The sequence below is a fragment of the Dermacentor variabilis genome, chromosome 8, assembly GCF_050947875.1.
Source record: "Dermacentor variabilis isolate Ectoservices chromosome 8, ASM5094787v1, whole genome shotgun sequence".
Classification (NCBI taxonomy): Eukaryota; Metazoa; Arthropoda; class Arachnida; order Ixodida; family Ixodidae; genus Dermacentor; species Dermacentor variabilis.
In genome coordinates this window covers 51,792,418-51,936,596 of record NC_134575.1, presented here as the reverse complement: position 1 = coordinate 51,936,596, position 144,179 = coordinate 51,792,418, and the positions used below count along the sequence as shown (strand labels likewise).

The 144,179-nt window shown below is 45.3% G+C and overlaps 1 protein-coding gene and 1 long non-coding RNA gene across 3 annotated transcripts in view; both read left to right on the top strand.

Annotated features, from left to right (window-relative positions):
* The first annotated feature begins 62,825 nt into the window (after nucleotides 1–62,825).
* On the top strand, nucleotides 62,826–103,789 carry LOC142591025 (uncharacterized). Of its 2 annotated transcripts, none has more exons than XM_075703400.1 (8): nucleotides 62,826–63,250; nucleotides 63,684–63,799; nucleotides 77,007–77,059; nucleotides 79,793–79,843; nucleotides 84,468–84,496; nucleotides 93,245–93,312; nucleotides 94,388–94,477; nucleotides 103,518–103,789. In XM_075703400.1, exons 2-8 carry the CDS (start codon nucleotides 63,742–63,744, stop codon nucleotides 103,670–103,672), a joined length of 504 nt encoding a protein of 167 aa, XP_075559515.1. In that variant the 5' UTR covers nucleotides 62,826–63,250; nucleotides 63,684–63,741; the 3' UTR covers nucleotides 103,673–103,789. The 2 variants fall into 2 exon arrangements, with proteins under 2 accessions (XP_075559515.1, XP_075559514.1); XM_075703399.1 differs by having other exon boundaries at nucleotides 62,830–63,250; nucleotides 79,793–79,942.
* A 36,380-nt stretch (nucleotides 103,790–140,169) lies between these two features.
* LOC142591024 (uncharacterized) overlaps nucleotides 140,170–144,179 on the top strand; it is a 13,051-nt gene continuing 9,041 nt past the window's right edge. Inside the window, exons 1-2 of the long non-coding RNA XR_012830306.1 lie at nucleotides 140,170–140,310; nucleotides 143,187–143,218. This is a non-coding gene — a long non-coding RNA (uncharacterized LOC142591024). The remainder of the gene's footprint in view (nucleotides 140,311–143,186; nucleotides 143,219–144,179) is intronic.

Here is a 144,179-nt window from a genome sequence, read left to right as displayed (position 1 = left end):
TGCAGAAACGTCCTTGTCCCGTGCAATGGAGCCAGGTTAAGATTCCCCAGCTGGTCAAAGTTAACATTTCACTACGGCCTGCATCATAATCAAATGGTGTTTTTGGCGCGTTAAGCCATAGAATGTAGTTTCATTCTTGGGTATGTGTCATCTTGTGTGAGTGGCTCATCAATGACAAAAAAAAAACTGTGGTCGGCAGCGTGCACTCTCAGTTTAATAAACGACGTGACAGATCCTTTAAATTGGCGCCACATCTCGTTCGCTCCTTGCACGACTCTGCGTCCCGTGATGAGGCAGCAGCTGCTTGCGTAGTAAATGGCGCTCAATCATCCTGAATGACGCACATCGCCGCATTTCACGGTAGCTTTCCGTAGACGCTGGGCGCGGATGACGCATATGTAATGATCTGTTTCTGAGCCCATGTGATATGAAGTTTTCGAAGAAGGAATTATCTGGGAAAACATGCTTTTATGGGTAGCTGCAATTAATAATACTACGTATCTGGTCTCTATGTAATTACCGGCTTAAGACGAAGCATTCTCATCGGAGCTTGCATTTAGAGATTTCGCAAAATCAATCATATTGCTCGCCTTGCACATCACCGCATTCCATCAGGCTTCTCGCATTTACAAGAAAAGACGAAATATACGGCCTAAACTTGTAAGACTTTGTTTAGGCCTAACATTTTTCCTACGAGTGAAATCGCAAGGCAAAAACAACTCTATCCTCTTGAGTGTAGATGTTCAACAGAGCTGAAAAACCGATATCTCACATCGGTAACTTGCAGCTATTGATGCGTCTTAAGCAGAGAAAGTCGGTGTCCTCTAGATTATTCTGAAATGCGCCGCTGATTTATGAGTAAGACATTAGGAAACCCTCGCAAATATTACGACACTCTCAAGTAACGTGCTAACTCATATACCAAGTTCCTTCCACTAAGATGCCCTCACAAATGTACTTTAAGTGACTTCAATAGCTACTTTTGCTCCAGTTACAAATTCGTAAAATTCATGCGTCATTAAAGAAAGTAACTTGCCGACATTCCGCATTTTTTATAGACATACCTCACACACTTTTAAACTTCTGCTTCTTCAGTTGGTTAATTAAGGTGTCTCCTTCAAATGCGAAAAAATTAATTTATTTTGGTCAAGCCGGCTGCCTAAACAGAGAACTTCTGCACTTTACAGGCATTTGAATAAGTTAAATTGGGGATGGTTCAAAAATAAAACCCTCCGTCATCGCAAATAAACTGCAGACGAAACAGAATCGTCAGATTCATTACTTCTCGGGGAGCCCCCTCGATTTGTGGAGGCGGTAATTTTCGCTTTCAACTCTGGCGTCTTAAAAGCCTGTTCCAATATCGCCACCACAGGTGGAAAAGGTGAACTGTATAGAAAACAAAACTGCAATTCCCATTCTATATGTTAGATGTCGCAGTGCACTCGTGAGGGAAGCGTTTGGATGATAACTTATTTGTCCTTACTCTTTGCAGTGAAGTATCAGGAGTAGAGAAGAGGCCGTAACGAGTGGCATTTTGAGGCATTACAGGAGCGTATGACAACGTAGACCACAACATTTTGTGGATATTCTAGAAGGGGAAGGCTTAGGCGACCATTGTCTACAGCTTTTGATAGAGATTTACCCTAGAAAATAGCGTTTGGGTTTAATGGCAAGGGATGAGGAGCGAGGAGAAAGTTTACATCTAGTAGGGGCTGAGGCAGGGGTGCCCTTTATCCCTACTGCTGTTTATGATGTACATGGTGAGGATGGAATGGCGAAGGAAGTAATATCGGGTTTAATCTCTCGTGCAAACGGGCGGGTACAGAAATAGAGCAGCAGCTTCCAGGTTTGTTTGATGTGGACGACATTGTGTTGCTAGCTAGCAAGCAAAATGATATGCAACGTCTGGCTAGTATCTGTGGACAGGAAGCGAGAGCTTATGTCTGAAATTGAGCGTTAGAAATTCGGGTATTATGGTATGCAATGAAAAGAGTGAATAAACAGTGTCAATACAGAGCCAGAAAATACCTCGGGTAAAATAATATAAGCACCTTGGTATAACGGTAAACGAAGGCAATAGGTATATGGAAACACAGGAAAAAGAATAGCAATTAATGGAAAGAGTAATGCGGCCACAATGAAACAAAGAGCGCTATCGCGATACAATAGGTAAGAGATGCTCCGGGGTGTGTGGATCGGTGTAATGGTTTGAGGACTTACATTTGGAAATGCGGTTGTTTCCTTGAAAGCAGGGGTACAATCAGGACTAGATGGCAAAGGCCAGATGGCCAGATGGCAGATGGCAATGGAGCTGTGCAGAGTGATATGGGCTGGAGAAGCTTTGAAGTGAGAGAAGCTCACAATAAAATTGGTGAAGGAGAGCGACTGAGGAATATGGAAGAAAGTAAATGGGCTGGGAGATTGTTCAGATATTTGTTCAGGAAAACATTGATTCACAGCGGAGGAAAAGAACTAGCAAGCTTACCAGCAAGTATGCAGCCTGTATGGTGAGCAAGATGGCAACAAAGAACGTCAACCGGAAAATCACAGAGGGTGAAATAATCTCATGGGTGGCGGCAATGGAAAAGAAATCTGCCATGGGTAACTACTTAAGAAATGAAAACGAAATCCGGAAAGAAACAATTCATGATACTTCAAAGGTAAACTCATTACTTTTCGAAGCGAGACTAGTACGAGTCGATTGCAAGATTGGTGGAAGAAAAGTAGGGAAACGACCAACAATGAAGGCGTAGAAAAACAAAGTTCAATATAGGGGTTCAGCAACTTTAATTATGCGAATTCATCGTGCTCGTAATTCATTGTTCGTAAGCTTGCTAGTTCTTTTCCTCCGCTGTGAATCAATGTTTTCCTGAACAAATATCTGAACAATCTCCCAGCCCATTTACTTTCTTCCATATGCCTCAGTCGCTCTCCTTCACCAAATTTATTGTGAGCTTCTCTCACTTCAAAGCTTGTCCAGCCCATATCACTCTGCACAGCTCCATTTTTAGGGCTCCCGTGAGCGCCCAATGCGGCCCTTCCCACTGGCCTTTCTCATCTAGTCCTGATTGTACCCCTGCTTTCAAGGAAACAACCACATTCCCAAATGAAAGTCCTCAAACCATTACACCGATCCACACACCCCGGAGCATCTCTTACCTATTGTATCGCGATAGCGTTCTTTGTTTCATTGTGGCCGCATTACTCTTTCCATTAATTATTATTCTTTTCCCTGTGTTTCCATATACCTATTGCCTTCGTTTACCGTTATACCAAGGTGCTTGTATTATTTTACCCGAGGTATTTTCTGGCTCTGTATTGACACTGTTTATTCACTCTTTTCATTGCATACCATATTACCCGAATTTTTAACGCTCAATTTCAGACATAAACTCTCGCTTCCTGTCCACAGATACTAGCCAGACGTTGCATATCACTTTGCTTGCTAGCTAGCAACACAATGTCGTCCACATCAAAGAAACCTGGAAGCTGCTGCTCTATTTCTGTACCCGCCTGTTTGCACGAGAGATTAAACGCGATATTACTTCCTTCTCCTTTCCATCCTCACCATGTACATCATAAACAGCAGTGGGGATAAAGGGCACCCCTGCCTCAGTCCCTAGGTGATGTCAACGTTCTCCTTGCTCCTCATCGCTTGCCATTAAACCAAACCAGTATTTTCTATGTAAATCTCTCTCAAAAGCTGTAGACAATGGTCGCCTAAGCCTTCCTCTTCTAGAATATCCACAAAATGTTGCGGTCTACCTTGTCATACGCTCCTGTAAGGCCAGAAAATGACTCACATAACGGCCTCTTCTCTACTCTTGATATTTCAATGCAAAGAGTAAGGACAAATAAGTTATCATTCAAACGCTTCCCTCACGAGTGCACTGCGACATCTAACATATAGAATGGGAACTGCAGTTTTGTTTTCTATACAGTGCGCCTTTTCCACCTGTGGTGGCGATGTTGCAACAGGCTGTTAAGACGCCAGTGTTTGAAAGCGAAAATTACCGCCTCCACAAATCGAGGGGGCTCTCCGCGAAGTAATAAATCTGACGATTCTGCTTTGTCTGCAGTTTATTTGCGATGACGCAGGGTTTTATTTTTGAACCATCCCCAATTTAACTTATTCAAATACCTGTGAAGTGCAAAAGTTCTCTGTTCTCGCATTTGAAAGAGACACCTTAATTAACCAACTGAAGAAGCAGCAGTTTAAAAGTGTGTGAAGTATGTCTATAAAAATAAGGAATATCGGCAAGTTACTTTCCTTAATGACGCATGAAGTTTACGAATTTGTAACTGGAGCAAAAATAGTTATTGAAGTAACTTAAAGTACATTTATGAGGGCATCGTGGTGGAAGGAACTTAGTATACGAGTAAGCACGTTACTTGGAAGTGTCGTAATATTTGCGAGGGTTTCCTAAAGTCTTACTCATAAATCAGAGGCGCATTTCAGAATAATCTAGAGGACACCGACTTTCTCTGCTTAAGACGCATCAATAGCCGCAAGTTACCGATGTGAGATATCGGTTTTTCAGCTCTGTTGAACATCTACACTCAAGAGGATAGAGTTGTTGTTGCCTTGCGATTTCAGTCGTAGGAGCGATGTATGACGTAAACAAAGCCTGATACGTTTAGGCAGTATATTTTGTCTTTTCTTGTAAAGGCGGGGAGCCTGATAGAATGCGGTGATTTGCATGCCGAGCGACTTAATCGATTTTCCGAAATCTTTAAATACAAGCTTCGAAGAGAACGCTTCGTCTTAAGCTGGCAATTACATAGAGTTCGGATACGTAGTATTATTAAATGCAGTTACCCATCGGAACAAGTTTTCCCAAATAATTCCTACTTCAAAGACTTCTTATCACATGTGCTGAGAAACAGATCAGTACATATGCGTCATCCGTGCCCAGCGTCTACGGAAAGTCACCGTGGAATGCGGCGATGTGCGTCATTGAGGATGATTGAGCGTCATTTACTACGCAAGCAGCTGCTGCCGTACCATGGGATGCAGACTCGTGCTAGGAGCGAGCGAGATGGGGTGCCAATTTAAAGGATCTGTCACGTCGTTTATTAAACTGAGAGTGCACGCTGCCGACCACACTGCGCGAAGTCGTGCATCTTCAAGAACGACATAACACACACACACACACACACACACACACACACACACACACACACACACGCACACGCACACGCACACGCACACGCACACACGCACACACGCACACGCACACACACACACACACACACACACACAAACATACAAACACACACACACGCGCGCGCGCGCGCGTACGCACGCACGTACGCACAAGCGCATTTGAACAGTCGAGCCCACACATAGGTGGACTTTGTGTAGTTCGGTTTCATCGCTGGCACTTTGCTTTTGCTTATTCCCTTCAGGAACCTGCGCGTCTCTCAGAAAGCAGCTGTAGCTAACTAGAACGCTCGTAGAGCCAAAAGAAAATAAACGCCAAATAATAGTGATGCCGACACCGCGGAGATAACGTCTCAGTCGAGCCATGGACGCCCACGCATTGTGTAGCACGGTACAAGACCTGACGATCCAACAATCCAACACCGGCGCTGTTATTAGGCGACCAATTCTAGATAATCTTTTGGCGTAACTACGTTAGAATGCTTGGACGGAAAACGTTCCCTCGTCTGCTCTGTCCGGAAACGGAGATATCTCGTTACGCAATGTAATGAGATGTCTAAACCAAAGCATGGCCACTACTCTTGACATCATCAAATTATGACACATTGCCAAGTTATGCAATAGCGGCGTTTGGAGCTAGTCAAAGTGGACTTGGCAGCCCTGTGGGCCACGTGGAGCTGACAAGATGACGCATTCGACATCGTAGTAGAATCGAACACTGTTGAAACGTCACCTCGCGTTTAGCGAACCAACAAGATAAAACGAATGTTGCATTCAATAGTTCTTCCTTCGGGCAATTAAAACCGCCATAAAGAAAGTTGGAAGATGCTTAAGCTTCGCCTTTAGAGCAGCATTGACACAAGATCTTGAATTGGAGATAACACGTGAGATTGATTCTTGTGGGCACACCCTCATCGTCTGCAACATATAAACGGGCAATGTAGCCTGGAACATATTTAAAGTCACTTTTAATGTGTGTGCATGCAGCCAACCGCAATACACAGCGCCTTGCAGCATCGACATCAAGGACGGATTGTAAACAACCGTGGAGACGCTACGTCACGAATTTTCGTTTGCTCTGCGTTGCTTGCGTGTACGCTTCTTCTCAGTTGTTTCTTGTCCTGGTACGCTCTCCGTGTCGCTGCAATTGCAGAATTAAACGGCAGTTTTCGTTGTATCCGCAGATTTCCCGCACTGTCAGCCTGACTGCGCTGCACTGAAAATTGAACGCGGCCGATGCGAGGGCCTTGAGATTCGCCCTCGCAGTCGCCGGCCACAATCTCCGAGTCGCTGCTTTCTAGCGGGTCGAATCGAATGTGATTGGCCACGTCCAGTACGGCGGCGACTGCCGCCTGCAGGAAATTGCCGCTGCCGGACGACGAAGACGACGACGCCGACAGTGGTGAGGGCATCTCAAAGCACGTGCAGGCGTAGCAGACGAACCGGCAACACCAAGTGTGCGCGCCAGCTTGCGCGTCAGAGCATACGTCAGAGGGTTTTGCAATCACGTGCCCAGGTGTGTGTACATTCATTCTCCGGCCCATCTCGTTGCTCTCTGAAACCGAAACTTGGACTGCTCGCTCTAAACAAGACTCCAAATAATTACCTGTCCCGTTCTGAAGTAAATGAGCTTTAGTGCCGTGATTACTGGGTCATTAGATATTCATGAAAGTAGAAAAAAAAAACAGATCGTATGTTCTTGTGTGTGTCAATACTCAATCAAGAGTGGAACGCCATAGCATTCAAAGATCCCTGGTAGCATTTAACGCTTCCCGGTAACTGCAGCTTATGTAAACGTGATGTTTTACCTGAAACGCTGGCGGCGAATGAAAGTGAGCTTTCTTGCTTGTTTTTTTTTTCTTTTTTTTCTTTTTTTCCCCACGGCAGGCGCCGGCGCTGCCGCGGATGCGCGAAGGCGAGCGCTACCTGGATGGTGTTGCAGAGAACCGAGCAGGGTGCGCCGCTCCTACCGGGACAGATCTCTGATTGCAGCTGGAAAAGGGAGTTTGTGTTTGAGTTTTTGCGCAGCAGAATTTTGTTTTCTCTCGTATGTCGAAATTACAGTCCGACTCCTTCATGGCTGTAGGTGGTGCATTAGTCGTGAGTTTTCTGGCGCATATATTTGATAAATTCGATCAGCTCAATAACGACTCTGCGCCACGTGGAGGGCTTGCGCGGTTCGGGATGATTTTACACTGAAGGTATTTATGACTAGGCATCCGCGCATTTTTCGTGTGCGTGTGCAAAAACCGTGGGCCCATCCCGAAGATATCACAGAAAGGGTCCAAGCGCAATGGCACATAGCGCAATGGGCAATGCCCCGTGGGCTCTGGGACCTGTAACGCGCCCGTGAACCACCCTTGACACACGTATGACCCAAATAGGTGCCAGGCACAAGGGTAAGAACAGAGGCTTTCGAAAACGTTGCTTACACTTCCCACACGATTGAAATATCCCATTGTCTTATTCGTAACATTCATTTATTCAAGGCGAGCATGTGTGTATGTCATTCTTTGCGCGCTTCTCTCTGTGTGCCAATAAATAAGTTCGTACCTTTGTTGAAAATTCTGCGTCACCTCTGTCTCATGTTCTTAGAGGGATACGGCACATATCTTTTGCTGCCGAGATTTTTAGCCCGACTGAAAGATTGGGTGCTGTAAGTGGGTGACAAAACCTTGTTTTCAGGCAGAAACTCGCGGGAAATAATGAATTTCATGCACTTTCCGCAAAATACCGCATCTAGCGGCCGCGCCATGAAATAGAGGTAGTGACGTGTCTGTGAGCTCGGTGCCGGATATTAGCATGGCCGAGCATCGCCCGCGTCTGTCCACCCACGTGGCTGGTGCCGGGTGACAGCGAACGATGTCTAAACTGCGCAGTTGCTCGCGGCCGCATTCATGTTTCCACAAACGGAGATCGTGCCCAAGTCTTAAAATTAGGGGGTTTACGTGCCAGAACCATGATCTGATTACGAGGCACGCCGTAGTGGGGGACTCCGGAAATTTGGACCCCCTGGGGTTCTTTAACATGCACATCAAATGCGATATTTGCCTTGTGTGCTGCTCTGTATAATGTGATCGGTGAAGCACCTGGCTCAACGAAGGCCGATGCCTCTATACGCTGCTGCGCGAAAGGGTGTGAGAAATGTATCTTCGGGCGAGACAGGCCGTGTCATAACTTTCCGGCAGAGCCGATGCTTCGAAGTATATGGATTAGCGCCGCGCGCCTATCCCAGCCAACACGTGTGCCATCAACGCGCGACCTTCTATGTTGCGAACACTTCGAGGACAGTGATGGTCAGACGAGCCCTGCTCTGCTGAAGAGCTGCGGCATTTCAGGGAAAGGGCGCTGTGGCGTCGCATAAAAGAGCCCTTCAGTGCTTTTCATCTGGTCAGATGGATAACGATCTAAAGAAGGAAAGCTTCTAATACTTTAATAACGTTTAATACTTCCGCCAAGATGTGATGTGCCATGTGAGGCAATGAAGAAGTCTGGGGCACAGCAAAGCCTCAAGCAAACGCCTCCTCCGGTGTGTTCTGTGCACTACGCACGCAAACAGCAGTGGTGCACGCAGAGCAACGTTCGGGGATCGGACGAGAAGCGGCGTATTCAGCATGGTGTGGCGGGGGGCACAAAGTAACATTTAACGTGGCCTCACCGCTCTCGTGCTGTATTAAACGTTGAAGAAATTCAACATTCGCTGTCGCGGTCACCGCTGATAATCTTCAATGGAAGCAAAGAGCACAGGAAGCTTCGTTTACGTCGATTCCCACAGTGCGTGGGTTCCTTATACTTTCTCATACGGACATCGCCATCTGCACTGAAGCCGACACGGGCGCCGGATTTTATGCTACACCGGGCCCTTAACGCTATCAGGTTCAAATTACTGCGATAGAAAATGATAATTACAAAATTGAGGAGTCCTTTCCCCCTGTCTCACGAAGTAAATTTAATATCTTCCCGAGAACAAGTGTTTCTTTTTAGGATAACTTTTTCTCGGGCTAGTTGGTTAACACTTGATGTAGCCATCATAGCGCAAGTATTTAGACATGAGGCTCCACTACGCAAATTACCTGATGAGGTTGCCCCAATCATGCTTCGCCACTACCAGTCGATTTTAGTAAGTGAATATCGTGTAGCACGCACCATCGCCAGACTACAGTAGAATAGTAGCCGCGGTGCTGACGGCATCAGCAATAAGATACTAAAATTAACAGGCCACATGTCAGTTACTTTAGTAGCACTTATATACCGGCAGTCTTTGGAATCGGCATGTCTTCCCGACCGCTCGAACATAGCGCACGTCGTTCTGGAATTCAAATCAGGCGAAAACACGCTTGCCAACAATTATATTGCAATCTCGCTGACCTCAGCTTGTTGTTAACTATTTCAACATATCAGTCACACGCAGATAATGTCCCACATAAACGATAACAATCTGATGTAATCTCGCTGACAGTTTGTTGTTACCTATTCCAACATATCAGTCACACGCAGATAATGTTCCCCCTTAAACGATAACAATCTGCTGTTTGATCAACAACACGGATTTAGATACAAAAACTACTGTCAAAGACAGTTATTCGAACTTGTAACTGGCCTTCGGGATTCCTTGCATAATTTGCACTATGTTGATACCATATTTGTAGATTTCTCGGAAGCTTTTTATCGGGTGCCCCACAGGAGATTAAATAAGAAGGTTCGTAAGCTGCAACTTGGCGCAAATACCAGGCTTTGCTGGAATGAAGAATTCTTGTGCAGTCGCTTTCAACACGTCAATACTAGAATATTTCTAGCGGTACTGCGACAATATCGTGTGCGCCACAGGGGTCAGTATTAAGGCCGCTTCTCTTTTTAATTTACATTATTCACATACTAAGCAACGTAACTTCTATTTGAAGAGGTAGCTTAGCGCAAATAAAACCACGGACACAAGGAAGACAGACAAGCATAAGCGCTTGTCCTTGTCTGTCTTCCTTGTGTCCGTGGTTTTATTTGCGCTAAGCTACCTCTTTAAATATGGACGACCAACTAGCCCAACAGTCAACTCTTCTAACTTCTATTATCCGCCTTTTCCCGGACGACAGTGTGATATACAGAGAAATAACAAACCCGCTTTAGGTAATGCTCCTGCAGGCTTATATAACCTGCTTACGCCAGTGGCGCATATTGTGGCAAATGGAGGTCGACATCGACAAGACGAAGCAGATGAAGTTTTCTACTCTTGCTAATACTCCTGTGAATACCTATTGAATCATTATCAGCATAATTCCAAAAAAACTCGCTCATTTAAGTATCTGGGTGTGCACTTTTCGTCTATTACAACATTATAATCTAGAGCGTATAGCAAATCAAGCATTTAAAAGTTCAGGACTTTAAAAAATATTAGGTCTTTTAAAGCGTCGTTTGTCGGCGGCCAAATCCGAAGCGAAGCTGCATGCCGGAACAACACTAATTAGGTCAGCATTAGAATACGCTTCCATAGTATGGCATCCAACGAGCGCATGACCTTTCAAGCCAGCTTGAATATGTGCAGAACAAGGCAGCCAGGTTTTTTTATCAACTTATTCATCTTATCAAACGGTAATGGCGTTGAAGCGAAGACTTAATCTCTCTAATCTTGACACACGGTGCAGGATATCTCTTCACGCAGAGATCTCGTCTGAAAGTAGAACCAATTTTTGCAAGAGCGTCGAAATATCAGAATTGCCATTTGTGCTGTCAGTAAAAGAGCGGGATCATCTGCTTGAACAAAGAGTTACCGTTACTGATGTGTCATCCTACAATACAGAATTGCGAATACATCTGGATCGAGTCAACATTCAGCAACCCTAATCCCGTCAATATGCAAAAAAATCGAAGTTGTATATGGTATATACCTCTTGATATTGAAATGACATCTGTAGTGCTCATCTGCTTTGATAAGTAAATGCTTCATTTGTATTGCACTTATCATATATATATATATATATATATATATATATATATATATATATATATATATATGTATATATATATATATATATATATATATATATATATATATATTATCCTTCCTTTGTGTCTGTAACCATATAAAAATGATGGGGTTTTACGCGCCAGAACCACTTTCCGATAATAAGGCACGCCGTAGTGGGGAACTCCGACAATTTCGACCACCTGGAGGTTCCTTAACGTGCAGCTAAATCTAAGTAAACGGTTTCTTTTTTTTTCATTTCGCCCTCATCGAAATGTGGCCGCCGGGCCGGGATACGATCCCGCGACCTCCTGCTTAGCAGCCCAACACCATAGCCACTAAGCAACCACGACGGGTGTATGTAACGTTGTTGTACCTTATGATTGTATAATAAGCTACCCCCTCCCCCCCTATCTAATACATTCTGAGCCTTTAAGGTATTAAAATTAATACAGCATAAATGAATAGAAAGGACGCACCAAGCGACTTTCTTGTCGTCTGCAGCTCTGTCAGCGGGGACCTCTTAAACACGTTAACACACGCCGCCAGTCTCGGAGTATTTGCGGCACAGAGGTATGATGACGCAGTTAACGCGGCGGCTAACGCATCTGGATGTGGAATGCACGTCGTTACAGTGGAACGAGTCCGATAACCAGTGGGGGCGGCGACAACTTTAGGAATTATTTTTGTAAAACGTAGCACGCTCCCTCACAATAACGACCGCGTAACAAGGCGACGCGCACAGCGAGTAAAGTTTGGAACAGACCACTGCTCTCACTGAAAAGCAACAAAGGGTATAGCCAGGAGCTCGAAGCGACTGACAGCAACAGACCGCATTTTCAAATGCGCTGCGCGCACTGCCTCCGCCGTAAAGCCAGCCTGGTGAGCGAAAACAGAAACGCAGGATAAAAGAACGCCAAAGATAATAACAATACGAAAAAAAAATGAGTGACAGCTTTCGCACTAGCGATTACTTCGGCAGGGAAGCCGATTGTTACGACAAGTCCTCAGTGGCTGCAAGAGGAGTCTGCTGGCGCATACACGAGCATAAAGAGTAAAGCGGGAACCAGTGTTCAAAGGCAATAATAATCGGCGAACTGTCAAACCCAAAGGTGCGCCCCGCGTGCTGCGTTTTTCTCTGCCCTTTAAAACCTTACACGGGCGCGTGTCGCACGCTTCGGGTAGTGGACAGCTCAGCGTCGGCGGCAAACTTGTTTTGCACTACGGGAACGGGGCCGCCGAAAACAAGCACAATAGGCACAATAGGGGACTCGGCTGCACATCGACACGAGATATGCGCGCACGTGTTTCAAGATTCGAAGTGAGAGCCGCAGAGGTTCTTTTTTCCTCTCGGATGCAGCATCGTAGGCGGAGGCAAGTGCTTGTTTCTGTCAGCCTGCAGAGGACGCGCGGTTGAGGCCTCGAGTTTCGTTTGACAGGTTCACCACAGAAGTAACAAACCAGAAAAGTAATGTGATAGGGCTGGTTGGTACGATTCCGCGGCAGTGGGCATCCCGAATTCGACCAGGACGCCGGAGCAAATTATCCCGACAGCTATACTCTAAGGCTGATCGGGATTCAAAAATACGCTTAACATACATTGCGCGCAAGCTAGTTATCACCGAATATTCAAAGTATTCGGGTACGCTCTAGAAGTATGCGACTGAACTCGTGTTGTTAGTGGTGCAATTAGACGTTAGTGTTGCAATCAGTGAAAAAAAAAATGAATGTAGTCTGCAAGTCTTAGATGTAGAGAATGATTTCGAATCAGGAACATGTAGAGTTTTCTCAGATGCGCACGATTCAGCAGAGCCTCCTTTTGCTCTCATTTGTTGCTCGACCATTTGCCGGCGTCGTAAAGAAAGCCGAGATATTTGATAAAAACTTAAATAACTAACCGCTGGCGCATCGGCATCGCAGTGCTGCGTATTTTGCTTCGTATGAACCAAGAGCGCGTATGAGCCGTAATGCCCTGCCGCTGAGGAAGTGACAGGACAGTGACGTAGCTGTTGGCTTCGAATTTCGCACTTGCGGAAGGCAGCATTTCCGAAATAAATATATTCAGCCATTCATTATGAGAATAAACGAGTAAAAAATTGGAATAATCACTGTGCTTTCACGTATGCCACAAAGCACCTCTACAGGTATGCGTTGACTGTTTTATAAGCTGTTTGTTCCAGAGAAACATTTCATTGCAGTAAAAGTGCTGGAAGCATTTTTTGCGAATTTTACGGAGCTTTCTTTTCTTTGAATACGTACAAATGACTCGGGACTGGGAAAGAAAAATAGAAACGAAAGAAAAATACAAAAGAGGCAGAACGAAATCATTTGCAGAACTAAATTATTTTCATAACGTACCATGATAATACTATTTCTTGCAAAAGTGTGGCAAGAGATCGCGGGATCAGATCCCAGTGGCGGCGAACGCATTTTGAAAGAGGGAAAAATGCAAAACACAGTAGTGCCCTGCATTTGATGCACGTAAAATATTTACAGGTGGTGAAAATGAATTCAGAGTTCTCCACTATGGCGTGCCTCATAATGAAATCATTTAAACGGCACCTAAGAAACCCAGACATTCAATTTTATATGAAACTGCGAAATATAGAGCACTCTTCTGCACATTCCTAGGTCATTACATTTCCCAAAACTCATGTTACGGATTCACTAACTTTAATGTCATCTGCATCATGAGCATGTTTTTCGGTCCAGTGCAAGACGAAGGTCTTCATCAGCGATCTACAATTAACCCCTGTCTCGCGCTAGCTGCTTCGTACTCGTACCTGCAAATTCCCTAATCTCATCACCCCAACTAAATTTCTGCCGTCCTCAGCCGCGCTTCCCTTCCCGTGGATTTATTGTACAGCTCGTTTAGTTTCCTTAATCACTGCGATGTCGATTATATGCACACTGCGGCGCATTTCTGCTGTCGTCGCCGTGATGTTCCGTATTAAGCCCAAGGCCGATAGCAGCATCGCCGAGCGCCGTACGTGTAAGTGTGAGTGAAAGCGTGCGATGATGAGCCGACAATCGCGGCTCAATCTCGGGTGCGCGAGGAAAGAGAATTGGGGCAGAGCGCGCCGTCTTCCGTCGCGCCCAAGAAACCGGGGGGAAAGGAGGTAGCGGGGCGTTGTACTTTGGCAGCAACTGCGCATGGCGTGGCACCGCGCGGAATTTATCTGAAAGCGATCTGCATTGGGGACAGAGTCTAGGTGGGCCGACAGTTCGTAGCTTTGCGGGTGCGGTGTTCTCGCCGCTCAGATTTCGCTGAAGCGATCGACAGTGCGAAGGTCACTGCGCTCGCTGCTGCTGCCGCGATTCCTCGCGCCAGCATTTTGTCAGCGATTGTCCGCAGTCATCGAGTGCCACGTGTGCATATTTGCGTGTGCGTGCTGACGCCATGCTTGTTAATTTTGTTAGTAAGCGAGTGTGTATACGTTTATACAGCCGATAAAACTGCTATCCTTGCGTATTATGGCTGTCTACTAATCAGCTGTCGCTATCGATGCTGCGCCTTTCGTGCGACACGCCGACGCTTAATTTCGCGGGCGCCTTGACCGTCAGGACGATCACGGCCGTGACATGGAGCGCATCTGCTGCTGCCGTGTATAATCTCTGAGCTTATTCCATGCATGCAGCTCAACGTAGCCAGCGCTACTTAACCGCTTACGACGCAAGCACAAGTGCACAATAGTGCTTTAAGTAAGCACAGCAAATTTGCCTTCTGTTACCGTCGTCTCTTATGTATCTCGTGCACGCTCATTGGTTAGGATAAGCGGTTGCAAGAGATAGCTGAACTGATAAGCAGCAGAGACTATGTGGCGAATAATATAACAGCCTAGCCGACTATGTTGGGACGGTATAGACATTCCGCACGTATGCGCCAGCGCTCGCTATTTTCGTGGGTTCGCTTCGTGAGACGAAGCTGACCCTTGCGCCGGCCAACGCCCCCATGCGAATAATAAGTACATAGAAAGCTGCTTCTCAAGGGAGCCCATTTTCGATTCGTAAACACCACGCCTCAAAGTGTGATGCAGCTCGCATACGTCGTAGTTCATATCTGTCTGCCTATTCGATGTAGTGCCGAACCTGCACAAAGCGCCAGCCGTTCCAACGGTGCGCGATAATTAAAGTGACCATGTAGTGAGTCCGCGTTTTAAGCTCGTTATTGAGGTGATAATTCCAAAGCTGCTACTGACACTCTATCAATGATGTACATTATTCATTATTACACTCTATGTTGCAGCCCCCGCACTCCTGTTTGCGCGGTGACACGTTCTTTGTGGGGTTATTGAGCGCAAACGCATAAATGTTATAATCGAGCGATCACCAACGGGGTGGGCAGATCCTCTTGCCCAGTCGCGTCGGGCTGTGAGGCCAGCAAAATGACGTACCACTGGTAAAAAAAAACGACGCGTCAAATTTTCATTCTTTCCTGACTAAGCACAATTGCGCGTCAGTCAGCTAAAATTGCGAACGTTCCCCGCGGCTAACCTTTCTCTCTTTGTTTTTTTTTGCGGGAGAATAAAAATACTAGTTGTAATAATCCCTCATAGCGTGTTAAAATGTCGTCCACGTCGTCAGCATTAGTTGTTGTGGCGCCACCTGGTAGGTAAAAGCAAAAGCACGTTAAGGATGTGCATTGACATCTTTGACCTAACAACGTGAAAACAAATGGCTGCTCTCAGTAAAGACGACAAAATTTCGCCGATATGTTGTCCTGAGTGTGAGAGAGTAAGCGAACATCGATTTCAACAATTAACTTCGCCAATCTGTTGTCCTCAGTATGAGAGAGCAAGCGAATATCGTTTTTAACAATACTTTGCTGTGGAAGTAAGGAGAGCTAAGCAAGATCGAATTAAGATAGAAATCGGCTAGCTGGCTGCTGCGACGTTTTTGCGCAGTGAGTTGGATCGGTGGAAACCACCTCACTGACTTCCATGCAACAAGTGAAAGTCTCTGGCTTCCCGAAAAATTGCAGTTTCAGCCATACTGCGAAGCAGTGAAGTGATATTTCGAGCAATACCATGCGGATTATGGCTAGTGTTGTTCTCTCTGGAATCGTTTCAAGTAAACATTCAAAGACGTGCGGAAACAATCTGTTTTAGAGAAGTGATTTATGAAATGTCGGCAAAGTATATTTTATAAGTTGCTTCAGTACTCTTCTGCTTTAGCAGCATGTGCATAAAAGGGACATCCATGCCTAATCTAATTTCATTCGGACATTATGCTGTTTGGCACCCAAGGCGAATAAAAAGAGCAGACTCTAGATGACGTCACCTTCAAATGGAAATGGAAGCGCTTCCCGGTCATAAACAGGTTGAGACTGGGTGTTTCTTCCCTGTCCTTCGTACCGTGCCTTTCGCTTCTTACTGTTGCATGTGTTCTTTGACTGGAAGCTGGTTTATATCACCCGCCGTGGTTGCTCAGTGGCCATGGTGTTGGGCTGCTGAGCACGAGGTCGCGGGATCGAATCCCGGCGGCCGCATTTCGATGGGGGCGAAATGCGAAAATACCCGTGTGCTTAGATTTAGGTGCACGTTAAAGAACCCCAGGTGGTCAAAGTTTCCGGAGTCCTCCACTACGGCGCGCCTCATAATCAGAAAGTGGTTTTGGCACGTAAAACCCCAAATATTATTATGGTTTATATATCAGGTGCAGGCCAAGCATCAGCCAGTTTTTCTTCATCAAGCTGCCTACTCTATTTGCCTGTAGCATCAGTAGAAGCACAATGATATGCGCAATTACCCTTGCAGTTTCGTGCAGTAGCGGTTAGCGCATGCATTCGCAAATGTATGTTGAGCGATCTCCCGTAAAGAAGGGAACTTCGTTAATGGCGATGGATGGATATTTCGCCGCCCTCGCTTTTCGATGCTGCTTTTAGCACTTAACCGCGGGCTTCATTTAGGGTTTTTCACGTCGGTGCTGGATTGTTCGGCGTCCGAGGATGACGCGGATGAACGCGTTCTTCAAAAGCCGTGTTTTTCTTTTCTCTGTGTAGGGTTGGTGGGTCAGCTGACATGGAAAACCTCTTCCGGTAGCGTTTCGGGAGTGTGCACTAAAGAGTCACACTTTCGCGAGAAAGGCGAAGCATCCATTACGACAGCAAATTAGCAGACAGCCATACGAAATAAGGCTAACGCTTTTAACGGCCATGTCAACTTGTAAACATTCGCTTGCTAACTAAATTAGGAAGCATGGTGTTATTCATCATCATCATCGCGATGTGTTAACACATCACACTCGACGACCGCGGACACTCGTGCTCTCGAAGCGCTGGCGTGACCAAGCGCGGCAGCAGCGGCGAGCGAAGTCACCGTCGTGCTGTCTATCGCTTCAAAGCCAGCTGAGCGCCGGGACCACACAGAACGCACCAAGGCACGAGCCATGTACGCAGCTGTACTCTGCCTACAGCGAAAATCGCTTTGAAAATACGGCGACGCGACCGTGCGCAGCCGCAACATACGCTGTTGCAGCCGGAGTAGAACGCTGCCCCTTCCCTCCCCTCCCCCAAGTGCCTCGCAACGTCGGGTACCTCGCGCGCGACTGAAGACGGCGGATTTCCTTCACGCTCTCCTCCCTTTCACGTGGTCGAGATTGAGCTGCTATCATTGGCTCCCTTCGCAGGCCTTCACTCACACATATAGCGCAGCGCGCGTGGCGGCGGTGTTATCGCCCTTGAACTTGAAATGGAACATCACCGCGACGACGACGGCGATTACAGAAAGGCGCCTAGAATGTCCATATCACAATAAAAGAAAGTAGTCATGGTATGGTAGGCGCACCAAAAACTCCACAGGAAACGCGTTGGTGATTGAAATGTCCATCACCTCGTGCGGGAATGTGAAGCACTAAAGACATTCAGATATGGTGCACCGAGCTAAGCATGTGACATTGTTTGCGGACTGGGTCCAGCCACGGCTTAACGTCAAAAAACAGTAAATTCGCTGTGGAGCTTTGCATGCGGAGCTGCCATAGGCAGCCACACTTAGCACCCTTCCTGTAGCCCATTCCCGTAAATAGGCCTGGAGCCATCATTTAGGTAAATATTCTTAAAGAAAGCAATTTCACGATGAAAGAAATCTGTCAAAACAGGAATGATGTGGCACATTCGGATGAGGCGCCTTGTTTCTTTAATGTTTCGCTCCTTTGGCGGTGTTATAACTTCGTAAGGAACCGACTGGCCCGCGTCAAACGTAAATTATTCTTTCTCTTTTTGCCCTTTTCGTGGCAGTGGAATAGAGTTAACAAAGCATTTGCTGCAAGAACTTGGAGAAGCAAGAACCCTTGCATCTGGACACCACGATCCTCATAGAGAGTAAAAGTTACCTGCAATGAAACGTACAGATATGTATTCGCTTAGTTATTCCTACTGCTCCGTTGTACATAGACAAAGGGAAATGTTTTTTTTATTCGTGTCTTCCGGGGAAGAGAAAGTGTGTTAAAAGAGACAGAGTGAAAAAACACCTTCTTTACGAATTTTTCAGGAACGATCACAGATTAAGGACGCTCACGCTAGGTACCTTACAGTCGCGCCGAAGTCGCATTGTGGATAACAAAGAGGTTTAAGTGCGGCGTTAGACTTGCCGAGATTCCCCGAGAACCCGGGACTTCCATACCACAGAAAACACAGAGATAGTGGCGAATGTGAAATTATTCGTGAACTAAACGAGCCATAGTTATGCCTATGCAAAGTCTTCGGTAGATTTTGGGCAGTGTCAAGAGATACGCATAGTATTCAAAATCGCTTGAGAAATATATTATTTAGCTTTGCTGTATTTGATGTATGGATTGGTCTCATTGACATAGATATGCGAAGGTTCTTTTGAAGCAAAAACTTCTTTTTCTAGCTCTTAGAGCTCGGGGTGGCTCCAGAGTGTTGGATTTTCGAGTAAGCGGACGAATCCTCCGCTTCCTCCGCGATTGGTCGCCGAGGAAGGGTAATAATACAATCAAACGATCGCGCACCTGGTGTAATCAAAACTGGATCAACCGCGGAGAGCGTGTAACCGGAACGCGGCCTCTGGCACGGGCCAATCTTCTGTTACGTTCATTACTTTATTATTTGAGTCTGACAAGATTTAGAATAAAAGGCACGCGTTGTCAATATTCTGTCCCAAGACATTTCTTTGCGGATTGTCATTCTCAAAGATCTGAAGAAGAACTTTATAGAGAATGTAAAACAAGGTATGCGCAACCTTAATGATAGAAGAACTAGAGTGCCGTATAGAATATATACGACAATTTTTGTTAACAGGACGCCAACGCCGGCACCGGCACCGGCGCCAGGCACCGACACCGGAATTTCTGCGCCGCGGCTCCCTTAAGGCTATCGCGTTAATGCAGTCACTTCAGATTTCATTAGCGCCTCGCTGCCCACATAGGCTGACGCCGTGCTCTTCGCTCCTTCAGTTTATCTTTAAATTAGCACCAAAATGAAAGTATATATCCGAATCCAGCAATACTACGTGCAAGCCGGGAAGGAGAGAAGACGACATAATAGTTATGCCGTTCCCATTTGCGACCAAGGTGCACCACATCCGCATAATGTGCTGAGGTAGCAGTTGGCTCCACCATGCACGAGCAATTATTTAATACAACCGACACAGCAGATACTGAATGAAACGCCGCGAGGTTAAGTGCGCATGTAAGTCGCGCCGGACCGTTTCACACACACACACACACACACACACACACACAAAAAAGAAACATGGGCCTGAAGAACTGTGATTCGTTGAGGATTGGCAACTGGTCTATAAAACAACAGTGAACTGAAACAACCTGAACGATGCTGGTGATAAAACGTTACAGCTTCTGCCGAAAGCTGAAGCATCAATTGCGATAGCAAATTAGTGGACAGCTACACGAAGTAAGGATAGTAGTTTTATCGGCTTTGTAAACTTGTAAACATAGGCATAATAACTCACTTACCAAGCATGGTGCCACGTGCGCAAAAGCAAAAATAAACGCATCTCACTCGATGACCGCGGGAACTCGCTGTCAAAACGCTGGAGGGAGGAACGGCGGTAGCCGCAGCGAGCGAATTGACCTTCCCGCTGCGTAGGGCATTCAAGACGAACTGAGCCACGAAAACACAGCGCACGGGTGGACACTATTCCCGTCGCAGATGGATTTTAAGATACAGCAGCCCGGGCCAACCAGAAATGCAAAAATGCAGCAGAAAAGCTGCAGCAATGCGCCTTGAGTGTTCATATAATTGCTATAGCAATAAAAACGAGACGCAGGGTAGGAAATAAAGGAAAAAAACTGTCTTTTCATTTCACCATCGGGGACGCCAAGCGCATGAAGGAGCAGTTCGAAATCCTTGGCCTACTGTGTCTATATGATGTGCTAGAACAATGACCTGGCGCAAACCGTTGGGAACTACATTCTATTACTATTACTTTCTACGTGCTTGAAATGGTGAAGTGCCCGAGCATCCCTAAGTTCTGCGATGTGAATGTTTGGCAGAAAACAGCCATTTGGCGCACTGAAATAATGAAAAGGTGCACTAAGCCTGTTTTGCAAACGACTGCACCCATTTTTAAAAGTTGCGGATAAGGTAAGGGTGCGAAATGGACGTTGCTGTATCCAATCCACCTTGGAGGGTTTAATTTTATTGAGGGAGTACCTGTTTCTCAGGGTTTTAGCGTCGGTATATAGCCGAGTAGACATAGTGGGCAGTGTCTCACACGGGTGAGGTGTGGAGAGGCAGGCAAACCATAAACAGTAGCCACAAAATTAAATCCATTTACTTTAAAGCAAATTCACCTGGAGGGTTTCCGTAGAGGAAACTAAATGCTTTTGTGGCAATGCACTTGTCCAGTGAAATTAGTGTAGGCTCGCGTGAGCCTAAACGAATGTTACCGAAGATTCAATTCGGAAGATCAATATATTTGTTCAAGGAATAAATCAGGTAACCTAATTCAGTATGATGTGTTTCTTCAAGAGAAGCAATGTCATGACATGCGTGGCGTTAACACGACCCAATGTAACAAAACATAGCATGATATAACCCCAATTAGTGTTAACAAAGGCATCTAAATAACAAAAGCTCAGTTCCTTCAATTCCGCAATGTGCGTGGGAACAGACTGGGTGAAATTGCGAAAGCCCTAAATACGATCAATGTGTATCGTTCTAACATACTAAAGCTAGAGCTTACTCCGGTCTCTCTGGAAATCGCACCTCACTCTTCGGCAACATTTCCAGACTTGAACACTGAAACCCTTTCGCTTGCGTCTGTCGCAGACGCGGATAGGTGTCGCAGATGTAACACAGAATTGCTTTTGACAGCCTTTGGTCATTCTTGTCTCGTAATGCGGTTTCCTCATCGTCCTTTTGTTCGCTTACAATTGCTCGCGTAGCCGAATCGCTGGGCACCATTCCCGTAATCAGATTATCTTGGAAATTCAATTGTGAATGCCTCATTTATCTTCCAGTTGCTATTATATTTCAATTTTTAACATTACAAACTTAACTCGCATAAGCGAGTTCCATGTGGTACCGTCCAGCACTCGGTGTCCGTAAACATGTCAGTTCCGTCTGCTGTGGGCACAAAGCATTTTATAACGAACAGCGCAGGTTCGTAATATGTTCCACTTTATTTATCGCGAGTCTTTCTCAAGATTTGCAGTGAGAAGTATTGAAAATATTATAAAATGGGAGTCGCGGGCGGACCACGTATATCTATATGTTTGATGAACTACGATAATCTAGCGCACGTTCGTGGCACCCATCATCGATCCACGACGGAGTCAAGGTGGACATCATCTCGAAATTCTGAATTTCCACCAATTACGTCTCCGAACAATCCGGTAGCACAGCGTACCAGCTTTTGTAACGCTATGCTGGATAAAAAAGAAAAACACCTCGTGAACCCGGGTCCGATCGCTGCGAAAGCAGTGTATGCATTGATATTTCCTTCATAGAATTAACTTTCCGACCTGCTGTGGGAAAAAGAATGAGAATATGATTCTGTGCTGATCTTTACGATGAGAACGAGCAAGGTTTTTTCTTTACTTTAGATATTTACTTAATAGATCTAGCGTTCCTAGTTAAAGGACACAGTAGACGTAAAGCATTGCTGTCGAACTGGCGTCGATCTCGTCTACATTTATTTCTCACTTCTCTCCTCTCTTCCTCTGTCCTCCCGGTTCCCGCGCTTCTCAATCTCACTTTCTCACTTCTCTCTTTTCCTCTGTCCCTCCGGTTCCCGCGCTTCTTCATCTTCTATTCGAAGGCTCATACCGCTTTAATAGAGAATCATGGCTTCCTACTTTAAATGTACATAAAGTTCATAAATGCTCTCCTTCAGAAACCGCTGTAGAAGCGTCGCATTCAAGAGGGAAAGCTGATTTATATTGCACATTGTACAGAGATAATAATTTAGGCTTTGACCTCTCAAAGCAATACTGGCCAGGACTATAGCAAAAAAAATGGCATCTTCTACCTGAGGGCGTAGCGCGGAAAGACATGGCGAGGTTAAGCGTTGCTCTACTTGGATGGTGTTCTAACAATGCGCGGGTGCGAGCAGTTCGCCCAGCCCAGCACGCAAGCCAAGTGTTGCTGAACGGTAGGGACAACTTCCTGAGAGCTACGGGGCGTCTAACTGCCCCGACGAGGAGCGCTACCAGTGGCGTTTCAATCGTCGCATCTCGATGGTACTGCACGGGGTGAAGACGACGGGCTAAAATGTTAGATAAGCTTGGGTTGGCGTATGATGCGTGTTGCATATTCGGGCATGGAGTACATACATCTCAAGACCAGCTAACAATATAGATACGCGGCGTCCAAGAATAGATATAGCCGCCGATTATCTAGATACACTATCTAAATGGGAAATTGAAACGACAATGTAAGGCAGCAATTCGCGAGGAATTTCTATCTCAACGCCTTGTTTGATCATGTAAATGTTCGTTCCCATAATCTAGAAGTTAGATCTGCCATTGCAGATGACAAGCTTTCTGACCATTGCTCCGTCAGCTATTGAATGAAACAGATTGTGAATCCCTTATTACCTGAGGCTATTAACTCCATCAAACAAATCTACATAACTGATCCAAGGCTGGTTGATAAACTAGTCCAAGGAAATGACTGGGAAACTTTTTCATGGTCTGTGTCACCAGAATATATGTATCGCGAATTTGTAGTTGCGTTTGATTCTTTTGGGCTGGCGGCAACACGTGTTGTCAAAATGAAGCAACGTAACCTGAGCTATAAATGGATGGCCAGCGAAATCCTAACCGCTATAAAGGAAAAAAAGACTTGCTGTGTATTAAGGCCAAGCGCTCATCATACTGCGATGACACGGGCTTAAAATATAGATGTGCCAGAAACATGGCAAATGCAATAATTAGATTTGCGGAATGCACTTATATTAGAAATTTCAAGCAACTCGATCACACAAAGAAAACGTGGTCCCTTATCAACCGTCTTAAAGGAGGCAACATTTCAAAGCATAAACAGCACCTTTTATCCTATTTTTCTCCAGATGATGAAACTGTGGCAAGCTTATTTAATCAACACTGTGTTCAATGGGGCTGGTTGGTTCATCTTTAGAATAAAAACAGGAACAGAACTACACAGGAGGAGCGAGTAAAGAGCACAGGACTGAGCGCTCTGTCTTGTGCTCTGTCCTGTGCTCGTCACTCGCTCATCCTGTGTGGCACTCTTCCTGTTTTTTTTTTATTTAATCAGTCCTTTTCAAGTATCTCGGGATGGCCGAAACGGCGGCCATCTGTGTGCACTTTAACAGATAGCTTGCTGCATTCATCATATCTTCCCTTACTCTCGCTTGATGAATTGAGGTTCAGTGTTTTTAACTTGTGAACGAATAAATCCCCAGGCTTTGACAAAATATCGCTCAGTGAACATCAGAGGAATTTTGACGCAATTAAACTTGTATTGCCATCTCTTTTAAACTTTATTTTGGATGCTGGCGCGATTCCAGTTGATATGAAAACCGCAATAGTAAAGTAAGCAAGGTGCACGCAATAATATTCAAAATTACAGACCTATTTTGATAATCACGTGTATAACTTAAATACTAGAGAAACGTGTGGTTTTCACCATAACACATTTTATGGACGAGCATAGTGTATTTTCATCAAATCAGTACGGATTCCTACAGAGGAAGGGCTTCCAGGCACTATTAGAAGATTTCTCTAATTCTACACTAGATCGCAACCGTGTAGCCCGTGCCTTCTTTATAGATGCCCCTAAGGCATTTGACAGTGTTTGTCACGACATTTTATTGCAAAAACTGTCTCTGCTAGGCCTTCGTGGTTCATTCTTGAATCTATTGACCATCTTTCTGCAGGATAGACGATAGTGTGTAAAATTGGGAAATAGTGTAAGTGCTTTTACATGTATCTATTCTGGAGTCCCTCAGGGCTCAATATTAAGCCCACTGATTTTTAAAGTTTATGTGAGCGATTTGCCCAATGTAGTAGGTGATCATATATATCAATACTCCGATGATACAGTTCTTGTATCCTGTGCAACTAATCTCTCCGATGCAATTAGCCCCTTACAGAATAAGGTGACTAAAGCTATGAATTGTTTCGCGGCTAATTTAATAAGCGTCAACCCTTCTAAAACGTAACTTGTATGTTTCCATAACCCCATGAAAAAAATCATGCCTTTGAAACCGTTATTTTTACACACATCTGACTGTTACACATGCGCATGTCAACCTGCTAACTGTGAATGTTCTGTTAAGTATCTTCGATTGCTTTTTTTTCTGTTATCTTTTACGGGACTAGCATTTGTCCCACCTCTTTAACAAGTTGCGCGTGGTCTCCAGTGTATTAGTCAAAACGCGATGTCTTACGCCAAGCTCCGTGCGAGAAAGTATTGTCAATGCTTTAGTCTACAGTGTGTGACGTTATAGCTTGACTGTTTATGGTCACTGCACCCTTAGATGGAGCTGAAGAAGTAACTGAGTTTCACGTTCACTTTCGTCAATAATGACATACGAATTGTGTCCAAAGAAAGATAAAGCTTGCTGAATTTGCCAAACTTCATTTCCCTGATTGTCGAAAGTGTTGTAGTTAAACACTTTTCGTGTAATGATTTTAAGATACGCTATACACCAGCCCGTTCCCTAAGACCGAAAGAACTGTATGCGATCCCCAAGACGGCAACAAATTACGGAAGGTGAACGCGGCAATATTATGTGCCAGCCGCCATGGTTGCTCAGTGGCTATGGTGTTGGACTGCTGAGCACAAGCTTGCGGGATCAAATTCAGGCCACGGCGGCCACATATCGATGGGGGCAAAATGCGAAAATACCCGTGCACTTAGATTTAGGTCCACGTTAAAGAATCCCAGGTGGTCGAAATTTCCGGAGTCCTCCACTACGGCGTGCCTCATAATCAGAAAGTGGTTTTGGCACGTAAAACGTCATAATTTAATTCATTTAAATGAATAATTTAGTTCAATACTATGTGCCAGCCATATTTAATAATTTGCCAACGCCTGTGTTAGAAGTTAACACAAGACGTGGTATTGAGAAATTACTCAGGATTGTCGAAGTTTAAAAGAACATTTTGTATAACTTGCTCAACATTTCATGCCGACCCGCTAATAGCTAACTCTGCTAAAAACCACGTGCAATTTTCCGTGACCGATTGTCAGGCACTGCCGGTCAAGGACTCTGAGGCTTTGACATGCCTGCTATCCGTATTTTGTTTTTTCTTTATGCACAATAAGGATTGTATTGCATTTTATTTGTACGTGAAATCCTATAATTTAATTAATAAAATCTTCATAATGCTACCGTTCTGCCGCAGATCAGTTGCAGCATGTAGCAACTGATCTGCTTATTCTCCAACTACTTATTTCTCCAGGGTTAACGACGGCACCTGGCTAAGCAAATGTAGCAGACGGTGTACCACATAAGCGATGCACGGAGAAGCAAGTAGCCAAGAGAAGCCACGAAGTTGCATACACTTATACTAAAAAAAAAATTCATGGGGAGGAATCCTCAGAGCAAACCATTTGCATTGTGGCACTGCCTTATGCCTACAGCTCGCCTCCGCTTAGTTTAGTGCAGGCCATAAACGAAAGATACCAAGGTCTCAATTTGGAGCCACATTTAATCATCAGATGTCGGCCACTTAAGTTCACTGAATTTGTTCCCGAAATGAAAAACGTATACTTAATTAATTGTTATGTGTTCCGTCAAAACAAACAATGTCATGATATGCATGACGTCAACATAGCATCTACATAACGTAAGATAGTAATCAGCACTTATTATAACAGAACATCACAACAATTAGCACAAACACAAACACCTATATTAATGAAGCTTTCTTTGGTTCCGTAAGGTTCCCGAACTGCTTGGGAACCGCATAACTTTTTTTCGGTACTCGGTCGACAAGTGCAACAGCCTCTTTGTCCCGGAGAAAAAGTGTTTCCTAAAGACAGAATATTTTTGTTCCATTCCAGAGTATCTCTTGCGAAATGAGATTTCTAAAGCTGAACTGAATGAAATCGAGAAAGGGTTAAAGTACGATCAATGTGTCTCGCTCTTACTCAAGCTTCAGCTTATATTCAAGCTCTTCATCAACTCGCACGTCACATTTCGCCGCCTTTTCTAGATTAGAATGCTCAGAAAGTTTGGCTAGCGTCCGCAGCGGCCATGAAAACGTGTTACACAAGTAATGCATTTCTGGTTTTGACAGCCGTTAGTAACGCTTATATCTAAATATGGTTTCCTGATCGCCGTTTTCTTTGCTTACTTTAGCGTGCGTCGTGAAATCGCTCGGCGTGGTCGGCATAATCACATTTTATGAGATTGTAAATACGTTTGTAAAGGCTCCAGCACTTCCCTCTTTATCTGCCAGTTTCTGTTCACTTACAATTTCAAAGGGTAAGGTACATACTTTGTCTGCATTGCCGAGTTCCATGTGGGGCCGTTCCTGCTCTCGGGGTTCGTAAATATGTCAGCGCCATTCGCTTTGCATGCAACGCATTTTGTAAGCTGCGGCGCTTCTTTCCGTGATATTCTAGTGCACTAGGTTCAATATTGTTCGAGACGAACCTCGTTCACGATTAGGCTGCCTGACCACTTTAAATACGTCATGAGTGAGCATAATGTTAAAGACGGAATCGGCATTTTCCTTTGATTTGCGTCTTGCCCGAACGAGCTCCCAACCAACATGTCGTAAGCTAAATCACCCATAGGATTTTTTTTTATTCTGAAATTTTACCATATTTTCCTGCAATTTTAGCAAATATTGAGGCGCAGCGTCCGGTGGTCTGTAGCATACGTATAAAACAAAGCAGTGACCCCAACGAATTATTTTAACGCACAAACACATAAGCTCAGTCACATCCGCTTAAACAATCGCTTGTACTGAAGGCTTGAGAAGAATAGCAACCCCTCCGCCCTTGCTTATCCAGTCCTTACGAAAGACACTGTAACTCTACGGAAAAACTAAATCATCACTTATTTCATTTCGTAACCACGTTTCAGTGAATACTGTAATGTGCGGGTTGTGTTCGAATAGTAGAGCCTCAATGGAATCCTCTTTATTTAGAATGCTTTGTGCATTTATATTTAAGATTCTTATGTTATTTGCAAGTTTCGTAGTACTGCGGGTATTGCGAGTTACTTTACGAGATAAATGTACGTGTTCAAAGGGAGTGGAAGGACGCATATTATTACCCTGTCATCGCAACTTTTGCTTTGCTTCTGCGCGTGGCGTCTGGTTATCGCGCGATTCGTGCCTAAATTGTCGTTTTATTTTGCAACGGAGATTTATCATTGGAGCCATGGTCGCAGACATAAGGCACGTTTTAATATAGATTTCATCGAATGTTAGTGAAAGCTGATCTTTTCCCGGATTAGTTGCCATTGCAATTAAGCTACCACATCGGGTAAAAAAAAGGAGGTTGAGCCAGGCCTCACAAGAAGGCCGTAGTCTTCAAGTGTACTTGCAAATAGCGGACCTCATTCAAAGAAGCAGCATAGCAAAACGCTACAAAGCTAAACATATAGTTTCTGAGACATTGAGCATGTCCCCGAGAAATACTGATTTAAGCACGAGAAACTTGACACTAGCGTTTTCGCTATGCTTGTGGTAAGTATCGGCTAAAAATTCAAGTAAAGAATCATTCGTTATACTATTAACGTTTTACCTCAAATGACATTTGTTTTTCGGCACCATTTACTCTCCGTAGCCAGGGGAGCAATAAAAAATGTCGTGAGAGTAGTTCGCATTGCTCGCCATATTTCGCAGCACTGGGAACACAGGCGATGCAAACTACATGAACAAACGCACTGCCAACTGATCCAAACCTAAACTGACATAAAAAAATAGGGAAACTGTAGAAATTCAGCACCTAATCGGAAAAATGGAAAAAGAAAGAAGGAGCCTCCACCAAATTGTAATCGAGAGATCTTCCATGAAGGTGAACTCTTACCCATCAGTCACCTTTTTCTTTCTTGATATAGTTAAACGCAAGTTACACACAACTTCATGATAACGTCGTTCGAGAACTGTAATCGTAGACTGACACGCACTTCATGGGGCAGATCAGTATCGTCCATGCTGACTTTTTGGAATGCATTAATACGACGATCTTACACGGACTTTGCCACATGTCAAAAGAGCGACTTCGCATATGTCTAAGGGCTGCGCATTTGTGTAGGAGTTCTACGAGCGAATTCTAGCTCTCTTGTAATAGCTGAGGCTCGCCAATCACCATTTCCAGTTATGCGAACTGCAGAAACAGGCAGTCATAATTTCCTTCTTCAAAGAAAGCGTAAATCCACCCATTGGCTGTAGACATAATGACACGAGTTAGAAGTTATGTTCATATAGAAACTCGAGAAAATCTTCACATATTGCCAATAGATTAATTTTGGAACTCCGACATCGAATATCCTCCATGGGCGCTTACACTTCCAAAAATGGAATTGTCAGTAGACGGGATATTAAGAAAAAGGGATGTTAATTGAAGCTGCTCATCAACTAGCACTTTACCAGATAAATATGCGGTATGCAGGATACACACACGTCTATACAGATGGCTCCAGTACAGCAACCTCTTCTACTTCATCATTCATTACACCACGTCTCTACAAACAAGAATCATTTAAGTTATCTCGAGTAAATTCATGCCCAACGGCTTAACTGTTCGCAATCCTATGTGCGATAAATGTTATATTGTCAGTAAGCGATGCACAAAAATGGGTAATTTTCAGCGATTCACACGCGGCTCTAACATCACTGTGCAGCACGAGAGGGAAAACATTCAGTAATAGTATAATATACGAAACACTTAAAAACCTCACAAAGGCAAGCGAAGCAAACATACAATAGCATTCCAGTGGATACCAGTGCATTGTAACATTCCTGGCAACACAGCAGCCGATGAAACATCCCGACAAGCGCACCTGAAAGATGATGCGGTTCCGCTCCCAATATCAAAGAATGAATTACACTGCATTACAAGGACATCTTTCAAAATGTGTAGAAGCACTTGATTTGACCGGAATTCTAAGAGCTCGGACTTATATTGATCTGTTTATTAAATTCAAATTTTAATGTCATTAGACGGAACTACGGAAACCCGTATTCATCGATTAAGGCTAGGCACTGCCTACACAAAGCATTTCTTACACAGAATTGGCCGTGCGGAAACCATCGAATGTGATTGTGGATTTGTAGACGAAGATATATATCGCCTCCTTCTAGATGGCCCACATCCCGACACCTCACCAAGATGCCGACTTAAATCTACCCTGATTAAATTAGACCGCAGACCTTTCAGTTTGAAGAAACTTTTGGGTCCACGGCCAACAACGCCCCTGGAGAAGAGCGTTTTAACAGCGCTAAAGACTTTTCATGAAGACAGCGGCATTGTTGGACATTCTAAGCGCTTTTGTTGTCCCTTTCATTCCAATGTCGCTGTATATATGCATGTGCTTGTGGATTATGTTATGTTGACTGTCCTGTTTCGACTATATGTCGTAACGCATATACATGTAGTATGTACCACCCGCTGACTAGAGACAGTTTTATTAGGTGAGAGTATCGTTTGTATTCTCTAGACGTTTTTACATACCTGTGGAGACATTTACCTTGTATATTGTATGTACCATGTGTTTCTTACGTTGTCGTCTTCTTGTGAGAACGTTGTATGACAAGTCCTGGTGCTTGTGTGAAAAGGTTGTTTGACATGTAATCTTGAACCCTGTATGTTCTACGATGGAACTATTCAAGAGATAAAGAGTAGCCGGCGCCTTGAATTAGGCGTCAACATCTCCTTATATCACATCAATAAAAAAAATGAGTGCGTCCGAATACTTTTGAAATGGTGCACGCGGTCGACCGAACCGCAGTGGCGCTTGCGGAGCCCCAAACAGGTGATCTGTTCGTTCCTTGCTGGGGAGGTCTTCTCATTCGCGGAACGTGATTGTCAACATCTCGAAAGGCCTATTTACAGCTTTTCGAGTACGCGCAAAGTGCCTCCAGCAGCCAGTCACGCGACAATTTCGCATGCATTTGCGGGCTTCTTCCGTGCTCGGAGAAACACTTTTGTGTACTGTGTGTACATCATGTACTTTTCACGTACGTTCATCACGTACATCACTTTTGTGTACATCACGTACTGACCAACAGAAAACTGTATCGGGAGTTTTTTTCATCTTGCTCTACAATTTCCTCATGTTACTCTTCATGTAATTTAAACATTGGAAAAGTTGATAAACAAGGCTAATTCTGTAATATGGCGGTATGCAAAAAAAGTTATCTCCTAGCGACGGCAAACAACATTAACTTGGTTCTGCCCAGCTACGTGGAATTTTTTTATTTATTAAATCTTGATTCATGATAGTTGGGCCACCCTATATATCCAATTCGTTTAAGGCTGGTTTGTCAGCTGTATTCCTATCCCACGTTTCCTACACTCGCTCATTGTCTGTCTCCACACAGCATTCCCGCCGTAGTAGCATAGTGGCTTCTGCGTTTCCCTGCTAAGCCCGAGGAAGCGGGACCGAACCCCGGCCGCGGTGGCGGCATTTCGATGAGGGCGAAATGCAAAAACCATCCGTGCACCGTGCATTAGACGCGCTTCAAAGAACCCCAGGTGGTCGAAAGTAATCCGGTGTCCCCCATTGTGGTGTGCCTCATAATCATATCCTGGTTTTATCACTTAAAAGATGGAAGATCATTTTTTAACACACCTTATCATTTATAGCAATCGCGTCCTTTGCAATGCGTCCTGCTTTCCGATTTCCCTTAATCCATGCCTGCCCCTGACAAGTAGCCGCCACAAGTCCAAACTGTCTGTAGTTTTGATATAAATTCATAATCGTCACCATCATCATTAGCAGCAGTCAATCTTAATTTCACCGCAGGACGAAGGCCCCTCCCTGCGATCTCCAGTTACCCCTGTCTTGCACTAGCTGATTCCAACTTGCGTCTGCTAATTTCCTAATTTCATATACTTTCATATAAGGTACTGATACCTAATCGTTTCTTTCGACGGCGAAAGCCTACGATGGCAGTAGCATGTGCAGAGCTGTCCAAGCCAAACTTCACTCGTTCACTCAATTCTGTGATGTCACGGCCGAAGCTGGCGAACCTTTGTCAATATCGGTAATACTCCAGATCTATTTTAAAACGCGGTCGTGCAGAAGGCGATGCTCGCTTCCCCCCCCCCCCCCCACCCTTCTCTTTTTCTTTTATCCACGATCGCTGCTATCGGGGTTGAGTGCGCCTTAAACGAAGCGCGGTTGCTCCTGTTCTCCCTGTCCCCGGGGGCAAACATCCATCAATACTTCCGTTCCTTCTCAAGTATTTCATTGTTTAACGGTGGGGCCTACCGGCCGGCTTGTGGAGGGGTGTGACACGTGGAAGTACGTCTGGCCCCCATTCGACTGTAAACAAGAGAGTCATAGCTGTACAAAGGTTGACATATAAGTGACGACCAGTATACGACAAAGGCGATCGGAACTGGGAGAATAAAAACAAAGAAGAAAGCTAGAAAAGCGGTGTAAAAGAAAAGGGCGAAGTGAGTAAAGTGGGAATTGGCGGATGTTTAAACTGGAAACCACTGGCTGGAATGGCAAAAAAAGGAGACGAAGAGATGAAAGGCCAACTGTAGCCAGAAAAGCTTCAATAACGATACATACAGACGATACAGACAGACACGAACGAAGTGAAAGGAAATGGATATATTTTGGGCGATAGCCTGGCAACTGTATTGGTGAACTACCAGAAACGTACACTCGGCATGTGCTGCGGACTCTGGCAACATTGCGACGCTATATTTGCTGATTTGAACGCTCAGCCAAGTGAGCACGAACAAACGAATGGGCTGGTGTGTAATCCCACACTCTTGTCCGGAGCTCGTTTATCGCTTGGCCGAGAAGGCGACCTTGGCGAATTGTGCAAGCAACACTTTTTTTCTTTTCCAACGAATCGATCACGGGGCAGCACGAGTGCATGGTTTCGATTCCGTCCATGTGTTTTTCTTCACGTTTTTTAGGTGGGGAGCGAGAAATTTCCAGGGAGCAATGTAGTCGACTGTGGGTAGGTTAGGTTCCCGTTTGTTGCTATTGTTTTTATATTATTTTTGGTGAAATCTGCCACGTGTCCAAACAAATGGTAGTTTTCAATTTCAGCCCGTCTTCTTTTTCCACTTGGTTACAGCGAGAAATGTTTGCAATGGAACCTGGTATACTACATGGACAGGTAGAATTTTTTCGAATGTTACGGGCTGCCCCACTGTGTAGACCGAAGATTTCGTAGACGCGCACATTACACGAAGGGAAAGCAAAGGTGCTCGACTGCTATAAACGAAAGGCAGATGTAGAAGCACGAATTTATCCAGCATAAACTTGTAATTTGTATTCACCTAGGCTGCTCGAGTTACTCAGGTATGTTAAACAATTCCTTTCTTTTTAGCATCCTTGTGTACAGCTTTTTGATCTTCTCTATCTACCTTGTATCGCTGCTGCCTATGCATGTAATGGATCCGGTCGTATCAGCATCTTTCCTGCTTTTTTCCACCAATACTCTAAACGTCTCTTGCTTGTCTTGACTGCTGACCATTTGATACTTCCGCATACTTTAAATCCCAGCGCTTCTGGAAGATGTACGTACGTTGCTTCCTGGTCTCGCTGGGTGAATCCCTTCGCATTCCATTAAGATGTGCTGAGTGGTCTCCGGATTTTCGCTGCAGCACGCACATGCCTCATCTTACACATGCACATGCCAGTGCGCATACACATGGCAAATGCAACTTCTACATGACGCGCTACCTGGTGCAATAATAAGCAACTAAAATGTGTGCACGTATCGACGGCACACGGCGCGCCCCCCACGTTACAAATGGGCGCGATTCAATGCTAATGAAGAAAACGATGAAGATTCATTGACGTCCCATTGGAAACGGGGCGGTGAAATTCACCTTGTCGGCATGATTTAATCGGGTATGCCATACTTCGTTTTTTTTATTATAGCAGTTTTCATGCATCTCCATAATCTTCTCTTCCTCAAGACTTCTCTATCCACCTTGTACCGCTACCTTTGCAAGTGCTACATAGCATGTAACCTAGTGTAATAATATGCGATTGCAATGTAAGGGGCGCACGCACACAGGGTGTCTCGCATAACTTCAGCCAAATATTAAAAAAATATATAATTGCCACGTAGCTGGACAGAACCTAGGCAATGTTGTTTGTCGCCACTTGGAGATGGTTTATTTTTTCATTCCGCCTAATTAAATGACTGGTCTTCATTATTTAATAAAGTTCTCACGCATTATAATTGGATGAAAAGTGTCAATAAAAAATTGTAGGGCGACATGAAAAATTCCTGCTACATCTTTCTGTTGCTCGATACGTCATGATACAAGCAAAATTCCCGCGCGAGCCGCATTGCGTATATTCGCGGGCTTCTTTCACGCTCGGTAAAACACGTGTATAGCACGTATTGAGGAACAAGAAGGTGCATCGGGAGTTTTTCATGTCGCTCTACAAATATCTCATTGGCACTTTTCTTATAAAGATTGACATGTGCACTAGTCTACCAAATGAATGCGTTCAATCGCCGAACAAATGTCATCGCACAGCTCCGGACGCGCCTGCATGCATAGGAAGTTTCTCGGATGTTATCGATGGCTCTATCCGCTGTCTGTTTTCATCGAACCTTGTGTAAGCTGATTGCATGTGTGCGCTGCGCGATGGTGTAGAAATTTCTGGAAGACACGTGGGCACCAGCGATTACGGTGTAATGTTCGATGGCTCTTGTATAAAAGCTGACGCGCTTGACCGACCAACCACATTTTCGACGATCGCCGACCGTGTTCGCCGCTATCATTGTGCTTTGAGTGTAGCCTGTTTTTGAGTGCACAGGTTCGTCCAGTAAAACACTAGTTTCACCATTCACAGTTTTGCTGCTTTCTTCACCGTCACTATCACATGACATCTGGTGGAGGTGCTAGTTCGTTCGTGTACCAGACGCGCTCGACAAGCCGTGATCCACGCCCGGACCGCAAAGACAACACCAACGTCGTCCCGGACCATCGAGCAAGCTGCCGACTGCAACAGCTGAGATGACCAAGAAGATCGTGGCCAAGGCAGAGCCAATGCCTTCCCCAGCATCCACCACTCTGCTGCAACAACCTCGGGACCCACCAACGTTCCATGGATCGTCGACTGAAGACCCAGAATCCTGGCTGGAGACCTGAATCGCGAGTTCCAACAACTGGGACTCCGACAAGCTGCGGCATGCATACTTCGTTTAGGAAGACGCCGCCAGAAGGTGGTATGAGAACCGGGAGTTGACCCTGACAACATGTGACCTGTTCCGTTGCGGCTTCCTGGTGACCTCTACGAGCGTCGTGCGCAAAGCAAGGGCAAAACTACGGTAGAGAACCGAGTACACCGACCCAACGAGAACACTGCAATCTTCACCGAGGAGATGACGCGCCTGTTCCGCCACGACGACCTGGTTATGCCTGAGGACAAGAAAATTCCTTTCCACATGTGTGGAGTAGAGCAGAAGCTCTTCGCCGGATTGATACGCAACCCCCCACCCAGGACTGTTGCTAAATTTGTTTCCGAAGCCACAAGCATTGAGAAGGCGCTCGATATGCAGAGAAGGCAATATGGCCGCGGAAATTACACCGATGTTCAAGCACTCGGTAGTGACGACATGAGTGAGACCATCGAGAGGCCATTCGAGAGGAACTGCAGAAGCTCTTCTCAAGGTCCACCGTCAATTGTCCTCATTCGTGGACATCGTCAAAGAAGAGGTCCAGTGATCACTTGGGGTTAGTGAAGTGCAACCGCCATCGCCTCAGCCCCAGCTGGAAGCGATTACATACGCTGCTGTCGCCTATCGCGAGATCCCCCCTCCGCGCCCGCATCAGCGCCCCTTGATTCCGCGATTCCGTTGCCAGACACCGCCTCCACCGCCACTCCACCCACCTGTCGGCCAGAGAAATGCCCTGAGGAAGACATACATCTGGCCTGCCCCCAACCACCGCCCGCTCTGCTACCATTGTGGAGAAGCCGGCCATGTGTACCGCCGATGCCCACACAGCGACTTGGGACTCCGAGGACCTGCCGTCAGCACGGTGCGCCTACAGCTTGGGGAACGCTATCGTGCCATCGCCGATGACCTCGCCGCCACTGAGTGGAGCTCTCGACGACTTTCCCGTTCGCCGTCACCAGACCGGTGCGAAAGGTGCTACAGATTCCAGTATTATGTTCAAATTACATGCAACATGTGCTCACACATTTTGTCCCACAAAGGGTTAACAAATTATATTGCACAGCGCAGAACGCGCCTGCATGTATCAGAAGTTTCTCGAATGTTATCGATGGCTCTATCCACTGTCTATTGTCGCCAAACCTTGTGTAATCAGATTGCATGTATGCGCGACGCGAATGCTGCAGAACGCGGGCACTAGCAATTACTCTGGAACGTTCGATGGCTCATGTTTAAAAGCTGACGCGCTTGACTCGCTGATCAGATTTTCTACGATCGCCGACTTTGTTCCCTGCTATCGTTGGGGTTTGAGTGTTGTGCTTTTTGTTGCGGTTCAATTTCGCACTAGCCCACAATTTCTTTCACATGTCACGAATTCTTTGCGAAAAATCTTCACTTATAGAAAAATACGAGCTCTTTATTCTGAAATCGTTTTTCAGTATTTCGTATTTACTTCTTGAATCTAACAGTTTAAGAATGACAGGTCTCGTAGAGTCATGTCGTCGCTCGCCTAGTCTGCGCTCGATTTTAACGCTGTTAGGTTGAAGAATCTCCTAAAAATGCCTTTATTTACCACAGTCTGAAGTGTTAAGTTTGTTTCAACTTCTGTTTTTGAATTCCGTAAGCTATAAACTTTGAGCGTCTACTATGGTTTTCCAAGTCATTTATTGTAGCTTCAAGTGCTTGAATTGCATTTTGCGTGTAGGTAATCTGCTCTTAAAACGACATTTCTCTTTCTTCGCGAGACGTAATTCTATCTAATTTCATCTCAATGTGTACAAGACGGGTTTCCTTGATTTCTTTAATATCGGATGGAATTTCCTTAAGGTGCTTAGCGGTTTGCGTCAATTCTGGACCTGTATATTGTTCTACATTTTGTTCTACAAGCGTTTGCAATGAGAAGAGTTGGTGCATGTACAATTACGCGAAGGCTTATATCCAAACACTCAATACTTCACTGGAAGCGTATTTAATTGTGTTCGAAACAGTTGCGGATGAGTATTCAGTGTAGATTCAGTGTAGATTTAAAGGCAAAATTTTTGAACTGCGCAACCAATTTGTTCCGTCATGGGCATTGACTAAGAGGCATAATAGAAGTAAGCCATGGTACACTAAAGAACTGAGCCGCTGTTTTCTACGCGCTAGAAAAGCCGACGTTTGGTTTCGCCTCACGTTTGTGGCCTAGATTGGCCTAAGCGGCGATGTCGGCGCGGCGTGGACAATTGCATGAGGTTGAACTAAACGTCTGCTTTTCGAACGCGTACAAGATGGCAGCCCTGGATGTCTTAATGAAGCGTAGGCAAAGAATTTACCGTTCATTCAAACGAGACCCTTCGAAACAGACCTTGTGTGAACTAAAACTGGCAACGCATGAAGTGAACAATGCTACTCTCCAAACTAAATCATCCGACTTTAAAACAATGGAACGTGCAATAAAGCGAAACCCAGAGGAACTATGGAAACATATAAAACGAATTAAAAAGACAACATTTCTATCCCCGCTTTGACAAGTGGTGATGTTATAAGTTGCGACGCCACAGAAAGGGCAAAGTTGTTCAATCTTCATTTTACATCAGTCTTTTCTGTCCCAACAGATCCTGGGAAAGATCTGAAATTGTTGAAAGACGAATGCACACCGACTCCCAAAATAGGGATTGAAGCTCGGGGCGCTGAATTACTAGTTCGTGATTTAGATTGTGCAAAAGTTGTGGGCCTTGATTGTTTACCGAATTTTATAGTGAATTCATGCCCTCATACAGTGTCCCTACGCTTGAAAATAATTTTTGAGAATTCCTTGGAACACAGTTCACTTCCGGCTGATTGGGAAATGGCATCAGTTGCTCCTATACATAAACCTGGCCCGCGCAACGCTATTATGAACTACCGTTCCATTTCACTCATTTCTCTTTGCGGTTAAATTCTAGAGCATGTTTTAAACACTGCAGTAGTCAGACATATAGACAGTATTTTTTTTATTTAACTCAAACCAGCATGGATTTAGACAAGGCTTATAATGCATCACACAACTATTAGAGTACACACATGTCTTAGTGGCAGCATTGGACGACAAGTAATCCGTTGACTGTTTTTCTTTCTTGACATTCAATGAGCATTCGACACCATTTCGCGGTACCTGTTACTTCAAAAACTAACGAGTTTTGATAATAATCGCCATGTTACTGCGTGGGTCGCCGAATATTTACGCGAGAGGCGACAATAGGTAGTCGTAAACGGTCAACAATTTGCAATAAATAATCTTACGTCATAGGTAACTCAGGGATGAGTTCTTGGGCCCCTTCATTTCCTTCTTTGTATGAATGACATTTATGAGAACGTACAGTCCCATATTAGGCTATTTGCAGATGCATTTATATTATACCGTAAAACATCTGAATGCGACTGCTTCGGCATTCAAAACGACTTATATGCCATACACGAGGGCTGTGAGCGATGGGAAATGAAACTGAATCTCGAGAAAACAGTATGCATGAAGTTTTCCAAAAAAAGTCCTGGCAATCTGAATTCACGATAAACAGCTCTCCGATAAAAATGGTATGTGGATATAAATACCCAGGCGTGTATCTTGGCCCTTTGTTATCACGGAAGCGGTGTGTGCATTATACCGTAGGCAAAGCTTGTCGGAGCTAGAAATTTTTACGACGAAATCGACATGCGTTTCCACAACAAACCCGGACGTTACTGTATAAATCACATGTAAGGCCTGCGCAGAAATACACACGCTCTGTGTGGGACAATTCATCAGTAACTAACGAAGAAATACTAGAAAAGCTCGAGTCCATGGAGCCAAAATATGTACTTGATATACCAATGTATGACAGGCAGTTTAGTGCAATGAAACTTAAGGAAATGCTAAAATGGCAATCTCTGCATCACCGAAGGGCGTCGTTTCGACTGAAGCTTTTACGCAGAATATATCATTCTCATGCTCGAATTCCTCGTGACTTGTACATAAACCAGCCTCACTACACATCAGCAAGCAAAGATCATGAACACAAGGTAATACATCGGTCTTTAGCGGCTAATTTTCCCCAAGAACCATCAGTCATTTGAACCGATTTCCTTCCTGAGTTGTAGCAATTTCCTGTCCTGACAAGCTCTTGTCTGCATTGAAAACGATAAAATCTCTTGATCATTAAGGCTTGATAAATATCGCCTGTATGTCTAACAATCACAATGACCTATAAAGGATCCCATTTGCAGATCGCATTCTTCTCTTTTAGTGCCTCTTTTTTCACCTTCTTGTACTATATCTTCGCCACCACGTTTCCTGTTTTTTTTTCCAATTTAATATTGGCCTTGTTCTTTGCCTTTTCATTATGAATCTTTGTAATCATTGTGCTTTATGTGCTTTTTTTTCACGTGTGACATGTGACATTTACAACGTGCCTGTGTCCTACGTGCCTGTGTCCTACGTTGCTGTGTGCAACGTGGCTGTGTGCTTTTGTGTTGCGTATAATAATCTGTTTTTCACTTACACGGATCTATGCAAACCTGCAATTCTTTGCTTGTTTTTTTCGGTACCCCATTCCACTGTAATGCGTGTATGGGCGCTGTGAGTGCTAAATAAATGAATAAATTAATTAACAAGCAGTAATAATTTCTAGAGTCAATAAGTGAGTAAATGAAACATCGCGCACAGCTGAGTGCACGACAGCATCAGAATAAAACGGTAATCGGAACGAAAGCATACGTCAGAGTGCTTTCTTACTTGCACAATGAAAACAAGCGGGTTTTCAGTGGTCCGCATGTTTCCGATGCCCCCGTGCCCTGTGGCCATAGTGTGAGCTGGAAGCCCTTTTGTAGCCGGCCATTATGGTGTCGCCGCCTGTGGTGGTAATGCGCAGCGCTCCAGGCACATTGACGTAGAACGATGACTAAGTCAAGGGTGTCTACCAATCGGGAAAACTGGGAAAGTGGGGAATTCTCAGGGATGTTGAATAGACTGGATATACTCAGGCAAAACTCAGGGAATTTGTGCTTCTATCAGGGAAAACGATGTAATTTCATTGAGAGGGAGCTCAAGTAGCGGTAATGGGGGCTCGAGTAACAGAGAGGAATCGTAACGAATAGTTTTTGACGCCATGTCATCGGCTGGAATTGCCAGACAGCAGTCAACTAACGCCTTTCCGGACGCGCGATAATTCGGACTGCTTCGCGGCACTACCACGTACCTCATAGAGTCAATGCTTAAGAACGTCTGAAATTTCGAGCGCAAGAGCCTTTCGCAAACCGATATTCCGGATTTTTGCCGTGACCGCAGGTCCGAATCCGCAATCACAGCCACCACCGCCGCCATTTCGACTACCTCGCCGCCTCGAACCGGCGCTCTAGCAGGCGGTCCCGCTCGCCGCCGCAGCCAACACGGCGGCAACGCTTTGCCTAGCAATGGCATGGACTCCGCCTCTGTGGTCCTCGCGATTGGCTTTGAAGCTCAGTAAGCACGGCGCGATGCATAATGTTGGTTCCCAAAAGTTAGCTTCGCCTCACTGCGACATTCGGGGGAATTTTCGCGGGACACAGTCAAGTGAAGTTTATTTACAACATGTACAAAGTGCAGTGTTGAAGGCCACCCTGGCAAGAAAGCTGTAAACATACAGCTTGACGAGGCCTGGGGGCCACCACCAGGCAACATCAGCATCGCACACATCCGCAGTACAAACAATAAGCTTTCGTAAGTAGCTTCATTAATTCAACACGTGGTATATATCCCCTTTTCTGGGCATGAATAGAGCTTCATACATGCATAATCATTACGACCGCATTGAAATTCTGGTGAATAACATTAGCGCCAGGGGTATATGTACTGTTACACTTTAAGAAATGAACATTATTAAAGGCAACAATAAAAAGGAAGTTAAGCAACAGTAAAGAATATGCACATGCAACTTACAAGGAACGAAATGAATATACATGTGATGAGTTCATTCTGAATAGCTATGAAAACCAACTAATTTACACATTTTAAACAGTCAAACAGTTTCAAACAAGAATGTGCACGTGCAACTTACAAGAAATGAAATGAATATACATGTGATGAGTAAATTCCGAATAGGTATGAAAACCAACTAATTTACAAATTTCAAACAGGTGAAATTTATCAAAGACAAAGATATCGCGCAATAGCATGCGTGATAGAACCGTATCTCCATTTACGCACTTCTGCAGTTGATTTAATTGCTCGGGTAGGTTGTATGTCAGGGTTTGCATAAAGTAATTTGTTCGATGGTGCCTTATCATCCATTTTTCCGATCCTCGTGTTACACGGGTGCTGGGTCGTTCTACGAGGGCTGACACATTATTTAGGAATTGTATGGTTTTTTTATCTGCAAATTGTAATTGGTGTAGAAGACGGTATGCATAAAGATCTTTGACGTTAATTATTCTGCTTTCTTGAAATAACGGTTTTGTAGGATGTAAATAGTGAACATTATGAATACAACGAATAGCTTTCTTTTCGAGCAGCAACAGCCTGTTAATGTTTCGTTGTGTAGTTGTAGGCCATACTAAGGTGCAATAGTTTATGTGCGACCGAAAAAGGGAATGATAAAGCTGGAACATTACGCGAGGTGGGAATATATGACGGCATCTAAATAACACAGATAAAGCAGCAGACAATTTCTTTGCAACAAGGTTTATGTGCGAGTTCCACATCATGTGACTAGAAAATACAACACCCAAAATTTTGTGTTCCTGTACTACATCAAGCGAGTGCGAACCTATGTTTAAATCGACGCATGACACAGATGTGTTCTTGCAGCAAAAACAACGGCCTTTGATTTTTTTTATATTGATTTGTAGGCTGTTACATAAGGACCACTCGAACCCACTGTACAGAACATTATTGGCGCGTAAAGACAAGTCTGGCTCGTTATCAGCAGAAACGAAGAGGCTAGTGTCGTCTGCGTATAAAACAAACTCTGTACACTTATCAATAGAAGGTAAGTCATTCACATATACATTAAATAAAAAGGGGCCCAAAATGCTTCCCTGGGGGTACGCCACTCAGTAATGGGCGAAATGATGACGTAGAACCATCTTTAACTACGCAGTGCTGTCGATCGAAGAGATACGACTGCAAAAGTGAGTGAACGACACCTCGTATGCCATATTCTTTTCTTAAAAGTGTGTCATGATAGAGTATGTGTCACAGTATGTATTCCTTAATTATACGCGCGTGCACTCACTACCTCCTGTCACAGTACGAGCATTCATATGCATAATAAGTGTACTGGCAGGCCTTCAGAGCTTTTTCAGACGTGCCTGTAGTGATTTGAGCCCTTAAGGGCAGTAAAAGACATCCGTTCATTTTTTCGAACTGACCGATTTTTCGGACGTTCTCGCGGCCCCTAGGAAGTCGGAAAAATCGGAGGTTGACTGTACAACTAAGAGGACGCTTGAAATGAAATGTCTGCGGGGCGAAGGTGCAGTGCAACGACCGCGACAACAAAAGGGACCTGTGCATTGACAAATACATGAAAGGAAGCGTGTCGCCGCTTCTTCGTGGGAGCTTGAGCTCAAAAAAAAAAGTTTTGGCTGATGTCGAGATGCAGGTGTCCCTCATCCAAACCCAAAGTCTTTAAAGCAGTGAAACGCAAGACTGACGTGTTGTGCGGGACTGACAGGATGTCAGGACAATAGAGGTTGGCAATTACCAGCTGTTGAGAGAGAATCTCACTTTTGACAAAGTTTGGGTCTCATACCTAGAAATAGCTCACAATCTAAAATATTTGCTTCTGCATGCATCTCCTTTTAATTAGTATTTGAGAATGTTCAACTCGATTTGAAATGGGTTTGACCATTTTCTTTTTCGACGATATCATATTCGCTGTGCATTTCACTAACCCCTCGCTTCTTTATTCTTTATGAATAAAGTAAACAATACTCCTTACTATTCAAACTGGATCAAGTCACTATTCGAAAATGATTAGGTCTTTTCTTATTTTTATCATGGTTACTAGGAAGTTACAGCACCGGGCGACATAGTCTCAGCCTGTCTTGACATAAAGCAAAGTTCTGTGGCACTCATGCAATTTTGCCAGGGCACTCAGGAAAAACTTGGAAAACTCAGGGAATTTGAAAATCTCAACTGAGTAGACACCGCGAAGTCGCTCCGACGGCGGCCAGCTGAATTCCTGAAGCACGTGGCGAGGCAGTTCATCGAGATGAAGCGCACTGGCAGCAGCCACTAGCGGTACCGAGCAACGTGACACTGAACTATGCAGAAGCCTAAGGATCTGCACAATGAAAACAGAAACGGGTTTCAAGTGGTCCGCATATTTCGGACGCCACCGTGCCTCTTCTGAACTTTTTTCTCTGCATATTGCCGTTTTGTTAAACGCTTTTCACGGTCTTTTGCATTTTTATTCTCGCTTTTTGTTTTATGTTGCCTTTCTTAACCATACCTTTGGAATAGCTGCCTCGAAATATAGACAAAGTTTACATTTTTCTTATATTTAATAAATCAGAAGAAGCGTTCACGTCATAGATTTTTGGTGTGACAGAATTAAAGAAGTGTTCTGGCTTCCTTATTCCCCATCATCGCACCATGAAGAATAGTTTTTATTTATCCTCCCCCAGTCCCAAATTTTGTGCTTTATAAGCTGATCATGTATTGGAGTTATTGCTGTGGACGTTATCAAGTATGGCAAGATTTGCGACAGTTGATAAAACGGCGCAAGAGCACTTTTAGCTGTGTCAACAGAACTAACTAGACTGAGGGCCCTGAACAATGTTTCTTTGTTCTCCTCGCTACGTCTAAGAACTCTGCCATCTTCTATATACAGCTCCAGGAAAGTCACATGGCTTTCACGGAAAGCCGTTTCACGGCTTAGCCTCAATCATATCCTCCAAATGAGCGATCGCAGCTCAGCTCAAGTACGGAGTAGCTCCAGTGCGCGATCGTAGTAATGCGGTGACGACTGCGTCCCGAATGAAAGACGGTTAAACCAATGGAGACCTCTCCGCGTATTCAGCATACTGGAAGCTTGGCTGCATTCTCGTCCAGAGACAATTATTTTTATGCAGTCCTCAGGTCAAGCGAACTGAAAACTTCACCGTGAATATTTGCGGGAACATCCCGAACATTTAGAAGCGTAAACTAGTTGGTTTATGTGTCCGCGCTTGCGGTTTGTCAAATTCTACTTTTCAAACAAACATGGCCGTTTATCTTCACTAAAGCGACGATTGGCAGGGACCATCCTCATGCCGCTATTTCAATTACCCCGCCGTCAATTAGGAGGCGACATATCTTAGCAGCTACCACCACACCGGACACAAGCATCTTGGGGTCCCGCATTGGTCGCAGACGTGCCAACATAGTCGGCAGCCTTATTCCAATGTGACTATTAGCTACGTTGCACTAACACTTGTTTTCCCGACGTGCGCCAAACCATTTTCTTGACCACGTCTAGGGCTCTTACTTTTACGGCATCCTTAGCAAACGACACCTAGTGCTCGGTATTTATCATAATCAAGTTTCCACATTTCAACAACGGACGCCTCAAATATTCATCGTGCATGCCGCAAGAACCGGCTCTCATTTGATACTTCTAGCAGTGTCCGAAAATTGTAGTGCCCTGCTATGCGTCAAATCGTGCGTACAAAATATCATACGGTTTCAATTCTCGACTGCGACGCCATTATAGAAACGGTAGCTTGCCGTACCCCTGTTTACGTGTGGCAAGTAGTAAGTAATAAGTTGCTTCAGTGCATTGGTGTAATGATATTCACGTGCGCTCTTCGAATGAAACCGGATATCCCACATTTGGACGGTGCTATTGGAGAGCGACCTCTCTTTTACTGTCTGATGTCTCACGCTGACCAGGCTTCGTCAGCCTCTTGAAGTTATGGACGTACACACAGACGTGATCTTCTGCTTTCCTCATTTGGGTACTCGGTCACTCGATCGGCTCACATTCCGCATCAGCGTAGGTCCAGGTCCCACTGTCGTCGCCACAGTTGTGTCATGAGCGCGTAAGGCCTATGTGTCGCACATATGCAGGGTACTGTATATTTTTTCTTTTATATATTACTGCCAACTATGTGACGTCATAGTGTGGCTGATGACGACTCCAGTGGCATATTGGGTACCGCTAAAAATAATGCAGTTCCGTTTTGCGAAAGAGAGAAACCTCATGAGCGAGAAGGGAAGCGCGGCTTAGATGAAATCAGCTGCCATTAAATTAATCGCAAAACACTTTGGATCCGATTGTGAGGCGCGATCCAGTGACATAACTGCGCTATTTAGCATAGTACATGTTAGAGAAGACATATTGTCACGTGGTCAATATGCTCTTCGTCTTCGTCATACCACCGCATAATGTTACGAAAGTGTAACAAAGTAGAAAGCAGGTTAGAATGGTCGACGTTCATTCTTCTTGTAGCGCAAAGGGACGTATACCCATTCGGAACAACGAGAAGTATACGCTTTGTCGCATCTTTCTGCCTATCTGTGCCTATACGTACTATGTGCAGTATGTGCAGGTTTAGCGGAGGCAAGTGACACACGTTTTGCAGGCTGAGAACGGACAGTCGACTGATTTTATTCAGAAGTAAAAGCAGGTTTGCCGATTGGCTGTGGTGATGCCCCCGTCGGGCGAGCAGGGGAAAATGACCCCCACGTGGAGGCACGGCAAACTAGGTGCAGGGGTCACCGGCGGAGCGGGAACAACAAATAGACGGACGTTTGCCACCGGCACGAGGCAGATGAAGTTGTTATGCACAAATATGGCGAGAATAGACTGTGCACGGCTTTTTTTTTCTTCCTATCTTCGATGTAGACTCCGTTTGCTATAGGATGGATAGTTGGGCGTGTTGGTTAAGCATGATCTGAAGTGAAGGCGCTAAAACGACGGAGGACAAAGAAGAAACACACACAGGCTACCCTGGTGTGTGTGTTCTTCCCACAAAGGGGAAGACCTTTCGAGAGAGGCCTCAACCGCGACCAGATGCTCGCTACCAACCCGTCATTCTCTACTAGATGCGGTACGTCGGCCATCAGGGATACGACTCTGGACCACACCTTCGTCAAAGGAGCGGAGCAAGCTAAGTGGCCCAACCTCAACACAAACCTGGACAGTGACCACTAGATCCTGCCCACGGCCCGGCGGGTATAGCACAGTGCGCAAGTTTAAAGTCACCGAGTGGGACAAGTTTCGCAAAATCAGGGACGAATATGCGGAAAACCTGGAGGTCAAGCCCGATATCGAATCATGGACTGCACAGATTGGAAGAGTTATCGAGGCCGCCACCAGGGAAGTTAGCATGGATCTCACGGTCGAGAAGATGGATAGCAGGCTCGCCAGTCTGCTCCAGGCCAAGGAGTCCCTCCTGTCCAGGCGAGCGGGGCAGCGTCTCAAAAGAAGGCTCCAAAAGAAGATTGTCGAAGACAACAAGGAAGCGGAGGAGCATTGCAACATCTTCTCCAGACAGCAGTGGGACGATGCCTTCAATTCGAAGAACGGTCAGATGCGCAAAGAAGAGTCTTGGAACCTCCTCAACCACTGGCGGGACGAGACGAATACTAAGTCGAAACAACGAAGCACGGTGCACGCATTTTGCACCCAGCCAGGCAGGAATCCTCGCACGCTAAAAGTCCTAGGGAAGCGGGTGAACAAGTACCTACCGGTGGCTTTCGGCCAGGCGACTACCCCCCACGTGGATTACAGGGGCTCCGACAATCCGGAGCTCAACGCGGAGTTTGGGGTTGAAGAAATCAGACGGGCCCTACACGACTTAAACGGCAGATCAACCTCCGGTCCGGACAAGATCACGAACAAGGCCGCAAGGAACCTGGAGGACAAATGAATAGTGTACTTGACACAGATCGTCAAGCATGCATGAAGCAGCGACAAAGTTCCTGGAATGTGTAAGAGGGCCACACCATCCTCATTCCCAAGCCCATCAAGCCGCCCAGTCTCAACCCCACCCCCCCCCCCAACCTCAGGCCCATCTCGCACACTTCGTGTGTGGGCAAGGTGGCCGAACGCGTAAGCCACAACAGTCTCCTGGTACTTGGAAGACAAGGACGTCTATCTCCACAAAATGATAGCCTTCAGAGCAGGCGTTTCGATGCAAGACGTCATGAGGCGGATCAAGGGTCAGATCATCGATCGCAACACAAGAGACAGAGAGCCATACTTGGGTTGGACTTTGAGAAGGCCTTCGACAACGTCCTACATTTCTTTGTCTCTTTGTCGGGGTCGGGGGAGGGTCTATTTATTTATTTTATTTATTCAAGTTACCCCTAAAGGCCCTCCAGGAGAGGGTATTATATGGGGGGGGGGTGGCGATACAGCTTTTAATAAACGCGATATATTTCAGTAATAAGTGCAATAAAATATATGGGATAACACAAAAAAGAAATAAAGGAACACAAACAAAAACAGCAAATTTTATACGTTTCCGTCACAGCGAAGAAACTCTTGGACTTTTATGATTTCAGTTTCTGTGGCGATGGCTGATGGTAAATCATTACATTCGATGATAGTATGAGCAATGAATGAATTGGCGTAAGACGAGGAATGACACTTAACACGTTTAATTTTGAAAGAATGATCACGGCGTGGAAAGATGGCATGAGGTGACTGAAACAAACCACTTCGAAGGGAGGGGTGGGGATAAAGTTTATGGAAAAGTCTTAAACGAGCAAGTTTGCGGCGATTTTTTAATGCTGTAACACTTTTCAATTTTTCATTTCATTTATTATACCCCTCAGGGCCAATGGCATTACAGAGGGGGAGTGGTAAATACAAAAAGACAAAGACAGTTGGTTACATGAGTGTTTAAATGGTACCTGTATATACAATATTAGCTAAGGCTTCACGGAACTGTTCATAATTAATAAGGCCTACAACTTCGGCGGGAAGATGGTTCCAGTCACGCGAGGTTCGCGGCAGGAACGATTGTGAAAAACTTTTGGTTTTGCATGACAAAATACCAACTTTGTACTGATGATCAATGCGACGGGATACATAAATTGGATGGGGGATGAGGTGGTCTCGTAGAGTATGGTGATGGTACAACTTGTGGAAGAAGGCAATACGAGACACTTTTCTGCGAGATGCCAGCGATGGGAGGCAAAGATTAGATTTCATGTTAGTTATACTCGCTGTGCGGTTGTAGTTAGCAAGAATAAAACGTACAGAGTTATTTTGAACCATCTCGAGGTCAGTGATTAGGTTTTCATGAGCAGGGTCCCATACCGGAGTCGCGTATTCGAGTTTCGGTCGTGTTAATGTTTTATATAACAAACGTTTCAAATTAGTAGGTACGTTGAAAAAGTTGCGACGTAGGTAGCCAAGCATGCGATTAGCGTTTTTGATTATGTTTTCAGTATGAAGAGACCAGTTTAGGTTAGAAGTGATGTAAACACCAAGATATTTATATGAAGAAACTGATTCCAACGACATGTTGTTAATGTAGTACGACGGTATTGTAGATGTTTTCCTAGAAACACGCATGACTTTGCATTTGTTAATATTGAGCTCCATTAACCATGCATTGCACCAGTTCCCTATCGTGGTAAGGTCTGACTGAAGTAATTCAATATCGTTAGCATTGGTAACTTCTCTGAAGATGACGCAATCATCAGCGAATAGATGGATATGGGAGTTGATAAGCGAGGGAAGATCATTAATGTAAATTAGGAACAGTAGGGGTCCAAGGATGGAACCCTGTGGAACACCTGAACGGACCTCTGTAAAACCGGAGTTAATGCCGTTAGCACAAACAAACTGCGAGCGGTTGAGAAGAAAACATTCAATCCATTTCAAAAGGTTACCGTCTATGTTAAGTTGCTTTAGTTTATGAAGTAATAGTTTGTGACACACCTTGTCGAATGCTTTTGAAAAATCTAAGAATATACAATCAGCTGGTGATGATTTGTCAAAAATATGGTGTAGTGCATGTGTAAATGATATTAATTGGGTTTCACAGGAGTAAGATTTCCGAAAACCATGCTGTACTGACGTAAAAAATGAGTTCAATTCAAGGAAATTAACCAGGTTAGTAAAAATAATATGTTCGAGCATTTTACAGCATGTACTGGTGAGAGAGATGGGACGATAATTATTAGGGGATGCTGTTTTCCACTCATTAGGTAGCGCACAATGGTCAAGGGATTGCTGGAAAAGTTTGGATAGTATAATGGAAGAATAATATGAAGTGTTTTTTAAGAATTTTGAGTTAATACAATCGTATCCGGGAGCATAATGAATGCTTAGTCCATCAATAAGCTTAACGACACCGGATGGAGCAACAATTATGGAGGGCATGATAACATAGTTACGGTGCTGTGTACTTGGCATATGTGTACTGGATGTGGCTGTGAAATTTTCTGAAAATGTATGGTTTAGTATGGTGGCAGAAAGATCAGAAGAAATTGGAACCCCGGAGGAGTCTGTTAAGGCAAGGCTGTTGTCAGTCGTAGGAATAATTGCGCGCCAAAATTTTTTAACATTAGTGGTAAGCATTGAAGGGAGAACCTGTGATTCGAAGTGCTTTTTGGCGTCTTTGAGCGCTTGCACATATGTGTTTGACGCCGCAGTATACGATGCCCAGCGTTCAATTGTGGGTGAAAGCTTTGCAATGCGGTAGAGCCGCTTCTTTTTATTTGATAAACGCTTAATGTAATTATTGTACCAGGGAGAGTTTGTGTGAGTTGTAATGGTGCGTTGAGGAATGCACTGTTCAGTTAGATGGTTGACGATAGCTGTGAACATGTTCCAATTAGTTTGTACACTACGGTGTTCAAAGCCATTAAGGAAAATGCCAATAAACGAAGATAGTGCATTATTTATGGCCTGATAATTTGCTCTGTAGTAGTCTCGTATTATCTTTTTCTTCTTTTTAGTTTTCGGACGGTCTAGTTTAATATCGAACTGGAGAAGTAAGTGGTCGCTAATTCTTGGCAGGTACGTTACAGGCGATACTATATCGGGTTGATTAGTGAAGACTAAGTCTAGTGTATTCGCCGTGGTAGCTGTTATTCTAGTTGCCTGAACGCAGATCTGCACGAGTGAAAATACTGAACACACATCCAAAAAATCACGAGCGTGAGGTGAGGGTGGGGATATTAAAGGGTGAAGGGTGAGTAGTCTTGTGAAAGGGGAGTAGTCTGAAAATATGAAGCGAAGAGCTATATATTATTGATATTGTAGGCTTGCTCAGGGTCCCAGATGGCCGCAGCATATTCAATTTTAGACCGTATTAGAGTTATATAAGCCAGTTTTCTAACGTGCATAGCCGCGTGTCTGAGGTTACCTTTGAGAAGACCAAGTGAGCGGTTAGCAGACGCTAGGGTGAGGGTGATAGGTCGAACTGAAGGTGCACACCAAGGTACTTGTATGATGTTGTTAGTTCTGCAGTATTGTCGTTAAGAATATAAGTGGTTGGAATGTGATCTGTGCGGCCAGTGAAATATATCTGTTTTGTTTTAGAAACACTTAATGAGATTAACCAGGATGAGCACCATAAGCTTACTGCGTTGAGATCAGATTGTAGGGATTGGCGGTCACTGTCACTAGTAATGTTACGGTAAATTACGCAGTCATCAGCGAAAAGTCGAATTCTAGATGTTACACGGGCAGGTGTGTCATTATTATAGATTAAAAAAAGTAAAGGTACGAGCACACTTTCCTGTGGTACACCAGATGTCACATAAGCAGAGGAGGAGTTAGAATTATTAACCGAGGTGAATTGTGTTCTAGATGTTAAAGTCCTTAATCCAAGCGAGCACGATAGACTGGATGTTAAGCTGTGCTAGTTTCCGTAGAAGTCTGTGATGAGGAACCTGATCAAAAACCTTTGAAAAATCAAGAAACACTGCGTCGACCTGAAAGCCCGCGTCAAGTGATAATTGTAAGTCGTTAACGGAGCCAGGTAGTTGAGTGTCGCATAAAAATTCCTTGCGGAAACCGTGTTGATAATTGAAAATAATGTTATGATCTTCGAGGTAGTTAATGACTTGGCTGTGAATGATATGCTCAAGAAGTTTTCAAACGGTGCTGGTTAACGAGATGGGTCGATAGTTGAACGGAGAGGAACGCTCACCTGATTTAAATATAGGTATTACTTTGGCTATCGGCCGGTCATTAGGAATTAGTCCGTGTGATAATGACTGCGAAAAGAAACAGCACAATACAGCGCAAATGCTTTGAGAGGTACTCTTAAGTATCTTATTGTTAAAGCCGAGGTGATCCGAACTACTAGTAATTTTGAGATTGTTTAATAAAGCTGAGATACCTGTTTCATTAATCACAATTTCAGGCATGCAAATGTCATGGATTGTATTGAAGACAGGGGATGAGCTAATGTCTTCTTTGGTGAACACTAATGAAAACATCTCGTTAAAAGCCTGAGCACATTCAGATTCATTAATTATGACACCGTTACTGTCACTAAGCAAAATGTCATGATGAAAGCTCGGATTTATGATGTGCCAGAACTTACGAGGATTGTTGGTTAGCAGAGATGATAGGTCCTGATTGAAAAACTGGCGTCGAGTGGATTTTAGGACTAACTGGTAGTCCTTGCCGCATTTCTTATACTTGTCCCACGCGCTTAGAAGACCATCTTTTAGTGCCTGCCGGTAAAATCGCTTTTTCTTATTATTCATACGTCGCAACTTCTGATTAAACGACGGTGTACTGCTGCTACATCGGATGGTCATAAGTGGAACGAAGTCATCAATTAGTTTATTAAAAGTACTCTTGAATAAATCCCAATTCTACTCAACCGTGCGCAATAAATATTGAGTGATGAACTGGGTATTGAAATAATCTAATTCGGAATTTATCTTTTCATAGTTAGCTCTGTTGTAGCACCTTATTTGCTTAATAGTAGTTTTGTTTTCGTTAAAGGAACCGGTAATGCGTCCCGTTATTACGTCATGATCCGAAATGCCGTCTAGATGAATAATGTCTGAACAAATATCGGGATTATTCGTTAATATTAAATCTATGATGTTGGTGGTAGACGATGTGCGACGCGTGGGATTGGTAATAAGTTGTGCTAGTGAGAAATCAAGACACGACTGAAGAAACACGTTAGCTTCGGTTTCACTCCCTGTGACGGATTGTGAAAATCAGTTTATACTAGGGAAGTTGAAGTCTCCAAATAGGAGTAAAGTACAGTTAGGGAAACGCGTACATACTTCACACAGAAATCGATGAAATTCAGACGAAAAACCATTCATACTAGGAGGACGGTAAAGAGCACCAATAATTACATCAGTTGAACAGTACTTAAAAAACCCATACACATTCAAGAAAAGAACTAATCATCACAGGCACGGTTAGCAAATCATCCCTTATCACCAAGAGTACACCACTTCCTTTAGGGTACGGTCTGTCGCATCGAAAGATGTTAAAACGTGTCTAGCTGACAAAAATTGAATTATCAGGAATAAAATCAGTCAGCCTTGTTTCGGTTAGTGCTACAAGTGATGCCGAGCATGAATCAATTAGTGAAGAGATAGCAACATCCTTCGATACAACACTTCTGATGTTAGTGTAAAGGAAAGAAATGGTTTTGGAAGAATAACATGGCATTCTTTGAGGAAAATGGAAAATGGAATTATTTGAGGGAGTGACAGGCGAACATCATTCTTGCGTGGGATGCCGAGAAACACATACTACGCGAGCAGCCTCAGTGTCCCATACATAAGTATCGTTGTTAATGTGAGCTTGTTGAATGCGAGACGAATGCGGTAGGCTTCTTTTTTTACAGACTTCCCTGACTGCCAGAGATGACGGCGCTTTTGTGCGACAGCCTCAGAGTAATCACGAGCGATGATGAAGTCCGTGTCCTTCCGCCTCGATCTGTTGCTTATAACAGATTCAACTTCTTTATCATTGTAAAATTTAGCAATGATTGATCTCGCCTTACTTGTAGAAAAACGGCCCAAACGATGCGCCCTCACAACTGAAGTTGTGACGACACCCAGTTTGCTGGAACAAAATTCGTTCACGAGCTGCTCCGAAGTCGCCCAAGTTTCATCGTCAGTATCACGGATTCCATAAAAAAGAACATTAGACCGTCTAGACCAGTTTTCTAATTCATCAATTTTGTCTTGCATTTTACACAATTCTAAGTTCGGTGTTAACGCGCACTGTGCAGATGGCGCCAATTCAGTTTTAGATTCCCATTCACCGACACGCTTAGTTAGGACATCCGAGTCATTCTTGAGGCTGATATGAATGTTTAGGATCTTATTCAATGACTCCAAGACTGTAGTATGGCTAGCTTCCAAACGTTGGACCACAAGAGCCACATTGTCTAATATGTCCTCTTGCACCTTAGTCATGGGCCGAGGGTTCGATTCAACATCGCCACCGAGAAGTAGAACGTGCCAAAGTACATCAAAGCAGTGCGGGCACAATTGAAAGAATTGGGTGGCCACGACACCGCGAAAAGGCAAACATCGTCGTTACGGTAACACGAAGTTTCATACTGGCAGACCTGGAAGAACATCAGCGGTGAGCGTAGCATCGTAACTGCGGTGCCGTGGCCCGCTGCGTCGGTGAAATGTGCGCGTTTTTGAGCGGCTGGGTAAGCTGACGCCGTTCCATGTTGCCGGACTGCATACAATGTAGTGTCCTGAACTGGCAGCGGTGGGTGCGGCGAGGCGGTGCACTTGGCTGAGAATCGAGTCCCATAATTCCTTGCAGCATCAGGACACCAAGAAGGTTGAGGCATGTCCAGCCGTAGCGGTGCCGGCGTGACAGGAGACAGCTGGCCCAAGACAGTTGGCCCAATGTGTTGATAATGGGGGCTGGCTCACACTTATTCTTATGTGGTGCGCCTGACTGATTTCTCTTGCCAATTTTCAACCATGGGTGAGAACAGATAAGCAATCCTAATCCGGCCTGAAGTCCTATTGCGGATATGTGTGACGAAGTCTGACGAGCACACTGGCCTTTTGAGTGAAATGTGGTGATCTCATAGGTACATCTTTAGGTACCAGCCAGTCAGCCCTATGTACATTTGACCACATGTGAAAGGAATACAGTACTTTGCCTCTGACACGTACTGGACAAATTTGGTGCTATCATTAACCAAGCAAGCCTCGCTTGCGTCCTTGCCTTTCTCAATTCAGTTGCGAACTGTTGTGCATATGCTGTCTACTTTATTTTTGCTGGAAATATATGTGCATAACAGTCCACAAGTTAATTGACAAAGGCACCCATGCATTGGAGGCTTGCTTAGTTAAAGATACGCAAAATTTGTCTCGTATCTGTCAGGGGTAGTACAGTCTATTCTTTTGATCACGTGCATATTTGGTCCATTGCATATCGGGCATGCAGACTAGCCGGTGCCTCAGCATGCGCCTCGGAGAGCGCTATAATTCACTCAAAGGACCAATGTGCTCGTCCCATTTGACCATGCATTGACACGATAGGCTGTTCTCGAAGGTGTTCCTGATTGAAGGTGTTCCTGATTGATGGAAGAAGTCGAAGGTGTTCCTGATTCTATTTGCGATTACTTTAGTAAATACTTTGTAGGAAATGGAGAAAAGGCTGATCGGTCTATAATTTTTCAAGTCTTTGGCGTCCCCGTTCTTATGGATTAGGATATGTTAGCGTTCTTCCAAGATTCCGGTACGCTCGAGGTCATGAGGCACTGCGTATACAGGGTGGCCAGTTTCTCTAGAACAATCTGTCCACCATCCTTCAACAAATCTGCTGTTACCTGATCCCCCCCAGCTGCCTTCCCCCTTTGCATATCTCCCAAGGCTTCCTTTACTTCTTCCGGCGTTACCTTTGGGATTTCGAATTGCTCTAGACTATTTTCTCTTCCATTATCGTCGTGGGTGCCACTGTTACTGTATAAATCTCTATAGAACTCCTCAGGCACTTGAACTATGTCATCCATATTAGTAATGATATAGCCGGCTTTGTCTCTTAACGCATACATCTGATTCTTGCCAATTCCTAGTTTCGTCTTCACTGTTTTTAGGCTTCCTCCGTTCCTGAGAGCATGTTCAATTCCATCCATATTATACCTCCTTATGTCGGCTGTCTTACGCTTGTTGATTAACTTCGAAAGTTCTGCCAGTTCTATTCTAGCTGTAGGGTTAGATTCTTTCATACATTGGCGTTTCTTGATCAGATCTTTCGTCTCCTGCGATAGTTCGCTGGTATCCTGCCTAACGGAGTTACCACCGACTTCCATTGCACACTCCTTAATGATGCCCAAAAGATTGTCGTTCATTGCTTCAACACTAAGGTCCTCTTCCTGAGTTAAAGCTGAATACCTGTTCTGTAGCTTGATCTGGAATTCCTCTATTTTCCCTCTTACCGCTAACTCATTAATCGGCTTCTTATGTACCAGTTTCTTCCGTTCCCTCCTCAGGTCAAGGCTAATTCGAGTTCTTACCATCCTGTGGTCACTGCAGCGCACCTTGCCGAGCACATCCACATCTTGTATGAAGCCAGGATTAGCGCAGAGTATGAAATCTATTTCATTTCTAGTCTCGCCGCTCGGGCTCCTCCGCGTCCACTTTCGGCTATCCCGCTTGCGGAAGAAGATAATCATTAACCTCATACTATTCTGTTCCGCAAATTCTACTAATAACTCTCCTCTGCTATTCCTAGTGCCTATGCCATCATCATCCCTTCATCAGTAGCTAACAAATAAAGACTAAAAAAAGTTCAGTCCATGGCGGCAAAATATGTAATTGATACACCAATGTATTACAGGCAGTTTAGTGCAACGAAATCTAAGGCAATGCTCGAATGGCAATCTCTTCAGCACCGAAGTTTCGACTGAAGCTTTTACGCAGCATATATCGACCTCATGCTTGAACTCCTCGTGACGTGTACATAAACCAGCCTCACTACGTATCCGCATGCAAAGATCATGAACACAAGATTAAAGAATACAAATGTAATACATGGGCCTTGAGCAGCTCATTTACCCCAAGAACCATCAGTCAGTAGAGCCAACTTCCTTCCTCAGTTGTAGGAATTTCTTGTCCTAACAAGCTCTTTTCTGCATTGAAAACAATAGAATCTCTTGATCCTTAAGGCTCGATAAATATCGCATGTGTGTATCCCTAAAAGTCACCATGACCTATAAATACTCCCATTTGCAAATGGCATTCTTTTCTTTTAGTTCCTCTTTTTTTCACCTTGATCTACTGTACCTTCACCATCGCGCTTTCTTTATTTTGCAGTTTGTGTTTGCTTGTTTTTTGCCTTTTCATTATGAATCTTTGCCATCATTGTGATTTATGTACTTTTTTTCACATGTGATATGTCACATTTGCAATGTGCCTGTGTCCGACGTGGCTGCGTGCTTTTGTGTCGGCCAATAATAATCCGTTTTTCACTTACACAAATTTACGCAAACCTGCAATTCTTATGCTTGTTTTTCTTCGGTACTCCCCCCCCCCCCCCCGCGCCCTGTAATGCGTGAATGGGTGCTGTGGGCACTAAATAAATAAGCAGTAATAATTTCCTGAGTGAATGAGTGACTGCATACAACCTAGCACAAAACCGATGACACGGCAACATCAAAAGACAACGGTCATCTGAACGCAAGCATTTATCAGAGTGCCTTCTTACCTGCACAATGAAAAGAAACGGCTTTTGAGTGGTAGGCATGTTTCGGATGCCGCCGTGCCCTGTGGCCATAGAGTAAGCTGGAAGCCCTTTTGCAGCCGGCCATGACGGTGTCGCCGCCTGTGGTGGCGCTGCGCAGCGCTCCAGGCACATTGACGTAGAACGATGATTAATTCGCTCTACGGCGGCCAGCTCAATTCGTGAAGCACTTGCCGAGGCAGTTCACCGAGATGAAGCGCACTTGCAGCGGCCTCGAGGGTTACCGAGGTACTTGACACTGGACTTTGCAGAAGCCTAAGTATCTGCGCAATGAAAGACAAACGGGTTTTGAGTAGTCCGCATGTTTCCGACGCCGCGGTGCCCTGTCAAAACTTTTTCTGTGTATTGTTTTGTGAAACACTTTTGATGCTTTTCTTTGCATTTTCATTCTCACTTTATGTTTTCGTTGCCTTTATTATCTATAATTTTGGGATAGCTGCTTCGAAATATAGCCAAAGTTTTCATTTTCTTAGATTTAGTAAAGCAGGAGAAGCGTTCACGTCACAGATTTCTGGTGTGACAAAATTAAAAAAAAGATATTCTGGCTTCCTTCATCTCCGCCATAACATAATGAACAACACGTTCTTTTAAATCCTCCCCTAGTCCGTATTTTCATGCTTTGTAAGCAGATCGTGTATCGGAGTTAACGAAGTGGACGTTATCAAGTATCGCAAGATTTGCGATATGTGCTAATGTGGCGCAATAGCACTTTCAGCTGCGTTAATTAAACTAAACTGAGGGCCCTGAAGAATGTTCCATAGCTCTGCTCCATACGTCTAGGAACTCTGTCACACTGCCTTGACGGCATTAGCGTTGCGGGCTTAGCCTCAAAGATATCCTCTAAATAAACCATCGCACCTTAGTTCCAGTACAGAATAGCTACAGTGCGCAATCGTAGTAATGCGGTTACGTCTGTGTCCCGAATGAAAGACACCTAAACCGATGGCGACCTTTCCACGAATTCGGTATACTGCAAGCTTGGTTGCATTCTCATCCGGAGACAATTATTCTTATGCAGTCCTCAGGTCAAGCGAACTGAAAACTTCACCGTGAATATTTGAAAGAAACTCTCGAACATTTGGTGGCGTAAACTATTTGGTTGATGTGCTTGCGCTTACGGTTTGCCGAAAGTCACCATACAAACAAAGGGGGCCGTTTATCTTCGCTAAAGCGACAATTGACAGTGACCATTCTCATGCCGCTATTTCAATTAACACGCCCTCACTTAGGAGGCGACATATCTCAGCAGCTACCACCAAACCGGGCACAAGCGTCTTTGAGCCCGCATCGGTCGGAGACGCACTCACATAGTCGACAGCCTCATTCCGATGTGACTATAGCTACATGGCACGAACATTTGTTCGCCCGACATGCGCCAAACGATATTTTTGGCCACAATCTAGGGCTGCGCAGTCTGCGTTGCAATTTTAACTCTACAGCGTTAAGGAGCTCATGTCGTAGAAAAGCCGGTGTCGGCGGCGGCGTTGGCCGTGAGCGGAAAATTCCGGAATGCAATTCCAAAATAAAGAAGGACACTTGCAAGATGGGTTGGAATCGAACCAGGGTCCCCGGAGTATAAGACGGAGACGCTACCATTCAGCCATGAGTGTTTTTATTGGTTACCGGCTTGGCAAAGGAAAGTACAATGTGAATATTACATGGCCATAAAAAACTAGTCAATGCCAGACCAGTGTGTTGTGATAAAAACGATGTAGGCTAGTCGCTTTGTCCAAAGGACTTAGCCAATCAGGAGGATCACTCTCAGCAAAGAAAAATTCACGTATATATAGCACACTTTCAATGAAGTATTCACATGCTGTGGCCTGAACAATGCGCTCATGTCTAATATCCATACGCGTTCGCCCCATGCTATGCATGCACAGAAGCATTAACAGATCGACAGGCGCTCCCTCTGGTTCCGCACATGGCAGGACGCGTATCCTAAAAGCACTTAAGAGGAAGCTTTAGCTCGGGCCCCACTCCGACGCGGCCTATTCAAATACATGTAAAAGGCAAAAACGTTTTTATGAAATAACCCCTGGACCGATTTTAATGAAATTTGTTGCATTTGAAAGAGAAAGTTGAATTCTAGTGACTGTTGGAAGCGGAATTTCTATTTAGGGCTTGAATTTTCTTAAAACGATTTTCAAATATTTGACCGTTTGAAAAAAATAGAAGCACAATTTTTAAAAATTGATAGCTCTGTATCAAAAACAGATATCGCGGTTCTGTGAACGGCATCCATTAGATCATTGAAAGCGGACAAATTCGATATGTCATTTTACATCTTACGTGAATTTGTTACGTTGTTTACAAGGGTTCTGAAAAAGCTGTATTTCCATGTTACTAAATTTTTTGAGATTCATGTGTAATATATCAATTTTGTCCGCTTTGGATGTACTATTAGATGCATTTCACAGAATTGTATTATCGTTTTTCCTTTAGGCGTTACGGAGTTGTAAACTTGGCAGTTTTGTTTTTTGGAAATTTCAGATTTTCGCCAGTTTTTAATAAATGATTGACGCCCTAACTCAAAAATTCGAAACCAACAGTCACTAGACTTTAAGTTTTTCTTTTAAATGCAACAAACCTCGTCAAAATTGGTGCAGTGGTTGCCGAGAAAAACGAATTCTCTTTTTACGTGTATTTAGATAGGAGCACCCGAGCTAAAGCTTCCTCTTAACGGCAAATCCTTTTGAGTTCGAATGTTCAAAGCGACACAAAAGCTCCTCTAGTGAATGCGGTGTTGCCTTAGAAACGTGGCGTAGAAAGTTATATTGCCGTGTATATCTGTAATTATGAGCATGTAAATTACAGAAGTCACAGTTAAACGAGTAGCAAATTACGTTTCCGCTACTGTTCTTCTGCGTTTGGCGCACACGCAGAGCCACCTTGCTGCAAACACAGAAGACCCCCTCCTCGCAATGTACGGCGCTGCCCCTACAGGTGGCGCGCCATTCGCCCGCTTCTCCCCTTCTTCTCGTTCGAGCTCATTGGGGCCGTGCGGGGACCGGTGCTAGGATGCCCGAATACCCTTGCGTTTATCAAGTTTTCTCGCTCTCTCCCCTTCAAACTTCCAGCGTGCGTCACTCGAACCCTCGTGTTTAGGTGACGCGGCTCCTCCTTCTGCTCACAGCGCGATTCCTAGGTGCAGCGTCCGATGCGGGATGCCTCTGACGTCATCGCTGCGCCGTAGCCCGTCTGGTGGCAAAGCGTCCCCTGCGATGTGTGCCGTGCTGCTGGCGAGGAGTCATGCGTCTGCGTAGATCTCCTAAGTGAGCTAGAGGACGATCCCATCGAGGCGTCAGCCCCATGATCGCGTCCGCCTTCATGGCGCTTCGCTTCCCGGCTGTCCGTGCCGATCACGACGTTTGGCTCGCGTAGATCGTTTTGAGTGGGCGGTACGAACGGGGTGCTTACTTCATTGAGCCACTCGGTCACTCGTTCTGCTCACATTGCGCATCAGCGTAGGTCCAGGTCCCACTGTCGTCCCCATTGTTGTGTCACGAACGCGTAAGGCCTAGTGTCGCGCGTATACAGGTTACTATATATTTTTCTTTTATTTATTAGCGCTAACTATGTCACGTCATAGTGTGGCTGGTGGCGATTCCGCTGGCGTATCGGGTACCACTGAAAATAATGCCCTTCCGTTTATCGAAAGGGAGAAACCTCATGGGCGAAAAGTGAGGCCTGGTTAGATGAAAGCAGCTTCCATTAAATTAATCGCAAAATACTTTGGATCTGAGTATGAGGCGCGATCCAGTGACATGAGTGTGCTATTTAGCACAGCGCATGTTACAGAAGACATATTTTCATGCGGTCAATATGCTCCTTGTCTTCGTCATACCGCCGCATAACGTTATGAAAGTGTACCAAAGTAGGCTGCAGCTGAGGATGGTTGCAATTCATTTTTCTCGTAGGCACACAGGAACGTATACCCATCCTTAACAACAAGAAGGACACGCTTTGTCGCATTCTTCTTCATATGTTATTATGTGCAGTTGCCAAGCTTTCAATGATCGTACTTGCGTCATGAGGCTCAAAAGACATGTTAAGAGCTTGGTTTAGCGGAGGCAAGTAATACACGTTTTTGTCACGTTGAGAGCGGAGAGTCGACTGGCTTTATTCAGAAGTAAAACAGGTGGTTTGCGGAGTGGCTGTGGTGGCACCCCCGTCGGGCGATCAGGGGGCAATGACCCCCACGTGGAGACACGGAAAGCGAAACACAGTGATTTCCCGTGGAGCGGAGACAACGAATAAATGGACGGTAGCCAGGGACAAGGCAGATAAGGCTGTTATGCAGAAATATGGCGAGAATCTACTGTGCACGGCCTTTTTTTTTGTTATGTTCGACGTACACTCCCTTGGCTATATTTGGAATAGATAGTGTGGCGGCGCTGTTTAGCTGTTTGTATGTTCTGTTTGTTTTTCCTAAGAAGGGCCTCGCAATACGTTTTCGTGAAGTCACGAATTGTGTTCGTCATTAAGTGAGAACATTTTAGTACTATTTTCCATAAAAAACTTTTTGAATGTGTTCTTTAGAAGATAACTTATCGGCAATTATTGACCACCCTTTGTCACCTCCACGGTGCGCGCGGTCTTTGCTGGCTTGTGCTGCGGACCATACGACGGAGCCGGGTGGTGACCGCTGAGTCAAACTCGTCCACTGCATGTCAACTTGGCACGCAGTTAAATTTTTTTAAGTGTTTACGAGAGCCCCGCTACTCACGGTTTTGGCGCACACGGCTTCCCGAACTTAAAAGCGGCGCTTAAACTTACGCTGCAGTTATTACATGAAACATCTATGTGCTGCCACTACAGTCACTATCGCTCTAGCAGCGGTATTACAAACGTGTTCAGAGGAAGTGCGCAGGCCTTTCTACGTGATAGGCTTGCGTAGTGCTCCGCCCCAGTGGCTGTTTGGCCGAGATCGCGTTTATACGGCGATCGACGGACCCTTCGTTGCCACGCAGACTAAAGCACTTCATAGCTTACACGAGCTTGACTCGCATCCGAACGCACTACTTCGCAAAGCAACGCGCACGAACGACCTATACGCTTCCCAACCACCGCTGCCACAAAGCAAGGAGGCTGCCGACTGTGAGCCACAACTGTAAATACCCTTTCGCTACCGGGACGCCGGCCGGAAAATGCACACTAATCGGGCTTGACAAAGCTGCGCGTCTTCCGTTATTCGACGCAATACATTCGTATCCCTAGCCCCAAATTTGAAGCCAACAACTCCAAGAGGCGCAGAAGGCTCAAGTTCATTTTTAAGCAGCGCGGCTTGTGAAGCACGTTACCTATAACCTTAGAAGAGCTGCGAACAAGATAAACACGGCGTTCGCAATGGGCGCCTTGCAACAACGAGAGTAAAGAAACGAACGAGCGATGACAATCATTTTTTAATTCGATGCGCGCCAATTATACGCACAAGGATGCGACTGCCAAGCGCGCAAGCTCACTGCGTTAAACGTCTGCTAAAGTTCAGCGACGGCACGACTTTGCACAGCGGAGCAGCCGGCATATCTTAAGCAGATGACGGCCACGGAATGCTGGATGTGCAAAACAGAATTTTAATGTGGAGCCTTTTCGTGAAGTGGATATTTTTCATTTTTTTTTTTGAATAGGCGTAGTAAAATGAAAAGTGCTAGCATTACAGACGCTTTCGGGGCCCTTGGTCACGTCAGGACTGTGCGTTACCTTTTCGACAAATCCATCCAATATTTCTGTGTGCGGCCGATCGACATTGCACCATCATATGTATTTTTAAAAGGCGAAGGTTCGCACAAGCCGCAGAAAAGAATGTGCGATCTTCGGAGCGACATTACACATTCACCGCTACGCTAAAGCGAGAGCTGTTTGGCTGAAGCGTTCACCACGTCATTATTTCGCGTTATATATATATATATATATATATATATATATATATATATATATATATATATATATATATATATATATATATTTATTATTTAATGTTTTCCAAACGTGTGGAACGGCCACTAATTGATTTCAATGAAGGCACCAAATAAAACAAAGGACGAAGGAAAGAGACACGAGACAACCGCGTAGGCGCTGCTGACCGGCGCCTACGTGGTTGTCTCGTGTCTCCTTCCTTCGTCCTTTGTTTTATTTGTGCCTTCGTTGTAATCATGCATAACCAACTCGCCCACCAGCACGTGCCCTTAATTGAAATTTTCAGTTTGTTTTTCTGAATCGGTTCTGTTAGCTTCTAATATTTCCGTTTACGTACTTTCGCGCTACAGGAAGATTAGTGTACTGGCAAGTCACGTATGCCATTAGCTCGAGTGCAAAAAGTAATAACATAATTCTTCTTAGGGACACCGTATGAAACGCTTGAGGTTAAAGATTTGCAACCGAACTATTCTGCTTGTACGCGAATCACGCCGGAAGTGCGCGCCATTATTTAGTCAGGCCTAATGGAATACCACGGAAGGCAGTGATGATTTGAACGACAGCCGCAGACTCAATTACCAAAGGAGCAGCTGCTATACTTGTTAATGTGCAAGAAAGTAGGCACGGCGAGGTAGCCTTGACATTACTGCCAAGCAATGTGCCTGCGTCAGCGAAAACCGAATAGCGAGTCTTCGAATCTGCTTATTGCGTTACTGTTGTGTGCGCGTTCACAGAAAGTGCCGGAAGCCCTTAATTTGTCGCTTTGAGGGGCCGCGTTAGCATTCCTATTTTTCAAAAGGGACTCTCGCGGAGCATTTCCGAGGTTTCTGGGCTGCGGCTTTGGCTATAGTAAGTATGTACTTATGTTTTCGAAGACGACACAAGAGCGAGTGTTCGCGAAAAGTTAGCACCCCGGAGAGATTTTCACAGATTTTCAATTCTTGCGCTCGTTAAGGAGAGTGTTCTTCACCTCTGACTTCTTCAGGAAAGCAGTGGTGTCCGCTTCGTTTGAAAGCGGCAGGCGTCCTGTGTAATGAGTGAAAAAGAGTTTTATGATTGCTTTCTGGTAAACGTAGCGCAGACTTCCAGTAAAGTATGCCAGCAAAAATGGGAATAAGACAAGGTTATCTTCAGTAAAACTTTCCGAGGCATCAGAAAAAAGAAAGAAAAACAAAACCGGAAATAATAATGAGAGAGGATTCGTGCACGAAACGAACCAGGGTAACGGAATTGATAGGTAGTTAACATTGTCGACATGGACCTTCTTTTTTTTCTTTCACAGCAACTCGGAGACACAATTTTTTGTTGGCTTCCTGGTTCAACATCGCCTAGTTCAGATCATGAAGTTAATCACTGCAATTTTATTGGCGAGGCTGACGTGGTGCTCCGATATTCCAGGTAATTTCCATATTTCCTTTTTTTCGCTAACTTAAATTACTCTTATCTGAAAAGTCCAAGTTTATCACTGTTTTCCCCGTCCTGCTTGTCACCGCATGCACCTCTCCTCATGATTTGTTCTTCAATAAACATCACATGGTCCTCACGATGTCACTACGTCGACGTCTCACAGTGTGCATTCACTTTATGCAAACATGCCATGTTTCCTGGAATCATGCCATTGCACTTAACGCCATCGCACCGGCGGGTTCGACCGTTGGTCTATGTGACCGTTACACTAATTGAACGCACACGCTCGCTGACCATTTGCCTTCAATCTATCATTTGGATTCAGTGATGGTAGCGCATTACAAATGTACCAACATTGCAGGATTGTTTTGGTCGCGTCAAAGCAGGATGATAACACGAGCTAAAAGTGGAGTCTCTGACGTTTGTGAAGCCCATGAAAATACACGTGGACGTTGTATTAACGTGGCCAATTGCTTCTTTTTATGCCTAAAAATTTTACCACTTTTCGTGGTATTGCGTGCTCATATCTCCACAAGCTATTGGTATGGCACTTCTGAAGCTATTTAATTAGTTCTATCATTGTAGTAGTTCTAGTACTGAAAGGAGACTGTTAGGATGTAGTGTATGTACTAAAGATACATCTCCATGCCTAGTGTAAGTAGCAAGATTATATAATCTTGCCAAAATAACTCACCTTCCCAAAATTTACAACGCCCTTGTTCCCCGTCAGACACCTTTGTACTGCCTCAGTCATTCGAAGTACATATCCCAAATAATCTTGTCCACCCGTGTACCTCTATCCACTGACATATTAGACCAGTAAATGTGGAAGTGAATGCATTCATTACAAAAACTACTACGTTGTGTAATGCTTGTAAAGCTACTTTAAAGCGAAGCTTTCTTTGCCTCTTCCTTAGACTTTCCCACTGCTGCTGCCGTGGCTGCTGCTATCTGGCACACCACGTCGGGGGGTGGTTTAAAGCGTGTGAACATGACGGGAGCGCGGAACAGAGGAACGGCAACATGATCGAGGAGCTGATTTGGGCCCCACCGCGTCGAATGTGTACGATACCTTCTGGAGCTCCCTGGGCGTCGCCACATTAGCCTCTTGACAGCTCAAGTTACACGTGACCACCCTCAAAAGCATGCAGAAACTGTATCCCTTTCCTTTCTACTAAGTTCGAGTCCAGAGGGGACGTAGATATAACTGTAGAGAGGAGGGAGGGAAAGAGTCAGTTCCCATACAAGGGAGGGGAGATGACGCAAGGCAAGGAAACTGTAGTAATGTACGACAGCAGTTGCGGGGAGTCTGGATAAGCTTAAGTTCAAGGTACGGCAGAGTACCTTCCTACTATTTCTTAAAAATAAACACCATGCAAATATGTCAAGTGGACAAATTACGGAGCGTTGCAGAAGCAGAGCCGCAATATTTAAAGCACACCGCAGGGTGCAGGTGACACTACGGAAGCAGCCGACCGTCAAATCTACACTTCTGTGCCCGCGGTGGTAGCTTTGCGGCTATGGCATTGCTAGAGGTCGCGGATTTGATGTCAACCGTGGCAGCAAAATTTCGATAGAGGTGACATATAAACGCATGTGCATTTAAATTTTGGGACACTTTAAAGAGCATCACGGTGTTCAAATTAATCCGGAGTCCGAAACTACGGCGTGCCTCATATACTGATTGTGGTTTTGGCACGTAGAGCCCCATAATTCAATTCAAGTTCAATACTTCTGCCACAATGCCATGTGCCATGTGATGCAATGACAATGGTCATTCCTCTCAGAGCATGTGCAATAGGGTTCACAACAACGCCTCAAATAGACACCTCTCCCTCTGTATTCTGTGTACTACGCACACAAACGGCATTGTGGTGCACCGAAAAGTAACGTTTAACATCAATTCACCACTCTCGTTTTAGACTCAGCGTCGCATAAATTAAGTTTTCGCCGTCAACATCACCGCTCATTATTGTTAATCAAAGCAACCAGCAGAAAAAGTTTCGCTTACATCGATTCCCACAGTGCGTGGGATCTGCATATTTTTTATCGTCCAATTTAAAATTTAAAGAAAGGGCAGCAGGAGAACATTCGATCACTGCAAAGGTCACAATAGGAGAACAGAAAGTTTGGTTACGAGAATTTATCGTGGGTTCTTCTTTTCTTTTTTAACCTAGGTAGAACATTAGGCAGTATAATAGCAAGAGCTTGGTGGCGCAACCCACCGCACCGTTCCAAAGTGGACGCTCACAACATCCATTCATTCATCCGTCTACAGCAGCTGAAAGGGCCTAAATAGTGATTCAGGACCCTCGTCGCTAGGGAGGCGCAGCTCACCAGGCGCTCCCCCCTCGTCCTTGCGGGCGAATTTAAAGCTCTGTATCACACCTGGACCTAGTCATACGATAGCCACAAAGGGGAAGACCGTTCGAGAGAGGCCTCAACCGGGACCGGATGCCCGCCACGTTCCCGCCATTTCCTGCCAGATGCGGTACGTCGGCCAGCGGGGATACGACTCTCGATCTCACCTTTGTGAAAGGAGCGGCGGAAGCTAAGTGTGCCAAGCTCAACATAAACTTGGGCAGTGACCACTAGATGCTGGCCACAGCTACAGCAGAGCGTCTGGGATGCTGGCCACGGCTAGAACGTCGGTAGAGCAGAGTGCGCAAGTTCAGGGTCACCGACTGGAACAAGTTTCGCAAGATAAGGAAGGAATGTGCGGAAGACGTGAAGGTCAAGCCCGATATTGAACGCTGAACTGAACAGATCGGAACAGTTATCGAGGCCGCCACCAAGGAAGTTAGCACGGATCTCACGGTCGAGAAGATGGATAGCAGGCTCGCGAGCCCGCTCCAGGCCAAGCAGTCCCTCCTGTCCAGGCGCATGAGGCAGCGTCTCAACAGAAGGCTCCGAAAGAAGATTCTCGAAGACAACAAGAAGACAGAGGAGCATTGCAAGCTCCTCTCCAGACAGCCGTGGGACGATGTATTCAATTCGAAAAATGGTCAGATGCGCAAAGGAGGGTCTTGGAACCTCCTCAAGCATTTGCGGGACAAGACTAATACCAAGTCGCACCAACGAAGCACGGTGTACGCATTTTGCACGCAGCCAGGCAGGAATCCTCGGATGACGAAGTCCTAAGGAAGCTGGCGAACAAGTACCTACCGGTGGTTTTCGGCCAGGTGACTGACTGCTTCCCACGTGGATTATGGGGGCTCCGACAATCCTGAGCTCGACGCGGAGTTTGGGGTTGAAGATGTCAGGCGGGCCCTACAAGACCTAAATGGCAGAGCGACCCTCGGTCCGGGCAAGATTACGAACAAGTGCCTAAGGAACCTGGACGACAAATCAATAATGTACTTGACTGAGATCGTCAAGCATGCGTGGAGCAGCGCCAAAGTTCCGGGAATGTGGAAGGGGGCCACACCTCCTCATTCTCAAGCCCGTCAAGCCGCTCAGTCTCGACCTCCCCCAATCTCAGGCCCATCTCGCACACTTCGTGTGTGGGCAAGGTGGCCGAGCGCGTAAGCCGCAACAGTCTCCTGGTACTTGGAAGACAAGGACGTCTATCTCCACAAAATGATAGGCTTCAGAGCAGGCGTTTCGATGCAAGACGTCATGAGGCGGATCAAGGATCAGGTCATCGATCGCAACACAAGAGACAGAGAGCCATACTTGGGCTGCACTTGGAGAAGGCCTTCGACAACATCCTAGATTTCTTTGTCTTGGGAACGATCTCGAGCTTCGGTTTGGGCAAGCACTTTCATGATTTCATGAGATTTTCCTAGCGGACAGAGAAGCCATCCTCCAAGTGGGAGAACTCGCGTCAGACTCAGTTACGCTCGGTTCCAGAGGGAAGCAGCAGGCGTCAGTGATATCTCCGACCCTCATTAACCTCGCCATTATCAGTCTATCGAGAAAACTCTCCGAAGTTGACAGCATTAACCAAACGATATATGCAGACGACGTCACCATACGGCGCACCGGTGGCAGCAACGGACGCTTAGAGGCTGCGCTTCAACAATCTATCAAGGTCACAGAAGAGTAGCTCAGACTGACCGGTCTCCGATGCACGCCGCGGAAATCGAAGCTACTATTGTACAGGCCCAAGCGGAGGGGCCCCATACCGAAACGCTGGATGCATGTAGATGACATTGGTATCATTCTAAGGATAAGCGAGGACTGCCCCATCCACAGGGGGAGCTCTCGCCGGGTTCTGGGTATGACGATCGAAACGAACGGCTCCAATAACCTGATGTTACTGAAGCTAACCAAGAATACGAGCAATGCTATCAGGTTGACAGGAAGGGTTACGAGCTGGCACCAAGGACTGAGCGAGGACAACCTCGTCGGGTTGGTTCATGCTTTCATGACGTGTTACTTTGCCTACATCGCTGCCATGTACAACTGGCAGAGGCGGGAACGAGACAAGCTGAACGCGTTAATCAGAAAGTGGTCAACAGAGCCCTCGGGCTTCCCATGTACTTGAGCTCCGAGCGACTGCTCCACCTCGGCATCTACACCACGCTAGAAGAGACAGCGGAGTCACATGAAAACGCGCAGTTTGCCAGACTGTCTACCATCAATGCCGGCAGAAACATCTTGAGATAGCTTGAAGTTCCTCCGACGGAGATTAAGACCCGTTTCTGCAGCATATCTTGAGAATAGAAAGCGCCCATTGCCGTTGCCCCCATTCCTCAGAATATCCACCCTGAGTAAAACGTGGGCAGACGAAGGGCTAGGGCTAAAGCCCTCCCTGAAAAAGTCGTCGCGCGCACCCGTACTTGCTGTTTTGTCGATGCTGCCCGGTACCCCGTGGGAAAGGTTTTCGCTACAGTCAGGGTTGACCAAGAAGGGAAAATCACAAACTCCTCGACGGTCCCGCCGACGGCGGCCAAGGTTGAGGAATAGGCCGCAATAGCGTTGGCCCTGCTGGATGACGGGAGAACGACGATATGCAGCGACTCGATATCGCCGGTCTTAGTATTCGCCCGAGCCACCATCTCGAAACCGGTCTTGCAGATCCTGCGGGACAAGGAAATGAAGCAACACATGGTCGTCTGGTTCCCCGGTCACATAGGACAGATCAAGGGCGACCCGTCCATCCTCAACGAGTCGGCCCACAGAGCTGCGCCAGGTGTCGTCGACTGCGTAGCTACCGGGTGGCGTGGTTCTGAGGTTCTCGACAATAAGGATCTAGGAATCCCCTTGCCTCGCTGAATGAACTCACGGAACACTTTTACCTGGGGAGACAGAAGTGTCCGCCACCGCACAGTAAATTGAACAGGGCTTAGGCGTTGACACTCAGACTCTTGCAAGTCGGGGCATACCCTATTACCACTTTGTTACACCGGATCTATCCCAAAATTCATACCTCAAACACTTTCGCGCTTTGCTCAGACTTTCCCAACTTCGAACACATGCTCTGGCGGTGCCTGGCGTTACGGGCACGAATACGTTACGTCGTCTAGATAGGAGGCTGCCCTACGCAGTCCCGATTTTGGAGCCCAACTATGGGCAGTCCTACGGGCCCATGACGTCGTGCAGAGGCCACGCTTTTTTGTCCCGACATGGGACAAAAAAAGCGACCTGCTCCGTGCTAGTGCACCTTACGATGGGCCTCAATGAAGCTTTTCCATGCATCCCTCTCTAAAAAATCGGATGTATTGTTACGTGCTAATCGAATACGATGATGTCGAACCTTGGATTTAGTCGTACGTGCCCATGAGCGGCCATGGATAATCTGATGAGGATGACGTGCCTTGCTAGCTTTTGGCTTGCTTCGATGTTGACTAGTGTTTGCTGGCCTTGTAAATGCACCTTTTAAATAGTTTCCTTAATGTGCTTTCACGTAACATTTATTTGGTGGAGATGCGGAGTACTTCTTCAGATGACGGAGCTTCGCAGCGGACGCCACCTCGAATCTACTACGATGCCTCCAGGTAATGACGCGTCGCCGCCAGCTACGCCTGCGACCACTGCCCAGTTTATCGCCCTCGCACAGCTCCGCGATCCCGGGACATCTTTCGGGGCGAACAGTATTGTGGTGGATGAATGGCACAACATGTAAAACCGATTCAGCAAACAGAATGGGTGCGACCCAACTACGGTGCTTGAAAACGTCATATTTTACGTTCGCGACCCCCCTCCAGTCTGGTTTTGGACCCACGAGGATTATCTCATCACCTGGGACACGTTCAAGTAGCAGCTTTGCGACATTCTTGGCAACCAGTTTCGCCGACAGCCTGCCGCCAGGAAATGCCTGGTGCTACGCAGTCTGAGGTCAACTGAGCCTTACTTGTCGTACATGAAAGACACCCTGACCTTGTGTCTCCAAGCTAACCAGATGTCCTAGGCTGAGAAGATCGCCAACCTTTTTGAAAGTATTGCGGACGACGCTTTAAATCCGCTTGTGTTCACCTATGTGACCACCGTTGGCAAAGCGATCAAAGAGTACCGGGCAACGTCCGCAGAGAACTTGACGCCACTTATCCGGCTTACAGCAAAGAAGAAAGGATCGTGGCGCTTTTGCGTGGACTATCGCTACTTCAATAACATTACAAAGAAAGACGGTTACCTGTTACCATGAATAAATGATGCCCTTGATTGTCTGCACGGTGCCGCTTACTTCTCTTCGATCGACCTCCGACCTGGATATCGAACTATTGGTGTGGACCCAACGGGCCTAGAGAAAACGGCTTTTGTAACTCCTGATTCCCTTTACCAGTTCAACGTCCTGCCTTTCGGTCTGTGTAATGCCCCAGCCAGATTGGAGCGAGTCATGGATCCTGCTTTGTCGGTTCAAGTGGTATATATGCTTGTGTTCTTTAGACGACACACACGTATTTTCGCATGCGTTTGATATAAACCTCGAACGACTCTCAACGATCGATTCTTCAGACGTGCGTCACAGCAATTCCACCATGCCGGATTTCAGCTGAATTGATCGAAGTGCCGTTTTGGCCGTCGCCGCGTTGTGATTCTGAACCATATTTTGGCGCGGCCAGCGTACAACCTGATTCGGAGAAAGTTCTCGCCGTGAAAGACTTTTCTGTGCCCAACTTTGCCAAAGGTGTTCGCAGCTTTGTGGGGCTCTGCTCCTATTTTTGCCGGATTGTGAATAATTTTGCAGTGATTGCGAAACCGCTCGCAGATCTTCTTAAACGAGACGCCATCTTTACCTGTGGTGCGGCACAAGCCGCGGCTTCTTGCGCGTTAGAGGGCCTGGCAACTGGCCAGGATCTTTTGTAAGACGTTGACGAAAATGAAATGACCATGGTTTATAGTGACAGAATCCGGCACGCTGTTTGCGATTTAAGTAGGAGTTATAATTTCAAATTCGCAAAGAAAGACTAAAAAAACCAGTAAGTGGAGAGGCCTGGCGGCAAAATGTTGGTACTTCAGATGTAGTCAATGAGATTAGTGTACGTAAGTCAGCGGTTAATAAGTACAACATAATTATTGCTTAAAACAGCAATCGCTATATTATTCGACATTTGCGCGTTATTCTGCGCATCGGAAATCAATAGCTCACGCATGACTACGGGAACACGCGGAACTGCGTATCAAGAGTAAAAGAGTCGTTTGGTTTTCGATCCGATTGGTTTCTTTTTGAGTGGTCAAATACCAAAGCAGATGGACGGAAAACCACGAAAACACATGGCTATTACTGCAAAAGTACCTTAAAACTTCGGAAAACATGAATTTCATGAACATCGACTTGACAAGCATCACACTACTTTCACACAGTTACGCTGCACGTGTCCAGTGCACTAATGCCGGCGTATAATTGCTATCGCGCTTACCTACCCTCGCATCACCGTTTTCAGCATGATTCCAGTGAACTACTCCATCTACAATGCAGATAAAAAAATTCTGATAAGAAATGTTTCTCGACGTTTTCCGCATTACCACTCCATGATTGGCCGGTAAGCTTTCCATAGTATAAGAAGAATTAGGCACCATAAAAATTCCTTCTAAGTACCTTTAACCACACTCCTCACAACGGCCCCCATTTTGGCCCTATTCGACCGCTCAACCCAAATCGAAGTACGCACTGACGCGAGTGTTTACTGAATAGGCGCTGTCGTTGCCCAACGTCAGCATGAAGCGAGATGCGTCATCGCTTGTGCCAGCGGGCTGCTGTCCGCATTGGAGCGAAATTACTCAGAGAAAGTGTGTGCCTCGCTCTTGTATGGGCATGTTTCGCCCTGACATCCTTGATCGTCCCATACTCTTGACCGCAGTTTCCGTCAACTAAGCCCTCTGATGGCTCACCTCTTTGAAAAATGCTACAGGCAGACTCGCTCGATGGTCGTGCGCCTGCACGATCGGATACAAGACAGGGAGCCTCCAGAAAGATACGGATTCTTTGTCTTCCTACGATGCGGCGGACTGTGACTTTTCGCGCACTGAATCACCCGATTGCGTCTTTTCCGTGAGGAAGTTGCTTAACATCGCCGACGAACAACTTAGGGTGCCTAATTCAGAAAAATAATTGAGCGCCTAGAATTATCTCCTAAAGACGCCTCTGTGCTCATGTTCTCCCTGAAGGATGGTACATCACATCGACGTAACGTGAGCCCTAGTTTTTCTGACTTCGTTCTCGTTATACCATCACATCTGCACTTCGCAGTTCTTCGGGAGCTTCACAATGCCTAAATTGCTGGCCACCTTGCTGTTAATCGCACACATGACCGCGTGCACCGTCACTTGTATGGACCTGGCCTCTGTCGCTTAGTGCGGCGTCATGTCAGCGCCTGCGAGGTTTGTCAAGGCCAAGACATCTATGCTTCCTGTGGGGCGTCTTCAGCCCACCGACGTCCCACCTGAACCTTTCTTCCGTGTTGGTTGGGGCCTCTTCAGACCCTTTCCTACATCCGCTTCAGGAAACGAATGGGCTGATGTCACTACCAATTACGCGACGCGTTACGCAATCACACGAGCGCTGGCGGGTAGCTGTGCTTCAGGTGTGGAGGAAGGAAGGAAGGAAATCAACTTTATTCAAGCCCTACAGGCCACGAGAGCTTTGGGCTCTCATGGAGTGGGCGTCTCCCACGACGGAACCGGGAGGTTGAATTTCCTGGCGGCGTCGTGAACCTGCTGAACGGCCCAGAGTTGGGGAGCGAGTTCTTCGCGCCGGATTGCTTTTTCAAACTTTCGCTTGTCCGGTTCGGAGTTTATGTGAGCTTGTGAGCACGGCCAGAGTAAATGATATACGTTAAGGAATGTATTACAATTGGTGCAAGAAGACTTGTCGTAGAGCTCAGGCATGTAATGGTGCATTCTGTTTTGCGTGGGGTATGTGTCTGTTTGTCTCTTTTGGCCTCCTAACTTCACTGAGCCCTATTATATCCCATTTGCTGCCCTCTAATTCCTGCAATAGCACTGCTACACTGTTAGGAGGCCAAAAGAGGCATATACAGTGCTAAATAGCGGGCACGTCCTGTGCTACCGGGGCTTAGCGGATAGAAGAGAACTAGGAGTCGGATTCCTGGTTAATAAGAATATAGCTGGTAACATACAGGAATTCTATAGCATTAACGAGAGGGTGGCAGGTCTTGTTGTGAAACTTAATAAGAGGTACAAAATGAAGATTGTACAGGTCTACGCCCCTACATCCAGTCATGATGACCAGGAAGTCGAAAGCTTCTATGAAGACGTGGAATCGGCGGTGGGTAGAGTGAAAACTAAATACACTATACTAATGGGCGACTTTAATGCCAAGGTAGGCAAGAAGCAGGCTGGAGACAAGGCAGTGGGGGAATATGGCATAGGCACTAGGAATAGCAGGGGAGAGTTATTAGTAGAGTTTGCGGAACAGAATAATATGAGGATAATGAATACCTTCTTCCGCAAGCGGGATAGACGAAAGTGGACGTGGAAGAGCCCGAACGGCGAGACTAGAAATGAAATAGACTTCATACTCTGCGCTAACCCTGGCATCATACAAGATGTGGACGTGCTCGGCAAGGTGCGCTGCAGTGACCACAGGATGGTAAGAACTCGAATTAGCCTAGACCTGAGGAGGGAACGGAAGAAACTGGTACATAAGAAGCCGATCAATGAGTTAGCGGTAAGAGGGAAAATAGAGGAATTCCAGATCAAGCTACAGAACAGGTATTCAGCTTTAACTCAGGAAGAGGACCTTAGTGTTGAAGCAATGAACGACAATCTTGTGGGCATCATTAAGGAGTGTGCAATGGAAGTCGGTGGTAACTCCGTTAGGCAGGATACCAGCAATCTATCCCAGGAGACGAAAGGTCTGATCAAGAAACGCCAATGTATGAAAGCATCTAACCCTACAGCTAGAATAGAACTGGCAGAACTTTCGAAGTTAATCAACAAGCGTAAGACAGCTGACATAAGGAAGTATAATATGGATAGAATTGAACATGCTCTCAGGAACGAAGGAAGCCTAAAAACAGTGAAGACGAAACTAGGAATTGGCAAGAATCAGATGTATGCGTTAAGAGACAAAGCCGGCAATGTCATTACTAATATGGATGAGATAGTTCAAGTGGCTGAGGAGTTCTATAGAGATTTATACAGTACCAGTGGCACCCACGACGATAATGGAAGAGAAAATAGTCTAGAGGAATTCGAAATCCCGAAGGTAACGCCGGAAGAAGTAAAGAAAGCCTTAGGAGATATGCAAAGGGGTGAGGCAGCTGGGGAGGATCAGGTAACAGCAGATTTGTTGAAGGATGGTGGACAAATTGTTCTAGAGAAACTGGCCACCCTGTATACGCAATGCCTCATGACCTCGAGCGTACCGGAATCTTGGAAGAACGCTAACATAATCCTAATCCATAAGAAAGGGGACGCCAAAGACTTGAAAAATTATAGACCGATCAGCTTACTGTCTGTTGCCTACAAAGTATTTACTAAGGTAATTGCAAATAGAATCAGGAACACCTTAGACTTCTGTCAACCAAAGGATCAGGCAGGATTCCGTAAAGGCTACTCAACAATAGACCATATTCACACTGTCAATCAAGTGATAGAGAAATGTGCAGAATATAAGCAACCGTTATATATAGCTTTCATTGATTATGAGAAAGCGTTTGATTCAGTCGAAACCTCAGCAGTCATGGAGGCATTACGGAATCAGGGTGTAGATGAGCCATATGTAAAAATACTGGAAGATATCTATAGCGGCTCCACAGCCACCGTAGTCCTCCATAAAGCAAGCAACAAAATCCCAATAAAGAAAGGCGTCAGGCAGGGAGATACGATATCTCCAATGCTATTCACAGCGTGTTTACAGGAGGTATTCAGAGACCTGGATTGGGAAGAATTGGGGATAAAAGTTAATGGAGAATACCTTAGTAACTTGCGATTCGCTGATGATATTGCCTTGCTTAGTAACTCAGGGGACCAATTGCAATGCATGCTCACTGACTTGGAGAGGCAAAGCAGAAGAGTGGGTCTAAAAATTAATATGCAGAAAACTAAAGTAATGCTTAACAGTCTCGGGAGAGAACAGGAATTTACAATAGGCAGCGAGGCACTGGAAGTCGTAAGGGAATACATCTACTTAGGGCAGGTAGTGACGGCGGATCCGGATCATGAGACGGAAATAATCAGAAGAATAAGAATGGGCTGGAGTGCGTTTGGCAGGCATTCCCAAATCATGAACAGCAGATTGCCGTTATCCCTCAAGAGAAAAGTATATAATAGCTGTGTCTTACCAGTACTCACCTACGGGGCAGAAACCTGGAGGCTTACGAAAAGGGTTCTACTCAAATTGAGGACGACACAACGAGCTATGGAAAGAAGAATGATAGGTGTAACGTTAAGGGATAAGAAAAGAGCAGATTGGGTGAGGGAACAAACGCGAGTTAATGACATCTTAGTTGAAATCAAGAAAAAGAAATGGGCATGGGCAGGACATGTAATGAGGAGGGAAGATAACCGATGGTCATTAAGGGTTACGGACTGGATCCCAAGGGAAGGCAAGCGTAGCAGGGGGCGGCAGAAAGTTAGGTGGGCGGATGAGATTAAGAAGTTTGCAGGAACGGCATGGCCACAATTAGTACGTGACCGGGGTTGTTGGAGAAATATGGGAGAGGCCTTTGCCCTGCAGTGGGCGTAACCAGGCTGATGATGATGATGATGATGATGATGATGATGATGATGATGATGTGTCTGTTTGTAGCATACTGAGTGTAACCGCTTGAGCTCGAGTGAGCGTGCGGTGTGGCATGTTATACTGTCTACGTTGTGACGTAATTTTAGTAGGCGGTGCCCTACGTCAATTGCTTACTGACCGAGGCCGTACCTTCCGGTCCAATGTAATCGACGATATCCTGCTCAGTTGCTCCAAGCAGCACAAGATCACCACGTCATGTTATCCGTAGGCGCGTGGGATTACCGAGCGCTTGAACTGCTTTCGAAGTACGTGTCGGCTGACCACCGTGACTGCGCACTTTGCAATGGCGTAGCTCCCGCCACGACTCAGCTGGATGCTCTCGCTTCTACGTTTAGTTTGGACGTGAAGCAACTTTACCGTTAAACACCTTTCTTCGTTCCCCTGCACCTTCGACTAGTGAACAATTACGTGACGCTATTGCTCGGGCTACTTACGGCAGATAGCCCGCAGTAGACTTGCTGCTTCCCAAGACATTCAGAAGCACCATTACGAGCAGCTACACCACGACGAAAGTTTTGCTCCAGCGGGCCTCGTGCTACATTGGTCCCTCTCCCGATTTGTGGGCCTTCCTGAAAAGCTCGTTCCTCGATACACGGGTGCATATCGTGTCCTTGGAAAAGTGACCGACGTCAGGTATGAGAGTGTGTGGGCCAGTGCCACTACATATTCCGTTCTGTTGCCCAGTGACGTCGTCCACGTTTCTAGACTCAATAATTGCCACCTTTCCTCTGCTCTGAGTACTTAGTAGTGCCGGGCTGGCGCTCCTGCCGCCGGGGATCATGGGATGTGCTACTGGAAGACGATGATGTCGGCCCTTAGATTTAGTGGGATGTACTCATAAGCGGCCACTGCTGATCCGACGACGACGACGCGCCTTGGTTGGTGTTGGCTGGCTTCCATGTGGGCTAGCGCTTGCTACCTCTTGTGTACACACCCTGTAAATAGTTTCTCTACTGTGCTTTCATGTAACAATATTATTTATTTATTTCACCTTTATTTGCTAATAAAGATTTGTCAAAAATTTTTACAATGCCGGTTCTTCAGGTTCCTACCAGAGTGGGCAATCAAAGATGGAGAAGATGGAAACCGTAATAAAGGTGAGTATGCTACCATATCTATATATTCATAATGGTCTGTAAGAAACAACTACGTCTAAGTCACGTAAGCGCATCTTTTTTGGAAAATTCAAGGGGAGAACACGGACAGGCGCTTTGCCTCTGTAGTAAGAAAATGCAACTCGTACGGTGTTCTAAGTTGCCCATTCTGCGGCCTATTTCAAGTCCTATTGGACAAACGCTTTTTACCGTTAATGAAAGGCTTGGGCTATACACCCTGAGTAATAAATAAACTTGGACTGTTCTTGTTTTTTATACATTAAAACCCCATTCCATGCGTCACATAAGGCGGTGACAATAAAAGAAATGTGCCAACGTTACCAGTACAGCTAATATTACTAAGCGATATACAATGAACATCATCGTATAAAAGCAAAATAGTGTAGAATGTAGCAAAATTGGAATTTTAACACAACTATTATTGACCGCTAAAAAGGCTATTCAGCTTTTGTACATATGTGTCGTGGTTGATTATGCAGCCAAGATCACGCAATAATTTATTCCAATGACCGTACGGCCAGAAATACTGGTGAGTAATTAAGAAGGTTAGTGCGCGCGAACTTAGCTAGAACTTTAAAAGTGTGATCTAGGTGTGTAAAAATGGAATGGGCGGGTTGTATTTTGCTTCGCGAATGACGACTGGTTGTGATAAAGCTTGTGAAAGTGGGACAACATGCCGGAAACGTTCGTTTCTCAAGTGGTGGAAGGGTGAGCAATGCTTTGACATTAGTGATGCCGGAATGATGTGGGTAATTTCTTGCTTGAAATCGGGAAATCGGCCTTATTCTGAAGGAAATCCGGTTTATTAATTAAGTTCACTTGATGTGCGTTACAAATGAATTACGCCTATTTTATATACTTCTTTTGTGGATATGTAGAAGTTGCATAATTTTATTATAATGCACAGGAGACTTCACTGTAATAAGTTCAAGTTGTGGCTCCTCCGCCGCATTTTCCTTCTAGTCGTCGAGCTTCCATAGTCGATGCAGAGGCCGCGAGCGTTCTCACAATCGAGTTGCGCGGCGCGCTTGTCACCGAAGGCGAGGCCTTTGACAGGCCTGGCCTTTGACAAAGGCCTTTGAGGGGCCTTTGACACGCAGTTGCCACAGCGCAAGAGATTTGGCGCGGCTGAAGTTTTACTCGCTGTGGTGTAGCATTCGGGGAAGGATGGCGTTCTTCTGCTTCCGCCACCCTGTTCCCTAGTGACGGCTTAGAGAAAGTGCTCTGGCGACAGGCAAGGCGAAAGGTAGTTGGCGTCCACGGCGGCTCTCATACTGCTGGAGACGACAATATACACACGGCGAACAGGCCTGTACCTATAGCCGGTTACACTACCGATACAAATGTGGCCGTCACCGTTTCTGTGCTCGGGGAAATTACGCATTGAAACGACAAACGCTACCTGCATCTCCTCGCTGTAACGAAGATCAGCTTCTGAGAGCATCATTCTTTGATAAAGTCGAGTAGCTTTCTTAAAATTTGGTGCTATTGACTTACGTTGATAGTCATTATCTGTGCTTTCTGCACAATCGTTTCGATTTCTTGTGTAGGAAGGTAGGTCACATCTTTTATTTTTTTTATTTTTTAAGAAAAAGAAATCAATCGCCAGCTCAACACTTGTGCACCAAAATGGTATTGGCTGCTTCCATAAGCGGAAGTAAAACACTATCGCGCCATTGATATAGGAACACTGCACGCTGTGTATCCCGTAAAACATTTTGGAGCAATTAGCAAAGTGGCGGTATGTACGAATAATCAGCACATGTATGTGAAATCGGTCAACACTCAGAACGCACAAGCGTCAATCTACAGGCCGGTCAATGGCAGTAATTTCTTTTTCTTTCCTCCATTAGACTGAACCGGGGAAAAAAGACATGCCGAGTATAGAAGTATGAAGGTTGTTTCTGAAGGAGATAGTGGAATAGAGCTGGACAAAGTGGTATCTAAATAAATAAATAAATAAATAAATAAATAAATAAATAAACCTAGCTCACTTACTGGAAGCATATGTTGTATACAAAGTTAGTGTTATAAAATGTCTGTGACTCACACAACGCTTGTTAAATAGAAAATATTGCCTTGCTTTCTTAATTTGCCAAAGCCAGCTAGCAAGCAAATAGATGGAATTGCAAAAATTTAGAAATGGAAAAAAAGAAAGTTTGTTCATGTCTTGCCACCGCTGTAATTATTCAAATATCTTGATGATAACTACGCGTCGACAGCTTTGCGGGACGCTTACATTGTTAACTATAGTTTCTTCTTTCTTCGTTACACCACTTACGTGCGCAGTATTGATAAACTATACAAATGGACAGGTGGCTCCTGAAATGCCATAAGAAGCTCTAGTATAGGTGGGTGGAGCTTGACCAGAAGCAGCAACCGGTGCAGTCATACGGCATATAGAGGCTCTTGGACGGCTATCCAGAACTCGCATAGTGCAATGAGGAGACGACGTTGACACTTCAAATAAGGCTTTTCGGCAAGGATAGGAATGGAGGCCGAGACATCGGGTATGTAGTTATTCTTAGTCGCAAGGTAACGTGCGCATAGACCGGCATATATATTCGCAAATATAACTGGCTTTACCACTGGTAAACTAAATATACCCAGGAAAACCAATTCAAATACGAATATAAACAATAACTTTACTTGCCTTTTAATATCTGCTTTCTCGTGCGTTTCTTCCAGCTAATGGTTCTAAGTCTTCTTTTCTAGATGCTGAAACAGAAGGTGCCTCTTGTACTGCACTGGGTTGAAAGCAGGGCGGTTAGTATTGAGCCATACAGCTGTATCCAGCTGTTGTACACTTCGCAGGAATCTGATGATATACTTTACTGCGTCGTATCAAACGGGTGGACTGAAAGCGTAAGTGACGTCACAATATATGCGCACCCAATGGTGCGGTTGTTTTCAGCTCCCGAGAACTGAGCTCTGTAATCAACGCAAGTGCATCAGACGCTGCAGTCTTTCCGATAGAGTGGCAGCTTCAACGTAGCGAGCGATATGGCATATGTGCCTGTGGTATAGGTTCCATTGAAAAAGCAATCAGACACGGAGGAATATTTTACAGCTTAGCTAATAAGGGTTCATTCCTAGAGCCCATCGGTAGGTGATGGTGTCCTTCGTAGCTATCGCCTAGCGCGCGAGACTTCACGCGATGGCGCAGGAGCGCAGACACCACACTCCATCTCTGCATGGCAGGGACGGAAATCGCATACCTACGGTTGACAAAATATGAATTATAGGACTAATCATCCAAAGTAACGGCTCCAACTTGGTGATGCTGGACAGCATCACGGTCAAGATTGCTGACGCGATCCGAATGTTTCAGCCTATCATGAGTAGACACAGGGGAGTGAGCGAGGCCAACGCCATCAGAATGGTCCACGCTTTCGTACACATACGTGCCTGCGATGCTTAACTGGAAAAAATAACATCGGAAAAGGCTCGAAGTGCACATACGCCGAGCTTTCAAGACAGCGTTGGGACTCCCTGATAATGCCTCCCCTGATCTACTCTTATAGCTAGGAGTGCAAAATACCCTTGCCCAAATTATCGAGGCCCACCACACGGCACAGATCGCACGCCTATCAAGCACGAAAGCGGGCAAAGAGATTCTCGTCATGCTCGGCCCGAACACCATAGCGGAAAGGAACAACGTTCTGCAGTTACCTAAATTCATGCAAGGAGCAATTGAAATGCTCCGCTTCCCAAGAAACGTACACCCGATCCACAATCAAGGAAGAAGACTCGCCCGCGCTAGAGCCATCGCTGCGGGCGCATCAAGGTTTCCCGACCAGACAGCTTTCGTGGATGCAGCATACATGCCGCGAAACCACGCTTACTCGGTAGCAGTAATCGATGGATACGGGCGAACGCGCAACTCACTCACGCTTTACACCAAGAAGGCAGAGGTAGCTGAACAAACAGCGATAGCAATAGCTCTCAAAGGCTCGAGTTTCACAAATGTATACAGCGACTCTAGAACAGCCGCTCGAGCTTTCGCCAAGGGCGGCATAGACAAGACGACGCTACGAATCTTAGGCGGAAGTAACATCACCAATCACTCCATCATATGGTTCCCGGCCCATATGGGCAGTTTAGGGGGCGGCCTGCGGAATCTCAACGAGATCGCACACGAGGCGGCGCGAGGACTCGTCCACCGAGTCCCTCCGATTTCCCCCGTTACCCCACATATCGAGTACAGGGATCAATTACTCACGTACAACAAGCTCACTAAGCACTCTTATCTAGGCAGACGATAGTTTCCCCTTCCGGATAAGAAATTAACCCGCAGCCAGTCGGTAACATTACGCTTGCTCCAAACGAACTCCTACCCCAACCCCTGGCGCATGAAGCACATCGACCCAGACTACAACGGACAACATGTGTGCGAACAGTGCAGTGAACGTGTAGACTTGAACCATATGCTGTGTGGTTGTACATCGAGTGACGCCTACGCCAAGAACAAGGAACGTTGGGAGAAAGGGCTAAGAAGTGTTTCACTGCACGACCAGCTTCGGGCTGTCCAGAATTAAGCACTGAGCAAGTTTTAGTCGCTATGTATGGCTTAAAGGGAAGCTGAAGAGTCTGTAGAATTCAATAAGACGCTCATATACGGATGCAGGAACCTTGCAAACCATGCAGGTAAAATTTTCGAGGGGATTGTTCACTTAGGAGCGACGTAATCGTCGGTTAAAATTGCACTGTAGTATCGCCCCCCGTCGAGCGCCGCGCTCTGCTGCTGACGCTGACGATGCGAGGGGAGACCGGAAACCGCGGCGTAGTGACGTCAGCACTGGTGTTCCGTTCCTTTGCAGTCTCCGCGACCGTGCCTGACCGTGCGTATTTCGGCGTGTGTGCCGTCTTAATGCATTCACCCTGCATTCCTTTGTTTGTGTGTATGTAGAGTGGTAGTTGACGTGCGCAGCATCAATGAACTGGAAGGCCGATCATGCCGGCGTTCTGTGCAGGCTGCGGTTGCACGAACACCAGCGGCCGCGACAATGTTCCAATGTTCCATTAGTTCCTGCAAGACAAGAAGCTTTCAGCTAAGTGGGAGGCTGCTGTGTATCGAAAAAAATTCAAGCGCTCAAGAACAATAGCGCTGTGTTCTAACCACTTCCGTGACGTCGATTACTACCAGAGTTTATTAATAATACGTGAATGAGTGAGAGTACGACTTTCTGCTAGCAGGCTTTCTAAACGCAGCGCGAAAAGGTCGGGGCAACGAACGCACTAAGGCGGGACGGGTGCGGGCGGACGGATGGTAACTTGTCTACGAAGACCTTATGAATACACGAACTCGTCCAAACCTGGATTTCGATTTACTGCTAGCTCCTTCGCGTTAGCACCAGCACGCTGAACGGAAAGTGCATGTTTATGTCCAACAATTGACGCAGGTGTCGTCGCAAGCCGCCGTTAATTTTCTATTCGCACGTGTGTTGTGAAACAGCCTACATGCAGCTACCATAACGTAGTGCAATGTAAAGCTTGCATGTGTTGTGCCGCATATGCCGCGAAGGCCTGTGTTTTTTTTTGTGTGTGTGTGGCTTCTTGATGCATAGCCGGTAATTGTCGGTGCAAATTCTTCTCGATGGCAATTGGTCTTCCACTGAACAGGAAGCGCAGTGAAAGCTCATCGAGCTATCGAGTAATGCACCCACTATCAGAGAGGTCGCTATTGTCTTACCTAGGATATGTTACCTTTTCTTTTAGATGTATGGCCCCTTGAAAGCTGCTGCATGGAACCGTTTTGTCGGTGTTCATTGGTCCTAGTTGTTAATTTTTAAAGAACTAGCAGCGACCTTGTTGTCGTGCTTCAACTTATACATCATATTCAGTGCGTGCGTTAGGACAAGAGCGAATGTTAAGAAAAATCCACATATCATAAAAACAAAATGAGGCATGCGAAAATAATTGCGTAAGCTAAAAAAAACAAAAAGAAGAATAGCACTTAATGGTGATGGTGAATAAAACAGCGGAAATCTAGAAATGAAGAAACTAACTTTTATTGGGCGAACTACACTCCACAAAAGCAAGTTACACTCAAACAGAGCGATACCGGCGAACACGGTCGGCGATGGCCGAAATTTGATCTGCCTGTCAAGCGCGTCGGGCTTTATACATTGGCCGTCGAAGGTTGCAGATTAATTGCTGGCGCCCGTGTGTCTTGAAGAAAATTCCACACAATATGCGTCGCACATGCAAACAGATTGCGCAAGCTTCAGTGACAGTAGAAAGATCGATAACATCCGGGAAACTACCGATACATGCGGGCACGTCCCGGGCTGAGCTACAACATTTGTTAGACGGTGAAACGTGGTCACCCTAAAAAGATAAACCAGTACATGTGTACATGCCCCCTTCTCAGAGAGCATCGTACCGATACTGCAAGCCAAACAGGAGAGCGAAAAACAAAAGGTCACTCATTAAACAAAAGTTACAAAACGACAAAGAAACAACGTCCAAAGAACACAGTCCAAAAAAAGAAAGTCCGAAGTTCAGTTAAGTTGCATTCTCAACTGAACTTAATCCAGTTGTAGAGACTTCCAGGTGTATGGTAGGTTTGTACAAATATGTCGATTGTTTCATGTTTATCTCGATCAAGGGCTTGGATCGTAATTGTGTACACCAAGATAGTGCATCAACAGCAAATACATTCATGAAAATACTGATACTTAGGATGTGTTGCTTACGCCTTGAATCACTTCTGATTTGAATAGGGCTGCGAGTTTGGAGAACATGCGCAGAATAATTTAGTAAAATGATTGGGAAGTTAGATGGTTGGGCGTTTTGTTCTCGGTTTCAGCATGTCTTTGTATAAAGCGCGTTCACTTCTTTCAGTATTTTTCACGGAGTTTTACACCAGGCGTCATATTGAACTGGCTCGACAGGTGCATTTGAAGCATTGCTAGGCATGAAAGAGTAGATTTACTGATGTTTGATGTTTCTGTAGTCAGTTTTTGCATGGAGTCCACAATCACAAAACTTAACAAAACTTACTGATGACTTAAAAATTCCTGATCACTTTTGACTCTGTAAGCTCTTTACGATCCTGAAGGAGCAAGAAATGTGGTGAAACTATGTTTTATACCAAAAGAATTAACTGGCATCTGAAAGAGTTATTATTTACCAACTGCTTGTTTGGACTTCTTCATTTGTTTCATGCCTCCCCCTCTGTAGTGTAGAAACCCTGAGGGTAAACTAAATAATGAAATAGGTAAAATAAGTAAAAATTACAAAAGCCTTATTTGTATAAGGCAACATTAAGTATTACTTATCGGAATAAATTGTTTAATGGAGACTTCGAACTCATTTACGTGAATACTAGCCCAGGAATGAGCAACATTTTTCCATATTTTCTGACGTAAGTTGCACTTTCTTTCAGGCCACCCGGAAAGTAAGAACAGGGAGAACGTGCGTATTTTTTTCACGATTGTGCCTTTCATATAGTAATAAACTTGTACCTCCTAGAGAAAACGTAGGGCTCAAACACAGAAAATAAAAGAGCGGCATAATGCCTGGAACATTTTCAACATAGGTCACACTTATACAATTTAATAGTAGGTGCAGCTTCTGCTCCAAACACCCACATCATTGAAGAACTAACAGGAAAATGTGTGTTTTCTTTGCGATTGCGAATTATTTCATTGAATTTGTGCTAATGTAATGGTGGGAGCCTTGACATAAACTTTATTTTAACGTGCACGCTAGCAACAACACGAGCAGGGAATCAACGCAATTTATTCGAGAAGTGCTAGAGAAATTCCTGGGACTTGATACTAGCTATGATGGAATGACAGTATATTTAGTCATGCACACGACATCAGGATGCACTAAACTCACCGTTCTATAATGGTAGGTTGAGGCTCTAGATCAGGATAAGGAAACGTACTGGTTAACGTGTAATAATAAGAGCTATGGCTTCGAGTTTCCATTGATTGGAAGCATTGCGAATAAACACTGAGACCTTCTTCTTATTAATACGTGATACCAAGTTTGTAGAACGTTCTTTTTTGTTGGTCTCCCGGTGAACTAAAATAGGCACCTTGTGTATATGTGTTCAAAATGGGGGCCAGGTTATGGGCAACGTGTAGGCAAAGAGCGAAGTGTTTAGTCTAGCTGCGTTCTTAAAAGTAAAGAACGTATGCAGGTGAACCTGAGAATTAGAAGTAGGTTTTAAGAATTTGTCGCGCTGCCATATGGGAACTGCGTGTGCAACCAAGACAAAATTTAGCTATAATGGGGCGGGGTGGGCAATGTGGCCAACGCTCTGGCGAACTGAATTGTGTGTGCATCAGGTACTGCCTTTGTAAGTATTGTTTGCAATGTGTTTGGGAGCGTCAAATGCCCGCAAGGAGCTTATAGCGCGTAATTTAACTACAGACAGCTGAAATACCGCCTGCGCCTTCTCGAATTGGGTTGCGGTTCTGCAAAGTCGTGCAAGTATAATGTCTTCTTTGTTTTCAATACGAAAACATTATATGCCCAATTGCCGGAAAATTTGTCGGCGTAGTCGCCATGACCGAAAGGTGGTACCAAAAAAAACTGGTCTACAATCCACGCTCTGAAGGTTGTGTGAGAGCGACGCTGTAACCGACAGCTTGAACGACTACCCATTGCGACATAGCTTTCACATGCCGACACATGCCGACATTCACATCCACTTTGCCTAACTATTACTCAAAGACGTTTCAACGGCCTGTGATTTGGCTTGCGCCACTACTTCGTGCACCTACGAAGAGTGGACGAGAGAGAAGAGAAATGCACCTAACCACACTTATCGCCGCGACTCGCATGAACGCTGCTCGTCAAGAGTCCTCAGTATACGCAGCCCTTCCCCTAGCACTGTCACAATACAAATAACTTGCTAGGCGGGTTCTTCTGTTACATACCACAGTTTAGTTACGTCACTTCCTGCTACGGTGACAAAAAAAAATTGTGCTAGATTACGAGGCTAGATTACTGCTAGATTACGGTGGCATAAGCTGCAGTGGTCGCTTTCCGGCAACTGCAGCTTATGCCACCGTAACCTCTACGGGGAAACAATTGCGGCAAACGCTATAGGCGATGGAGAGCTTTCCGGTTCTTTCTTTTCTTGCCCCCTGGCGGCCCGCCCCGCCCCTGGCACGGATGGATGAATGGATGGTTGGATGGATGGATGGATGGATTGATGTTAAGAGCATCCCCTTTCGAACGGAGCGGTGGATTGAGTCACTTGGCTCTTGCTATTATACTGCTTAATGTCCCACCTATGGTAAAAAAGAAAAAAGAAAAGGAAGAAGAAACCACGATGAATTCCCATAACCAAAGTTGTTGAACCCCTATTGTGAACTTTGTTTTTGTACGTCTCCGTTGTTTGTCGTTGCCCTACTTTTCTTCCACCAATCTTCCAATCTTGTCATACGCTCTGTTGCGGGCGTGTTTACCTTTTGCCCTGTTCTAGCTGAACCCAAGGGCTTCAAGGAGGCCAGTGGTGCCTTGAGCGCTGGGTAGACGCCATCACATTCTAATAAAACATGCTCCCTCGTTTCCCTAGCTTTACCGCAGCAAGCACATGCTTCTTCTTCCTTCTTATATCTCGCTTTATAGGTGCGTGTTCTAAGGCATCCCGATCTCGCTTCGAAAAGTAATGAGCTTCCTTTTGATTTATCATAAATGGTTTCTTTGCTGATTTCGTTTTTTCCTCTTAAGTAGTTACTCATGGCAGGTTTCTCTTCCATTGCCTCCGCCCATGAGATTTTTTAAGCCTCTCTGACTTTCCGCTTGACGTTCTTCGTTTCTGTGTTGCGCACCCTACATGCCGCATACTTGCTGGTAAGCTTCCTAGTTCTCGTCCTCCATTGTGAATCAATGTTTTTCCTGTACAGATACCTCAACACTCTCCCAGCCCATTTACTGTCTTCCATATTCCTCAGTCGTTCTTCATACTCAATTTTACTGCGAGCTTCCCTCACTTCAACTAGTCCAGCCCATATAACCCTGCACAGCTTCATTTGTAGTCTTCCCGTGAGCGCCCAATGCGAGGCGACCCACTGACCTTTGGTTTCCGTCGAGTCCTGATTGTACCTCTGATTTAAAGCAAACAACGGCATTTCAAAAAGTAAGTCCTCGGACCATTACACCTTACGACATACCTTTGGAGCACCTCATATCGATTGTATCCCCATAACACTGTGTGCGTCATTATGGCTGCATTTCCCTTCCCCTTTACTGTTATTGCTATTTTCCTCTATATAAATATATTGATTGCCTTCGTTTATCCATATACCAATGTATTTATACTATTTTACCCGAGGTATTTCGTGTTCCTGTATTGCCACTGTTTGTTCACTGTTTTCTTTGAATTCCATAACACCTGATTTTCTAACCGTAAATTGCGACGCTAAATTCTCGCCTTCCTGTCCACAAATAATTGCCAGAGGATGCAAATCACTTTGCTTCTTGGCTAGCAACACAATGTCGTCCGCATAAAATAAACCTGGGAGCTGCTGCTCTACTACTGTACCACCCCCTTCCCCCTGTTTGTATGAGAGATTAAACCCGATATTACTTCCTTCTATCACCCTCTCCATCTTCACCATGTACATTATAAACTACAGTGGCAATAAAGGGCACCCTTGCCTCAGTGCCTCAGTTCCGCAAACGGTATTTTCTAGTTAAATCTCTCTCAAACGCCGTAGTCAATCGTCGCCTAAGCTTTCGTCTTCCAGAATATCCCACAAAATGTAGCGGTCTACGTTATCATGCGACCCTGCAATGTCTAAAAAGACCACATATAACGGTCTGCTTGCGACTTTTTATGTTTCAATAGACTGAGTAACAACAAATTAATTATCATCCCAACGCCTACCTATTCTGAAGCCATTCTGAAGTACTCACAAAATGACAATATTCTCTGCCCATGCATGCATCTTTAATTTGATTGCCTGCATTGCTAGCCTGTATATTAACGATGTTATGGTCAACGGTCTATGCGAGTGAATTTTACCTTTCTCCCCCTTACCTTTATAAATTAAACTCATTCTACTTCATTCTACTTTGTCGCCAACTGTCTGGTATTCTCATCTACTTTTTAAAGTTTTTTCCACTGCTTTCACGAGCGCTTTCGTACTTTTTGGTCCTAGTTCATTATTCAGCCTAACGGGAACCTCGTCTAGCCCTCTGGCTGTGCGCTTAGGAATTTTCTGTTCGGCTTTCTTCCAGTTGAAATTGGTCAGCACCAGCTGGTTCCCATCTGGTTTTTTTTAATGCCCTTTTTTTCTTCAAATACAACCTCATCATTGCCTTGGAAAGATTCAGCTTTTATTTTTCGTATGTAGTTTACTGTTGCTTCCCCTTCCAGTTTGTTTCAGTTTTCGTGTAGGATACGTTGTACTGCTGTTGACTGCATGTCTATTAATTTTACGTGGTTCCAAAGTATTCTCGTTGCGGCCTTCTTTCACTCACGTATTTCGGGCAACGAACGTCCACTTTCACCTTTTATCTTTCTTTGCACCAGTGTTTGAACCATACATATTTTCGCCCGGTATATTTCCCATTTACTGGCTGCTTCATCCTGCGGTAACTGCGCTTTTTTTGCCTGCCCTTGCTCTTGGGATGCTTTATGTCGTTCGACGATCGCTTCTCGTTTCTCCCTGTTCCACCAGCATTTCGGTTTCTTTTTTGATTTCCAACGAACGTGTTGTTTCTCTTTCCCTATTTCTATGGTTAATACACTCAAACGCTCACTATATTCCCACTTTTTATTTGGCCATTCGCCGAGTTCTTCCTGGACCCCTGTGACTATGTTTGTTATTTGTTCAGCGTTGGAATTTGAAGTGGCCCTTTTGCATTCCTAGCTCTCTTTCCCAACTACATATCCGATTCCCAAAAGGATCCGTTTAAGGTCTCTCCCTATGCTGCTATACCCTTCCTCCTCAATAACTAATTCTCTCAACCTATCACCTACGTATTAGCTCAACCTTCTGTCATCAGACAGTAATGAAGAGTCTGTTGCCAGTTTCCCAGTTCCCCCGTGATCTGCCCTTCACACTTGGGCACTGTATTCACAATAACAAGGCTATGTTGGTCACAAAGATCTAGCATTGACTTCCCGTTGTTGTCGGTATAGCTATCGAAATCCTGTATGTGGGCATTCTTGTCACCTAATAGGATAATTTCAGCATCATTCCCCAAACCTTTAATATCAGCGCTTATGGATTCCACTAACTCATTATTCTTCTCTGTGCAGTTATTTCCGGTCCCCAAATCCGTTACGCCCCGCCAAGTTTTCATTCCACTGATTGTACCTGAAAACCAAAGATGCTCTTGACATCTTGAATTAACTCTTTTCCATTTGGCTTCCTGATGAATGAGCATTCCGACTCCCCTTCCCTTTCTTTCCGACTTAGTTCTGTTGCACCTTTCCTAAACATATTTCTCAATCACTGGCGGCTCTTCCAAACCTCTAAGCTACATTTCTCTAACTGCATACACCCTTATTTGTTCTCTGTTTAAATCCTCCCCAATCTGCGCCCACTTTTCCTTTCTTCTGCCGCCCTGCATGTTTATGTAGCCTATTGCATGGCGAGCTCTATTTCATGTTTTCCTCCTTTTTCTGTTATTGACCTCGATGCTAATCTGAGGTTTCCCTAGGGGACCTTCTTCGTTACTACCTACTCTGGCTTTCTGAGCACCCGTGGGCCTCATAAAAAAAGCAACAGCGCACCCAGCAACTCTCCAGCCTACTTCTCGTCCAAGCCTGTAATTGAAGTGGATCCCGTTTAGTTCGAAACCCCCCCCACCTTTTTACTTCCCTGTTTACTTCGACAACCTCGAAGCCTTTCTCTCGGCTTATTTTCCATATCGCCTCATTAGCAGCAACTACAGCTCTTTGTATGTGACTGTCACGTGCAGGCACTTTCAGCACCGTGCACACCACGATCTGCACCTGAGGGGACAGCTCGCGCAAGTCGTCCACCCCCTTCGCCAAGCGCTGGGCTAGTCCTCCCCCTTTACTGTTTAGGACGTCATTTAGCCCACCTGCTACTATGACAAGGTTGCGCACGTGGGCATGTTCCGCGAGCTTTGCTTTTGCTCATTCCGTGACAGTACCCAGTGCCCGTTCTAAAGATGTTCCTACCGCCACTCTTTTATCGCCTTTCATCCTCTCCACAATTGCTTCTGAGCGCCTAGGCAGGTTTGAGTCGCCGGCAATAATCGCCATTTCACTCTCTCCAGCATCTACCTGCTTACATTTGTCCTTTTCCGCGTGATTCGGACTTGAGAAGGGGTGCATCAATGTACACGTGCGTCAATGCACACGTGACGACGCAGTCAATGCAGAGGCGCTCGCGCCACGTGATGATTATATGAAATAAGTGTATTGAATAAAATTTGTCAGAGACGCTTAATACTGCTTAAGTTTAGGAATGCCGGAGCATTATAATCGTTTTGGTGAATTGTTTTTTTTTGCCCGTGCTCCTTGTACAATCAATCTCTAACCTGCGTTCTAACTGCGCTTCGGTAAGGCCAAGTGAAAACGCGCCAAGCGTCTCAACTCGCTCGTTTGCCCGCGAAGAGGTCCTACCTTGAAGGAACATTCACCACCGTTCAATTGGACAATATTGTTTTTTTAAAGCGAAAGCCTTACATGGCCCAGCACGCGACAATTCGTCGGTGTGACCGAAAGATAACAAAAATGGCCAACGGCGCAAAGAGTAGAGATTCGCCACAAAATGCTATGATTGACGTCAACTTCGATATGGGGGGGGGGGGGGGGGGGGGGTGTTGTGCAAAAAACTGAGTTAATTCTTTTGAAATGAAAAGGAGCTGGGTGGGAAACGAACCCAGGACACAGGGCTTCGAGAAAAGCACGCTTCCCTGAATCCACGGCGGCTCTTTTTTTTTTCCTCATATGCTATGCATTGCATCTTGCCCATGCAAGAATCGTAATATACGCGAGAAACGTGCAAACACATCTCGTATTCGTGATCTAGAAAGGACTTGTAAATAACGTTGAGCGCCCCCCCGCTATGCGCCACATAAAACCTACTGCTAGTTTTGATCTTTAAAAAATCGCAAGGACAAGCAACATATCACGAGATGGTGCCAGTCCTGTTGAAAACCTGTAAAGTCATACATGTCCTTCAAGTGTCCTACCATTTGAGACTACTGAAATTTGAACCAAACTGCAGGTTCAGCGTTTCGGTCCAACAGAACGTTTTCCATAATCTATATACGTAGTCCAATTAGGAAAAACGTATCAAATGACACGTGTTGACCGTTTCTCTGGAGTATATCTACACAGCGTACAGAAAACAACAGTAAAAAGATTTTATAGCAAGAATTTTGCCACCTTTCCCGTTCTGCATTCTCCAGTGTATTCAATTAAATTAGGGGGTTTTACGCACCCAAACTGCTTTCTGATTATGAGGCATGCCGTAGTGGAGGACTCCGGAAATTTCGAACACCTGGGGTTCTTTAAAGTGCACCTAAATCTAAGTACACGGGTGTTTTCGCATTTCGCCCCCATCGAAATGCGGCCGCCGCGGTCGGGATTCCATCCCGCGGCCTCGTGCTCAGCTGTCCAACACCATAGTCACTGAGCAACCACGGTGAATTCTGCAGTGTATCAGGGCATGAGGTAGTTCAGCGAGTGCGCAAGATGCGTTTATCCCCATGTACTAAAACATTTTCTTTAAATTTCACAGTTGAACGCTACCCGTGAGAACTTCACACTAAAAGGCATATTTGTACCCACTGTGAATTGTCGCCTTCGCGAAGTGCCCGAGACGTTGGCTCGCATTGCTTCATAAGTTATAAAGATGCAATAATACTTTGGGATGAGTTTCAAGGAACTCTTAAAAAAGACATGGTTTTGAGTCAGCACACCTTTCGATAAATGATTGCGATCCACGGCGGCTCCAAGGTTTTAATTGACTAGAGGTTTGCCTAGTCCGTGCGTATTAGGCACGTGACGGCACAGTAAAGCGCCACGTTATGAGTGTATAAAATTAGTGTATAAAGTAAAAAAAGTATGAAGATCCTGTTGAGCGCCGCGGAACTGTCCTTCGGGTTGGGAACTCCTTGCGGGCAAGCGAGCACGTTGACAGGCTTGGCGCATTTTGATTTGGCCGGCACCGAAGAAAATATCGACCACCTGCTGTGCCACTGTCCACGATATGCCCCAAAAAGAGAGGAACTTGCTAACACTTTTCAAAAATGGGACAATCGGCAGCTTTCAGTGCAGGTGCTGCTAGAACACCACCCCCATCGCTCGTCAGCCCATAAAGCTGTGAAGGCAATTTTATGCTTCTTGAAGACGACGGCTGTGACTATTAGTAAAATTACTACTAGACCACACGCGTCAGCGAACTAACCGCCAATTTCCTTCTTTCCTTACCTTCTCTCTCTCCCTGTCATCTTTGTCTTCCCCTTTTCAATTCACTCGGTGTAGAGTAGCCAACCGGACGTTATTCTGGTTAACATCCCTGCCTTCTGCTTTTCCCTTTCCTCCCTCCTCCTTTGATTTGGCCCTACCGAGGTGCAGTTAGAACACAGCCGAGAGCTTGCGCGAACAAGAAAAGCGCGAAAAAAAGAAAGGTGTTTAACCAAAACCACTATAAAGCTTTTCCATTTTGCATTAAGTATCTGTGCCGAAATGTCTTATTTTTCTTCTTGCGAAGCTGCGTTTTTGAGCCCGCGGCTCGGCGTGCTGGTGTGCCTGACACGGCAATCTTCACGTTGTTCCCTCCGCTGCAGCCTGCGTGGTTCCATTGTAAAGCTGCTTTCGAGGGGTGCACGAGTGCAGTACTTCACAGACATGATCATGCCTGAATATCCCACTCCGCTGTAATGCTGTATACAATGCCCAAACTGGTGAGAGGCTCTTTAAGCGCTAAGGTATTGGGCTGCAACTGGACCGCAAATACTGCTTTCCTAAAGCACACAGTAACTCGTTTCACGAAGTGCCACCACGGATGCGCGTATGAACTATATTTTCTGCACGTTTGCTAACGAAATAGTGTATTTGTCATTATCCTACCAATAATTTAATGTCACTATCCCTCCGCATTTATTGCTGCTAACTATTTATTCAGGCCTCCAAGATAATGGCTCTTGTTTTGCGCCCAATAAAGATTGCTTAAGTGCCTGGCTACAGAAGTACGGGTTGTTTTTCAGGAATGCCGACGTCTCCATTAAATTTTTGCATACACCACTGAACCTGATCTTGAATGTGGAAGATATTAGTAAGCACAACTATTATTTTTTCTCTTCCTTTATTTATCACTGGTGTAAATTGATGAGTATTCGAAAGTGAAAAGCAAGCAGGCACCGTTTAATGCTTCTAGATAAGCATCTGAAACATTGTGTTCTTGCCGCAGGGCTTTGAAGTACAGCATGTTAAAGGACTGAGCAGGCCAGCGTGCTTAAAAATGCTTCTCGGCGTCGTTCCAGTCCACTTGCGTGCTTTTCAATTTTGGTGGTAATTTAGCACACTGCAGCACCTATGTGTACTCCTTTGTTATGGCCTTTTCGTCACTCAACCGTAGTATTTTCGGACACGATACAACTAAAATAAGTGGTAACACTCAAAGACAGTACTGTGTCACAGCCTTCGATTATTGAGGTTGAATCACGCCCTCTACCCTCTACACTTTGTTGTGTGAATTCGGTGAAACTCTTTCCATGGGTTCTTTAAGGCAGTTCTTTACGGAGACGCTTGTAGGTGCGTGAACTGCCGTGGATTGCATGCTCAAATTAATCATCACATTGTTCAAAGCCGTTTCAAGCTATCAAACCTCACATCGGCTTAGTTGAGAAACAACTACTGCAGTCAAAACACTTGCGGCGATTTGCCTCTCCACGTAAGACAGTGTCAATTCCACATGAAATGTAGAACCAAAGGTATTTTTAGGGCAGGTAAATTTCTAAGAAAGTATTACTAATTGATGAAATATGTTCCAGTGCAATGAAGAGAATGGTAAAAAAATAAATCAACAACAATTGACGAAAGCGCTGGGAACATAAATAAAGTGCGCCGATGACTGTAGGTGATGAACAGCTTGGCAGAAAACCTGAGACGAATTCTAAGTTGCAAATTGGTTGTTTGGCATTGATATGCGAATATAAGTTATTCGTTTTTGGTCGTATGCGTGATGGTAATTTACTTAATCATTACGATTTATACTATTGAAGCTTTCTGTAACGTCTCGACCAAGATTGCGGCATGGCATTAGGCTCCCATGTTTACTACAGTTGAGAACATACATTCTAACAAGGACACTAAACAACTCTTGTGAGAAATGTACTCTTTACTTCCAGGCAATAAAGCTGCCGTGAAGTATATAAAAGGAGCGTATGTTATTTTGTATGCAGATGCTGCATGCGTTATTTTGAGATCACAAAATGATGGTGAGTGTGTGCTGTTTCAACTGAAGAAGTCAAGTTTACTTATTTGTTTGCAATTTTGGTTCAGTGTTTATTTAATACGTCCAAACCTACGATAATTACTATTTTTACTGCTATATACAAAGAACCAAATGCTGGGATTATTGCCTTGGAGACTAGTGCCTTATACCCATGCGTTTTTTACTGGGGACATAGATTTAAAAACTAGATTGGGACAGTACACAGTTTTAAATTTTGAGCTTCACTGCTCCAAGATGTGCACATCGCTTTCAAAACAAGAAAGTAACAAATAGGCGCATTTTTCAATCATTTATAAAATCTCATTAATGAAATGTTTAACGACTTACTGTAAGACACATATCACAAGTAATGAATTGTAGCTGGTTAGTTCCCTAGGATTGCCAACTTGGAAATAATTCTTGCGATTACCACATTTCGAAGATGCGTGGCGTGAAACATGCGATAACATGTTGCGTTGTTCAGCGTACCTATTAAGAAAACCCAAGCAAAAAAGAAAGAAAACTCGGACACACATTCCTCAATATAGGTCAAGCGAACCTTTTGTAAAGCGGGACATTAAATTCAGTAAAATTATGCAGATCCCACGCACTGCGAAAGCAGATGCGATGTTAGTGAGGCAGCCTGTGCTATTTGCGTTCATTGATAATGTTTGGCTGTGATGTTGACAGCATATGACAGTCCCGAGATGATGTGAAATTTTGCATTGCGTATACTACGTTCATTTCTCTACGTAGGGCCTAGAAAACGCAGCTAGACGTGTTTGCTCGAGGTGTCGTTGGGCGCCGTTGTTCGTTGCCTGCGAGAATGTTAGCACTGCCATTGCCCCACACGGCACGTCAAATTGTGGCTGAAGTGTTCGTTTGCTTACATATCTCGATCTCGACGCTGCGGTGCTTTAACGCGGATTAGCGTCTCCAAGCGCTGCTTCAGTTGTGCGTATGATGCAGCTTACAGCGTGCATGTTTTTCAGAGACCGCATAAACGTGCCGTACCGTACCTTGTATTCGAAGTTTTCCAGTTTGTCCGAAATTTTTCCCATGTCAACTAGTAGCCTGTGAGGGAGGAGATAGCTGCCTTGACCTGCCCGCAAGTCCCGAGCCCGCACCCTATCCCTGCGCCAACATACGCTCAGGTTGCCTCTATAGTGCCACCTTCCCAGCAGCCATCACAAGAGGCACCTGCACCGCACATTCCCCTGAGTCCTATCACTACAAGACCACAACCTCGACCGTCTTACAACGCATGGAGCCCACCTCGACAGGTTTGCTACTATTGCGGCATCCGTGGCCACATTTCTAGGTTCCGACGCCGTCAGCAAGATGAAAGGCATGGCTATAACGGGTTTGAAAGGGATGAGTTTTCTGGCCTTGTACCACAACGTCGGCGTTCTTACTACGATTATTATCCACGACGTTCCCCATCTCCCCAGGACTTAAACGCTGCCGGTTCATTGCGTTGACCGCGTCGTCGCTCTCTATCACCGATGCTGCGCTCCTCTTCCCCTCTTCGACCGGCTACTTCGTCCTCCGATCCCCGCCCGGAAAACTAAATGAGGCAGCTTCAGGAGGGAAAGCTGCATCCTTTGGACAGCATGAAACTCCTCCGGAGCGCCCGTCAAATGTACTTACGTGTTGATGGTGTCCGAATCGAAGCCTTGGTTGACACAGGTGCATCGCTTTTCGTTATTAGCACTGACTTGTGTTCTCGATTGCGAAAAGTGAAGACACCATATCATGGCCCTCCCCTTCGTTGTGCCAATGCAGTTTTTGTTCAGCCCTCCGATGTTTGCACTGCGCGTGTTTTCATTGATGGCATCCTTCACCACATTCAGTTTGTCGTGCTGTCTTCGTGTATATAGGAGATGATTTTGGGATGGGATTTCCTGTCCTCCGCCTAAGCTTTCATCTCTTGCCATCAGTGAAGTATTCATATGAGCATACTGAATCTTCGTCCGCTCTCGATGCTCACAGCCTACGTTTCGTCACGTCTACCGACTGTTTCATTCCCACCGGCCATGAGCACATTCTCACACTGACTTCCGACACAGTTGTTAATGGTGATGTGTTCCTTGCGCAGAGTGGTCGCTGCATTTCTGCTGGACTTAGCCTTGCTCCTAGCCTGGTCCGCTTTCATTACGGTAGAGCGTTCGTCGCTGTTTGTAGCCCTACTTCTTCGGCAGTTGTGCTCTCCCAGGGCACTACTGGGACTTGCTTAGCTGACACCGAACCTCTTTCGCTGGCACCGCTTCACACCGAATCACCACCTTTGTCTACCGCAACTGACGATCATACAGCCTCCGCAGCTTTAACGGCCGCGATAAACCCAGATCTGAATGCTGCGCAGGACGAAGACCTTTTGGCACTCCTACACAAACACAGTGCCTTATATGACGCTCACTCCAAGCTTCTGGGGCGCATTTCCGTCGCAGTACATCGGATCGAAACCGAAGGTGGTTCGGTTGTACGCCGCCGCCCGTATCGCGTGTCTTCCGCCGAACGGAAAATCATTGCGGATAACATTATTGAAATGCTCAAACGAGATATAATTCGGCCATCGTCCAGTTCTTGGTTATCCGCTGTTGTGTTGGTTCGCAAGAAAGACGGCTCTATACGATTTTGCGTCGATTACCGGAGCCCTTAATGAGATCACCTGCAAAGACGTATATCCGACGCCAAGAATCGATGATGCCATTGACTCCCTCCAGGGTGCAGAATATTTCTCTAGTCTAGACCTCCGATCTGGATACTGGCAAATTCCCATGCACGAAGCGGACAAGGGCAACACAACCTATGCAACACCAGACAGAGTTTACGAATTCAACGTCATGCCCTTCGATTTATGCATTGCTCCTGGAACATTTGAACGCATGAACGACACAGCTTTACGTGGCTATAATTGGTAGCCCTGTCTGTGCTATTTAGATGACATCGTTATTTTTTGTACAACTTTCCGTCAGCATCTTCCGCGTTTGCACGTAGTTTTCGCATGCATTTCCAGCGCTGGACTCCAATTCAACACAAAGAAATGCCATTTTTTCCAGAAAGAACATCAAAGTGTTGGGCCACGTTATCAGTAAAGATGGCTTTCGACCAGATCCGGAAAAGGTGCCTGCCGTGCTTCGCTTCCCTTGGCCTGAAAATGAAAAAACACTTAAGAAGCTTCTTGGGCCGGGCATTCTACTTCCGCCGCTTAATTAGTCATTTTGCTACCATGGTGTCGGCGCTGCACAAGTTGCTCACGCCGGGAACCGCTTTTCGTTGGACAGAGGACTGCTAACTTTCTTTCGAAGCCCTCAAGCAAGCATTAACCACCGACCCTGTCCTCCGTCACTTCGATGAGAACGCACCAACTTGTTGGCACACCGACGCTAATGACCATAGGATCGGTGTTGTCCTTCTACAGCGTGATACCAACTCACGAGAGATAGTTGTTGCCTATGCCAGTCGCGCATAAATGGCTGCCGAAAAGAACAACTCGATCACAGAGCAGGAATGTCTCGCAGTAGTTTGGGCGATACAAAAAGTTTGACCATACCTTTATGAACGCCACTTCCCGGTCATAACCGACCACCACGCCTTATGCTGGTTGTCGTCGATCAAAAATTACTCTGGACGCCTTGGTCGCTGGGTGGTCCGCTTACAAGAGTACGATTTTGACGTTGTTTACAAGTCTGGGAAAAAGCATCTAAAGGCCGACGCTCTCTCTCGCTGCCCCCTGCCACTATTACCTTCAAGTACATCTCTTCATTGCTCACCACTTGATGATTAGACGAAGTCTCCACTCTCGTTAATACCTCTAGCGGTTATTGGCACGTTATCCTCCAATCGCGTCACTCAGCTAGCCTCGTGTCAACGTTCTGATCCCTACTGCAACAGCATTATCCAAATCCTGTGCGGAACTAGTTCTGCACCAAATGCCAGATTACGTCGACAAGTGCAACTATTTAAGCTCGACAACGACGTGCTGCACCGCTACATTTACAACTCCGACGGACACCGCTGGGTACCTGTTCTTCCACGTCCGCTGCGCACACAAGTCCTTGAAGCCTTTCACGACGACCCATCTGCTGGCCATTTGGGCTGCCGGAATACATACCACCGCGCTAGGAACCGTTTCTTTTGGCCAGGCATGTCTACCTTTGTGGCCAAGTACGTCGCTTCTTGCGTCCATTATCAACGGCGGAAACGACCGACTTCGCCTCCTGCTGGGCTTTTACAGCCCATCCCATGTCCCGAGACACCCTTTCCCATCCTTGGGATAGACCTAATCGGCCCTCTGCCGATAACGCCGGCAGGTCATCGATGGATCGTGACAGCTCTTGACCCGCTCACACGTTACGCAGAGACCGCTCCTCTGCGCTCTAGTTCGGCCTCAGACGTTGCCACCTTCTTTCTGGATGCCATTGTGCTGCGTCATGGTGCACCTCGTGTACTGGTAAGTGACCGTGGCAAGAATTTCCTGTCAACAATGATCAAAGAAGTACTCGGAACTTGTGGCACATTTGATAAGACGACATCCGCATATCACCCTCAAACAAATGGTCCAACAGAGCGATTTTATCGCACACACAGATATGATATCAATGTATATCGGGCCAAACCACGACAACTGGGGCAAACTTTTACCCTTGGTGATGTTTGCTCACAACAACGCTATCCAATGAACTATGGTGTACTCACCTTTCTACCTAGTTTACGGCCGTTCACCGACGTTCATATATATATATATATATATATATATATGTAACTTTTTTCATATGAAGAAAGTGCGTGTGATCTCGAAGAATTGTGGGCCGAAGTGACGGCGTTGTATGCACACATATTAGGAGACAGTTGAATTTCGCAGCCTGAGCCCTGTCGGTGGTGTAATATCCCTTTGTGTAATTGTCGCATACTTGGGCATCACTAAGACTGCTTCGCCTTTCCGCCGAACTGCAGCGGCTCTCTCTCTCTCTCTCTCTCGTTTTTTTTTGTGAGTCTGAGTACGAGCGCAGCGGCGCATGACTGCTACTGATTCTGATTTCGAGTGAACCCGGCTGGGCCTCATTTAGGTTACTGAGGGAATTATACAGTGTTCCCCAACTGTCATACACCAAGAATTTATATATAAAGAGTATTTGCGTTACTCGAAAAAAACCTAGTGCATATTCTTTCGAGGATAGTGGAGTAGCCGCCAGTAATTCTTTCGTTACTGTGATTTATTTTGGCTATTGCATTTAATTATCTAACTCGAGAAGTGCCGTCCTAATGTTGAAAGCGTAAATGAGGCATTTGTAGGCACCCGAAATGACATCTAACTGCGATGTTTTGAGCGACGCACTAATCGCGTACAAATTTTTTCCGACTGCTAAATAAATCCCAGGAAACGTGAAATATGTCACGTGACTGCACTCCCCTCCAAATCATAGAGCAGCGCCCTCATATAAGCTGATTGAAAGCAACTGAATCGCCTGCCGCAAACCCGAAGAGAAAGCTCATCAACTTGATAATGGTGCGGAAGGAGCACCAACAGCAGGTTTCGCGGCTTCGCAGCTATTCCTTCCTCTCATTCCTACGTCACACTTATTATCTGTCTCTCAACGCCGACTGATCACACTGATAACAAAATTCCCTTGATAACGTGGCTGAAGTGCCGCTCTGACAACGCACGAAATGTGAAAAGCAGTGCAATAACTATATTTCTCGCGAGGAACTTGCTCCGGACCAAAGCCAATTTAATGTGACCGCTTTATTTTTCATGAAAGTGCATAGGTGCTACAAAAACAGGTTCATGTAAAAAAAGCAAATAAACAGACTGGGAAGCGAGCCGTGTGTAGAGAAAAGATAAAACCAATGCGTTCAAGAAAGTAAATATACCATTTCTAAATGAGCCGAATTGGCAATCAGGACGTCTGCAAAATGAAAAAAAACACACCAGATTTCAGTGTGTCTTGATTAAATATGTATTCGAATGCCCCGTTCTACACCAGCTGCTGCCTAGAGGACTTGTTTGGATAGGTCTCCTTCTAAATCTGCGCAGTAATGTGTCTGTTTTATGACACCTGCAATGGCTTTCTTGATGACCGAAGCCGGAATTCTACGGCAGACATCCGTTATCCTTGCCTTGAACTAATCTGATGTCCGTCTTGGTCATGTGAGCACGATCTTTCACATAACCCCAAAGAAAGGAATCGAGTGGAGAGAGATGAAGTGACCTAGCCGGCCAATTTACAGGCCCGTGCATTCTAATCTATTGCGCATAAAAAGTCTCATGAACTAATGTCGTGCTCGGCTGCTGATGTGTGCTGGTGCTCCATCTTGCTGATACCACAGCAATGGAAGACGGGACAGCGGGGCTTGTCTGAGAAACTCATCCACCACTCCTTCAAGGATTTCATTCACGTAACGCTATCCAGTTCAGTGTGTCATCGAAGAATATGCGACCGAATTTAGCACGGTGTAAATTCCGAACCACACATATAGCGACCACTGGTACTGGTGCCAATTTCCCTTTACGAAGTGTGGATTTGAGTCTCTCCAATGGTGTGCGTTATGCAAATTTACCTAGGCGTTTCTGCGAAAATTGGCCTCATTCGTGCACTTGATAATGCCCAAAAAGTCTGGTGACGGATTGGCCTTTTTGAGACCCAATTCGAGAAATCTAGGTGATTTCGCAGGTCCCTATCTTCCAAACGCTGGTGCTGGTTATTGTGGTACGGATGAAAGGCCGTCGTTTAGAATCCTCCAAACGGATGACTTGGAAATTGGTGCCTGGCCGGCCACATCCCGTACTCTAGCATGAGGGTTTTAGGCCATAAATGCTAGAACATCCGTGCGTAGGCGTGAACTCAAAGATGGAGTCCTCCGCCACCCTTTTTTAAAGCTGCCAGTTTGTCTCAGGCTTTCATAATTTCGGATGATAGTCGATGCGTTTGGTCTACCGCCACACTGAGGCGTCTGATGTGTATATTTGCGGCCTTCCACTTGTTGCCATTTGCAGATTCCAAGGCAAAGATCATGTCTACCTTCCGCTCATTAGAGATAAACATGGTGACTGGGACGAAACAAGACGCACCTTTAAACCTTTGCATTGACGTTGTCAATTCGCTTATGTAGTAATAGGTTTTGTGGGAAAAGAAGTCCATCCACTTTAACTACGCTAAGACAGCGGCTATCACTGCTTGTTTCCAACTGACAACAAACGCTACTTGTTACTTCGACCGGGGCGCGGCAAATAAGTAACTAGCTCGATCACGATGTTTTCCATTATTTCCTTTATTTCGTTCTGAATAACTCAGAGGGAGCCTGTACGAAGGCGCTCCTTTGTGATGCGGGTGGGGGCGAAGCCAAGTGGTATTTTTCATTTTTCTTGGGATTTATTTATCAGACGAAAAAAAATTTGTACAGAATTAGTACGTCGCTGAAAATACCGTAGTTAGATTTGACTTTACCTTCAAATGCCTCATTGACACTTCGATAATTAGGATAGTGCGTCTCTAGTTAGATAATTGATTACAATTTTCTAATCAAATCTCAGTGACGAAAAATTACTGCCACCCACTCAACTGGACTGTCTCCAATATGCGCTAGGTATTCTTCGAGTGACGCATTGCTCTTTTTTAAATCTTTGTACATTATAGCTAATTGGGACACCCTGCATATATTTATCACCTTTGCATGCAAGTGACGATGTTTTCATTCCTAATAAATGTTGTAAATCATTAGAAAGAATTTTTTTCATCAGTCGTTACCATTGTTTACTGGAAATAGAAGCAATACTGAGACACACAACATTAACGTGCATTTCACACGTCATTCATGAAAGACTCTGCCGAGGAGGTAACTAAGTCTAAGTTCTTTCATGGTCAAAAAAGCGCGCACTGCAATTTGAAGCGTGGTGAATATACAGCAACATATTCATTCTGAAGGCGTAAACTATCCATACCTTTAGAAAGAATGCTTAATATGCTACCTCCATCTCTTTCCATAGCGTAATAAACTTTGTCCCTGTGTGTACATTTAAATATATTGTGTGTGTGCATGTAGTTTACAGTGGAAATTTAAACCAATGTTGAACTGAGAAAATATGAGTGAGGCAACCGCCACTAGTGCTTCTAATGCCCGTGTCCTCATATTGTAAGAATTTGCAGACATAAAGCGAAAGCACGAATGAAAAGCCGTGCACGTCCTTGCCAACGATAATGCAGTAAGCTATTAGCCCCAGTAATATTTCAAGTGAAAATGTTGAAGATATTCAAACGAAACCACAAATTACATGGGTGACAAAGCTCTTGTAATGGCACTTCAGGTGTGTGTGTGCCTGCTCGAAGGTAGGGGGAGGGGGCTTCGGAGGGGGACGGAGATCGCCCGGGGGGCTCAGCCGCCCGCCCCCCCCCCCCGCAAAAGTCCGGTGGGGCTCGGGCCCCAGAGCCCCCCCCCCCCCCCCCTCTTCACCGTAGTCGGCTCCTTTGCTCTCCAGCCTTTCACACTGATCGACAAGCGTCGTAGATTTGGCCAACATGGTCTGCGTTTATCGGCACATTTGCAGCATTGAGTCGGTTCTCCTAATACAGGGAAAACGCTGTGCTAACTGTGCCAGTGAATAGAAACATTGTCAAGACGGTGCAGCGATCAGGTGTCATTGATGCTCAAGGTTGCCCTGGATAATATGAGAGATAAATCAAGAGAAAATAACGAGAAGGTCAACATATCAGTAGGAGATAATTTGAAGCTTCTTCTGCATCAAATATGCAGCTTTAGAAGAGGAATACATGCAAAGCACAGAGGTAGCAAAAGCGCCTATTTCATACACCTGCATTATGTAATGTCTTAACGACCTCATAAAGTAATATTTAGAGTTATCCGCCAATAAAACTTCACAAAATTTGTAGAAGCATCGCTAAGCAACATGAGGTTCATAAGTACGTGCTATACGTATAACTCCTCCTTTGATTAGTCTACTAACGATACAGGGCATCAACAGTATCTGTATCTAATCAATGTAGAAAATACTCTTTTGCCACAAATGGTGTTGTTTTCTACAGTTGCAGATGAACCAGTATGTACAGCGTGGGTTCCGGCAAACACTGTGGAACATCTACACCTTCAATGCCGAGACGCATTTTTTTCTTTGTGTAGATCATGTCAACCACGAGTGTATTCCTGGGAAAGAATCACTGCTGTAAGCCACGATGCGTAAAAGTGGTCGTAATGAACAGCTTTTGTGTTTGCAGCATATAGCGAAGGCATTTCAACAATAATAACCAAATTGCTACAACACGTCCAATAAACCCAACAGTTATTTGTTAAACTTCAAGACAGAGTTAAAGTTGCATAATAATTACTTTGCAGCCGAACATCTGTTAAAACTAAAGCAGCCAGATACTGAGAACTGTAATGACGTTACTTTTTCAGAAAGTAGCAATAAGCAAATGCTTATGGTTACCCTGGAGAACCTCGCAAGGTGTTTTCACTACACGCAGATGCGACATGCTCTGACGCAGCACGTGAAACAACTGCAGGTACCAGGCCTGACGCAACGCCGATGCGATGTGAAACGCCGACAGTGGGCCTATCGGCGTCGCCCCTAATGTTGCACGCGATGAGACCAACCGAAGAACGTCGGCAAAGAAAGCATTATGTATATTTAGCCTGACGTTTATCGTCCATTTCGCTCTGACAAGTCGTTGCCCTACGTCGTGCTATAGGCAGAAAATTTATCCGCAGGAACGCTAATTCTTGTGCACAAAATGCTCACGCCAGAAACGAAAGGCAGACACAAAACCTCCTGGCTCTGGCAGAGCGAATTAAGCAGGGCATGACAGTGCGTTGCACTGGCTTCCTCACTTTTCACCAGCGTGAAGGCGCTTCCTTCGGTGGCGGCGGGGTGAAGGCAGCTCCAGTGTCCGCTAATTATTTCAAGCACGAAGTTATGCAATTTAATTTGAGCAGTTTCACATATTTTCGACAGCGAGAAAAAAATGAAAGAAGACGCACGGTAGTTAAACAAGGTATTATTGGGTTTAATGTGCCAAAAACAAAGATCTATCATAAGGCACGCCGTAGAGAGAGACTCCGGAATAATTTTGACCACCTGGGATTACACCCGCTTTGATGTAATCCTAACGAGCACGCCCACCGGAGAGCGCGCCATTTGACGTACCGCGCTGTCGCGGGTAGCCAGGCTTGTAACGAGGTCAACATCCACAAAGATCCATTGCGTACTTTCCATGAAATTGTTTCCCATTATCGACTGGGCAGGAGGACATTTCCAACCCCTCACCCTAAATTGAACAAACCTCAGGCTAGCGCACTTAACCTTCTGCAAACCCGTTCGTATCCTACTCCTCGGTCTCTTAACAGGATAGATCCTGCCCACTCACTGTCGTGCCCCAAATGTGGTCATGACTCATGCTCTTTTTAACACATGCTCTGGCTGTGCCCAACCCTTAACGCATCTCCACCCATAACGAAAGAACAATGGCAGGAATCTCTCAAGAGCAGCAATCTCCACATACAACTCCAGGCTGTCCAGAGGGCCCACGACATTGCTGCATTTCCCGGTCTCATCGTGGGCGGCGCCACCGACTTGATCTTCGGGAGCCTTCGGTTTTAGCTCCCCAAGATCCCAGTCCCTCAGGACTCAAATAAAGTTCTTGTCATGTCATGTCACCTGGGATTCTTTATTGTGCACGCGATGAACAGGGCACTGGCGTTTTTTTTTTTTTGTCACCACCGTCGAAATCCGACCGCCGTGACCACGATCCCATACCGCGCCCTCGGGCTCTGTAGCGTAGCGTCATAGCACTACGCCACCACGGCCGCTACTTGGTAGTTGCGCCGAAAGGAAATAAGCAATGACAGTGACAGCAAGCTTTAGCGCAGCTGTTGGACTCCCCGGAAGGTGTTGTAACTATACATAGGGGCGACAAATCGGCAAGACGCAACACGCAGGGAACCTGCGACTGCGTAGAGTGCCTCGACGTCCTCCTCGCCCTCCGCTCCGTACAGTGACTCGATGTGCTCGTCGTCCGCCGCTCCGCGCAGAGTAGAGACAACCGCGGCGTCTCCTACGGCATTGGCCACGGGAATGGCGGATACACGCGAGCGCTGGCAATGTGTTCCTATGGCTTCCGCCAAAGGCCTCTACAACGGCCTGCGCCATTCTCGTGCCCAACTCCTTAGTAGACGCTGCGGTTGTGGCAGCGTCTACTATCTATCGAGGCACTCTACTACTGCTCAAAAGGTACAGCCCCCTGGCGGCTGCTACACGCCTGACAACGCCTGCGGTGTCGCAGGCGTCGCCGTTGGATTTGCACGACGTGAGGCTGACGGAAAACCATAGGCGTTTTCCAGCTCCCGGTTCAGCATTTCATAACGTTAGCTCGATATTCTAGATCGCTTCCGCTCACACCAATGCGTTCACGGAGCAGATCAGCAGGAACACTAGCGTGTTCCCCATTAGAGCACGCGCAACGCCCGTGCCATCAGGAAAAGGCAGAGAACGCAGTCGACCCAAATAGGCCGAGCGTTGACGCTACGCGCTATTTTGTTCTTTCTTTTTTTAGTCCAACACCCGCTCAGGGTCGCTGCAGTCCCTCTAAAACTCCGCGTACGTACAGCGCATGTGCCGTCGATAATGGCACAGCACGCCGACAGCAGTGGGGGCGCCGATGGCATTAGTGTTCATCAAACGTCCGCGTTTTCGCTATGGCAATAAAACAAACACACACCGTGAAGCTCGCAGGAGCTTAGCGCTGAAGATCAACTCGTTTTACTAGCATGCAGGCAATACCGGCGAACAAAACCAACAAAGTACTGTGGGGAAGAATGAAGTTAAAAAAAAACTTAAGCGGATAATTAACCCCTCGAAGCCGATCGCCACTCAAGATTGCCGATCTCTTTCATTGAGAGAGTGATGGAGGGTCGCTTGCGCATTTTTCATCTTTCGTCCTGCACTTTTCAGAAATGCAATTTTCTGCCCGATAACGGCCGATTATAGTTCTACCACTGTGAAGCTTTATGGTAGACGTTCCTATTGCAAATTTCAAGTTAATAGTCATAATAGTCTAGTTCCATGTGTATAAATTTTGATATGGTGATGCATATAAAAATTCTACTGCGCACGTGGCACCGCAAAGCGCTGGCAAGGGTGCGACCCCGGTGTGAAGTCAAATTGTGGCGTAAAATGAAGCTGCTTTCGTGCTTCCTTCTTTTCATCTCGAGGTGATACTGATTGCCGGTTTCTGCCACTACCCATAGTAATGAGCACAGTTACTTCAACAGCAGGGGTGAGGCGGCTAGCTTTGTAGCGTGTTATGGTGAAGCTTCATTTGAAATCGCCATTCGTATAACTCATAAATGAGCTGCGCAGGGAGCCGCTATTTACCGTCTCTCGTGGATGATGAGGTTTATCGAACAAATAGTTTGACTGTGGTTCTTCTTAGAGACATGGCCCTTTTCAACTAACCAAACGCTGAACTAAACTTTTATGACGGCTGTTTTCAAATTTTAATAAGCATCTGCGGCGTGATGTAAATAAATATTAACATATATGATTGCATATCTGCTACTGAATCGCTTTGGGCTTTATTTCAAGTGTTATCCGCCCTTCCGAGAAGCAACTCGATATTAACGAGAATCATGATTGAATCATGAATCACAGATTGCACCGCTGTGTGCATTGCGTCCAGAACGTGTTGTAGCAAATCCTAAATTTTTCCTGGAGAGTCTCTGTTTATCCATATAGTAATGCGATGTGTGTATATTGCATGCTTGCCATTGGGATTGACAGCCGGGCTTTGTACATGCGGAACAGTGCATGATTTAGCAAAGTAGGAGAAAGGAAGAGACCTCTTGGTATGCGCTTAAATGGGCACTGATAGGTTTGTACTCCAACTCTGAATGTGAATATACGTCCCCGAAGTCGTGTACATAGCTGTGGATTTTATTACCACCGCTGGTGTTCGATAGTTCCTCCAGCATGGCTTCATGAAACATGCAGTCGAATTTGCGCCTGTCCCGTCTCGCTTGCTGTGTGTTGTGTTTTTTCGGCGCTATAACCCTCTTCTGGAAACATGCACCAACTAGCCCCCCAACAAGTATTACTCAGTCGAATGGTTTTTTTTTTAAGATAGATGGCGAGAATAAACTTAACTTGCAATTCAGGTGTTCTTTCATGTCTTTGTGCAGTTGGAGGAGTGCCTACTGTGGAAAAAGATTGTTGCGTAGGTGGTGGATTCTTTCGTGGTGCAGTACGAGCCTGTTGAGGATGGTGGGTCCCAATGCTTTCCCCAAAGGGGAGGTTAGAGATGTGAGTCTCAGGTTAGCTAGTGCGATCACCATGCCTCACTTAGGTATGAAGATGATGGACGCTTCCTTTACTCCTCTTGTAGCTGTCCATCATTTCAAACTATTTATCTGTTTAATGACAAATGGGAGATCCTTATTCGAGAGTTTCTGAAGTTGCCTCTGGATTGTCGAGTCCTGATTTGGAGCACTGTCTGATGGCACCTCTGAGATAGCCCACTCTTGTTCCGCCATTGCTGACGGTTCTGCGAAGATGGTCTTCGGTATCCAACCTGGCATAGTCTTTGTATTGAGAGATTTTGACTTGAGGTATATGTACCTACTATACTTGATTAAATTGCTCGTCTATAAATGGGTACTTGTCAATAAGTTCCTGAAAAGTGTCCGAAATTTGTGGGGTATCTACAAGTGCTCGAATGACATGCCACGCCGGACTTATACAAAGTGTCTTGTTGTGCCTCTCACAAGTAGCTTGGGCGAGTTGTAATGCGTAGTCTTATATTCGAACGTCGATCCTGTCTATGCAGGCCATAAGCTTGCCGCTGGTTTTGCAGTGTTTGAAACTTTTCATCAAGAGGTGTTCCATTTCCTAGAGGTGAAGTAGGCGTTTGTCGATGTGCGCTTGCACTAGCTTTATTTTTTTTTTAATAAGTGAGGTGGTTTTCGTGAGTGCCTGCGTGCAGCACTAATGTCCTGCCTTAAAGGCTTGTTTGCGCTCTTTATACTTCCTAATGCATTTCACAACAAGGCGTTCTGTAAAATCTCATGTACAAAACTACGTGGTCATGCGTGAGTGTATTATTCATTTTTTTCAAATTGATATCTGAGATGCATTAATCAGTGTAAGGTTGGGTATTGCATTCCTATCAACAGTGTTGTCATGTGAAGCCTTCTGCTGTTAGCATCAGCGTAGTGTCTCCACAAACGCTAGCATTTCTGTTGTGCATCTGTGAGAATACCAATCCACCATGCTGACAGTGGCGTGAAGGGAACGGACGGTACATTTGAAGATTCATACGCTTCTGTGTTCTCTCTCATCTCACACACAATTGAGGTGCGAGTCCTTCCCAGCATCAAGAATCTCCTTCTCTCTCCTCCAGCGGCGGTGACGTCACTCCTCATCACACCAGTGTTTTGAGACGCCCTGATAAGAACCAGCTGTCTGTTTTTGTTCCACAGTGCAAATTGCGTAGCGTGGTGCATCCACGAAGCATGTCACCCTTACGTATTGCTAAAGCACTATCTGAGGAACTTCGACGTCCTATTAACGCGACAGCGTTAAGGAGCTCGTGTCGCAGAAAAGCCGGTGTCGTCGGCGTCGGTGTCAGCGTCGGCGGCGTTGGCCGCGAGTGATAAATCCCGGCAGGCACTTCATGAATAAAAGACAACTTGCAAGATGGGCTGGGTGGGAATCGAACCAGGGTCTCCGGAGTGTGAGACGGAGACGTTACCACTGAGCCACGAGTTTTTTTTTTCTTTATTGCCACTGAGCCACGAGTTCGATGCTTCAAAGCGATACAAAAGCGCCTCTAGTGAACGCGGTGTTGCCTTAGAAACTAGCTGTTTCTAAGGCTCAGGCGTGCGTCGCTTGCTCAGGCGCACATTTCGTTGTCGCGCCGAACGCTGCGTTGCTCGACGCTCACCGCGTCCGCTGCGGGGCGCGCAGTTGCTGCGCCGTAGCCCATTGTCTTACACCCCTTGGCGGGTCGACGGGAACGCTGTCGCGTTCCACTCTTGAAGGCGAAGCTTAAGCGTCCTCCAATTTTTTTTATCGCTTTCAATGCATTGACCGTGAGAAGAAACTGCCAATTTCAATTCCGATAGCAATTAGATCAATGCTCGAAGCGTCTTCCCGGCGCCTGAAAGAGGTTGGTTGAAGATCGGCACGTACGTATATATTGCCACATACTCAGAGACCAATGTTGTACCGATGGTTAGTTTCGAACCCTGTTACATCAGCACGGCAGCCCGATACGCTACCCATCTCACCACTGATTACCCAGTGACAAAGGTAAGTGAGGTAACGGTTACATACAAACATGCATACACATGTAGATGCGTGGATACGTAGGCACAAACATACAATCATAGATAGGTAACCCAGGAAAGTGCGATAAGTACCCTAAGAGTGCTCACGCATCAAAAGCCGTGCCTGTCTACTTCTTTGCAACATTCCTTCTCCGTTCATTTGATTGTATTCATACAATGACCCTAAAACCTTAAAATTTTCTTTTGAGAATGTCATATACAGGCTTATAAATGAAGCAAATTACACCTGGAAGGCCCCTTTCGCCAGCTATGATGGGGCCTTACGGTTTCCCGTTGTACTCTTCCTGGGAGTTCCGGCTACATGTTGGCAACATGTTACATGCTACATGTAAGGAGTTGGCTAAATGTTACATATTTCTCTTATATGCGAAAGACAGAGATGGCCACGATAAATCTTTAGTGTTTATTTTTGTTCCTCCTCATCATAAATGACTATCAATATTGAAGGCATTTCTTCTTTAAAGAAACGATGAAAATTGTTATTACCGGAATCATGAAAAGTTGAAATTTTTAAGGCGATAATTCCTTAATGGATGCGAACAATGCTCAAATAAATTTTTGTTTTTGTTTACAAAACTGCTTTCATTATTTTTAATCTTACTGCTGGCTAAACCGTAGTGGGTTGAGCTATATCACCTAGGACCTACCAATAAACTGATCTACCGTAGACCACAACCTCAATATAGGAAGACGACATAGACTACACTTAGTTTCATATTTAGCGTTTAAACACTGTGAAAGGAACGCAAGGACTTCGGTCGCCAAAATACATTTATCTCAGCCCTTCGTGGTCAAGAAGTAGGTATCCAGCTCTGAATCATCTGGATTTAGTTGAACACGTTGCGATTAGATTCTTTCATCTTTTAAAGGGCCAATTCATAATTTTCCTAACGTCATCTTTTCGTGTCGTCAGCAGAATTGCGCTACTACATGCGACACCACCCAGCAGCTATAGCTTTTAGCCAGTCTGTAAGTTCGATACGTGCCAACAGCGTGTGCTAGGCCAGCCAGCGCGGCTCGCAAAACGCTACGTTAAAACAGAAAAAAAAATTACCGACGATTACGTTACTTCCTAATGCGAAATTTGAGCGCAGCAAATAAGCTGTTTCACCTTTTCGATAGATTGAGGCAAAGAAATCGAGCAACACATGTATGCGCTATCACAGAATTTTTTTTTATTTTTCACACGTATTCCTTTAACAAAGACTCCACTAACAGTTCTTGACAGTCATGAAGGAAGCTTTGTGGTCGGAGAAATAGACTGATATATGTTCGACTTGGTACACCAATGCTTGATTCTCAAAGACGAGATCTATACAAGTGCCTCGCGAGGTTGTCACAGCCGTGGGACGCGTTACGAGCGAGAGGAACGGGATGTTCTCCCGCATAAGTGTTAGGAAATTGCTGTTTGTCTTTATGTCAAGCCGCCACCGATCTGGCTCTCTGATTGCCACCGCACAGGGCCAACGGCAGCGGCAATTTCGGCTCGGGCGGTGCACATATACAGATTCGCCGCCACCGATCTGGCTCTCTGATTGCCACCGCACAGGGGTTGCATTGGAGGAGGAGCGAAGAAAGGAATTAAGTTCGAGCCGGCGCTTTGACAACCGGAGACTCGCAGGAAGAGGGGGGAGGGGGGCGGCGTGTACACCCAGCGGCAAACGATGGGGGCAGAAGCGCGCGCAGCAAGCGGACAACACGATAAAGGGAGGAGGGAAGAGATAGCAGCGACTGACTGATGCCGCTGACGCCGATAGTGAGTCAACCCCAGCTGCGGAGTTGGTTTCAGGGACAACGCCGCCGATGCCGACACAAACAATATGATACCCTCGCTTCCGCAGCGCTAAGAAGCAGGTCTAGCCGTGGGAAGGTGGTCACGTATTCGTCGACGTGCCGGGGCCTACGTGAAATAACCGGCGCGTCGGCAACTGAAGAGCACCCTATCCGCCACACAAAAACAGGGGGGGGGACCCTTTCCTCCTCTTTCTGCATGGCGGCGACGGTGTTCTATGCAGTCACGTTATCTTGACTCTCTAGCGGCGTCAGCGGCATCCAGCGGTATCAGTCGGTCGCTGCTAGCGCTGGGGGGATGAAAGTGGGGCGGAGCTGGTTACGAGGCCGACGACAACGCCGACGCGAAACCCAGGAACGGACGCCAAAGAGCTGCGCTCTAAAAAGGAAAATGATCCGAAACCACTTATTAGTAGCCTTATGACAGGGCTCTTTCTTTTTTATGAACTACATTTTTTTATTTTTTATTTCGAACTGTGCCGTACTGAAGAAGGACGTAAACTTTATTTTCAAACCAATGAGATGGGAGTCCGCCGTCTTTTAGTGGATCTGGGCCCCCGCCGTCGAGGCGGTTCTGAGGCTTTCTCTCGAAGCGGCTTCCTCAGCTCGCTGGATGGGCGAACATTTCTTTTTTTCAAGTAATTGCTCGCAAGAAACGCGAATGTAATTTCCGTGGGAACGCCGCCACTGTGAACAGTATTACCAACATGAACAGCGTTGCACAGAATTTGTGGTGATGATGATGATGATGATGATGATGATGATGATGATGATGATGATGATGATGATGATGATGATGATGATGATGATGATGTCGTCCTTGATGAGTTTGGCGCTTACCCACTCGCCGGGATTGGCCAAGAGTCGGGCAGACTTTGCTTATGTGTTCAGAAAATGAAGGTAAAAATCTATAATTTTGTTACATGAATTTAGACGAGGAAAAATCGAAAGGGTTCAGTAGGCTGTCATGCTATGAAGAGGAAAAAAAAAGAAATGAAGTGGAGTATAGAGTCAATATGAAACCTTTCTTCTTGAGGAGAGCGACTGCTCGCGCGCACTTGCGTGACTTTATTACAACCGATGCCAAACGAGTTAGTGCAAGTGCTTAGTGCGCATATTGTCGCAACTGCTACCATGTAACTGCTTCGCGTTTCGTGAAAAACAAATTTTTTCGACTCTTTAATATCTCCTGGAAAATTTGTGAAGCCAGACACGCTTTGCATAAGCCAAACAAAGGTGCGCCGGCATGTAGGAAATATTGCAGCGTTGCTTGCTGGAACACACGCAGCCCATTTGGGGTTGCCTGAAACGAAGAAAGAAAAACTACGTAACAATCCTGGCCTGAAGATATTTATTGCGTTGGTTGAGCATGCACATATTTTACGCGCCCTTTGTCTGCCCAAGAGAGGTTGTACTGCACAACGTGTTTTGGTAGGAGATAAGATTGATCACTGAAACTACATGAAAATTTGCGCTACTTGCGATCCCTCGTACGAGCTGTAATAAACCCCCTTTCACATTTCATTTACCTCACCAAGCAACATAACCAATTCTTGTTATACACGGGAAGGTGTTACGCGCCCTCTAACAAGTTTTCAACTGCAAGAATTTTTCTAATTACTAAATAATTGCAGAAATAGAAGTATCTGAAGTGCTGGGAACGCATGATTTTAGGAAGTGAGCGTCACCGCTAACACAGACACTCTGTCCACTTCGCCGTGCGCCTTCCCTTCAAAATCGAGCTTCCTTCCCTGCGTTCTCCCATAACGGAGCCAGAGGATTCGTGATTGACAGGTCACGGGACCCGCCTTTTTCTCTTCCTCTCTGGCGCTTTTGCAAGGTGGGGCACTTCCGGGGACGATCTCACGTGCTAATTGTAGTGCTTATATCGTTTCGCGCACCGCACCATTTTTCGCACCCTGGAAGAGAACACATTAACAGTAAAAGTCAGTGCCGCAGTCACGAGCGCTGAGACCGACGCAAGCGGATCAACGGTTACTATCGCGCATTGGCACCCGGTAGAAAACAGCCGATAGTTTATTACTCTACGCGCGCGACTGCACGACGTAGGAGCAAGCAAACGAAAGGGAAATACGCCCCTCTTACTACTAGACGTAGTAAAACAGACTCCCAATTATTCAGTTTGTAGGCATTATTATTTTTCTAAACTTTAAATGTCCTCCATAAGCCATCTGTCAGACAATTAACTAATGTTGCTTTGAATAATTCTCGCGTTCACATGGCACAGTGCGTGACGTCACAGCACTGCAGCTTACGTAGGCGCACATGAGCGACTGACGTCGACCCTACGACTGGGAGCGCGGAGCCTACGAGGCGAAAGGCGCACGGCATTTTGTTTAAAATTCCAGCCCCTTTCGTGACGCGTAGAGTTTTAATACTTTGCAGGCACGATCGTCAGCGCTCATTGTATGCACGGCGCTTGCCAGATCAAAACGGCCAGGCTTGGTGAGGGGCTCTTTAAGATCCCACCAGAGGGCACTACTTAATGGGTGGTTGTACAGAAAGTAACATTAAAACATTGAACATCGCGTCAACAGGTACGCAGTCACATTCGCAGAAAAAAAATATATGGGCAAGAGATAGTGACGAAAATGTGAGGAACACTATTCAGGTCTGCTAAATTCCTTTCGTGTATAAATACTAGTGTGCGCGTGTCTGTTGTGGCGAACGGCAAGCGACGTTAAAAGAGAAACAATTGTGCGATTCGACGCCAGCTCGCAGGGCGCGGCACCTCGCCTTGCACCAGATTGGTATATAACAGGGAGAGAGAGAGATAGAGCGATTGTGAAGAGGACGAGAAGCTATTTTCTGCTCCCTAAAGGGATGCAGAAAATAGCGCCTCTTCCTCTTCATGATCGCACTCTCTCTCTCTCTCAGCAGGTTGGTATATAAGGCCTCGTTCAGTGTTGAGAACGTGCAGTGAAACTGTGCTGCGTACTTTCCTGTATGGCAAATGAACCGTCCTCCTTCGACAAATAAGTTCTGTGTCTAAGTTATGTCTGCATGAATGTACAGCATGCTTTCAGATTACATCCAAAGATGAAGTATGACCTAGCAGTAGAAGTATGACCTAGCATACTTCTGATTGCAAGAGAAAAACTAAATTTTTAAATAACTGTATGTGCGCGCAGTTGATCTAAAGAAGGCGGAAACAGTCAACTAATGTACACGATATCTAAATCCGAATTATCCGAATTCACCCTCTCCTTCAAGATAAGCATGCGAGCATGCAGTCCATCTCAACTGCTTGCAACCACTTCGTGGCGCTCCTTACTTTGTGTTACACACTGCACCCGCTTAATACAGCGCGTCCATTTTAATACAGTAGGCACGTTTATTTTTTCTTTCCATTTTATATATTGAAATGGGTCATGGTCACTTTTCGTAATGCTCGGCAAAGTTTCTCACTAATCACAGATACAGCAGCACCTGTATCGACGAGCGCAAGACATTTGATGCCATCAACAGACACTTCAATAACGTTAGCGGGGGAAAAACGAGGACTTTGATGTTCCGACGATGACGCAGTTCGTGCCTCAGGAACTGCGGAAATCAGTTTTCCGCCTCAGTAGTACTGGCACTGGGCCTACGACGCATGGGTGAGAGTGAGCGCCGACGAGGGGAAGGCGAGCGACGAGTATTGTAGAGCTGTGACTGCGGTGCTGGTATGTCATCAGCAGCGTAGACTTCCGGTGGTGGTCGCTGAGGCATACGGTATGGTCGGAAGCCGGAGCTGGGTGGTCGCGCGGTGCCCACGAAGGCCGGCAAGCGCCGGCGGCAGAAGCGCGCGACATGTCCCGGTGTACCGCAGGCATAGCATATTGGGCGGTTGTCAGGAGTGCGCCAAGGATTTGTGCCTTGCTGCTGTGCGCTGAAAAAGGGAGCGACCTGCTGGCGAGGCGAGGGCGGATGAGAGAACACCGGCTGGGGAGGCGCTGAAGGCGGAGGCGAGAATCGCGGCAGACGAGGCGCCCGTGCAGCGGCTTCAGCATACGTCAGAGGCGCGGCCACGAGAGCCGGCTGACACTGAGGTGGAAGAGCTTCGGTCACTTGCTCTTGAATTACCTGTCGGATCGCTGGAGCCAAATATTGAGAAGGCTTCTCCGTGGTCGGCAAAATCGAGAGCTGTCGCGCGACCTCCTCGCGCACAAATTCTTTTATTTGCGTCAGCAAAGTTGTGTGGTTGTCGCCAATAACCAATGCTGCTAACGAATCTTCCGTAGGCGGTGGGCGCCGAGCTAAGATGCGTTGTTTCCGTAGCTCGTCAAAACTTTGGCACAAGTTGATAACTTCGGCCACGGTACGCGGATCCTTCGCTAGCAACATTTGAAATGCGTCCTCATCAATGCCTTTCATAATGTGTTTTATCTTGTCCTGTTCCGCCATTGACGGATTCACGCGCTTACACAGGTCAATGACATCTTCGATGTAACTTGTGAACGTTTCACCGTGATGTTGCGCGCGCCCCCGTAAGCGTTGTTCTGCGCGAAGCTTGCGCACAGCGGGGCGCCCGAACACTTCTGTGAAACTTGTCTTGAATCTGCTCCACGTTGTGAAATCGTGTTCGTGGTTTCGGAACCAGAGGTTCGCGACGCCGGTTAAGTAAAACAGCACATTGTGCAACTTCGTGACGTCGTCCCACTTGTTATGCTGGCTCACCCTTTCGTAAGATGACAACCAATCCTCCACGTCATGATCATCGGTGCCGCTAAAGATGGCAGGATCACGCTGGCGCAATGCACCGGAAACGATGACCGTCGGAGGCTGTGGTGCATCTTCCTGGGTGGTTTCGTCAGGCATGGTCGCAGCAGTCGGTAGCGTCCGGCTTCGGAGTTCCAGTTTTCGAGGTTACCCCGCACCTCCACCAAATGAAATGGGGTGTATTGTAGCTCGTTCGAGGGATCGCAGGTAGCTCTAGATCACGAGTCCTAGCGCTTCGCATCAACAACCCGCGCTCGTGTCTCGCGCCGCAGCGGTGGCAGTCCGCACAGTGCCACATGCATATTACCCACTACAACTACAGTGCCACATGCATATTACCCACTACAATATATACATATTTAAAGTAATACAGCTCGTCTCCAGCACGGAGAACTACTTGCATTTCAGTTAGCCGAAAGTGCTCATTGCGGTGGTGCTGCATGATCATACAAATGTAGCACCAGACAAAATGGGCAAATCGCGATTATTCCAGATTCATGTTGAATCGGAGCCATTGACTTGCAAAACAAGGAATGGAGCCGTTGGCATCTTCGACACACCGGCAAAATAGTGCCTCTTTATATATTTTCAAATATTCTTTATATTCTTTCTTTCTTTACACATCATTCTTTACACGAAAGTCGCCGCGGTAACCCGGTGGCATTAGCGCTTCGGCCCCGCCAGTTGCATTCTGACGGAAATGAGAAAACGCTTGTGTCATCCTAAGTGTGCGCCTTAAAGAACCCCAGATGGCCACAATTAATTGGGAGCTCTCCATTACTGGCTCCATCGTAATCCACGACAGTCTCGGGATGCTATGTCCCACAACATAAGTTCTTTAACCACGCCTCGATTTCTTTTCTACCTAGTGTGTGCAAAGCAGTGCCGTTTCCGTTATTTGCAACACGTAGGCTAGGCTCACGAAGGGAGATACTGACGCGCCTTGCTGCTTCACGATGAACACTGAATCAATAACTTCAACGGAGCGGCATATGAGGCGCGGTTCAAGAGCATTCTTCCCGTACTCACAAGAGCCATACCTGTCAATCATACCAACGAAGCATCCCTGTTGCGGACAGGCGAAGTGATTAAAAATATTTGCCGGTTCAACAAACTTAGACGTACCGGCAAACTCCCGCGAGCTTATTCGACGTCTCAGAATAGCGGAGCCGTTTTGCCGTTATACTGTCGAGGCGCGCACCATTGAAGCAAGTGCAGTTATCTATAGGTGCAGGTGTGCACGTTGGCGGTGGATCATATTTGACTGAACCTTGTGGACTAGGTCGAAAGTTTCTCAGACAAAGCCATGTTCTCGGTTAAACAGCGACTGCAGCGAACAATCCCCGGCAAAGTGAATAAAGACAAACCATTGAATAACAACATTCGCCTGGCGGAGCATTTTTCCTTTTCGTGCAGCTCCCATGCTCTGCAATGTTACCCCATTTATCCTTTCCGCTGCACATGACAGCTGCTGAAAGCGGTATCCATATACTGCTGCTCATTTAGATGCATCTTCACCATCACCGCTGTGCACCCTTCTCTCTATATATGTCATCATCATCCCTCACCATACTTTTATGTCCCCCGTTCCCCCTCGCCGTTGTGCAGAGTATCAGGCTAGAGCGAGTTAGCTTCGGTCGACTTTTCTCCTTTCTTTGAAATAAATTATGCCTACTATTACCAACCACATAAGCATAGGCAACAGTTACACAAACTCCATGTGTACCACACACGATCGCCGACAGTGAACAATCAACATATTACGGCCACCTCGGAAGCACAAATGTATCTACAAATAGCTATGCGAATCCTCCGTTTCACCGTAGTTATGTAGTGATGTGGTGTAGTGGTTAGAGTGCTCGATTGGCACGCGATGTACCCGCGTTCGATTGCCAGTGTGGGCGTGTTTGTGTAATGAGTGTTGCGAATTTTCTATAATGTGCCTAGAAGCTATGTGCATGAACCCTAATGCAAAACGACTCTGAGGGGTGCCTGTCCATAGAAAGAATTATGTTTTCGTTCAAAATGCTATTGTGACACATGATATTGAGCTGCATAATGTTTGAGCCGCCTATTAAGCGGGACAGATTTGCGCTGAAATACGGCATCAATAATTGGCATTATGCATGACGTTATCCAAGCAGCCCCTCTCTGCAGCAGATTCGGTCGTTTAAAAGCGCGCCGCATAATATAGGCCACCTACGCAGTAGGCTGCTTGGAGAGAGCCATTTACAAGCGTTGAAATATTGATTTACTTTCCGCGTTAGATGCGTTGTTTTGAGCCAGTATTGACTAAGAGTGCAGGGAAAAAACAATAACGACAAAGCAAGAAAGAAAAAAATGTCTTGAAATTCGTCAGCGGGCTTAGAAACGTTGAAACCGTCCACGACTCAAGCTGTGCACGGCTTCAGGTCATGCGCGGCGCCATTATGATTGTGAAATGCCGTCTTGAATGGTCTCACAGTCCAGTGCGCCAATACGTCAGGTGATCTTGTAGGGTGCGACGTAGGCTCGCAAAAGTTTCTCACTAAGTCTTCGTCGGCATGTCGGGGTGCCAACCCGAACACGGTCGTCGGGCTGATATTACATCGAAGATTGCCGACACGGCAATCTTCGACGACGCGGCAATCAGAAAAAATTGATTCATCTTTATTAACATAAAATTAACAAACAATTGTTACACTAATTAGGAGGCTATCGTGTGCCTAAACAGGTGTATCTCTATAACGGACACTAGTAATCTGTATTCCTTATCTTCCCCTAAACTTTGTTTCGTAGCACTTGGCCTTATACACTAACTGCGTAAAAGGGGACAAGTAAGTGCATGGTGTTAGCACATGTGAACGTAAGCCCAAAACACTTTATTTAGATGATATTTCGATAATTTTGCACACTAGGTAGTGTCATGCTTCATTCCACCCTGTAACCGTACCCTCAATCGCGCGTTGTCGTGTGGTTGTTATGCATTAGTTGAACTAGGATGTCTTCCGCAAATACTTTTAGCTTTCCGGACTGGGCTAATTTGTTAGGTGAATTTGCACTTTTTTCTGTACGATTCATACGAAATAAATTAGACTCCAGCACCCCGAATTCACGCGCGTTTGGTAGTAAACAATTTTGAGGGCAAGGAGAGGGTGGTTTCTACGCTCTTGTTATGTAAGGAAGTTTGAGAGTTCACGCAGCAACATGGATGGCTAGCACTCGTTTATTCATCGCAGAGACACCGACGGCAGTCTACAATATAAAGATAGAAAGAAAAGAAAGAAAAACGGCGTAAGAATGCAGAGGTGTAGCGCCCTTGGTGTGCGCAGCAAAAGTACATTGAACACGACGCCAAGGTCTGTCCTTATATATGAATTCCTATACAGGGTCTCCCAATTAACACGAACCAAGATTTAAAAAATGTGTCAATGCCAGTTAGCTGGACCGAACCGAGGGAATGTAGTTTGTCTTCGCTTGGAGATAATCAGATTGTTTTTGCATTCCGCCTAATTACATAATTAGTCTTAATTAATAATCAACTTCTCGACTGTTATAATTAGACTAACGGTGTCAATAAAACAATTGCAGAACAACATGAAAAACTCCTGATACAACTTTCTGTTGCTCAATACGTGCAACAAGAAAGTGTTTTCTGAGCTTGAGCGAATCCCGCGAATGCATGCAAAGTGCCTCCAGCATTCAGGCATGCGGCAATCTTGTACTTATTCGCGGAATTCGTTCACGCTCGGAAAAAAAAAAAACTTTCATTTAGCATGTATTGAGCAACAGAAAGCTATATCGGGACTTTTTCATGCTGCTCTGCAATTTTAACTTTCACAATTTTTATTTAAATATAATATTTGAGAAGTTCATTAATTCGTTGGGTCTAATTTTGTAACTAGGCGAAAGGCAAAATAATTATCTAAGTATCTCCAAGCGACGGCAAACAACATTACCGTTGTTCTTTCCAGCTGCGGGAGATTTGTATATTTTTAAATCTTGATGCATAATAGTTGGGACACCCTGTACATAAGTTATTTCCCTATATAATTCTTAGGTATTTCATGACGCTCTTTGCCACACTTCACGAAACGGTGCGTGACGCATAGTTGGATACTTTTTGCAAGTACAGTTAGTTTTACGAGAAGGGCTTACAGCTTATGTTACGCCACGCGCATTTCGATTATACAGCACGAACACTCGCACGCGATTACCTTAGCATAATTTAGGTATTTCTGTAGCTTACAGGTCGCTGGAACGAGCTTAGAGTTACAAACATGCGCACATGATTTGAAGACGTACTGACGCTTTAGGTCGTTTTTGACACTCCCCAAAACAATTCGAAATAAGTTTCGTCATCAGGAATATTCGAAAGTGAGAAGTTGACTGGCTATATTTCCAGGGCTGAAATCGAAACTGCCGCTATGATTGTGCGTTCTGCCTTCTAACGACCAAACAAGCATAGATATTCAGCGCATCTTTGGCAAGAAAATGTTGGAACACGAATTTGCGACTCGAACAGCACTGATTACGTGAGAACCGGCTGCACGACTGATTAGACTACTCAGCCAAGGCTCACACCAACTGTAGATGATAACATGGGTATCGTCATCAGGATACTGCGGTCAAAGACGCGCAGCATTGGAGAAAACGTCCTTCTGGAGCAGGTTTTTCTTCACGCGCAGTCACTGTGATGCGCTGAGATAAAAGCTATGTCTCTATACTACGCCTATCACCCGATGATTTTTTAGGTTTCCGTGTAGTTCTTTTTTTTTTCAAACGGGCCGTTTCTGTACTGAAAAACGAAGCGTCATTTCGGTAGCTTCCATACGTTCGGATTGCTTATTGTTTACACATCGTGACAACAGGATTTGAAGCCCCAGTTGGTAACACTGCTGCAGCTGTGAAGTGCGGTACAGCTCCCAGAACGTGGCATTCTACGGGCTTTGTATATTTGGGTCTCTGCAAGTTTTTATCACAGAAAATTAAGCCCGTCTCATAAAAAAAGAACAACAAAAACTATGCAGCTTCCAGCAGATGGCTGCTAGGAGCGCTGTTTATGAAGTTTCCCTGAAAGCTGGATGAGGTCACTGTTTTGTGCAGCTGCATAAGTAGCTTATTATGGGGGCCTTTCTCAAGCATAATCACGGGGCTGCGACGACCTTTCGAGGATTGACAACCTGGTGCTAAATTGCAGCTGTTGAAATTCAGCTTATTTTTTGCTTTGTTACGCCTCTAAGACATACCGCTGTTTTGCGTTTTATATAGTGTTCTCGAAAAGGAGGAAATAACCTCCAACGGAAATCGCAGCATCCAGATTGCTCAATGAAATATTACCTAAATATATAGTTAGATATCTACTTGTGAAACTAAAGCCACGCTATACGGAAGTCGTGTCAGCAGCTAGCACCAGTTTCCAGGTGCCATCGTTTAAACGTGAATGCCAGTGAATATTTCTGCTTCTACATTTAGGGGCATCAGCATGCGGCTGCAGTCTGTAAGAGTTTACTCAAAGTACACGGCTTTCACGGCTTTAACTGCAGCATAAGCCAGCAGGTAAAAATATAAATGAATTTAGGTGAATCTTTTTGATGAGTTCCTGGAGATTACGATTTCTCGTGCCCAGCTTATCTAATTTAATTTGCTGACTTCTTGACTTCTCATTAGATGAAGGCACCTTGCCCAATGTACGTTCTAGCCCCCTTTTGTCCCTTTTCACATTTCTCCGCACTCAGTAGCTTCTGTTGAGGACTTGTGTTAAATTATATGCAGACGCGTAATCTACATTTCTGATGCTGACTTCTTGACTTCTTGCCTTTTTTTCTGCGTTGGATATACAGACAACCTACCCAGTGGCAGAAACGCAGGCTAGGGAACTCACATTTAATAAAAAGAAATAATGCCTAGCGCCACGTCTCTGCACCGCTAAGTGAAAGCAGGATGAACCTTTCGCGCTGTTTTGTAAAGTCCTAATGCCTACTAGCCGAGCTGTTATTATTTTTGTGGGGTGGAATATATCACATTAATTTGGTTGATCAGATTTATTAAAAAATCTGGATAATGCCTAAGAGCCAAACCATCACTTTAATAATTCAGGCACTAAAATTAGAGTTTCTGACAAGTTTAGCCCGCAACTTTAGCGATAGAATGGTGTGGCAATATAAACCGCATACGCCGCATGTCACGCAGCGAGGCGTAGCATATCATCATCATTATCATCATCAGCCTAGTTACGCCCACTGCAGGGCAAAGGCCTCTCCCATACTTCTCCAACTACCCCAGTCATGTACTAATTGTGGCCATGTTGTCCCTGCAAACGTCTTAATGTCATCCGCCCACCTAACTTTCTGCCGCCCCCTGCTACGCATCCCTTCCCTTGGAATCCAGTCCGTAACCCTTAGTGACCATCGGTTATCTTCCCTCCTCATTACGTGGCCGGCCCATGCCCATTTCTTTTTCTTGATTTCAACTAAGATGTCGTTTACCCGCGTTTGTTGCCTCACCCAATCTGCTCTTTTCTTATCCCTTAACGTCACACCCATCATTCTTCTTTCCATAGCTCGTTGCGTCGTCCTCAATTTGAGCAGAACCCTTTTCGTAAGTCTCCATGTTTCTGCCCCATATGTGAGTACTGGTAACACACAGCTGTTATACACTTTCCTTTTGAGGGATAGTGGCAACCTGCTGTTCATGATTTGAGAATGCCTGCCAAACGCACCCCAGCCCATTCTTATTCTTCTGGTTATTTCAGTCTCATGATCCGGATCCGTGGTCACTACCTGCCCTAAGTAGATGTAGTCCCTTACCCCTTCCAGTGCTTCGCTACCTATCGTAAACTGCTGTTCTCTTCCGAGCCTGTTAAACATTACTTTAGTTTTCTGCAGATTAATTTTCAGACCCACCCTTCTGCTTTGCCTCTCCAGGTCAGTGAGCATGCATTGCAATTGGTCTCCTGAGTTACTAAGCAAGGCAATATCATCAGCGAATCGCAAGTTGCTAAGGTATTCTCCATCAACTTTTATCCCCAATTCTTCCCACTCCAGGCCTCTGAATACCTCCTGTAAACATGCTGTGAATAGCATTGGAGATATCGTATCTCCCTGTCTGACGCCTTTCTTTATAGGGATTTTGTTGCTTTCTTTTAGAGGACTACGGTGGCTGTGGAGACGCTATAGATATCTTCCAGTATCTTTACATATGGCTCATCTACACCCTGATTCCGTAATGGCTCCATGACTGCTGAGGTTTCGACTGAATCAAACGCTTTCTCGTAATCAATGAAAGCTATATATAACGGTTGGTTATATTCTGCACATTTCTCTATCACTTGATTGATAGTGTGAATATGGTCTATTGTTGAGTAGCCTTTACGGAATCCTGCCTGGTCCTTTGGTTGACAGAAGTCTAAGGTGTTCCTGATTCTATTTGCGATTACCTTAGTAAATACTTTGTAGGCAACGGACAGTAAGCTGATCGGTCTATAATTTTTCAAGTCTTTGGCGTCCCCTTTCTTATGGATTAGGATTATGTTAGCGTTCTTCCAAGATTCCGGTACGCTCGAGGTTATGAGGCATTGCGTATACAGGGTGGCCAGTTTCTCTAGAACAATCTGACCACCATCCTTCAACAAATCTGCTGTTACCTGATCCTCCCCAGCTGCCTTCCCCCTTTGCATAGCTCCTAAGGCTTTCTTTACTTCTTCTGGCGTTACCTGTGGGATTTCGAATTCCTCTAGGCTATTCTCTCTTCCACTATCGTCGTGGGTGCCACTGGTACTGTATAAATCTCTATAGAACTCCTCAGCCACTTGAACTATCTCATCCATATTAGTAACGATATTGCCGGCTTTGTCTCTTAACGCACACATCTGATTCTTGCCTATTCCTAGTTTCTTCTTCACTGTTTTTAGGCTTCCTCCGTTCCTGAGAGCCTGTTCAATTCTATCCATATTGTAGTTCCTGATGTCCGCTGTCTTACGCTTGTTGATTAACTTAGAAAGTTATGCCAGTTCTATTCTAGCTGTAGGGTTAGAGGCTTTCATACATTGGCGTTTCTTGATCAGATCTTTCGTCTCCTGCGATAGCTTACTGGTTTCCTGTCTAACGGAGTCACCACCGACTTCTATTGCGCACTCCTTAATGGTTCCCATGAGATAGTCGTTCATTGCTTCAACACTAAGGTCCTCTTCCTGAGTTAAAGCCGAATACCTGTTCTGTAGCTTGATCCGGAATTCCTCTAGTTTCCCTCTTACCGCTAACTCATTGATTGGCTTCTTGTGTACCAGTTTCTTCCGTTCCCTCCTCAAGTCTAGGCTAATTCGAGTTCTTACCATCCTATGGTCACTGCAGCGTACCTTGCCGAGTACGTCTACATCTTGTATGATGCCCGGTTTCGCGCAGAGTATGAAGTCGATTTCATTTCTAGTCTCACCATTCGGGCTCCTCCACGTCCACTTTCGACTAACCCGCTTGCGGAAAAAGGTGTTCATTATCTGCATATTATTCTGTTCTGCAAACTCTACTAATAATTCTCCTCTGCTATTCCTAGAGCCTATGCCATATTCTCCCACTGACTTGTCTCCAGCTTGCTTCTTGCCTACCCTGGCATTGAAGTCGCCCATCAGTATAGTGTATTTTGTTTTGACTTTACCCATCGCCGATTCCACGTCTTCATAAAAGCTTTCGACTTCCTGGTCATCATGACTGCATGTAGGGGCATAGACTTGTACCACCTTCAATTCGTACCTCTTATTAAGTTTCACAACAAGACCTGCCACCCTCTCGTTAATGCTATAGAATTCCTGTATGTTACCAGCTATTTCCTTATTAATCAGGAATCCGACTCCTAGTTCTCGTCTCTCCGCTAAGCCCCGGTAACACAGTACATGCCCACTTTTTAGCACTGTATATGCTTCTTTTGTCCTCCTAACCTCACTGAGCCCTATTATATCCCATTTACTACCCTCTAATTCCTCCAATAACACTGCTAGACTCGCCTCACTAGATAGCGTTCTAACGTTAAACGTTGCCAGGTACGTTGCCAGGTCGCATATACATATACCTAAATATATGCGGAAATTTTCGCTCAAGCGGTTGCCGACGCCGTACGCCAAAGCCAACACCGGATAACGCCGTCGCGTTAAGACAGCCTAAATGTCACGGCACAGCCGTATGTGACTCATGTAAATCTGTCGAAGACAACAAGTGGGTACGAACAGAATGTCAGTGAGCTCATTAAACAGAGCATTAGTGGATATTTATAGCAGTGTCGGAAGCAGTCCATCTCTGATCTGCACGACATCAGATTTAAAGAGCCCCATCTCCACTAAATTTCTGGCTTTTGAACAGCCGTGTACGACAAGTATCGTAAGTACCTTGCCTTAAGATCGTAAACCATTGCCCAGTCTATGCAGCACTGTTCAAGCATTTAAATAGAGGAAAATGAGACATCCACCCAATTCGTAGCGATCGCTACGAAGGAAACCCACACGCGATCCTCGAAAGAAAAGCATCGCAGTTGAGGAAAAATGCATCCTAGTCCGGGACTCTCTCTCTCTCTTTATATATATATATATACACACACTGCTGGTATCGCGCCTGGCCGCTCGAGGCAGATTGCGTGTAATCGCGGGCTTCTCCAAGATCAGGACAACGCTTTTATGGAGACCGTGTTGAGCAACAGAAAGCTGTTTCGCTCTAAAATTGTCTTTTCATCGAAATATAATAATTGAAAAGTTTATTAATTAAGACGAATTATCTAATCAGGGAGACTGAAAAATATAATCTAAGTATCTCCAAGCGACGGCGAACAACATTACCTTGGTTCTCTCGAGCTACATAGCATTTGCATATTTGAAAGTATATATGTATGTATATATACATATATATATATATATATATATATATATATGTGTGTGTGTGTGTGTGTGTGTGTGCGTGTGTGTGTGTGTGTGTATGTGTGTGTGTGTGTGTGTGCGTGTGTGTGTGTGTGTGTGTGTGTGTGTGTGTGTGTGTGTGTGTGTGTTAAGAACTACGTAGACTGGGCGTCGGCAAACATCATCAACACGTTATCGACTCTCGTCTGTGGACGGGTTACAGACAAAGAAACAATCAGGATAAATGGAGACTCTATGGAATTTTGTCTACAGGTGATCTATAGGGCGGAAGTAGACAAAAATAAACAAGCATTATATCAATTTTTTTCTACAGACCGACTATGGAATGGGAGTAGACAAAAAGAAATAGAAATCTTATCAACTTTTCTCGATAGTCGATCTGTGAACTGGGAGCATATAAAAGTAATCGACACCGTATCGACTCTCGTCTATAGACAGTCTATGTACAAAGAACGGACAAAAATAAATAGAGATTTTATCAGCTTTCGTCAATAGGTAGTTTATAGAGGGAGGTAGCCAAAAAGGAACAAACATCTTATCAACTTTTTCGATAGCTCGTCTATAGAATGCGAATAGACAAAACAAAATGGAAACTTTATCGACTTTCGTCTATAGACAAAGAATAGACCTATGCAAATAGAGACTGTATTGATTTTCTTCTGTAGACAGTCTATAGAGGGGCAAAGGCAAAAATAAACCGACATCGACTTTTTCTGTAGACCATCTAAGAATGTGAGTAGACAAACGGAAATGGAAACTTTATGGACTTTCCTCTATCGACAGTCTCTAGACTTATCAACAAAAGACCAAATGTATAGAAAGAAAAGATCCTCTATAAAAATCTATAGACTTCCTATAGACAGTCTACACTCTTTTTTGTAAGGAAGGCTTCCATAAGATAACAATAACCAAGCAAGTAAGCATACTAAATAAATAAAAGTAGGTAATTATTACCCGCGTTGGTTTTCGTGTGTGTTTTCTGTAGCAGTGCTGCGAAGATAGTAACAACGTGTTGAGTCAGCTTTGTGGCGCCAGTCTTGAGAGATACGTGCTACTTTACCTAGACTTATAGACTTTTTCCACGGCATGCTAAAATTATATAAAACCGCTGAAGCACAACTCGTTGCACATCAATATAAATATTAAGCATCGATCAGGAAATATTTCAGCACTACCAAAAATATTCTTCAACACTGGAATATAACAAAGTCGTAAAGTTATGAAGCAATAATATTATCAAAAATAGTTCACCTCTTGTCTAACTTTCTGCGCAATTTTTTGTTCGACACAGCTTGATTCAGAAGATGAAACTGCTTACTGCCATTTTATTTGCAAGGCTCACCTGGTGCGCCGGCAATACAGGTACGTTCAACGTGTCGTATTCCGATTTAGATCTGTTGCTGGGCGTGCAATTTTAAAAAGAGCGTCGTAAAAGTATACTTTGACATGAATTATGTTGTTGAGTTCAAAGCAGTCCCAGAAACGCAGACATAAGACGCACAGAGCAACCATCCTTTAACAATTTCACTTTCTCTCTTCCAGCGATGGCGGTTGCACAAAACAAGTTACAAATTCTATTTCCATGTATTCAACGAAAGTTATGGCTAATTGGGAGTTGTATGTCACATGATATTGCCTGTCAATTCGGAATGTTTGTAGTGATTCCACATAAGCTGCAGTTTGTCGGTTATCGTCTGAGTGTTCGCTGAAGCGTATATTATACAGCACGTAATTTGCTGACGGAGCCAAATACCTCAGTATTGAAGCACATACTTTCGTTTCCACCGCCTCGGGCGCATGTAACACCAGCGTAAACATCCGTTTTAGTATCCCATTCGAAGTTACATAACATGGTAACACTTAAGTAATTGTACCTCTGAAGTATCTTTTTAAAGTTTTCCTGCCGCGGTTCATTCCGTAATACTTAAACGCAGATTTAGGCAGAAACTGCGGCGGAAGAAAAATGACACAATCTCTGATTCATGCCCCTAGGAGAGGTAAAGCCTTCCAATGCCCTATGCATGCCAACTTGTTCTTTTAGAAAAATCCAACAAGGAGGTCGCATGGTGAGAAACTATTGTTGTCAAACAGCAAGTCAAGTTAGAGATTGTCAATCCGCAAAAGTTTGAAATTTGAGGAGTCTGCAGTTACCGTCAGTTGTCCACACGGTTTCCCTTCACAGAAATGAAGGCATATTTCTTTGTTTAGCTTGTGTTATGATGAAACCATTGTTACTTATATCAGCACGTAAATATATTAATCACAAAAAACACAGAGTAATTTTTTAGCCCTCTTTTATATATGTGGCGGACAACCACTCGTTATTATAAAGAATTGACCTAATTTTGCGAAAGTGATTTAAGTTAGAGTAGACCATTTACAAGCAAAATTTGTCGAACATTTGTCCTATGGAAGAGACAGAGTGAAACCTCACCTCCAACGTGCTCCTGCGCTCCGTGCGCGTTAAGCTGACGGCGCTTGCAACACTGAAAAAAAAAAGAGATTTAGTACTATTGAACTTCTGAAGCAAAGTAGGTCACGACGACAGTGGCGACTGCTGGGTTGTAACAGGAAAAACAAACAAACAAGGAAACCAAAATTAAATGTGCCCACCTGATCCAACTTGTGCGCACCTATAATACTTACGAAGCAGAAGTTGTACGAGACGACGAGGAAAATCACTTCTTCGGCAAAATCAATTTGATCCGTCCAAGCCTTGGTGCATGGGCGAGAGGATCATCTACGCTGGCTTATGCTGGCCGAATCAACAGCAACACAAGTAAATGAGAAGTGCCGCCATGCAGCATATGTCACAGGATGGCATGTTTCGCCAAGTTTTGCTGTAGGCGTAGACTTACTGGGGTACAGTCGCACTGCAGCGACATCAGTAGCTTCCTGTCTAACGAAAGGCTATACCTTCATCTGTCAGTATTGAAAACCAATATCTAGGAGATAGTTTATGTAACGCGTGACCTTTCAAACTGAGCCGAGATAAAGGGTAACGAGAGTCAACAAATCTATTTACCAGGAAGACAATTGGCTAGAAGCGTGCATCCGTTCAGCCTGATGAGGACAGGCCAAATGTTCTCAATGTCATGGAAAGACGATATTCTTTTGCATCGAGAAGTCTGCCGCAAAGGTCGAGCGAAACTGATCACGCGGTAAAACACCTGAACGACCGATATTCACTTGATGTTGGTAACACCCAAGTAAAGACAATGTTAGGTATAATAAAGAGCTTCTTAAAAAGGTTTATATATAAATCTGCTTGGCACGGTGCCATGATGACTCAGAGGGCGTAGAGCCGAATCCAGACTGCGGCAGCCGCAGTTTGACGGGGGGGGGGGGGGGGGGGATGGGAAAAAATACTCTTTTACGGGGCAATGGATGCACTTTAAAGCTGTATTCAGACGACGTGTCGTATTCTGCACACACCAGTATGACGCCGCAGAGCCGCAGCGAATTCCGCCCTTAGCACATTATCTGCATGGTCTTTGTGTGCGGCGTGTTTGGGTGCCGCTGAACCACGTGATGCTCGTCCGCGTAATTCGGTCTGTCATGTGCATCTAACTTAAAGAACACCAGGTGGTAAAATTGTTCCACAGCCGCCAACTATGGTGTGCCTAATAATAATATCATGCTTTTGGCCCCTAAACTCTTAGACTGAAATAATTTATTATATTAGGGCGAAGCGTCAAGCCAAGGTGCACACCAATGTAATTACAACAAATTTCAGGACTTCATCTTTCGGAATGATCGTGGAACACAGTCCTCTAGCCAGGATTTCTCAAATAGATAACTGAGCCCTCTTGCCTAGTTCATCTGCCTAATTTTCTCTTTCAATTTTTCTCTCAGTCTTCGGAAATATCCAGGGCGCGTATTATTGAACCGTATCTCACGTTCCTGTATAAGAAATTCATCGTTTGAAACACCCCCACCATATAGCAGCGATTCCCTTGATAACGAGAATGTTTTTATCGTGACGACAAATCACCTCTGAAAATTAGCCAAGAAAGGTTTTCTAGGTGCGGGCGTAGAAACTATTAGGACAGAGTTACTGTAGTTTAATTGTTGAGCGGGAATATCTGGAAGTAGCAAAAATATATAATTTTAAGTCAATAACCAATCGATAACTGAACCCTTGCCTAGTAAACATTTTTTATTCTCTAGCAGCAGTTCCAGAAACTGTTTTTTTTTCTCACACGAATACAAACGTGAACTTATTGTATAATGTGTGATAATGTAGTGAGGTGACTGAATGAACATTTATTGAAAAGGTGCGTGTGAAACAACAGTGCCTGACCCACCCAGAACTTCGGCAACGAAGCCAGGAACATTGTAAGCACGAGCTCATGGCATCATCATCGTTTTCGGACAATAACCTTAGTGAAGATGTCAGCAGTCCAACACTATTAAGTTAAATACTTTAAATATTTCAATATAAAAACTTAAAAAATTATGCGGATTACATGCTCTGTAGGAAATGACATAAGCGAAGCTGACTGTGTTTTTCGTGTTCATTGACGACATTTGGCGGTGATGTTCCTAGCCTACGACGGTCGCTATTTCATTTTAAATGTTGCCTTGCGCACACCACTTGTGTTCTAGGAGGACTCTGGTACGAGCTAGTTGCTTCATGATCCTGAAGCAATCTTTGACCAGCGCATCGAAAACGAGACAAAAGACGAGGAATGTTTGTGTTTCTTCGTGTTTCTCGTCTTTCTCCTCGTTTTCTACGCGTTGGTCAAAGTTTGTTTCAAGACACGGGTGTGTGTGTCTACGTAGTGCACAGAACAAACAGCGAGTCATTTTTCCTTCAGGCGATGTTGTGGGCCGTTGTTCGTAGCCTATGAGAAAGTTAGCTGTCGTTTCCTCACTAGGGTACAACGTATCGAGGCTAAAATGTTTGTTTTCCAGTACAACCGCCTGCGCGTTGTCGTATTGATGGTGTGGTACTTTAGTGTTGCTTTGCGCCCTTTTGCGCTTTACGCCCTGTGTCAGTGGTCCGTATCTACAAACCTGCAAGGTGCGCATTTTTCAGAAGTAGCAGAAACACGCTGTATCGTACCTTGAAATAAAATTTTACAGTTTGTCCGACACTGTTGCATGCAGCGCGTCTTTGATTAAAGAGAACCCAAACGAAGCATGGTTTTTGCCGGCGTCTTACCCTCCTGCCGCGATCATACCATGTGTGCGCGCTGCCACGAGCAAAGAGTGGCTATAATTCACCCGTTTTCGTCACGAGCGTTGAACTTACCTATGCCCTTTCTCGTATACTATACTCGACTCTGCTATACTATATATATATATATATATATATATATATATATATATATATATATATATATATACTACGCTTTTTCTACTCAACTAGTTACGCTCCGGGCTGTTGCAGGTGAGTACAAAAGTAAGCATAGCAGCTGCTGCGATGTTTGTTGCGGGTGGCTAACGCATATCTACAGCCGTCCAGATAGCACCGTGTCGATGGCCAGGTAGTTACAGAGGGCAGTGTGACAACAATCATAGTCCTCCCGGCGGCATTTTAGCAATGTCCACCGCGTTCTTGCTCAGAAGGGCTCACAGACGCCCTTTCCGCGGCCCTACCATGTACAATACACACGTTCTCAACCAACCCCCGATGCAGCGTGCAAGACAGCGACATAGCAGTAAGAGCCGGACAGCCAAAGCATATTTTGATTTAAAAATATTTAAATATGGTAGGTAAACTGGTGGCTTTGTTATAGGAGGGCACCTATATGCATGGGCGGCGTACTTTAGATAATACACGAACTGCCTTATCTTTAGTTTGCCTAATGCCTAAACTGATTATGTACGGTATAAAAAGACGGCTCATATTTCTGAAAGCAGCTTTTTTTTGCCTATTCCTTTGACTTTTCCACTGCGGCTACTGCTGGTGTCTTGCACGCCGCGTCAGGAGGTGGTTCGGAGCGTGTATATACACGGCAGGAGCATGGGTGCATGGAAAGGTGACGTGAGAAACTCATTTAGACCTTTGCATAACATCGTCACCATTTCCTCTGCAGCTCTCTGGGCATCGCCGCAATACCGTCTCGACTGCTGCAATTACTCCTACCCCACCGCCCCCCCCCCCCCCCCCGGCCAAGGCATTGAAGGAACTGCAGCGCTTACCATCGTAATAACGTTCCACAGTCCTGAGGGGCAGTAGATAGAACGATAGAGAGCAGGTAAAGAAAGAAGGCGGGTAACAAGCGATGCGGTATCGGAAAGAGTTACTAAAGGCCAAGCCACTCTCCTTTTGCAACTTGCATACATCAGGGGAGGGTAGGCGAGGGAGACGGGTGACCTAAAAAAGGGAACGAAACACTGTTATGAGACATGGCAGCAGTTGCGAACTAACTGGATAAATATAAATTCAAGGTATGCTACACTATATTTCAAGCTTTTTGGAACCCCCCCCCCCCGCCTCCCCTGTCGACAAGACACTACGGAAACGGCTTCTCACCAAATCAACACTTCTGTACACGCCACGGCAGTCGATGTCGCGGGTACAATCCCGACCGCGGCAGCCACCTTTTGAAGCGAGCGAAAGGCAAAAACGCTCGCTTACTTAAATACAGGGGCACGTTAAAGAATTTCCTGTTCCTCAAGTAAAACAGAGTCCCCCCACTTCTACGTTGCTTATAATCAGACTGTTGGTTTGGCACGTAAAGCCGCATAATTTAATTAAAGTTCAGGTTGTATGTTAATATGAGTTGCGCTGTGCGATGAATTGGTAGTCCTAGCTTTGCCGAAAGCTAGGAACAATGGCACACAGCAACTACTAAAGTAAACCTGTCTCGCTGTGTTTTCTGTGTACTACGTAGACAAGCACAAATGTTCCAGGCAAGTAACCTTTAATATCAACTCGTCACTGTAAGATTACACTAAACGCTGAAGGGCTTGTGCATTCGCCACAGAAATCGTCAATCACCGCAAACAAAATACAGAAAGCCTCGCTTACATCGATTATCACATCGCGTCAGATGTGTTTTCCTTCTTTTTGCACAGAAAGTTTTAAGTGACTTATTTCTCCATATTGTAGCATCGTAGAGCGAATGTTACCTCCCATTTGACTGACGCCAACGTTTGTAGTATGCCCTGCGCTTGTTTAAAGTGCAACAATATTTTTATTTTAATAGAGCTATTCCGTTGTTCCAAGCGCGTTTTCCACGTCGTCGTTGCCGTGGTTCTTGTACAAAGTCCAAGTGTAGTCATAATGAGAGGCCAGCTGGCCGCGAGCTGCCGGTGTGAGGACCAGCATGCAAGCAGTGCAAAGTGCGAGCCGGTGGGAATGGTGGCTAGAAGCACACCACGTTCTCGCGTGCCCAAATTTGGTGGCCACGTGATCGAGCGGGCTCTAGGGGAACGGAGTGCGCGACTCCTTCTCTAGCTCTGCCGCAGCAGTGCATGTCTGTCCCCGCGGCTGAGCGCGTACACGCGGCCCGCGCGTCGTATGTTGGAGTCCACTTGCGGCGGGTGCCATGGCTAATGACGAGCCCAGATGGCTGATGGCTTCACTCACGCTCTTTTACCGCGAGCGTGGCGGTGGATGTCCCTCAGCATCGGTCACGAGGTGAAACGAGATGAAGCAGAAAAAAGGGAGCGCTATAACGTAAAACTATTCCAAACTTTTCTATTTCAATTCTTCAATCAGCCCTCCGCGATTGGTGAAAAACCCTTTTGGACCACCCCCACTTCACATGTCTGTCACGCGATGTCACGAAAACCGCGATAGCTCTTCATCTGATATGACGTGTACACACTGATTATGCATGATTTGACCGAACAAAATAAAAATAATTATTTATGATTCTAAGCCTCTTCGCCATTTGCCCTCGGCTATTGGTCAAAAGTTTTCGGGCTGCACCCACTTCATCTGCCCGTCGCGCAACGCCACAAAACTGCAAAATCTACTAGCGTCTACGCGTTAAAGATGCATTAATATGCCGAAAAAAACTGAGTTTTCTTCTGAATAACCGCAGGCTGCCCCGTGCCGAAAGGAATAAAAGATGGCTGCCGCTGATCGCTCAGGCACTGCCTATTCGCACCTGCCGGAAAGCATGAGTTTATTTGCATTTAATAAATCTTTCTGCATGGCCGTGTAACGTTTTCGAGCGCTTTCGGCAGGTTTACAAGCTCGTTCTGCCAACTCTTTTGCGGATCCTTTGCAGAGGATCCGTTTCAGCCTCATTCTTAAGCTTCCGTTGCATGCCGCCGCGATTGTTTACGAGCCACCGTAAGCTAACCAAGGGAAAGCGGGCCAATCACAGACGCCGGCATGACCCTTTTCATCCACTTATCGATTTTCAGTGCAGTGGCTCGGACCCATCAAATCACTCTCCACTTGAGCGTGCTCCTTTCCTCTTGTAAGCCAATTAGATAAGACAAGCCGCTCAGTGTAGCCAATGTTATTCGTTTTTAGATGAAACAAAAGTGACCTCCTATAAACGAGGAGAGCGTTTGATTGATCTGTTGAGAGAACCCTGTGGGTTCTCTCGACAGATCACCAACCAACCAAACGTTCACCAACCGTTGCTTGCGCCGGTGGTTACGCAAATTTGACGATAGTAGATAGGAATAAATAGTACCACCAATATAAATTTGCCGTCACTCTTACTTCTTCTCCAATGGAGTGAAAGTTAGACTTTTTATACAATTGCGTTGACATTTTGGGCCCTTGCTGGTGCAACAGACTTTCTGTTTTAGATACTTTCCTACACATCTTTTTTATACTTCTACCTCTCTCCAACCAAGCTTTATATTGTGACACATTTTGTTCAACTTCGCAAAAATAATGTCGATGTTCATTCCGCAATTAATTTTTTTTTTGACGCAGGCTCGACACAGACCGACCAATCGAACCACCACAAAATCACGACAGTAAAAAATGTGAGTAGGCTACTATCACTAAACTAAGCTACCTCTTCGGTTAGAATCTTCAACCATATAATATTATTGCAGAAAAATACAAAAATATATATAAGTAGAAATTTCAAATGAGAGAACTGAAAGGACACAAGCCCTACCATTCATGTAAGAATAACTGTAAAGGTTGTGAAGGATTAACTCGCACGCCTGGCTGCATCGCGGCTTAGGTCTAGCAAGAAAATCGTTTTGCTTCTTACTAAATAATTTTCCTATTGCCTAAAAGTGTTTTATGAAAAATGACGCATCATTCAGAAATATTTTTTTCTGTTTAGCACATTTATTTCCGTCCTGCATTCAAAGGAAATTAAGGTTGATAGAAAAGGCAGCCTTCATATCACACTTTGAGCTTACATAATCTATATTTCGTCCTACATTTATAGCATCGAGCTCGAGCGCAAATGAGCAGAAGCAATCAAGGCACATGAACGAAGAGTTTCGTTCGAAGCGCGTCTCTCATCCCGTCAGTTTGCCTCTTGCCAGCTACTGTATAGCACATTTTCTTAGCTTGCCACGATGCTTCACTAAATCTCCCACGTAGTGATTTTATCAACTATCTCGTCTCTGTAGCTCGAGAAAAGTCACGCGTTCTTTACATGTTAAGGTGATACTAGTGCCCACAAATGGCGAAATGCAATATTGAAAGGCTTGAACTCAGGCACCGTAAGAAAATGTTTGCGCTTCAGAAAAAGTCATGATACGAACAGCTTCTAAATGACGTCCCCAGAATGCGGGACTGGGATGTTTGCATAATCCATTGGTCACTTTTTTAGTCTCCTTATTCTAAGAAAGTTGATGCCCTGCGCTCACGTAGTTTTGCGTCAACTAGCACGCCTGCAATAAAGAAATGAACTTTGTTTTATGACCAACGAACGGCGTTCATTAAGCATTCGAGATGTACTGCTAAATATAGCAAAACTGCCGCAGAGAAAATTGAAAAACGTGGAGTAATTCTGAAACTTTCGATAATTAGGCTATATCCTACATACTTCGATATCATCCCAGTTTGCTATGGCACTCGCTTGCCAAGGTCACCCATGAACATGGAGGCATGACCACGCCTCTCTGACGCTAACGTAGTGACGTTGTAATTAGAAAAAAGAAATTATTTCGATGAAACGACAAAGACGTACAACGACGATGGTATGACTAACAGCGACATGTATATTCTTGAAGTATGGCGATCGTATAACGACGGCAACGTGCGACGATGACATGAGGGCAGTGTGATGACGACTTCATGACGACAACAAGATGAAGTAGCGAGAATATAGATGATCGCAAGACGAAGACTGCGTGGCAACGACAATATGAGAGCGAATGCAGGATAGCGTTTGTGTGACACCGACGTAATGACCACGATGACATAAAAAGACGGTAAAATAACGATTGAAGGACAACAAAAAGATTAATATAGAACGACAAACGAGGAATGACGCTGGTAGATTGACGACGGTGGTGTGACGACGAGATCATGACCACAATGACATGGTGATACTGACGTGATCACGATGCTGGAACGACAGCATGACGATGATGGGATAGCGACAATGGCGTGGTGACGAATACTTGGTGACGACTTTGTGACGATGATGCTTTGACGTCGACGGCAAGACAATGGCGTAAAGACAATGGGGTGACTACGAGTGTATGATGGGAAGGGCATGACGACGATTGCTTCACAATATCTGTATGATTAAAATGGCTTGACGACGACGGTATGAAGAGAGTCGGATGACGTAGCTAGAGGAACGATGATGGTATGGCCCGACTATGTCACGACGACCGTCTGACAAAGAGGCATGGTAGCGACTGACGCGATGGCATCACAAGAGCGCCATAAGGCTGAATGATGACAATAGGTTTACAATAAAATGATGAAGAAAGATTGCTCGCTCTCCCGTAATCGAGTGTAGATGTAAGCATGAAATGGTAAACAGTAAAGCAGATTTGTCGGAGGTGGTACTGACCATAATCTTAAGATGGGCGCAGTGCATATTCGCAAGGGTAGACCACACCACGCCATACCGTGTACTGGTCCATGTGGACGCTGCCCAGCTAGGAGAAGAAAACCGGCACAAGACGACACGACAAGCAGCGAAAGGTGCCAGGGAGACAAAGCACACTGCTTAGCAAGAAGAAAAAAATCGCCTGAAGGAGGCGCCACGCAGTGTGGCGCTCGAGGCAGCGCAAAACACGCACCGCGGAACTCACAGACCGCTGGCTGGCGTTCAACACAGCCAACCCTGTTGCAGCGCTAAACGATGACAATGAAGTGTATGGTGCCCTAAACACAAACACAAAAGGTCCCACCCATGCGAAATCCAGTCTAGGGCGTCCAAAAAGATCTTGGAAGACTGCAACAAAAGACCCTGTAGAGACCAATAAATATTTTTGATGATGACGTGTGGGCCGTTGGAACGTCGCTATGGGAAATGAGCAGCGTACTAGAAGTTACAGCTTAAGTGACATCGTGAACAAACACTAGGAAAAACTCGGAAGCATTATTTTCGTGACTTGTTTGGGCAGTAACTAGCCCATGTAATTTGATCCTCTACAAATGGTTGGGGGCTAGCGACCGCATTTCTTTAGGTTTTGACTGGTTGCCCGGATAATCTCATTTTGTTCTCGCAAGTAACATTTGCTGATCCGTTTTGTTTATATCAGGTATGATATAGCTATATATTAGCTAGAGCTTATATTGTACTTTGTTGATAGTGCGGCAAGTGTCACTGTGCTGTGCGATGACAGTCTTCGGTGCCAGTGAACGATTGTGATTGTGTGTCTACGCTCCTTCGTTTCCTTATCTCTACTTTGTTACCACTTTACCTCCCCCTCCCCCTCTCTCCCCAGTGTAGGGTAGGCAACCGGATCTTTTTCTCTGGTTAACCTCCCTGCCTTTCCCCTTTCCTCTCTCTCTCTCTCTCTCTCTCTCTCTCTCTACGTTCATACCGCAGTTATAAGCGCGCCTACGGGTGAATAAATGTTTTGTCAACTTCCCTTATGTTCTACTTTGTGTGCCCCGGATAATGACTCTGTCTTTCGGCTAAAGGTTTCTTAAAGGTCGCCTTTAGGTTTATTTGCGTATAATAAAACTTCTTGCGTGGCCGTGTAACGTTTTCGAGCACTTTCGGCACGTTTACCCCCTCATTCTTCCAACTCTTCATTGCTGAGGGTCCGTTTTAGCGTCATTCTTGAGCTTCCGTTGCATGCCGCCGCGATTTTCGACCAACCACCGCAAGCTAAGTAAGGGAAAGCCGACCAATCGTAGATGCCGGCACCACCTTCTTCATCCGGTTATCAATTTTCAGTGCACTGGCTCTGACCCAGTGAATCCCTCTCCACTTCAGCGTTCTCCTCGCCTCTTGTCAGCCAATTAGATACGACAAGCCGCTCAGTGTAGGCAATGTTATTCGTTTTTCAAGCAAGCAAAAGTGACCTCCTATGAACGAGGAGAGCGTTTGATTTGTCTGTTCAGACAACCCTGCGGGTGACCGCCCGGCGCTTGCGTCGGTGGTTACGCAAATGTAACGTCAGGAGATTGCAATAGAAACATATTGGAATAGTTTTACGTTATATGGCCCAAGTTTGCACAAATCAACGACGTCTTCCATGCAACTTTTGAGACTTCAATAGGTTGCTTGAAGCCGATGGACAAGCGTTATTTCGCGACGATATTTCTTTCCGTTATGCAACGAAAGGCTTGCGCAAAGCATTTTTGAAAGCGGGCCAAGAGGAAAAGTTCACTTTCTCTTACGGTACCACAGGCCACGTATGGTGGATTCAAACAAGATCTCATTCTGAAGTTTTGTGGCATCGTCCCCTTTATTATGCGTGCGCACGTCTTCGTATTTGACAACCCGTCCTCAGTAGTACGAAAGATGGCAGAGTTATTTTGGCATAGCGCACCAGCCGCAAGAAAAGTGACCGAAGCGGTTAAATTCTGACTGGAGTCTTCTGGAGTGTGTAACGCTGTACTGCGGAGTTCTAAGGCAGATGAAAAACTAGCACCTAAATCAAATGGAATGATGTTTATTTGAGTGCGCAATAATGTCGTAGGATTGGCTTAAGCCAGTTTCTAAGGAAGTCTCGCCCACTATCACGAGGCATTGGTGATGCCGTTGAAACGTAGGCCTTTTTGTGCTTCTCTACGGTATTTGCACCTGTGTGTTTAGATTGTGGCAGCCGAGCTGATAACGTTTTCCAGAGATTCAATATACAAATACGTAAGTAAATATCTCACTATTTCAAGGAGTTCTGACAAGATGATTGTGATTCTGTACTGTTTGTGGTATATTTGAAGGTCCTGGACCTCGATTTTCTAGAAAAATTCGGGATGGCATTGGAGTGTCCTGAAAAATACAGCAATTGTAGAGTTTATACGGCCAGTTTAAGTTTCATTTCCCCAGGAGGTGACCACCCTGCTCACGGCATGGCGCCGAAAATGGTCACGTCATTGCAGGACATGGGATATTGACAAACTCACAATGGCATATCAGGTCGCCCTACCTCAGGCATCACAATGAGTACCAGCACATGAACTCATGTTGCAATTGTTTACTTCTTCAGCCATTTATTGCTTCAGAAAAAGCACATAAAAAAATTGACAAACACATTCTCAGTTTTATCAAAAATATTCAAAAAATATAAATACGAGGCACGTCATTATCGATCTGTAGTGTTAGCTTTCAAGGGCAGACTCATCGTCCCGATCCTAAAAAAATTTTCTCGCCTAAGAGACTACCACTCGGTACGTAGTGGAATCCGGCCTACGACTAAACTATGAAAATGTTTTCCGTTAGATATATTGCGCGCCCGTTATTGACAGAGTGCATGAACACGTATATCCGTTTATACACTATTAAAGAAAAACCACATGCAGTGAAATTTCACAAAATATCAACAGAGCCTGCAAATATCCTACCGAGTTTTGTTCTTCTGCATTGGTCCTGACTCGGGGCAGATGTCTTTACAACTTTTTTTGCGGGACCGTCCAGATGCTCAAGGCCGGAGTGCCTGTGGTGCTGCTATGGGGCGAAGACGTGCCACCTTCTGTCCACGACAGATGTTGGAAAGCCACATACAGTCAGCCTGGTGGTAGCGGTATGCTTGAATATCAAATTACAAGGGCGTGGATTGCAGCGGTGAGTATACAGTTCCAAAATGTTTTATATGCAGTATATTTGCAGCAGTTAGGAATTGGGCGATTGTAAGTTCTTGAAGTTGGGCACAGATGGACTCGATGGCTCTCTTGTGACGCTCTTCTTTGGTGGATTAACCATCCCTCAATGTTTACTGTCTTTCGCCTTCTTTTTGTTCCATTCTGCCTCTTATTTCGCTAAGGGCAAGCGGAAATTGCAGCGCTAGCGAGAGAATTGAGCGAACCCTGTTGTTACAACGAGTCTTTAGGACACAATACATCCTATGAAATTGTAAACTATTGTAATGTTGTTGGCCTAGAAAATATTGCTAGAAATTTTCATAAGATCCTATCGGGCCACAGTGGGCTCGGTTGGCAATTCCGTGAAACCGATTGCAATTTTCTTGAATTTGGAGTTTAATAACCTTATCGAGCACTATATTTCACTGCAATTAGCCTTACCCAAAAAAATGCACGTAATGAATCTTACATATTGAGATTTCCCGAGAACCGAACACCATCATACCAATGAGTATCAAGAACTCGACTAAATTTGCATACTTCCTAAGAACTGTCCGTGATAGATAAATAATAAACTATTACATGAATCAGGACCCCTAACTTTGTGGCACTATAACTTGCCGTAAACCTTACCTTACCAACTAACAACCAAAGGCGCGTGGTACTGCAGGGCAAAGGGAACCCTACAACTGAGCTGGCTCCATGACTCTAGGTTTTCGCGGTCTCAACTCCGCCGTGTCGAGGTGCACTCGAAGCCGCAAGCGCGTGCGCTTGTCCAACTGCGAACATCCCGTGCTGCTGCACCTTTCACGATTTCCTCTCGACTGCTCCTCCATAACTCATAGATCATGTGGCCCTCCACACTGGGAGCCCAAGAAGGCAGAGGGAGGGTCTAAAACCACTAGACTTTTTGATTGACCTTCGCATGTTCAACCTTAAACAACTAAGAGGCCAAGCAATTCAAACAAATGGTGCACAAGCCGCATATGCGCGCAGCTGCATAGGAAGCTCCATGGGCTGTGCCGCGTGGTACGGACCGCACGTCACCCTCGATTTTGCGTGCTGGTACCTACGGTGCCGACGCGTACGCCCATCGTGTCTGCGTAATAGCGAATCGCAAGACTACAACACTGCAGCCACACTAATATTTTTTTATACCTACGATCAGTAGATTCACGTAAACAAAAATTTATCCGCTGAATTTGATGCGTTATCCTCGTCTTCGCACCTCTACCGAGGTGAAAGTTCCAACACTGCCACCAGTATCGCTGTTGCATCTGTGCTTCACCTCCCACGAGGTCAGATTAAAATAGTTAAGTGTATATTAGGTCTAACTTTGCCGCGCTTTTCTTGTTTACTGCTTGCTTGTTAAATAGGCGCCCAGACCCGCTCATTTCAATTGTTTTGTCTTGCACTCTTGTCTATGTGAGGCGCCATTATTCCTGTTTCCTTTACTGGCAGTGTTTTACGCCACTTTAAACATCGCTCCATATAAACAGCGATCTGCACAAAGATTATTTAGGAAGAACATTGTAACCCGATAAGCTTAAGTAAACTTATAACTTGAACGGAATATAAAGACAAACCTTCAGTATGCAATATATCATATTGCTTTTATCATAAAATAAACGACCGCAGTAATCTGAAAATAAGCTCAGCAAGTTAAGATATATTGATTCTAAAGAACAGGCCTAAAGAAACACTGGCACAAGAGAAAGAAAATAGAACACAGGAAAGCCGACTATAAAGAAAATGTTTACGTAAGGCGCAAAAATAACAATAGATAAATGCCGTAAATGCACATTGTGGCGAAGGCAGCTCAAGCCTGTCGATAGTGGAAACGTTTATTTACCCTCGAATTATATCAATTCTACCAAGCAAATTTTTCTTCATAAAGATTATTTCAAGTAAAGCTATTACTGAAGCTGCTGAGCTAGGCGATAAGGACGCATTGTTTTCATTTTTCTGGTTCAATAAATTCCAGCATGAGACGTGAACGGATATCTTCCGAGCCCCCTTAAAGGTTTTAGAGTTTTGCATATATATATGGAAAGTACCATAGAAACAAGGGTAAAAAAATATTTCATCATCATCATCGTCATGATCATCATCATCATCACCACCATCCTGGTTATGCCCACTGCAGGGCAAAGGCCTCTCCCATACTTCTCCAACTATCCCGGTCATGCACTAATTGTGGCCATGTTGTCCCTGCAAACTTCTTAATCTCGTCCGCCCACCTAACTTTCTGCCGCCCTCTGCTACGCTTCCCTTCCCTTGAAATCCATTCCATAACTCTTAATGACCATCGGTTATCTTCCCTCCTCATTACGTGTCCTGCCCATGCCCATTTCTTTTTCTTGATTTCAACTAAGATATCATTAACTCGCGCTTGTTCCCTCACCCAATCTGCTCTTTTCTTATCCCTTAACGTTACACCTATCATTCTTCTATCCATAGCACAGCAAATCACTGTTTCACAAATTCCTTCATTCCACTCGAACACCCGCATATGAACACAACAAATATATTTAGCCCAGAAAATTAGGGAAGGTATAGTTGACTTCCACAATAAATAGATATATGATGATAATTGCCTCAATTCACCATCGAAATATTTGCGAAAAAACACACACACCCATTATTCAGTGTGTTATCAACCGAGTTGTGGTGGGGGAAGGGAGCTGAGTAGGAAAATCCTGAATAGTTTGCGTTGGATGCAGTGATCAGTGTTCAGAAGATGCTAAAGGGCACGCTGGCAAAATTTTCATTCAAAATAAGTGAATGCTTCCTCTGAATTTGATCAATGTTTCTGAAATCACATCAGGCACACAACTGTTTTATTTTTATTTCTTACAGTCTGAAAACGAGCCGGAAAATCAAAAGAAAGAGTAGGTATCCTGTTTCCTGTTACGTCTTTTTAAATAAACGATAAGTAGGCAACGACCTCAGTCAACTGTTCAATTTCGGCTGTTTTGCGTTATATAGGCAAAGGCGGAAGCAGCTACTCCAATTTATATTTGCGGGAACGTTCATTCTGTTTTCCACTTTTCTCAGGCCTGCAGCTGTTATTCACCTATCCAAAATCAATGGGGCTGATCTACTTAAGGTGAAGCCATAGTAAAACAGTGACGAAAGGCTCTCTCAATAGAGCAACACATCATATTAATGCAATAAATGACTGATGTACTACGTGTAGATGTTAAAATAAACCGCTTCATCTCCGTTCCCAGAGAACGTCATGTCAAGTGAATGAGTACAGTGACAGCGGAGCATATGCTAATATGAGCATATTTGTAAAGACATTGCACCTGTTTTATTGCACAACATGGCAGCATCCAGAATCAGAACTTTGTGGTGGGAAGCATAGCTTCTCTCGGCTGGCTTAAGAAGTGTGAAGAATTTGCTTTGATATACTGTGGCTGGAATTCGTTGGTCTATTTAGGCACATGGAGTTCTGTATAGTGAGCGCGTTCTTAAGTATTATTCATTTGATACTAACCAGTCCTAACGAATGCTAAGGAAAAGACTACCATTGCGGATTCGTAAATGCACAACCTAAGTGGATATTTCAAGGCGAAAGCCTTTCTAGGCTCATGATGAAGTTTGTGTCAGCAGACCTGACCGCCGGAGTGGCCGCCGAAGCAACATCCCGCCATATGAAGACAGAGTAAAGACAGATTAAAAAATGAAAATGATTGATAGTAACAGTTTGTGAATTATAACGTTATAATAGAGACTAGAGGTTAATAATGACTAGTAATGACTTAAAGTGACTACTAATGATTCTGAAATGACCAATATGTCTGCCGACGGCTTGCACTGACCACCATTGATCAGAAATGGCTAGAA

What these genes read in the sequence shown, in the direction of transcription:
- LOC142591025 (XM_075703399.1), top strand. Translation starts at nt 63,742, where the DNA reads ATGAAGTTAATCACTGCAATTTTATTGGCGAGGCTGACGTGGTGCTCC. An exon ending in GTGGTGCTCCGATATTCCAG is followed by an intron (nt 63,800 to 77,006) that starts GTAATTTCCATA and finishes CCGGTTCTTCAG; the next exon opens with GTTCCTACCAGAGTGGGCAA. An exon ending in CAAACGGGTGGACTGAAAGC is followed by an intron (nt 79,943 to 84,467) that starts GTAAGTGACGTC and finishes ACTTTCTTTCAG; the next exon opens with GCCACCCGGAAAGTAAGAAC.